Source organism: Suricata suricatta, chromosome 11, assembly GCF_006229205.1.
Source record: "Suricata suricatta isolate VVHF042 chromosome 11, meerkat_22Aug2017_6uvM2_HiC, whole genome shotgun sequence".
Lineage (NCBI taxonomy): Eukaryota > Metazoa > Chordata > Mammalia > Carnivora > Herpestidae > Suricata > Suricata suricatta.
The window spans coordinates 34,973,453-35,096,841 of NC_043710.1; the positions used below are offsets into that span (position 1 = coordinate 34,973,453).

Sequence of the window (123,389 nt, forward strand, 5' to 3'; positions counted from 1 at the left end):
TACTTCTCCCTCTTCCTTCTGTGTCACAGGAAATAAAGTAGTTTCTCAGATTGGAGGTGATGGGATCAGTTTTACATTTCAGGTTAGTTTTGTGTCTTGAAAATTGAAGGGAATGATAGAAAAATATATATTCTTTACGTCTTGTCTTCCTTAAATGTTCCATGAGTGTTTATTAGATGTGAGGCACAAGCAAGCCGTAGCATCTGACTCTCATTTTAGGCTAGAAGATAGATTTCCAAAGAAACTGTTTACTGTGCAGCATGATTATTGCAAGGATAAAGTCATTTGTAACACAAAGGAGTCGGAAGATGAAATATGGTTAGGAAAGGCTACCTGTTAAAAAGGAAATTTTAAGTTAGACATTCTATTTTGCTTTTTATATACTACACAAAATTAAAAAAAGAATATGTATATTTTTCTGTGTCTATATCTCCATGAAGAGGGAGTAAGGAAATAGTTATACTATTAGTTGACATCAATTGATTGCCTCCTATTTTCCTTGCATGAATTAATTTACTTCATCCTCAAAACAACCCTATGAGGCAAGTAGTATTTCTGTTACCTCCATTGGGAGACAAGGAATCAGAGGCTTAGCGAGGTAATGTAACTTTCCTAAAACATCACCAAGAAATTAAGTAGCAGAACCGGAATACAAACTCAGGCAATCGGATTTTCACACTTTTGATTTTAACCTTTGCAAAATAAAAAAAAAAAGGAATTTTGAAAAACAGAAGATTTCAGGGACATATATCTATCAGAGTCGAGTCACGAGACAGCACACCAATAATTTAAGCAGAGGAATTTTTTACATGAAGAATTATCAACAGTAAAGAGGAGATAGATTTGTAAGAGAGGCAAAGGGAACTCAAAAAATAGAATGGCTGACAGAGAGAGCAGCTACTACATTTAGAGTGAAGTGAGAGACTGCAAAGAAGTAGTGGGGCGCCTGGGTGGCTCAGTTGGCTAAGCATCTGACTTCGGCTCAGGTCATGATCTCACGGTTCATGGGTTCAAGCCCTGCATTAGGCTCTGTGCTGACAGCTCAGAGCCTGGACCCTGCTTTGGGTTCTGTGTCTCCCTCCCTCTCTGCCCCTCCCCTGCTCATGTTTCTCTCTGTCTCAACAATAAATAAACATTAAAAAATTAAAAAAAAAAAGAGAAGTAGCCATTTAGAAGGGGACAGGCTTTACAACAAGCTTAATATATTTACTTAATTGCAGAGGTTGTGTCTGAAGCCCCCTGGGTGGTAAATTCTCTGAGATGCCACGGGCTGCAGCTGGGAAACCATTTCCTGGTGTGCCATGTAAAACTTGTGGAAAAGATACTTGCTGTGCTGCAGATAAAACCTTCTGCGGTTGGACACCACATGATCTCCCACATGCTACTGACCAGGAAACTGGCAGAAAAGATCAAAACCAGGTACAAAAAAAATCCTTCCACTTACAGTGACCCTTCAGAAACCTAATATTATGATGGGGCACCAGGGTGGCTCATTCGGCTAATCATCGACTCTTGATTTTGGCTCAGGTCATGATCTAACTAACAGTCCATAAGTTCAAGTCCTGCATCTGGCTCTGCACTGACAGCACAGAGATGCTGCTTGGGACTCTCTCTCTCTCTCTCTTGCTCTCTCTTTCCTTACCCCACTTGTTCTCTATTTCTCAAAAAAAAAAAAACTTTAAAAACCCCTAATATTATGATAACTGACAGCAGAACATTTACAAGGTCCAGTTACAGTGTCATAAAACAGGGCAAAAAGGGTAGATGTGGAGCTGAGAGGCAGGAAATCAGTAACTGACATAGAACTGAAGATTTCTAATTATGTAAAGATATGGTGCCCAATAACATCTATTCAATATTAAGCAATGGTACTTTAAATTTTTTTTCAGTGTTTTATTATTTTGAGAGATGGAGAATGAGTGGGAGTGGGGCAGAAAGAAAGGGAGACACAGAATCTGAAAGAGGCTCCAGGCTCCGAGCTGTCAGCACAGAGTCCTATGCAGGACTCAAACTCATGAACCGTGAGATCAGAACCTGAACCAAAGTCCGACACTTAACGGACTGAACCACCCTGGCACCCCAGCAATCATACTTTATTAAAAAATTAATAATATAAAACAAAGCCTTGGATTTCCCCTAATACCTGGATTGCTTTCTTCACACACATATGCCTCTCTCTCCACATCAATTATCAAATTATTTCAAACAAATCTTGTGTGTGTGTGTGTGTGACGTAGTGGTAATAAGAACTATAAGCTTTGTTTTTCTTTGGGGAAATCTAGCAGCGGAAGCGTCTCTTCATCAATTTCAGGGTTTGGAACATAGAAAAAGAATGAAATTCTTGTAAAATATCCCTTTATTTACCTTTTCCTTTTTTTTCCTTTTTTCTTTTTTCACATCTAGGAGAAATTTTTATTATTAATCTTAAGGCTTGAATTAGATTTAAATGTTGTGTGTCTCCTATCACAATGTGAATGATCTAAAATGGAATTCTGAAGCTGTGACATTCTTCTGTATTTAGGTAGATGTTATCCTTCCATACTCTGTTCAAAGAGTGAGGGTCACACATTGTCTTTTTATCCCCCCTTGAAGCCAATACAGATAGGCTAAATTTTTTTAAGTTTATTTATTTATTTATTTTGAGAGAGAGAGGGAGGTAGAGAGAGAGAAGCAGGGGAGGGTTAGAGAGAGGAGAAAGAGAATCCCAGGCAGGCTCTGCACAGCATAGAGCCTGATGCAGGGCTTGATCCCAGGAACCATGAGATCATTACTTGACCTGAAATCAAGAGTAAACTGTTCAATGACTGAGCTACCCAGGCATCCCCAGGCTAAAAATATTTTAAAATACATTCTGATCTGTTCTTATCTATTTCCTAGGACCTTAATATATCTGCAGCAATAATTCCAGACTCTAAAGGAAGATATTAAAAATGAAGCAAAATGTGGGGTATCTGGGTGGCTTGGTTGAATGTCCGACTTTGGCTCAGGTCATGATCTCATGATTCATGGGTTTGAGCCCCACATCGGGCTCTGTGCTTACAACTTTCTCAGAGCCTGGAACTTGCTTCAGATTCTGTGCCTCCTTCTGTCTCTGCCCTTCCTCCACTTGTGCTCTGTCTCTCTCTGTCTCTTAAAAATAAATACACATAAAAACAATTTTTTAAAGAAGCAAAAACATGTAGCAACATACTTTGTTTCTATTATAATTGATGACCAAGTATTTTATTAGGAAGACTCCTGTCTTTAAAAGTAGAAAAGCCTTTAAAGTTTCTTTGTAGTTCTGAAGAATATTATTGAACTTTTCTATTTTTAGAAAAGAACCTGTAAGAAAAGTGTGCTATACCAGGATGTCTGAAGATAGATAACATATTATAATGGCATGATCTATATTTACTACAGAAAGGGGGAATATTAATTTGACTCTCCAAAGAATATCCATTAATATATTATATTTAAATTTTCTGGAGGCATTCTAATATTTTCTTTGACTTTTGTTTTTAAGTATTTATTTTTGAGAGAGAGAGAGAAACAGAGCACCAGTGGGGGAAGACAGAGAGAGAAAGGGAGACACAGAAAATGAAGCAGGCTCTAGGCTCTGAGTTATCAGCACAGAGACCAAATCGAGGCTTAAAACCACGAGCTACTGGATCATGACCTGAGCTGAAGTTGGACACTTAACTGAGTTAAGCCACCCAGGTGCCCCTACATTCTAAATTTTCAAGAAGAATGACTGAAATTGATTAATGTTGTCTCTTCTAGCTCAATTTCTTTGATTCTCTAACAGTCATGGGACAGACATTTTTCAAATGAGATAATAATACAACCTAGTTGGTGATATTTCAGTTTCTAAACACTATACAAGATTGAGACACTGACAAAAAATCCCTTTAATATTAATTTTATATTTGTTATGATATAGAAGAAAATTAATTAAATAGTATATATTTTTGGAAATTAAAGAATATGGCACTTATTTTCTTTTTTTTAATGTTTTTATTTATTTTTGATACAGAGAGAGACAGAGCATGAGAGGGGGAGGGGCAGAGAGTGAAGGAGACACAGAACCGGAAGCAGGCTCCAGGCTCTGAGCTAGCTGTCAGCACAGAGCCTGATGCGGGCTCGAACCCCGAAATTGAGATCTGACCTGAGCCAAAGTCAGAGGCTTAGCCGACTGAGCCACCCAGGCGCCCCGCATTTATTTTCTAGTATCGGAATGCTACTCTGCAGAAACCGGATTAGACTTTGATCCAATTGAATAATCTATATTTAGAAATTTAGTGCACTAGAATATCATAGAGGTTTTAGTCTTTTTTAACCAGTGCATAAGTACTTAATTTAAATGTATTGTTTTGATAATGACAGCAAACTTTTGGAATAAATACTATGTATTAGCTTTTTCAGAGGAAGGAATTATACTTCAGAGAGATTAAATAAATTTCTTAAGTTTGCTTAGATGGTAATTTAGAGTTCCTATTCAAACCTAGGATGATTGCTTCTAAATCTTAAGTCTTCTCATTATTTCAAACTGGCTCTCAAAACCTGCTTTTTAAAAAATGTCTTAAACATGTAATAAGTGAAGATAAAAAAATATTTTTGGTATAGAAGTCTCAAATCCCGAAGAAGTCGGTTAACAGGTTATCCAAGAGTGTTTAGAAATACTCAGTGGGGCTCCTGGGCAGCTCAGGCAGTTAAGCTCAGATTCTTAATTTTAGCTCAGATTATGATCTCACAGTTTGTGGGGTTGAGCCCCACATGGGGCTCTGTGCTGACTGCACAGAGCCTGCTTGGGATATCCTCTCTCCCTCTCTGCCCCTTCCTCCCTTATGCTCTTTTGTTCAAAATAAATAAGTAAATAAATAAATAAACAGACAAAAATACTCAGTAAAAGACTGAAGTGTTGGCCCTGTAATTTCCTATATCATGACAATAACAGTTGATGCAAAGAAAGGACAGATTGTTTCTAATGAAATGCATCACCAAGAAGCACCATATTAAAAGACTTAATCTTTCCTTGATTATTCCTTAGTATGTTTCAACACCCAGAAATTTATTTTACAATAAGCATGCCAATTCTTAATGTTCAGTAATCTATACTTGCAATCAACTTGTTTAATTTCAATTAATTAATTCTTTGGTCTGCCTCATGAATATATTTATGGTGTCATCTAAGCATATTTTATAAAAATCAGATCACACATTAGATTGTGTAACAAACAAACTCTCTTTAAGAAAGATTATGTTTTCAACTTAATTGTGTTATATCCGAGAAATATTTATCTTCAAATTCATCTATTGTTAACTTCTGTAATTTCTGCCTTAGATGGTCTTAGTTTGGTAAATGTCTGAAGTCTCAGTTCAACAGATTCTAATTTCATTACTTATTTTTTCATATGTCATGACCCTAACCTTGTCAGGTCTCACTATTTATATTTATACTCAGTTGATCTGATCAAAAAGGGCTGTTTTATTTAAAATGAACAGGTATCTCTAAAACAAGAATTGAAATGACTGCTTGTTTCAAATAATAGCATGGATATTGGTCTCAGGGGATTCTTGACAAATAAAAACACACAATCTTAAAGAACTATCTCTAGGACACAGGATACCATGCGGGATTATTTTTTCTTAATAAGAATGTCATATCACATTCAACAGAAAGCTTTCATGGATTTTTCAGATATTAAAAAACTATTTGCATGGATATTTTTTCCTTGCTTTAAGCTTGATATATACTACACAGTTTTGCTATTTTGTTCTTAGACCTCTCACAGAGCTCCTAAACACCACTTCTCTTTTAACATAATAGTTAATTGTCTATAAGTAATTAGTGCCTGTTTTTAATTCAGGGCTCAGGAAATGTACAATAAATGCTATATCAATTTTAAACAATACATTTTAGAAACCTGTTTTAGAATTCTAGAGCTGGAGTGCTGAAACATTTAAAAATGATAACTATTGAATCACAAATATTAAATATTTTAGTATTTACAAATAATTTTGTATACATCATACTTACCAAAGAAATGTGTCATATATAACCAGATAAAAATGTACTCGTCAGTTATTTATTTTGGAAGAAAATCTATGAAGCTCAAAATACCTAAGTGATATACACAAAATTGAACACTAAAATAACATAGATAAATAAAATGTTAAGAAATTGAAGTTCACATCATGCATTTACTAAGATAATGTTTATTTTAATCAGTACAATTCATACACATTTTTAGGAACATATTAGTTCTTACAGTTTGATGAATTGTCTCAAAGGAAACACACTTGCGTAATCACTGCTTAAGTCAGGTAGTAGAATTTTACCAATATCCCAGAAGTCCCCCTCGTATCTGCTCAAATCACCTGTTTCCCCAAAGGTAACTACTATGCTATTTCTGATAGCATAAATTAGTTTCACCTGTTGTTAATATTTGTAATAGAATCTTCTATTGTACATACTCTTTATCTTCTTCACTGAACATTATATGTACTTTTCACTCAATATTATGTAGATGAGACCAAACCATATGCCTCTACTCATTTTTATTGCCAAGTTTTACTACGTATAACTATACTATATTCTATTTATTAGCACCGTGTAAAAGCAAACAACAAAAAACAAAACAAGACCCCAGTTACATAAAGCAAAAATTTTATTATTCTAACTGATTCTTTTTGGGGCAGGAATGTGGACTGGTCACAAAAAGGAATTTATTTCCACCCTGCCAATGTGTGGGAGCGCAACAGGGAGTACTTGAAAGCCAGGCATGATTCAGTGGCTGGGACTGGAGCCATCTGGAGGCTTCTTTACACATGTCCAGCAGTTGATTCTGATTGTCAGCTAGGACTGCCACTGGGAAGTTGGCTGAAACATTACATGCCATCTCTCTGTGTAGTCTAGTTGGGCTTCAACATGGCAGGATGGCTTAATTCCAAGAGTATCCAGAGGAATCAAGGTGAAATCATGGCATTTTAATGATCTAGACTCAGAAATCACTTAGCATGACTTCATCCATCTCCTATCGTTAAAGCCAACAATAAAGATAAAAACAACCTAAGGGAAGAACTTGCAGAAAGCACCACTATATGGGAGGGATGCTAAGGTCATATTTTAAGAAGGGCTTTTGAAATGGGAGAGATTTTTGCAGCTGTCTTTGGAAAATACGATCTGCCACACACTGTATTCAAATATATGGCAATAGGATGGGAATAGAAGAGCATACATTTCCATTAAACAGCTGATGGTCTTCTGGGTTATTTTCATTTTGGGGATTTTATGAGCAATACTGTTATAAACATTCACATTATTGTTATACGGAGTATATGCATTATATATGTTATATGCATTTTTTGATAGGCATATCCTAGAAAACATATTGTTGGGCCAAAGCATATTTCATGTCATGCTTTCAAAAAGCAGAGGCTGGAACAAGTATTCATATCTATCTGATTACTTTAAGGAGTGCTTTTCGGAAGAACCTACAGAAGAGTGAGGGAGGTAGCATAGTGATGGGGAAACACCAACCTAGAATGTCATCTCAGATAAAGTCAGGTAATTGGTCTCATCCATATGAGGATGTGAAGCATAAATCATATGGTAGAGTAGTTTTCCCCTCAAAGCCAGGGAGCTGGCATTTTGTTGTGTATCCATTGATCACTATCTGTGATCTGTTCCTTGAACAGACTGTAGTGAAGAAGATGAGGCATCAGGGGAGCACCTCTCTACAGAGGTGTCTGCTGTCAGCTGAGAGCAATTCTCCAAAGAAAGGAGTGGTTATGAATTGATAGGAACCAGCACTCCCACTAACTGGGAATGGCACACAAGCGGAGATGTAGATGGAAGCATTAACTGCATTAACCACAGTGCCCCCTTTGCATTTGAAACTCACCTTACATTCATTTCATCCTTTACAGTATCTGATTCTGATTTGCCACAGTTGCTCAAAAATTTTATAAGAGGAAGCTTAGTGGTATGAACCACAAGCTCCGTATGTTAGTTGCTTCCAAGTTTCTGACTATTGCTTATCTTTTCCTTCCTTCCTAAAGATCTTAACTCCTCTCTGCCACATATTTGGCTAGCACTTCTGGTCTATGGAGCTTGCCTGGCAGAGTGACCCAGCCCTACATCTCTGAAGTGTTAGAGACCTTAGTTTCCATACATTTATTCCATCATATTGCTCTTCTTGTTAACTTCCAGTTAAAACTGTGCATGGGGGTAAAAAGAGGTGCCTCAGTGGATCACAGAGACAAACATATTCCTCCCTACCTCCACTATAGCAGCAATCTTTTCTCCTCATGATTATCAAGGTTAACTACCCTTGTCAGTGGTAATGGTTGTTGTTTTACATCGGTGATTTCTTTTATTTCTCTCTCTCTCTCTCTCTCTCTCTCTTTTGTTGGGCTACTTCTTTTCTTACTGGTTAGTGACTAGTCAATATTTATAACCTTATGTTTAATGGAAATCTTACTAATTCCCCTGGTGAAAGAATTCCTTCATGAGAACTTGAGTTTTCTAGCCAAGAAAACACACACACACACACACACACACACACACACACACACACACTCACTCACTCACTCACTCACTCACTCACACAAATTCCCTGCATCACTGGAAGTGATGGGAAGCTGCGCCACTACTACTTCCACTCCTTGGTTCCTTCATTATGAATTATATCTACTGAGTCCAAATGTTCTCTAAGGGCTGTTAGTTTAGAGAGTATAAATAAAATAATGTCTTATTCTTGATGGTGTCATTGTCAAGCTGATGTTTCACCTGCATCGTTATAAGGCTATCCCTCTACTGTAATAGACCAGCACCTAGTTGATGGTGTGGTATGCGGAAAGATGAGTGAATCCCACGGTTATGGTTGGTACCTTCTTTGCCATAAAGAGCCCTTTTTGTATAATGATATTACACAGGATTCAATCTAGGTGAACAGATACTCTTGGAAGTTCACAGATGGAGATTTTGGATGAGGTTGAAGATAAGAAAGGCAAACCAACTTCTGATATATTTGTCAATTCTGGTCAGGATTATGACTGACCTTTGTGAAATATAAGGAGTTTGAAGAAATCACCTTGCAGTTGGTAGCTGATAATCTTCTAAGAAGTGGCTCTTTATTGGTCCCTCAGCATCTATCTCCACAGCAGACTTGTCAGATATCCAGCAGCAGCAGTAGTGAAATAAACTTTGGTGAGAGGGAATCCATGTAGTTAGACTCATGTGTAGCCTTCATCTCTGACACCAAGGGTACTCTATTCATAGCTCATTTATCCAAGCTCCAGTGTGGTCAAGCCATGAAGAGACAGAATGACCTTTTAACTCGCTAAACTATTTTCCACTTTTCATAAGTCTCTGTACATGCCTACCTGGCCACTTCTCTTTATATTGCCTAAAGTTCTGTCTACTGGTAGAACTTCCTTACACCTTTGTTTTGCAGGATCAACCTAAGTATGTTTTTAGTGTAGCAGCCATATATTTGAACTTTCTCTCATGTGTTGAGCTGATCCATCTGTGAAACAAACTCAGCCCTGTGACCCTCTTCTCTCAACTTGTCAGAAAGAAACTTCCCATTAGCCCTCATGTATTAGCTGAGAATAAACACTGGGGCAACTGGGCTAAGCAAAACGGAGAGCTGTACCTGTTGTTCATGTAGCTTAATTGTTGTGTTCTGAATCGTCTCCAGCTGAATTCTGGATGCACTGTGTTTTATCAGTGATCCAGTAAAGGGGTTAAGGGTAAAAAGGATAAAGAACTTGTACAGTCTTGTTTAGTAGATAATGCTTGAAGAATTTATAATCTCATCAGAAGGGTATAAGATTCCTACTTCACCAAAATTCATCAAAATTTTACCAAAACTGGTAGTTGTTAGCCTTTTAATTTTAGTTAGTTTGACTGACATTTGAAAGCATCCCTTTTTGGTTTTATTGTAGTTCTTTGCTATTATTCACCTTTTTACATTTTTATTGACCTTTGATTCTCTTTTGCAAATGCATGGTCATGTCTCTTGATCATTTTTTCCTACTTGCATTAACTATCTTTTCTTACCAATTTGTAAGTGTTCTTTATTATTCTGGATCTAGATACAGGACCTTTGGCATTTAAATACGCTGCGAAAATCTTCTGCCAATATGCCATTTACCTTTTCACCTTATTGGTAATGTTTTTTGGTAAACAAAATACCTTTCTTTAGTTTAGTATACTTTTTCAGTAATTTCATATCACTTGATTGTGTGGTTACAAAATATTTGCCTACATTAAGATCATGAAGAGTTTTTTTTTGTTATTGTGTAAAGTTGGTAAATTCTTCACTATTTTACTTTTCACATTTAAATCTACAATGTAATCCACACAATGTCCCATTTCTTGGACATTTTTAATAGAAGACCACAAGTGAAAGAATTCAGGGAGAAAAATAACCCTTAAATTTACTTTGTTTGCTTATTGATGAAATTTTATTCATTTTATTTTAACATAACATATTTTAATGACAGTGTTAATTCAATGACTTATAGAACACTTTAAATTGATGATGATACATCTTAGTTATTTTTGGATAATATCTATGAAGAAATCTGGCTGTAATAAATTAGAAATCCTTATTTCACAGTAGGATGGTTATTTGTAATAATAGACAACTCACCCACCCATGTAATATGAATCCTTTATTTCATTCTACATTCTTACATTCAGGTATTATTTTTCTAGTCTATGAATTCCTAGTCCTCTAAGATGTTTTGACTATACTTATTTACTAAACATAACAACAACACACAAAAAATTACTTTTTTTTGTTTTTGTTTGTAAATAAATGAATGTTCTATTTGGAAAATCTCCATATATGGCCAAGACCAACAGTGTGTTCAATATCTCTTGATAAAGTAAAAATAAATAAATTAACAAAACCGTAGAACCCAATGTTGTAAACATTTGGAATTTGGTTTTTTGAGGACTTAGTTTTAGATGTGACATTACAGCTTATAAATATCAAGAGCATATAATTGCATCATACTGGGGATATATGGTTGTTATGATTTGTTATGAGTGTTATGACTTGACCATAATTATTGGTAAAAACTAGACTCTGAGGGATACAGGTTGCAGATAGACTGGTGCATGTCTGTCGATGGAGCAGGGACATTAAAAAGGAGTGTAAAGGTGCACAAAGTTATTTCTAAGAAATAAATGACTCCAACTGTTCTATTCTTTTATCCTCCACCAGCTTTTATTCCTTTTTGTGTGCCCTGAGTATAGAAGCACCCAGGCAATCTCATTCCCTCAGATTTTATATTTCCCATGATATATTCCCTCCACTTACTTGACAGTTATCATATGTACAAATCTACTCTGAATGCTTTAATCCTGTGCTGGTATATGTCTTTATAGAACTTTGAATGGTTTGTCATTCCTGCTTTTCATTCTACCCATCTATTTCAGTGCTAGAAGAGCTCTCCACCACCACAGAATTCTGATAAAATATGACAGAATGTTTGTGAGCTATTTTGGCCTTTATAGGGCTAAGTGTCCATTCTTCTCACATAAGCACATGAGGAGTTTGTCGCTTGGTGACATTTCTTGATCTAAAGTACCTGTCACTACTTATGACATCGCATCTCAGACTAAAGATCAGCCTGGAGCCTTGGTGCAAATGGGCCTTGCCCCCTGAGAATGGTTCTGTTTCACACAGCTGCACTTCAGGCTGGTCGACCCCAGGTTGGGGCTCTTCTGACACATAGGCTGCCCTGCTTGAGGCAAGGATGTTGTTGTAGTTTTTCAGTTCAATGAGAGGAAGGAGGCCTCAAGAGACAAGTTTTTTGAAATACATCCTTATGCACCATTTTTAGTGCTAACTATATTAGTAATTCCATGCTTTATTCATTTTTATTTCAAGTTTTGAAAGCAAGCTTCTTAAATCTTCATATTGCAGTACACTTCTGATACAGAATAATTTGAGGGGCACCTGAGTGGCTTAGTCAATTAAGCGTCTGGCTCTTGATTTCAATTCAGGTCATGGTCTCATAGTTTGTGAGTTTGAGCTCCATGTCAAGCTCCACACTGACAGCGTAAAGCCTGCTTGTGATTCACTCCCCCCTTCTTCCCTGCCCCTCCCCCCTCATAATAAATAAATAAAAATTTAAAATAATTTGATTAATGACTAAATGAAAGAATTATTAGATATCATGGTCCTGTAAAAATTATATTGCATAAAACTCAGGACCCAAGTAACTAACCTTTTGGACAGTAGAGATCTGTATGATAAAACAATCAGTTTCAAAAATAGTTCACCATTTTTATGTTTTTCATATTTAATATCACATTGAGAGATTGATTTTCATAGTTTCTGGCAAACCATAAGTGGAAGGCTATCAGTCAGTAGTTAGTCTAGGGCAGAATAAAGGCCCGAGGAACTGTTATGTATAAGAAACAGTCACAAGAGGGCTGTGTGGCTCATTTGTTGAGCAGCCAACTCTTGATTTTGGCTTGGGTCATGATCTGAGGATTGTGGGATCAAGCCCTGCATCAGGCTCTGTACTGAGTATAGAGTCTGCATGTGATTTCTCTCTCTCTTTCTGCCCCTCTCCCTACCCCCTACCCTTGTGTACTTTTTTCTCTCTAAAAGTAAAAAAAGAGTTACAATAAATGATGTTAAGATTAGGTACTTGAACAAGTATGATTCTGAGTATACATCTTTGCTTTCCTCCAACACCAAAAAAACTTTTACATGCAATAAACAAATAAGAATCAGCTGTAGGCATTGCTAAGGAGTTATATTTAATTATGAAAAACTAAAACCATTCAAGAAACTAAGCTAGTCACATAAGAACAAATATAAAATGATTCTATTTCTATGAGATAGCAAAAAAGTCAATCTTGTAGAAGCAAATAGTATGATGGTGGTTTCCCAGGGCTGAGGGGAACAGGAAATGGGGAGCTGCTACTCAACATATATAAAATTTCCATTATGCAAGATGAATATGTTCTTTAAAGCTGATGTACCACATTGTACCTATAGATAGCAATACTGTATTGTGTATGTATCTTCATACTTATTGTGAGTAGATCTCATGTTAAGTGTTCTTTAAAAAAGAAAAAGGTAGATGAAGAGGCTTTAAAAAGTGGTTATAAAATTACTCACTGAGTACTATTAGAAAGAAATAACCACTGACTACAAAGTTTAAATTTTGGTCTTTTGAAAACTTACTTGGCAGTTTCTAGGTAAAGATACTGGATTAAGATCATATATTTCACTGTAAATTTTCCCAGATTTTCACTGTACAGTGAAAGCAATTTTTTGAAATGACATAAATCCACAAAAATAGATATGATGAAAAATAGACAACCACAAAAAACATACTGGAGGACAAAGATATAAAATTTTAGAAAATAATTAAGATAATTAGAAATGTATTTTAGGATGGCTAATATTCAAATAATAGGTATTCTAGAAAAAAACAGACATGGGAATAATTAGTGAATTTTTAAAAAATATTTGCACACTGAAGGACTTTATATTTTTAAGTTTATTTATATATATTAGAGAGAGAGAAAGCATGGACAAGAGGGGAAGGGCCAAAGAGAGAGAGAATCCCAAGCCTAGATGCGGGACTTGAACTCATGAACCATGAGATCATGACTTGAGTTGAAGCAAGCGTTGAATGCTTCACTGACTGAGCCACCCAATGACTTTAATTTCTAGTTTGAAAGATAGCACATATCCCCCCAAAAGTAAATTAGTAATGAAACCAAAATAAGTAAGAACCAAATAACCAGCCAACAAAAGACACATTAGAATAATTTTGGACTTGTCAACAGCAACATTGAAAGCAAAAATATATTAGAACAGTATTTTCAAAATTCTGAAAGAAAATTGTTTCAAACTTACAATTTTATATCTAGTCTTACTGTCATTCAAATGTAGAATAATGGCATCTTCATATCTAAATGCTCTAAAAATCTTGCCATTCTAGCACTTAGAAAGATATTGGAGAGGGGTTCCTCAGTCTGTTAAGCATCCAACTCTTGATTTCAGCTCAGGTCATGACTACACAGTTTGTGAGACTGAGCCTGAGCCACACTTTGGGCTCTGTGCTGAGAGTGTGGAACCTGCTTGGGATTCTCTTCCTCACTCTCTGTTTCTCTCTCTCTCTGTCTGTCTGTCTCTCTCTCTCAAATAAATAAACATTTAAAAATAGGAAGATACTGGAAAATATTGTCTATTGAAATCATGAGTGAAGAATCCAAGGGATAAAGGAAATGGTGTGCAATTCGGGAAAGCATAAAAAGAAATTTCAGAATGCTGGTAATAGGAATTTAAGGATAACAGCTGTGCATCAGATGAGTTGGATACCAGTCTACATTAGAACAGCTCAGAAAGCTGCAGGGTATCCAGAAAGATAAAGCTGATACCCTGATTTGTATCAATATGCCAAGAAAATATTTAGAGAATTTAAGAGTTTGGAGTTGAATCAGTTACTGTTATTTCTATAGAACATAAGGAAAAAATTAAAAAGTGAATTTTTAGTTTCAGAATAACAATCATTTGAAGAAAATCAAACAGTTTGCTACATAATTTAATAAGGAAGAGTCTTTAGTCAACTTTATATAAACATTGATTTCAAACTAACTAAAATGACGGTATAACTTTATTGGAAAAATGGTTTAATGAGAATTGTATAGTTAGTTGTGTGTGTGTGCACTGATTAACTGTGTGTGTGTGTGTGTATTTGTTGGCCAGAGGTAGAAAAACCGAGAGAAATTTCATCTTCCTCTTCCCATAGCAAGAAATAGTGAAAAATAATAATGCCTTAAATGGAATATTTCAAAGTTGTATATACAAATGTGTAATTTAGAGACATGGAGGTAAATAATAAAGTAACAATTCGAAGTAAAAGAATATTTTTATATGCACAATAATGTGAAAAGGACAAAGTGAATGATTGCTTTATTCATAAAAATAGAGAATTTTAAAACTATGAATATATGAAACTTAGATCAAAAAAAGAAATTATATCAAGGACACTTTAGAAATGATTTTATCATATTTGGTTAGCCCAATCTCCTGCTTGTGCCCCGTGTCATAAAATGTCACTTTAGCCTGCTTTGAGTGATGTTAGCATGATAAAAACGTAAGACCTCCCTATTTTCTGCCCCCCCCTTTTTTTTACCAACTAAAACTTCACATCTATCTGTGGACTAAAGAGACTTTTTGGGAACAGTGGGATCCTGCACTTCATGCCAAGGGACCTGGAGTCTATAGAAGATAAACATATTTTGGCTACATGTGCAAAAAAATAAAGGTCCAGCAAAGGCTGAACATCATTTTCCTAAATACCCAGATACTTAGAAAAACATTACTTTTAGGTTTGATTTATTTTTATCTCAATAAATAGTTTCTATGAATGATAGGATGTGAATAATGTCTGTCTATCTGATAAAATAGTTGGGAAATATTACAGTGCTTTGATATTTTTCATTCTGTGATGGTCATTAGTATTGTTTATCAGTATTCCTGGTCTTATCTTTCTAGATCCATAGCAAAGTGGAATCATTGCTTTAACCTTTATGGTTAAAGAGAACCACATGACTTTTCTTGAGCAATGAAATGTGAGAAATGATAAGTATCACTTCAGGACAAACATCTTTAGAAGCAGCAGTGCAATATGCCATATTCCCTTCCTTGAAGACTGATGATATTCCAGAGCTGGAGGCCCCCACAAGCTTCAGTCCCTAAATGATGAGGGGGGGTATCAGAGCCCTACATGTTTTGGAATGACATGTATCCTGAGTGAAGTATAAACCTTTATTTTTTTAAACCCCTAAAATTTGGAGGTTGATTATTGGTATAGTATAATACAGTATAATGATTGTTATGCCTGATTTCTCTGAATTTCCTCAATCATTTTAAGCTAGATAGACCCAGTTACTTTTCTCAGTTACTTTTTTCCATAAAAGTTAACATCAGAAATTAGACTGTGTAGGGGCACGTGAGTGGTTCAGTTGGTTCCACATCTGACTTAGGCTCAGGTCCTGAGCTCATGATTTGTGAGTTCGAGCACACTTCAGTCTCTGTGGACAGCTTGGATCCTGGAACCTGCTTCGTATCCTGTGTCTCCCTCTTGTTCTGCCCCTCCCTTGCTCACACTGTTCTTCTCTGTCTCTCAAAAAGAAATAAATGTTAAAAAAAATTAAAAGAAATTATAGTGGGTGGAGCAATATCTCTGATTCATTCATTTGCCCCGCCTCAGAAAGAGAGAAGAATAGAGTTGTTGATTGGGTTTGTAAATGTTCTTACTGGTTTTCTTTGCAATTGTTAATTAATTTCTTCTTATATTTTGGCCCTGTGCTTGCCATCTGAGTAGGTGGATAATAGCTAGATTCACTTTAGTTATTACTTATATCAAAACTGGAGCAATATAATGTCAATACCTGATTAGGAGCAGCGAGTCAGGGCATAGGAAGTCAGCAAGTTCCTTTGCATTTCCTGGAGTGGGAATCAGAGAAACACCGTGCTTCTGTGGTCTATTGTGAGAGAGTTGTTACATTCTTAGTGAGGGGTATACAAATTAGATAGTGAAAATTATCCTACATCTGTATTCCATTTTCCAACTGTCTTTTGTTTAGTGACAGACAGCATGATTCACTTAACTCTAACATTTACTGGCTTATTTGGGAAAACACCCAATTCCCCCCCCAAAAAAAGCAAAAATAGGGGGAAAGCAATAATTACTCTAGGGTTTTTTTCTTCTTTTCTTACCTTTTTTTTGCAATTTATTTTACTTTTCTAAGTTTATGTACTTATTTTGAGAAAGAGAGAGAGAGAAAGAGAGAGAGAGAAAGAGAGAGGAGTTCATGAGCATGAGTGGGGGAATAGCAGAGAGAGAGGGAGAGAGAGAATCCCAAGCAGGCTCCACACTGTCAGCACAGAGCCTAATGTGGGGCTCAGAGTCACAAACCGTGATTATGACTTGAGCTAAATCAGGAGTCGGATGCTTAACCAACTGAACCACCCAGGTGCCCCCACTGTTTTGCAATTTATGGGTAGCTCAGTGAGTTAAGCAATTTAAAAGCATGAACACAACTACTTCATTTATCTTCATTTATAAAAAATGAATTTAAAACACCTAAAGAAATTCAAACATTTTGTGTTCCTAAGTTAAAAAAAATTCTTTTGGTTATTTTACATGACATAACCATAGAAAGGAAAGACTTCTGTTTAATTACAAGAGATAGCAAAAGACTAGAGCCTGTGAGTTGTATTTGAAGGGTAAATACAGTTATCTAAGAGCTTGCTTGGAAATTGTCTGAATGCTAATATTTGGGTAAATGGCTCCTGGGTCAAATGATGTAAATGTAACCTTTTCTCAGCTGTCAGTAAAAGGTAATTGTCAACATGTTATACAGGTGAAAACCAAGTAAGAAAATCAATCAATTTCTCAGTAAGATCAAGCTTTTTAAAAAATTTCCCCCCTTTGACAAATAACAGGAAAATGTAATTCTTATTTTGGTTGTTCCAGTATGAAATGTGAATCTAAAATAAGGCAGTACAGTTGTCTTTCTCCTGACAAAAGCCTCAAATTTTGCTCCTGAAAGCAATGACAGTGAGAGTTTTATTAAAAATAATCCTGTTGTTGATGCTGAATATAATCTTTATCTAGAGGCAGAAGTTAAGAGTCTTACCAGAAATTAGCCAATGATTATCTGTGCTAGCATAAACATTCAGGCAGACTGTGTTCCAATAAAACTTTATTTACAAAAATAGAGAGAAGTCCAAAGTTGGTCATAGGGAAATTCATTCAATCTATTGCTTCTACACACTTAACCTGCTTTTAAATTTTTTTAATGTTCTCATTGATACCTTTCACTTTATGTATTCATTTATTTATTATCTATATCTTTTAAGAGGATGTATGCTCCAAGAAGGAAGGGTCTTCATGCTCTTTGTTCATGTATTCTCAATTCTTACAATAGTGTCTAATACATAACAGGTTATTGTAGATGATGGCCTTATTGTGCAATTTTTTACTTCTCATTCTGTTCATGCTCTATTAGGCTTTGTCACGTGACTTCAAGTATAGACAGAAAGGACTGATAGCTTCAAGCCCAGCCTTAAGTGTCACATACTACTTCCAGACCCTCTTGAATTCTGCTATGAGTAAAAGAAGAAAATCCTCTTGTTATCTAAGACAAATGAGAGTAACATGAAGCATACCAGGACTTAATCTGCAACATTTTTTTTTTAATTTTGTAGCATTTATTTGAGAGACAGAGAGAGAGAGAGATCGTGAGCAGGGGTGGGGCAGAGAGAGAGGGGCACCCAGAATCAGAAGCAGGCTCCAGGCTCTGAGCTGCCAGCACAGAGCATGATGGTGGGGCTTGAACCCACGTACTGTTAGATCATGCCCTGAGTTGAAGTCAGATGCTCAAATGACTGAGCCACCCAGGTGCCCCTCTGCAACATTTTTATAAGCTGTATTTTCAGGGACTTTGGGAAAACTACTTGTTAAATATTCCATTTATTATTAAGCTATCAGATATCTCAATTATAAATATCTTGGCTTGGGGCGCCTGGGTGACTCAGTTGGTTAAGTGTCCAACTTTGCCTCAGGTCATGATCTCACAGTTCATGAGTTTGAACCCTGGGTCAGGTTCTGTGCTGACATTTTAGCACCTGTAGCCTGCTTCAGATTCTGTGTCTCCCTCTTTCTCTCTCTGCCCCTCCCCCATTTGCTCTCAGTCTCTCTGTCTTTCTCAAAAATAAACATTAATAAAATTAACAAAATAAATATCTTGGATCAACTGCACACAAGGAGGGTGACTTTTCCTAACATTTGGCACATTGAAAGAATTCCATTCTCTCATTAAGATTCTCCATTGGGTATCCTGGAAGAGTCTTGTCTACCATATTCACCATCTCCTCCTCCTCATTACCATTTCAATCTTCTTCACAGCCACACTTCCTCCTTTTGTTTTCTAGCTTTTGAGGGAAAACAATTTCGCCTTCTAAGCCGTCTTCCAGGGAAGGCACTATTTTATTAATGTGCCTTTAGTAAGACTTCCCTACTATGCATATTTCTGAGCTGTGGTGAGAGGGGTAGGATTTGGAAACTGAATGTCTGTTAGTCATGCACTGCTGAGGGAACTGGCAGCTGGCAGTTCTGGCAAGAAGTTTTAATAGTTTTGAATTAGTGACTTATGATTGGCAATCGATTAAGGAACAGGTGTCAGTGGGACTAGCCCTTGGATTTGGAAAACTGCAAAGGCTAAGTTGTAGATTTCCTCTGGATGGTATGGAAAGCATCTTTACTTTGATGAAATGAGCTTGATCCAAAATTCTATCCCAGTCCAATTCCACAGAGTTTTGCGTATGTGTCTCCTTGAAAATGTGTCTTACAGGTCTTTCCTACCATTGCAAGATCATGAATATTAGAGTTGATCTTAATCATCGAGGTAGTTTCTTAATACTTCTCTGGTCTTAACCTTTGTGCTTTTGTATGTTCACACTTGGGTTTCCTCATATACACATATTTCTGTGTTTTGGAAAAGCACATCTTCAGCTGAGGCTTTTTTTTTTCTATGTGAAATATATCATGAATCAATATATAAAGTGTATTATGAGTCAAATAATTTCCTCCAAAGATTCTCTATCCAAGAAAAGCTTGGATGTTATAATTTTCTTTATTTCAAAGTAAATTAATTTTATTTATTCATTTATCAATTATTCTTCATCATCCATTGCGGGGGACCAGCCAACGCATCCCAGTCGAAAGGTCCTGAGGAGGGGGTTGGTGTCGGCGCAATATCTATAAGAAAGAAGACAGAAAACAACAGACAAGACAGACAATGGATGGTGGAAAACCACGTTTTACTTAGATGGCCAGGGTCTTATATACCATAGGTGATTACATCATTTCTTTAGTTGTTACATAGTTCAAGGTCTTTGAAGTGAAGACATGCTCTGGAAAGGATCGTGTTTAACAGGACAGGTGTAAATATCAGGAATTATCAAGTCATTGCAGAAGAGGGATTCCCTAATAATAGTCTGGCTCCAAGCAGAAGATGAGCCTGCAGATTTCTATGAGGATATTTACATTTCTTAAGACCCCTCATCAGTTATGCATGGGCAAGATGCTCATCCTTTAATAGGCAAATCTTTTGGCAGAGTCTTGTGGTTTACTCCCAACAGCAAAGAGCTAGAAAGCAAAGTAAGGGGAGGGCTGGCACCACTGACTGAACCAAATTGATTCAAAGCCTAAAAGTTTATGTCTCTTTACAAAGCAATGAGAAAATCACAGACAGGATGAATAGAAGCCACATGTGCGGCCCAGGAGGCCAAATATTGCTTGAGGGTTAATTTTTGCCTAGTGGGCCCCAACAATCCATGTTTCCTTTTTTCACAATATCATATTCTTTCATACTGATATTTTGTTTACATCTTATTCTTTATTTTTAAATAATTCTTTTTTTCATATATCTTCTTTTCTCTATATTTCCCTTTTTTATTTTTTTTTTTCTTATTTTACTGTCAGTTTAGCAGGAAGCACCATATGGTAAAGAGAAGAAAGAACTACCATTTGGGAAAACTTCTTATATGCCAGGCCTTACTGTGTAGTAGACATTCTTCTACTGTGGAGAAGAATTTCTTAAATGGGGAGATCTGAAGAGGTGAGGTAGAATGTCTAAGTGCTAGAAGAGTATCACCTGGATAATGACATGTACAGATCTAGTGAATGAAAATAAAAGTGAATACCTAGGGAGTGTATTACTCTTTTCTTTTAAGAGTTCAGGGAGCTTTTGGAGTTTCAAGATTATTTCTTAAGACAGTGATGGGTCTATGAAGAAACAGAAGGTTTTTGACATGGCAAGAAAATATTGTGTTTAAATGGAATTTCTTATGCATCAACTACAAGGAAGGCACCTTGTATACAAAAGGATGTTGAAGAGAGAATCCAGGGACTTATGAAGAGGAGGTCTCTCTGAACTCCCCTAGGCAAGTGTGAGTGGCCATATGGTGGCTCCTGAACATGTAGACTCAGTCTGTATCATGATACCATGTGAAAAGGCCTTCAGCTTCTGGCTATAATTAATCTTCTAGTTCATTTTCTCATCAGTCCATGATCTTCTTGACATCTGATATTAGTGACTTCTCTTCTTATTTTTTTGACTTCTCTCACTTTATACACAGATATACATCTCCAGATCAGATATTTCAGCTCATACATCACCCATGAGCACCCATATGGGTTCATTCCACCCCAAGACCATGAACTAAATACTCTGTTCAAGCTCTGTGAGTACTTTCTTTTAACGCTTACTCTGGACTCAGAAGTAGTAACAAGATGGAGACTTCTGATATCATAAAAAAAAAAAAAACCACTGGACATTATAGAGCTTCTAGCAGCATACTGAACCTGAAAAACACATAGGTATTGTTGATAATACCTGCTAGTTTAACCAGTTTCCACAGTGTTGCATTAGCAGTTTGTACAAACAAGGAGTGCTAAAAAATTCAGGAAGGGATATTTCCTAACTACATTGGATGTGGTTGCAGACCTTATAAAGTAATATTAATGTTTTTGGGTGATAGTATACTAGGAATTTAAGGATTACTTAGCAATATAAAAATGGATGAAAATATACTTTAGTTTTTAATGGTATAGCCATGTGGAAACACACTTCACTGAAAGGTCAAACTTGTAAATGTTTCAAGACCAAATATTCTGTGCCTCACAATCTAAAATCTGTGACCTTTACACTATGTTTATTTGGCTCAGACAGAATAGACTCATAAGCCATTAGGTTGTTATATGATCCTGCTAAATTTCTGAACTTGTCTACTGGTGGCTGCCCTGTGCATATGTATCTTGTTGAAAGATGCTAGTAAGAGATCTTTTCTGTAGTGCAGGTGGGAAAACGCACATCCATAATTCATCAAAACAGCCATTTGCAAAATGAATTACCCATAGTAACCACACTTCTGAATCACAAGATTTCAGGTTTGCTTATTAAAATAACATTCAGTTATTCTGAATACCTGTGAATGCAGTTCTTGTATGTGAATTTATTCCTTTTGGAAATATCTTTCAATGTTTCTTGTTTAAACCTTCCACTTCTTTTCTAATGAGACATGGAAATCGAAATCTTTTAAGTGAATAATTTTCCTTGGCCAAAATTGAGTAAGTTATAAGCAAGTATATTTTCACATATGAAAGGACGCCTTTACTGGAGAAAATGAAACATACTGTGAGCTAAATACAAAAAAAATATTTTATAAGATGTTCTTTAAAAAAAGACTATGGAATAATTTCTAGAATTGGGTATGTCATAGATAAATAGGGAAGCTTCTAGAAGCACACATAGAGGGGGAATACTCATAGTTATAAATTAGTTAATAAAGAAATAATTAATAGATAATGAATTAAAGACATAGTTAATAAATTAAAGAAAACTCAAACATGAAGGATATTACAATAATACTCAAAGGATACATATGGTATTGATAGAATTTATCTAGCAAGAGAAAACATTATTTTTCCAATGCTACTATTAAAGCATTAAGAGAAACAAACAAACAAACAAAACATGAGGATTATGGTATATCAAGTCAAGCCCTTCATTTGGGGTCAAATCCTGAACTTCTGCTCTATTACCATGGACCTTAAAAAACAACTCATTTTGTTATCAATACCATATCTTTGCATAATGAAGTAATTATGTTTCTACCTGGTCAATGACTCCATTTTTCTTGAATAACTTATAAAAATTGGGAAATGGTGATAATTTAGATATTCACAGCTATGATGATGTAGTTAAAGAGGGAAAAATCAGAGAAGGGCTACACTTGAAAGATAAGGTTCTACTTTCTCTATGTGGTAAATGTCCTCCTGAGAGCTCAGTAGAAGGGACACTCCAAGAAACTCTATACTTGCATAGTTTTTGTTTTTGTTTTCGTTTTTTGTATTTTTGTGGGTTTTTTGAAAGTTTATTTATTTTTAGAGAGAGAGCGAGCAGGGAGAGGCAGAGAGAGAGAGAAAAAGAGAGAATGTCAAGCAGGCTCTGCACTATCAGCTTGTAACCCAATGCAGAGCTTGAACCTAAGAACTATGAAATCATGACCTGAACCAAAACCAAAAGTCAGAGGACTGACCAACTGAGCCACCTAGGTGCCTCACAGTTTTTAAAACATCTTCTAAAAAATAGAGACTCATAATGAAAGTCTTGGCCTGTAATTTTATTGAAATATTTTATTTCTCTTTGAAAGATATTTAAAGAGGACTATTGGATTAAAAGTCCCAAAGAACCCGGTATAAATTTAGTACCCTTTTAGTATCCTGATCCATTCCTCTCATTGATGAAACATCATTTTTTTGTCATCAGACTGATAAAAATTCTACTTAAAAAAGACTGAAATATTCAATGAGTGTTAATTTCTGACAATTGATATACTGTGTATCTGCATATCCTTGTAAAAGATACTAGCAAATTTGAATAAAGATAGAAAACTGAAGAATGTATTTATTTGGAATAGTCAGGTAAGAAATTATATCTTTTTAATGTCTGATAATATGCCTTATTTTTTAGGTTATCTTCATTATCGATAGAGTAGAGTAGATGTTATCATTTTAGGTACACATTTTATGTTAACCAGGATACAATAATACCTCACAAGAAAATGATATTAGTTTATTATCTGATGAACATTCATTTTGTTGAATCATAGAAACACAACATTAGAAAGATTCTCAACTTCTTTTAATCCTCTCTTTACTTAGTACATGGTGGTGTCCTGCATAGAACTCTATTTGGAGATGCCAATTGTGCTGGTCAACTGTCATTTCTTTTCACAGCCATCTTCATCCTTCCTAACCCAACTGTGTTCTGTATCACGAGAATCAAATTTCTCTCAACCAGATCACCAATTCCATATATATACATTTTTTCCATGCAAATGCCCATGAATATTTATTTCCCTCACTGAAACTTCACTGGATACTCATTTAGTCTCATTGCTGAGGATTATTAGAACAACTCTTCATTTTATTTTACCTGCATTTGAGCATATGCCATTGATCTCTTTGTACCTGAGTTAATATGGTTTATGAGAATTTTAATGAGCTAAGTACTTAGGTACATTTATTTTTATATCCACATAGTAGGAAAAACTTCATAAATCTGATTTTACCACATTGTGGTACTGTCACGTCTCCAACTAAATTTTTACAAATCATTGAATTTGGTGTCAGAGAGCGTGGGCTAGTTTAAATTATACATGTCAAACTTAATTCTTATTTCACTCAGCCTTCTGAAAGACCATGACCACTTAGTTATTTGTCATCTACTGAACATTAAACATATATTCTATTCTGTGTAATTGAAAGCCATATGATTAATATTTAGGAATTAATGAATTTTGGGGAGGGTGATTATTTCTAATATCGTGATTTGATGATTGGATTATTTCCCACCAATGAAAAGATAGCCTTCAAGTGATTAGGGTGTGGCCCTTAAGCTACAACTCAACCTGTGTTTTAATACTTGAACTCTCAGTGCAGCTGTGTATAGGAAAAGAAAGTTAAATGTTACATATTGAAGATGAGGAGGGGAGGCTATAGAGGCAGAGTTGCATTAATAATGATAATTCTAACTGATTTAATATACAAACACTGGAATCTCGATGATGTGTTTGTAGGCTTTTAACCAATATATATTGAATAAATGAATGAGAAAAGTTTAATTTACATGAGAAATCAACAGTTTCCTCATTTTAGCTAGCCCAGTGTAGTTTTTGGTCCGCTAAAAACTATAGACAATTTTATTTAGAGGCCACTGAATCACTGTCACTGCTCAAGGTAATTTAAATCCTTAACTTCATATAAGAAGGCTTAAGAAGAATGCCAGGGTCTTTCCATTTGTTCCCTTGCTGTTTTTGCTAATCATGCCATTTTCCCTGCTTAAGTCCTCTTCCCTGACATTATGTGTTTACATTCTTATTCATGGGCTTACTCTTACCTTCTGGTAATTTTTAAATTTCTGCTCCGGGTGCTTATCTTTGCAGAGACTTCTCTTCACTCTGGCTGCCCAACAGAGGCCCTTGTATTATTCTTTCCAGGAGCCAGTGTGTTCACAATGCCAGGATGTTGTTGGTCGTTCAAAATCATCACAGTCACTGTTCCCTTTCCTCTGTTTTAGGAAAAATATGATATTTCCAGGGACTGCTAACCCGAGACTGCCTTCTTCTTTCATCACTCCTGGTGTGTGGGAGTTCCCCTCAAACTGACTATATTCCTTTGCAGCCATTCCAACCATCACTCAGGGAATTACAGTCTAATGATCTAAAAAGGGCATTTAATGGTCTGCCAGGGTGGCTTAGTGGTTTAAGCATCTGAATATGGTTCAGATCATGACCTCACAGTTCTTGGGTTTGAGCCCCATGTGGGATTTCTGTGCTGACTACTCAGAGCCTGGAGCCTGCTTCGGATTCTGTGTCTCCCTCTCTTTTACCCCTCCCCCTCGCGTGCTCTGTGTCTCTCTCAAAAAATAAATAAATATTAAAAAATTTTAATTAAAATATAAAAAGGTCACCTATCCTTTATATATCCAATTATGCCATGTTTCAAACTGAGTTCTGTGTGTGTGTGTGTGTGTGTGTGTGTGAAACATAAAGTATTCAAATATATATTTTAGGTTATTATTGACCAGTCTAGTTGTTAGAGCAGTTCTATGTTATCCCCTAGCGCATCTTATGAGAGAATAAAACCTGTTCTCATGTATTTAGGAGTAAACAGAGCAGATGGTACCAATTCATTTGCATAAAAATGAGGACCTTGTGTATAAAAGTGAAGTACTAATTTTATTCATCAAAAGGAATCGGTACCGAGAGAATGCTACATCTCAACACTTGACCTTTTTGAACTCTACTAGGTGTATCTAGTAGTTTGGGTCAACACTATCTGACTTGTCTTTCCTGTGGCTCATGGTTCATCACCCCCTTGGCTATTTGGAGTAGGTACCACTGTCAGCTATTAAGGATGCATTTCATGCTCTGAATGGTAAACAGATGTATTCATTAAGAGAGTATTAATTTAAGAGATTTTTTTTGCATGTAAGGGCTCAACAGGAATAAGAAAAACAGAACTTTCTGAAAAGCACTGGAATGAGCATTAGTAAACAGACAAAATAAATTGAAGCCATATTTTAGCTGTTAAGTTGTCTTATAGACAGTCTGATAAAAAATGGAGCTATTTTTACAATTAAGTGAATGATTTGAAATTTTACTATTACTACAGAGATCTATATTGTATGACAAAAGTGACATAAAGAACAAAATGTTATCTAAGAAGATGCTTAATTTTTTTTAACTAAAAGAAAGGCTACAGTTTCAAAAGAATGCTATTGAATATTTGTGTCTTCCAAAACACTCTGAAGAATAGAATCAGAAAGTATAATTTGCATGCAAGGAAATCTCTTCCTCCGAAAATATGTTAAAAATCGAAAAGGTCGAGGGGCAACCAGGTGGCTCAGTCAGTTAAAGTGTCCAATTTTGCCTCATGTCATGATCTCATGGTTCATAAGTTGGAGTCCTGCAGTGGGCTCTCTACTGTCAGTGCAGGTCACATTTCAGATCTTCTGTGTCTCTCTCTATTTCTGCCCCTGCCTCACTTGCTCTCTCTGGGTCTCTGTTTCTGGCTGTCTGTCTGTCTCTCTCTCAAAAATAAAAGTTTAAAAATATTGCTAGTGGTAAAGAAAACTCTTTTTTGTTGAGAGCCTTTATATTGTGGCAACTGTCCCCATAATTGGTGAACTGGGGGTGCTCCGACCTCACCGTAATAGAGGATTTTCAGGAAAGAAATTTTCAGTGAATGTCACACTTCACATTATTTGTGAGAAAATAACACCCATGGCACACACTATTTGCAGCCCTGTGCAATGAGCCAGAGACCCCTTAGCTTGATGATGCTCTCATCAGAATAAGTAAGAACAATGTGAATTTGGGGGATAATGTAATGAAACTTCATTCCTTTAATTAACATTCCCTGAAGGTAATCTATAATGGAAAGAGAGAGGAGCAAAAAAGGAGATTCTATAAGAACCTCAAATGTACAGCCAGATGTTTCCAGAGAGAAAAGACATTGAACATTATTCTGCCTTCTCCGTGCACTAAGTACCAATGTGTCTGGGAATAATAATCTCACTGTGCTTCTAATCAGGAAGTTGGTGCTTCAATTAAAAGTCTATTTTTTAAAAAAATACTGTAGAAATTACAATTGTCATTAAACAACATGACAGCTTTTATACACCTTCCCAACTTCTGGATGTGTATTTGTCCTAGACTCTGGATGAAAGCCATGTTATTATAGTTCTCTGTCTAGTGCCCATAAACATTTGGAAAACATGTCGTGAGCTCTTGAATTATGGGCTTTCCAAGAGGTTGGACTATATTCAATTTTTAATTTATCAAAAGAGTTTGGCACAGTTCTTGGTCCAGAGTAGAAGTAAAACAAAAATTTATAAGCTAAACCAAAATAGGCTTGCAAAAAGAGATACAATTTAAAGAGGTTTGTAGTTGAAGAAATTTATCATAAAACTCTTTCTAAGGATTGGTCTTTAATCTCTGTATGTCTAACATACATTTTGGTTTGATTTATGGTTGTAGATGAGATGAGCACATAGTTGCTGCCTTTCTAACCTTGATGACATTTAACTTTCACACATTTGTCAAATCAGTACATAAGCAAAAAAACAAAGAAAAATAAGTTTACCTGCTTCCAGAGATGTGTCTAGTAAGAAGTGGCAATGGCTGATGTCAAAAGGTGGCTGTCTGTGTTCTCCTCTAGGATTTTGATAGTTTCCTGTCTCATGTTTAGGTCTTTCATCTATTTTGAATTTGGTTTTGCGTATGGTGTAAGAAGGTGGTCCAGTTTCATTCTCATATGTAAATGATGAATCACTAAATTCTTTCTACTCCTGAAACCAAAATTAAAATATATGTTACCTAACTGGAATTTAAATAAAAAACTTGAAACAAAGAAAAAAATTTAAGAATAGGTGTACCCAAAGAAATCTCATCCTATCATTGGTACTATATTTATTTTAATTATTTTTATTATTATTGGGGAATCTAGTTGAAAATTATCTGCTTTGCTGGCCTTTAAAAAACATCTACTCAGAACTTTCAAGGGGAAATCACTTTTGATAATAGAACTTTGCATTATAATTACAAACGGCTTGGCGTTATAGGAGCTGGATGCAAGGTGAGATCATTTTAATTAATTTTATCTTGATTTTGTTGTCTCTTTCCCACAGGTGTTTGAAATTTAATAACTCCAGTAAATTTCTTTAGCTACTAGTATGGATTTTTTTTGAAGACATGATTTGATTTAATTCTCTGTAGTTAGCCCATTAGTGCTTTTTAAAAAATGTTCTACACAGATTTCTTTAGAGAAATGATGATCATTGGATTGCTTTTTGGAGATGCAGATTTAAATCATTTTTACTTTTGTGGGAAAGCTATAAAAATATTTCATTTTCAGCTATATTTTTTCTTGTGAAATACACACATACTTTGAAAAGTCAACAATTGATATCATTCAGAAAATTCCGATAGACTTTCTGGGTAAGGGCACTAAAAATCTTTGCTTTGTGGAGATACTGAAATCTATGTTGTGTGTAGACATAAAGATATTAATAAAGACATTTAAATATAGCTTGAATTAAACCATACATACTGACAATAAAAAAGGAAATATAAAACTGCAACAGATTGTGTTGCTGAATAAATAAAATTTCAGTGTAAATCTTTGTCATAGGTATTGTGAAAAATAGTAGTATTCTGTGACTATAAAAATTTTAACATGGCATTTATTAATCATGAAGATCCCCAAAAGAATGTCATACCCAAAACAATTTTTTTACACATTGAGTGTATATGTGTATTTGTGTGCATAAAACATAGGATATGCAAAGATTTGTTTAAAAGTGGAGAAGTTCTGCAGATCCTTCTTTTTGTTTTTATTTTTGTTTAAGATTTATTATTAGTGGGACACTTATTAAAATGTTGAAAACATTTTCTAAATGTTAACATTTCATAAACTATAATATTTGATCTTAATGGTAATATCTAAAATTAGCTGACTTTAATTAGATTGACTATATATTAACCTATTAAAATACCATGGTATTACTATCTCCACTATTAGTATTACTACTGATACTGCATCTGACATTATCACACTAGTAATCATAACCCTAGCCAACATTTATTTAATGGATTTTTATATCCTTGGTGCTATATTAAATAATTTATATGTGTATATCACTTAAATATTTATTATATAGCTTTTTGTTATGATGTATGGGATTTCAAGGGAAGCAAGCAGTGATACCCATCACCATTGATGCTATTAACTTAACTGATCTAAGTTCTTAGGCTGGTGTTTCCATCATTTAACACTAATACATAAGCAGTTCTAGCATTGTTTTGATCATAAAGATAAGTCTTTCTTGAAAAAGGATCATGTTTTGCCATCAGAGCTATATAAGCTATACTTTAATGTGAGAGATTCTACATAATCTACTACTTGATTTTTGTGCCCCAAAATGAGCTCTGATATTCTAAGTTTGACAACTGGGATGTAAGCCTTGAGAGAAAGTCTAATATTATACCAATAAATAATATTAGACAATACTTATACTTTTCAAATTAATGAAATAGGCACTCTTTGTGCCAAAAAAATGCTTTAAATGTGAAATTAGAGGGAGGGAAGTGTGTTTTTAGATGAAAATAATTATTTTCTTTTTAGATTTGATAGACATGCCAAATATGGTAGATTTATTAGCCAAAGCGGGCCACAATAAGACTTCCCATCTTGCCACTCCCCTTTGAGTGGTGGAGTTTATTTTTTCTCCCTTGGAATTGGGACAGCTTTGTGATTTGTTTGTAACCAATGGAATATAGCCGAAGTCATGATGTGGGATTTCTGAGCTAGCTCAGAAAAAGTTAAGACCACTTCTAAATCATATATGAAAATAGTTATTATAGAAGCCCTCAACCTTAATATGCATTTCAAATGCCTTGAGACTACCAGGGTCTGAGAAGATCTAGACCTGTCCATGTGAGGAGCCTAGAAGGAAAAGTCCTGGAAATATATGAGGGGGCTGGCCACATTCCCCTGGCCTGACTCATGCTACCACATGAGGGACCCCAAAGGCAGAGTAACTCAGCTCTTCCTGTTCCTGAATCCCTGACTGAGAGAAAGCAAGAGAGTTAAAATAATTGTTGCTTTACATCACTAGCTGCTGGTGTAATTATGCATGCAACAAAGCTGACTGAAATGAAATTTGGTACTAAGAGTGGGTAATAGAAACCCAGACACATGTCTCATTGACTTTGGGATGGACCAGGAGATAGAAGCAGGAAGGACCTTGGAAAGACTGTCCCTGGACCGTGATAGGCCTGGAGGTGACTGACAATCAAGCTTAATGGACGGTCTGAAAAATATTGCTGGAAGCTAGAGGAAAGGAAACACTTACTATGCAGTGGCAAAAAGTTCAGTGAAAGTGCCACTTGTGGTAACACTGAAAATACAAAATGGATGTAAGAAACTATGACCGAGATTAAAGATTGGCATTTTTTTCTTTTCTGTAAAGAATGAGATAGTAAATATTTAAGGGTTTTTTTTTAATATTTAAGGTTTTGAATAGCATATCCTCTCTACCACATCTACTTAAGAATTGTATTATAAAATAAATCATAGACAATATAAGAATAAATAGACATGGCCAAATTTGGCCAACAGTTAAGCGTCAGCCTAAAAACCATAACTTGTGGAAGCTTGATTTAGATAAGATTAAGATGCAAAGTGTGAAGGTATTGCCTGGCTACCTCCTACACAAATGATAGAAGAGGAGATAAAATAAGAAAATACCTGTTTTTTAAAAAAAATTTAGGGTTTATTTATTTTTGAGAGAAAGATAGAGTGAGAGCAGGAGAAGGGCAGAGAGAGGGGGAGACACAGAATCCAAAGCAGGCTTCAGGCTCTGAGCTGTCAGCACAGAGCCCGATGAGGAGCTCCAACTCATGAATCGTGAGATCATGACCTGAGCCAAAGTTGGACACTTAAGTGAATGAGCCACCAGGAGCCCTTAAAATACCTGGTTTTTCAGTGAGCCTGAAGATTATGTACAAGGCACACCATATTTTCAGCTAGAAAAGGACTTTGAAGTAAGAAAGTATCTGAAATTTAAGAACCAATTCAAGGTTGGACTATAATCTCCTTAGTTAAGAACTCAGAATATCTAAGGCAATGACACAGAACATTTCAGAGAGACAAACGGCCTTCTAAGGATCTTAAAGTTGTACTTTATAGATCTTGTCTGCTAAACAGTAAGGATTCTAATATATTTAAGGAAATTATCCCACAACAACCTTATTGAGACCCCAGAGTAAAGGATTTCCCTCAAAGACATTTGTTAACCACAAATTTTGTCTAATGGAATAAATTATACCTGACACAAAAAATAATTGGAAAGAAATCATAGCAGCTTGAACTGAATAAGAGAGAGTATCAAATGAAAAGAGTCTTTTGAACTCCAGATATTTTAGGCGTGGGAGTAGGCAGAAGTTTGTCCAGAGAAGCTGCTTCTTTTTATTTATTTTTATTTTTATTTATTGACTTTTTGAAGCCACTTCTTTTTTTAAAGTTTATTTTTTATTATTTTTTTATTTTGAAAGAGAGAGAGCAGGGGAAGGGTAGAGAGAGAGAGGGAGAGAGAGAGAATCCCAAGCAGACTCCTCAGTGTCTGCACAGAGATCAATGCAGGGCTCATGTGATAAACCCTGAGATCTTGACCTGAGCTGAAATCAAGAGTTGGACACTTAACAGACTGAACCACCCAGGGTGGTTCTACTTCTTAAATGAAGGATGGCCTGTAGGGAAAAATCTAGACCCTAAAAAGCCAAGATCTGTGGTAAACAATACGTTGGGAGATGGAATGGGCTAAAATTGGAATTGGCAATACATGTAGATTTGGGATGTAGACATGTCATGGATCAGTTTATTAAATGCCATGTTATTTTTCTCTTCTTTATAAGTACCTATTGAAATTTTCTTACGTTGGCACTTCCATGTGCTTTGTGGGGTGGGGAGTATATTTACATATGGAATGAACACAATTTGATGAGGTCAGAGGATGTGCTGTGACAGCTTACGTGTTCCAACAATATCATCTGCCCCACATGCTTTTCTAGAACTTTGCTACTAAGTTGAGAAATGAGAACTATGCCTATGCATCTGAGCAACTTTATGGCTTCTTTAAATCCCATAGATATAGCCTTGTGTGACTTCTGAAACTAGGTTAGAAAAGAGAGTCAGATGTGTATACCGGTGCCCAGCCTAAGCATATGATTAAATTAAGGTGATTTCCCAAGAATATCTGCCTTCCAGAATCAAAAGTAAGTCATCTCTAAAAGAAAGAGCATCATCCAAAGTCAATTTTATCTTAAATAACAAATACACAAAGAGGTAATGTAAGAATAACCAGAAAGAAAAAGAAATACAGACAATAAAACCAGACATAACAAAAGATCTAGGCAATGCAGTTTATTTGACATCAAAATATATCTGATAGATGTCTAATATTTAGATGGCTCAAAAACTTTAAAAAGACCAATAACTAGTTAAAGATATGGACATGAATAATCATTTTATGAAATAAAATATGCAAGTGGTCAAAAAGTACATAAAAATTTACTTAAATTAATCAGCAAAATACAAATTTTATTTGTATAGAAATCACAGTAGAATATCATTTCACATGCTCTAGAAGAGTTAAATTTTAAAACATAAGCAATAACAAAATTTGGCATGCATAAGCAGCAACTGTACTCTCATAATGTGTTGCTGGATGTGTAAAATAGCATAATTACAGGCAAACCCACCTGAAAGCCCTTTAGAAAGTTATATATACACCTGTCTTCTGCCCATACCTAGATATTTACTGAAATAAAAAGTAAATATATCCACAACAGACTTTTATAAGGGTTTATAGTGTCTTAAATCATAATAGCCAAAGGGTGAAAGCCATCCAAATGCCCAGCAACATAAGAATGGATAAACATATTGTAGTAGACCCAGTGGAATGCTATTCTGCAATAAAATGTTCCAATAAATGATATATGCAACACTATGGATCAAACACGTATGTATCATGTTATACAAAAGTAGCTAGACACGAAACAGTCTGTGCAGAAAGATTCCATATTTCCGAATCTCGAAAAACAGTGAAAGACATCAAAATGCTGAATATTTCACTGGTGGGAAATTTGGTAGATACATGCATAAGAATGGTCAAGGAGATGAAAGTGGTTCCTATATCAATTTGGTGGTGGGCATAAGCAGTTCTTTAAACTCATTGACTTGTATATGTAATATCTTTGCATTTCATTATATGCAATTTAAAACTCGGTTTCAGGGCACCTGCTGACACAATTGGTAGAGCCAATCTATCTGACTTTTGATCTAGGAGTTATGAGTTTGAGTCCCATATTGGGTGTAGAGATTACTTAAAAATTAAATATTTAAAAATAAGTAAAAATGAAAAAATAAACATAAATAAATGAAACTTAAGTGATTAAAAATTAAGCAAACATGGAAGAATAAAATAAAAAGGAGTATTTAATATAGAGTATAGAAATACTTACTTTATTTTTTTTTTAATTTTTGGGCACCTAGTGGCTCAGTTGGTTAAGCTTCCAACTTCGGCTCAGGTCATGATCTCATGGTTCATGGGTTTGAGCTCCATATCAGGCTCTGTGCTGATAGCTCAGAGCCTGGAGCCTGCTTCAGATCCAGTCTCCCTCTCTTTCTCCGTCTTCTTGCTCATTCTCTGTCTCTCTCTCTCAAAAAATAAACACAAAAAATAAATATTTTGGGGGGGTGCCTGGGTGACTCAGTCTGTTAAGCATCCAACTTCAGCTCAAGTCATGATCTCTCAGTTAGTGGGTTCGAGCCCCATGTCAGGCTCTGTGCTGACAGCTAGCTCAGAGCCTGGAGCTTGTCTTCGGATTCTGTGTCTCCCTCTCTCTCTGACCCTCCCCTGCTTGCTCTCTCTCTCTCTCTCTCTCTCTCAAAAATAAATAAAAAACATTTAAAATAAATAAATAAAAATTTTTAATTTTTAAATATATGTTCATTTATTTTTTAGAGTGAGAGCAGGGAGGGGCAGAAAGAGAGAGAGGCAGAGAATCCTAAGCAGGCTCCAGGTGCGGGGCTTAAATTTATGGACCGTGAGATCATGGACTGAGTTAGTCACTTAACTGACTAGCCACCAAGGTGCCCCAGGATATTAATATTTACTTTAAAGCCAAAGCATTTACTACTGTGTTAGAGATGTAAGTATAGACAAATAGAATAAAGGACCAAAAATATAATATGAAGTTTTAAATATTTTATGTGCCTTCCCAAACCCTTTGAATGGTGAAATAGAAATTACATTGATAGGCACAAACTTGGGGTTTTTCAAGATCCCAAGATTACTCCAAAACTTTATTTGGGGTTTATACCAGGCTGTGTGTTGTTTGTGCAATATTATACAACGAATTCTGGCATTAAAAATGTAATCCTTGTGTTGCCTGAGTGGCTCAGTTGGTTAAGCATCCCACTTTGGCTCAGGTCATGATCTTGCAGTTCATAGGTTGAAACCCTGCATCGGGCTCTGTGCTGACAGCTCAGAGCCTGGAGTCTGCTTTGGATTCTGTGTGTGTGTGTCTCTCTCTCTACCCCTCCCCAACTAGCATTATGTTTCTCTCTCTCAAAATTAAGTAAGAATTTAAAACATGTATATCCTTGTTATAATGAAAAGGCATTTGATATATTCACTTAAATAAGGGTGAAATAACTAAAAATATGATGTGCTACCTTATTAAATAGAATTGTTAACTAAAAGCATACCACGTATTTTACTTATATTATCTTATTTAATGCTCAGAATAAAGAGATAGGTATTCGATGGAGAAACTAAAACTCATAGAAGCTAGTTAATATTACCAAGATCATATGGATAGGACCGAGATTTAAATCCAAAATAATCTATCTGCAAATCTCTGCTACTCAATATCCGTTTCCTTGGGAAGTACTTTTGGGAAACATACATATAAATAACAGATCATCTATCTCTAGATTAGAAACACATTTTAAGAAATTAGAAGCACATTTCAAGAAATTAAAGTTTTTGAAATAAAAATTAACTAGCAGTAAACCAGTAGTCTGTCTCATAGAAGGATGAAGTGTTTCTGGTTTTTGTTTTTGTTTTTCATTTGTTTTAGTGAAAGATTGCTGAGTTTGTAACTTATCATGGTTACAACTGTGCTTTTTCCAACCACCAATAACACGAAGAAACTCACTTTGGCCAAAGTATAACTCTGGAAATAATTTCAAAAGGAGCCTTATGTAGGAAACAGCTATTTCTCTTGGGCCACCTTTGTACTGAGGATGTTACCTTGTCAGAGGTTAGATTCCCTCATCACTTCAGTTTTCTTATGTTTTATCAAAAGCTTAATATTGACATTTTAGTCATGTATTTCTCTACCATTATTACAGCTCAATTTTGAGAAGATAAAAAAACAGGAAATGTCAGTTAAGTTGATTGGCTAAATGTCGAGATCTCCAAATTAGGGAAGGAACCAACCATTAGTATGGATTTAGATTATAATGTTTTCCATAAAAAAGTAAAAAGGATCTCTGTAAGATATGCCTTTAGGAAAGCATTTGAAGATTTAAAAAATTACATCAAAACACGATGTCAAATTATATTATCTTTAACTGGCACATTTGAATACATGGTGAGGTTTAGATTACTGGTGTAAGGAAACTAGCTTAGTTGTTCAAATCCTATTATTAGATAGTCACTAAGTATTTTGTAATAAATGCCATTATAAATATATATCAATGTTAGCAAAAGAAGAGATCCTTATCTTCAAGGATCTCAGATGCTCAATGAGAAATGAAGTTGAATTATGTGAATAATATTGAATGCAAAAGGTCCAAATAGCATCTGAGAAAGAACTAAGCACTCAGACACAGACGGTAGGAATGTAGGCTAGAGAGCTCTTAGGCTTCTCGAGAGAAGCAAATCTTGAGTTGGCCTGTGAGTTTTTTTTTTTTAAAGTCACTGGAGTTATAATGAAATACTTATTGACACAATTTCATGACTTAATCCAAGCTTCAAGTTGAGATAATATTTTCTGTTACTATGGATCCTATATTCCAGCCAATCTGACTTTCTTCAGTATTACTCATCCAATCTGGTTATTCCTGCCTGTGTGCCTTAATGCATATTTTTTGTTTTTGTTTTTTTTTCCTCCAGAATGTCTTTTTCTCTGTTTTTTTAGGTCCTTCTTCAAAGATTCATCAGTTATTTTTTTGAACATCACTGAATCCTTCTATGGATCACTTAGTAGAAGTGACCTTCCTTTTGTAATATTACCATTACCATTTTAATATTTTGATTTTTAAATCTTTGTTATATTACCATTTGATTTTTAAATATTTTAATATTATCATTTTAATATTTTGATTTTTATTTCCATTGCTGTACTTTTTTTGGTCATCTATTAACTTTGTGCAGCTAGAGGCTGTACAATCCTTATTTCTAGCATCTAAATAACATAGTTCTTGTCAGCTAGTAATGTTGAATAAATGAACAAAATCTTCAGAGAGTTTTTAATTAATTTAGAGATTATTCTTCCGAGTATCAAAACACACATGCTGCCTACTTTCTCTGATGTATTCTCAACCTTTGCAATCTTCCAGGAAGTCTTGTCTTTGCCACTAGTCCCAGCTGCTCAACTAGGCTGTGTTAAAACACCAAGAAGCCATCACACAAAAGAATCATTCTGTGTTTTTCCATTCTGCAAAAAAAACCTACTTGACTTCAAAATGAAAAAGGAAAAGTGCCAGGTTATAATTGAAAAATAAAATAAAATAAATTGCGACCTTAGTCTTGACCAGCTGAGGCCAAAATAGGACCGTGTTGTATAAAGAAAGCCAAATGAGTCCTTGTTATGCCAGAATGTTCCACAATTCTCTAACCTCCAAGTAAAAAAGAGTTATAGCCCAGCTGAAATCAGCTTCAAAAATGCATAGAAAATTGAGTCTAAGTCCCTGTATTTCTCCCAGCAATTATGCTCTACTGTGTGAGCAATTTTCTCATTAAGTTATGAATTAAAACTAACACATAGTTGTAAACTCACAAACTGGGCCATCATATTCAGCCATATACAGTATTTTATTGCTATATTCTGTGCTCATGGGATTTTCTGTAGACTTCTAAGGAAATGTATAACCTCCCTGAGAAATGGAAATTCCCATTCCTTGATGCTTCAAAGGATTTAGCAATAGAATATTGCATCAGGAAAATGAGATTCTACCGAGTTCCAGTGGAAATTTTTCTTAGTGCAATTGATTGCATGTCTATGTATTTTAGTTTGCTTGTTTATTATTCTCCTTCTAGTCTCTATTTCTTAACCCTTACATTTTTCTTAACTTTATCTGTATTTCTTTCAGTTCCTGTGAGAATATTCTATAACAAATTTTTGGAGAGTGAATGTATCTTTCTGATAAAACCAAATATGTAAAAAACAAAAAAACTTTTAAATATAAGAAATTTGGGGTTTGTTTCAAACTATAGTTTATTTTCATCATCATGTTTATTTTGTTGAAATGTATTTTGATTATGTAATTATGCATAAATCTTAAGAACTACTTCTAGTATTACTCCAATGTTTGCCTCAGTCTTCATAGAGATTTTCACATAACTTTCTCCTCTATTTCTCTGTGTGTCCTTTTCTATCTCTTAATAGGACATGCTCGCTGGGTTTAACGTCCATTCCTAATTCAGTATAATCTCATACAGATCTTTCCCTTAATTACATCTACAAACACCCTATTTCTAATAAGGTTCTTAGATTCCAGGTAGACATTATTTTTGGGGAGGGATGGGACACTATTTAACCCACTGGGATGCATGATGATGATCATAACCCATAAGCTTCAAGTGATACCTGAGAGATATAGTCAAGCGGGGAGCACTAGAAATTTACTTACATAGTTTATTTTATTTAGAATAATGGTTAGCAAGTGGGAAGACATTTTGAAAATCCCTCTATTCTATTTTTGGGAAACAAAGGCTAGAGGCATTGGCACTTCATGTGGTTGATGTGGACCTCTATATGTAGAACACTTTTCTCTGTTTCAAATAAATGCCATTACAACCTTGAACTTCCTGGCTAAGAAAGAAAATTACATTATCATTCAATATCATTTTTAAATCCCACTTTAAAGTTATGACATCATTCTAATATAGCAGTACTTCCCCTAATTGGGGCTGATAAATTATGGAGGGTAGGGAAGCTAGTATGCAAGGTGAGAGCTCACCTTCTGATCTTATTACAAAACATCATGAAAAACTTGAAAGAAATTGCATTTGGCTTGACAAAACAAAACAAAACAAAACAAAAAACAAAAAACAAACCTTTTATATGGACTATAGGCCTTTAACTTAATTTCTTTCCATTAAGTATGCCTTATTATTAATCTGTTAAGCAGTTTAGAATGGGTAAACCCCAATTAGCTCAGTTCACTTTTTAATTCAACATAGCTAGATGGGCCTCAGGTTACTATTATAAAACAGTTAAACAAAGAGGACAAGAGAGACATGAAACAAACACAGTAGAAGCCAAGTTTCCTGGCTACAAATGCTAAGAACCCCAGCAACCCACTTACCTCTCATAAGACTGCCACTGTTGAAAAAAATTGAAAAAAGAAAAAAGAAAAGGATGGATATCCATTTATCAATCATTATCTCAATTTAAATTCCAGCACAAGAATTTTGCATGCATGAATAGGAAACAGTAAAATGCTCATGTAATTTTTCCACATCCATAAAAGCCTTGGGTAGATATAAGAATTTGAAAACATGAAGACAAAATATTTTTTTAAAAATTCTTAAACAAAATAAAAATGTAAATATTAAAAACAAAGCTTTGCATGTGAAAATTATATATATATGTTCTTCTAAAGGAACATACATTATTTTGATATTCTCAAATTATTTAAGAGTTTGACCATGTGCATTATGAAACAAAAGATGATTAATGAAATTACAATCTCAGAGCAAAGGAAATTGGAAGAAATATGGTAGAGACAAAATAATGCATCACTGCAGAGCTTAAGATGACATTAGAAGCCCAAAAGTACAGTACAAACTAAAGAAAATAAAACTAATGATGTTAACAGCAGGTTTGATAAAGCACCCCCAATTCAAAATGAGACCAAAAATAATGTTTTTAGAGAAGGGCATTGTTTGATATACATGGTTGGAAATAGAGGACCAAAACATAGACATAAAAGAGACAAAAACAATAGTTGTAGATATACCAGAAGAAAATATGATATGATATGATTTATGTATTAGTCTACAGGTTGATAGAGCTAATCTAATGATAAGTGAAACAAAGAAATACATTGTGAAATTATCAAATTTTAAATTTTAAAAATACAATAAGCATTGACATTAGTGGGCAAGGCACTATTTCTCCTTCAAAGGAGAAAACGCACACACATACACACATAATACACGTATACATACACATATATATCTCTTATATACATAATATGTTGAAGAGGGAAAAAGAGTTTGTGACACTAGAATTCTAAATATAACTCCCAAGATGTTATCTACATTAAAAGCTACAAAATTTTTTAAATTGTGGTATAATTAATATAATATAAATTTTATAATCTTAACCATTTTGAGGTATACAGATATGTAGTGTTAAGCAACATATTATTATTCAGCAAACACAAAACTAATTGTTAAATATCCAGTCTCTTGAATTTCACTATCCAGCTAATTTTTCCTGAACAATTTTATTTCAATAAAAGATAAATTAGAATAAAATATTAAGTGTTGGGAAACATTATTAAAAAGAAAATCTAGCCATTTCTATTTAAATAATCAAGTAATAAAAATAAAAAATTATACATAAGTAAAAGATAGAATTTAACTTTACCTACTAGAATTAAAAATTTTATTGTGTATCAATTAAAACTCAAGTTGAGGTGGGTAATGAGGTGGAGGAAGTGAAATATATTTATTTTTCATCTTAAATAAGAAGAAATATATTATTTATGAATGTTCTAAATTAAAGTCAGAGGTTATACTTATTTAAATATGTACCATTAGAAGCACTTAAATAGTTATAAGGTATTGATCATATAGATAAAAGAAGTAAAGAAATTTAACATACATATAAACATATATAGAAAATGCAATAGTAAAAACTGTAACATGTAGAATAAAATAAATCAACCAATCTGTTATGACATGAAGTTTAATGGGATAAATCTACAATTTAAAAATATGCACTTTAAGAGATATGCTATATATAACAACACTGAAATAAAAACATTGAGTCTTCTACTTTCGGATAAAGGGCTTAACCTTACTTGTGAGAACACTGGAAATGACAATAAAAGGAAATGACTACAAAGGGGAATATATTGTAGAATGATTGAGAAAGTGTTAATGATTCTTAAATATAGAACCGGTTGTGTTCATACTCGTGGATAAATAAGGTCTGAGTGAGCTAGAACTGAGGATAGACCAAATAAGACAGAGGGACAATATTGTCACAACTGGTTACCAATGAAATGGAGGATACAATATATAGGAGTGATAAACTGTTGTAACATATTTTACTGAAATAATTTTAAGGCTGGAAAAAATGTGCAGGATAAGTATAAATTCAAACAAAAAGAAACCAGATATAAATATTAATGCCTGACAAAGTAGATTTCTAAGTAAAATTAATTAAATGAAAGAATTATGTGACTTTTATTGATTAAGCATTCTATTTTGTCCTTATAGTATTAGCCCCAAATCACTAAATAATAAATAGTAATCATTTTTTAGATGCATGTATGTATAAGTAAAATTATATTTTATGTTGATATAGGTAGAGGATGGATAGATGATAGATAGATAATAGAAATAATTGAAATAAGATGTTAATGCTTTTCCTTCATGAGTGTTTGCAACATATCTAATATATATTTATATAGCCATTTATTTATCTGTCCTGCATAGGGTTTTAGGTTTTCTAGATTATAAATATACTTATATTTATAAGGTATATATATATTTATAAGAAAAATACAGGAAGAAACCATATTCCTCTATGACAGTTAAGGTATGGCATGAATGCAGTTGAAGTTATGCACAGCAGTGAGCTCCAGTGCAAATATAAGTCTAATTTAAATGCAAACTTCTTGCTTTGTAAGTGGCTCATTAATGGTAAGTGGCTCATTTAAAAAAATTGTCCTGGAAAAAAAACACAGAGAATTATCCTCCATTTATTTCATTAGTGCAGATGTTTCCTTTTGCATATTTCCCTGAGCTGACAGTGCATGTTGTTAATCACTATGTCAAGTTCGGATTGTACCTGCAATACTAGATGGAAAGCCAGTCAAGCATTCGCTCTCATTCCACATCACCCACTTGATGGTCTTCCTCTTTCCTGGATAGGCAGTTATTTTGAGAAATACTTTTATCTGAGGTGTTTTTTTTTTTTTCTTTTCACTAGGATTAACGTAAACATGGACTTGTTTTCCCTTTTATCTGCTCAGGCAAATCGTAGAAACTGGATCATGTCCCATGGGTGTGTTGTAAGGCCTCTGACTCCACCTTTAAAGACATTTCCTAGAGATGGAAAACATGACTTTTGGAAACTCAAACACAAAATTAAATTTGTGTTTCCCCTACCTTTCTGTGTATTCTCAATAAAATTTAATATAAATTATATCTGGAAGTTATTTAGTTGTAGTTGTTTAAATCCAGGTGCAGAGAGGGGGTAAAGAAACCTTCCAAGCCCCTTTATGATACCTGGCCTTCCATTTCAACAGCAGCTCTGTGAGATAGGTAGTAACGTTCTGACTTTTCAAATGGAAAAACATAGGATCTATAATATCAAATAATTTGTATATGATCCTAACTCTAGTGACCAGCAAACTCGAATTTTAAACCCAGACTGCCTTGAAACCTATTTTATTTCTTTTTTTTAAGCTTGGTTTATTTATATTGAGAGAGCTTGCATGCAAACAGGGGAGGGGCAGAGAGAGAGGGGCAGAGAGAGAATCCCAAGCAGGTTCTGCAATATCAGCATGGAGCCCCATGTGGGGCTCAATCTCCTGAGCCGTGAGATCATGCCTTGAGCTGAAATTGAGTTGGACACTTAACCTACTGATTAAGCCACCCAGGTGCCTAGAAAACTATTTTATTTCTAATTATATCTTATTATTTTTTCATCTTACGTATACATTGCAACAAGAATGAAAATTAAAGACCAGTTCTTCCAAACGCTGCAGTTCACAGCAGATTGTGCTGAGGAAAGTTTCATTAATGCTAATCTTTACCATCAGGAGAGGTGGACACTACTTGCCAGGAAAATGCAAGAGCTTTGAGTAAGCCATGGTGGTTTTTTTGGTTTTGCTTTTGTTTTTTAATTTTATTGTTATGGCCTCCAAGCTTTGCAGTTAGAACACTTAAACACTAAACATCATGACTCTATGGATTTGATGAAATAATATTGCTTGCTTCTCTCTCCATGCTGCAAGAAATGACTTAATTTTCCCCTTACTTTTTCCCATTCGGGAAGCAGTGACTTACATACCCCTGATTGGTAATGTGCAGGATGAAAATCTTCCTCTTATCCCTTCCTACTGCTGAGCTCTATCTGACTGCAGGTAAAATGCATTTTATTTGGCTCTCTGCTGTGTGGTAATAGAGACCTGCACCAACCATGGACTGGTTACTACTAATTTAGCACTAAGGTGAAGTTATCAAAGCTGAGTATTTCTACTAATCTACCATTTACTAATGCAAATATCCCTCATCTCTATGACTCCTGTGTCTATGTTCTTTTTTTTCACTTTTAAATGGCTAGGGAAATTATTGACTGAATCCTTTTATACCATGCTACCTTCCAGACCTAATTTTTTACCCATCTTACCTTGATTGCTGATCCTGCCATTCCTGTTTGCTGTTCTTCTCAGAAGAAAATCTCTTCTCCCTCAGAATTTTATACTTGGTACTCCCAGGTCTCCTTCCTTTACATGGTTATCTAACTTAACTTAGATCCCTCCTCAAATGTCACTGATACATACATGCCATGTCTAATTTTTTAAACACAAAACTAGAAAATCTGCTGTAACTATTACTATGCTTTATTATCTTTTATGCTTGACACAATTGAAATTGCAATATATATTTGTTTAATTGTTTGTCTCTCCCACTAGAATATAAATCTAATGAAGCATAAACTTTGGCTTTTTTTCTTCCTTGCTAGATCTATCTATCTATCTATCTATCCTCTATCTACCCTATGATATATACATACTATATCTGGAACATCTTTTTCTCATTTCACTCCAGTTCAAACATGATTCATTCAATTTCAGCTATTCTTTTGCTATTTGTTTTGCCAGTAATTAACATCCATTGGCAATAGGTGCCATTTTGTCTCTAAATTCCTAAGATGGAAAAGAATGCTAGGGGCCTATATAAAACAGATACCCTGTTAGTTAATATGAGTATATCATGATTAACTTAAATATTTCTCCAATACTATTTGAGGGAACCTATGTATATATATATATGCATTTTTCAGTTTTAAATATGCTGTCATAAGTATCTGTATGAATTTATATTTGCCAGTATCTCTAATTAATTTTTTGAGGAATTGCTGAGTAAAAAACATCAACATCTGACAGTTCTTTCTTTAACTGTCAACTTGATTTCTTTGGGATTGTAGCAGTTTATATATCTACTGACAAGAATATGCCTCTATGTGCACAGCTTATAATTTTATATTGCCATTCACTTTGTTATATCCATAGATAAAAATAAATTTTCAGTATAATTTAATTATTGTAGAGGTTAAAGTTGTGTGCATGTGTGAGAGAGTGTATTAATTGGTCACTTCCATTTGTCCCTCAGAAAATTGCCTGTCCATGTCCATTTAAAATCAATCAATATACCAGACAGGTAAGTAACTAGGTATATGTGATTATGGATAAGAGCTCTTCCTGTTACTAAAATATTTAACTCTTTTGTGCCCCAGGCACTGTGACTGCTCTTGAAAACAACTCTACATTTAGATTTTTATAGAGTTCAGACTTATGCCTCCGTAGATAAAAATTCTTCCTGCCAATCATTCTCTTCCTGATGATATTTTATTCATTTGTATTCCTTGGAATATGAGATAAAAGTCTACACTTTTCTTTGTTCTGTTGCAACATAACTCTTGACTGTATTTTCACAGTTTGTGGAAGTCCTTAGGGAATAATGTGTCCTCTTTATAATCTTTCTGTATCAGTTACCTTCATAAATTTATATGCCTAAAAATAAAAGTGAAAGCCAAAATAATTAAAAACATAACTGTACCTTATTCTAAATTGTTCTGCTCATTGACATTTATTCATTTATTTAAAGAGTCTAAGGGATTAAGGTGATATTCTTAGAAAATTAGCATTACTTTCATTTTATGTTTTTGTTTTGTTTTCATTCTCAATTTTTTTTTATAAGAAACCATTGATTTTCCATCAGACTTATTTCCATTTGGTTTGCCTTTGTGGAAGCGCAGCTTAAGACCACTAAGTGGTTGTCTATCCATTCAGTGGCCTGAGCAGTGGACCTGCGGGCTAGTCTTCAGTCACAGGCTGAGCACTTCAGTCTTCAGTAGGGAACTCCTGAATAGGCACAGAGGGTGTCTGCTGGCCTTCAGACCAGTCTGCAACTTCAGGTTGGGTAGCAGTGACCTCAGGAGTTGGAGCAAATTCACCCTTGGTCACAGCCTTTTCACCTGCTCTTCCTTTTTGGTATCTTCAGTATCTCTGTAGAAGTAGGGATCAGTCATGACCTCTACTTCACAGGAAATGGTGTCATACATGCTCAGAACTTCTGGGCCAGCAACCACCACATCAGATCCACTGAAGGAGCTCCCTTGTTGATGCAAGGGATAACAATGTTCACATAGTACAGAGGAGAGTGTGTGTTACACAGAGTGATGGTAGGCAGGTTAACATAAGATGCCTCTGTGAGAGGCTGGTGGTCAGCCCCAGGATCAGTAAGCACCAGAAATCTTGGCTCCTGGAAGGCTGACTGGATCTGATTAGTGAAGGTTCCAGGAATCAAATAGCCAGCAATAGAAGTGGCTCCAATAGCAGCAGTAAACTTCATCACAGCTCTCTGGTTTGTACTCCTGGGTGATAGGATGCTGACATGCTCTGGGTTTTACATGGCAAAAAATAGCATGAGCTGCTGAAAGATGATCCCAGGTTGTCTTCAGATTCATGATATAATACCAGCACTTATCCTTGTAGATGTACTGTTCCATTCAAAATTCAAATTGATGCAACCTGAGTGAGTTCCTGCTGCAAGGAATTTGAGGACTCTGGTTCCTTCATTTGTAAGACATCAGCGGCTTTGGATGTTGTGAAAGTTTCCTTTAGATTTTAATGGGAACACAGAAGAAGGCTCTGTGGACTCTCCCTGGTTAGCTCAGAAATTTTTTACTCTCAACTTTAAGTCAGACTTGTTGTTACTCCAGTCTTGATCTTATTCCGGGTCTCAGACTGAGATTTCCTTCATGTGTCAGAGATACATCTTATCAAACATAGTCTTGTACTTGGTTTTCTAGAACGAGTAACGTTTTACAGTTCTGCCAATACCATGTCTCTTATATTTTCCCCTGGAATTTTATTTGTCTCATATTTCCAGATCACTGTCTTCTTATGTACTGACTGCTGACAGTTATCTGTGATTCTACTCTGTGTTCTTTCAGGATTAAGCTGCCTTATGCCTAGTCTTTTATCTCCCATGCTATCAAAAGTTCCTTTCAACACCCCAAGTGGGTGTGTTCCTCTAGGGCCTGCTCCACCCTACAATGGTGTTCCAGTACAAAGTATGCCCTCGCAATTCATTCCCATTCTACCTTAGTTATACAACGTTTTTTCCAATTTATTTATTTAAATTCAAGTTAGTTAACAGCCAGTGTACTTACTATTGGTTTCAGGAGTAGAACCTAGTGATTCATCCCTTAAATATAATACCTAGGGCTCATCCCAACCCAACATGTGTCCTTCCTAATGCCTGTCACCCACTTATTTACCCCATGCACCCACACACCTCCCTTCCAGCAACCCTCAGGTTGTTCTCTATGTTCAAGAGTCCCGTATGATTTGCCTCCCTCTATGTTTTTATATTATTTTTCTTTACCTTATCTTATGTTCATCTGTTGTGTTTTTTAAATTACACATATGAGTGAAATCATATGATATTTGTCTTTCTCTGACTAACTTATTTCACTTAGCATAATATACACTAGTTCCATCAACATTGTTCCAAATGGCAAGATTTCATTCTTTTTGATCATCAAGTAGTAATCCATTTGTGTGTGTGTGTGTGTGTGTGTGTGTGTGTGTACTACATCTTTATCCATTTATCAGTTGGTAGACATTTGAGCTCTTTCCATAATTTGGCAATGTTGATAGTGCTGCTATAAACATTAGGATCCATGTGCCCCTTCGAATCATCATTTTTGTATTTTTTGGACAAATACCTAGTTGTGCAAATGCTGAGTCGTAGGGTAGTTCTATTTTTAATTTTTTAAGGAACCTCCATGTTGTTCTCCAGAGTGGCTGCCCCAGTTTGCAGTCCCACCACTAGTGGAAAGGCTCCCCTTTCTCCACATCATCACCAACATCTATTGTTTCCTGGGCTATTAATTTTTGCCATTCTGACAAGTGTGAGATGTTTTCTCATTGTGTTTGATTTGTATTTCTCTGATGATGAGTGATGGTGAGCATCTTTGCATGTGTCTGTTAGCCATCTGGATGTCTTCTTTGGAAAAGTGTCTATTCATGTCTTATGTAACATTTTTGAGGAGTAAAGAAGCATGCTAAATCTGCCAGGGCTAAATTAAGTTTTTATTAGATATATATTTATTTCTCTTTAAGAGACTTTTGTTATATGTGTTACTTTTTTTTTATATCATCTCTCTCTTGTCATTGACAAACCCAAGATTATCAAAAACTGTTCATCCTTTACTAATTGATAAATATATTTTGATGCCAAAATTGTATGGTCATTGAAATGAAATGCATGGCAGCACTGCAGAGTCAGCAGCCCACTAAGTAGTGAGTATTTTTTGTCCATAGGATGTAGATTGATCCAAAGTCATTTGGAATACTTTTTTCTTTTGCTGTGTTTTGTGGTTTCTAAGATTTTCTTATAATGTCAGTAACAACCTGTAAATTCAGACTCATTTAGCTACAATTAATATAAGGAAATTATGCTTGATTTACAAGGACATTAGTTATTCACATGGCTTTAAAAATCTCCTCTTATTTTGTTAAGGCACAGAGTGCCAATTAATTGTATCTATAGCAACTACAAAAGTTTGCAGAAAATTACTAGGTTAAAGAGGACTTTTGACAACTGAATTTAATTTATTTTTACATCCTATATAAGTATTATATACTCCTTGTACTTACTGGATTGTTTTAAAAATGCGTAGAACCCACATACAAATTCAATTTCTAATTCTTAAGAGTTCTGTTGCACAGAGATGCTGACTGAGTTTGATGTGAATCGAGAAGAATTTTAAGTGGATTATGACATTTCATTTTGAGGATAACATGCATTAATAACATCATAGATCTGTTCAAATGTGTGAAGGCTGAGATTGAGGGAGAGAAAAAAGGTTAATGAGAAGGGTCAGAACTCCTTGTAGGGCAAATTTTGAAGTGATTTCTTTCTCATGAATAATGGAGCTAGGCTTCAAAATAAATTTCAAAAAAAAAAAAAGAAAGAAAGAAAAAACGTATATGGTAAAATCCACCATGCTAAGAATTCAGTGTTTCTCTTTTTAAGTAAATCATTTTCTTTTTAGTTTTAATTCTTTTATTTCCAGTTTGATTCAAAGAAATCACAGTCATTTTGCACAAACACCTATAAACTCCTTTAATCAAATGGATTATAAATTTATTTCCATTGACCTAAAATGTAACAATTTATAAATTAACAATTATAAATATTTTACATCATCTGTGAACAAAAGGGCTAGTACCTTGCTTTATTGATTAAAATATAATTTTATGTTATGTTAAGTTGAGCAGCACTCATTTTTATCCATAGGTTATTCTGTGAATAATTGAAGAGAATTATGCATGTGTTCTCTTTTATTTGCAGGGAATCAGTTAACAGTATAGCTATGCTAAAGGGAATTTTAAAGGTTTATCATGGAAACAAATAAAAGAGATGAAGAGAAAGAATGGGGGGAAAAGAGAAAAAAAAACCATGTAGGATAGGCAAAAAACCCCCCCAAACCCATGATTACTATACTTATAATGTCTTGTGTAGTTAAAAGTAGAAATAGAATTCACATACATGATAATTAATTTGGAAGCAGCACCATAATTTCTTATGTACCAATTCATTCACTGAGAACAACTAGCCAAGCTGGGAGGAAAAAAAGACAAAAATTATAGTTGAGAGCATACCATAACAAAGAATTATTAATTTATTATTCTGAGAGAGAAAACAACCTAAGGAAAATGAGCCAGACATTTGGAAACACTTTTCCTATTAAAGTAATTTTCCAATTTCCCGGGGGGTTGGCAGGGGAGGTTGTTGGAGGTGGGGATGGGTCTTGCGCTGAGAAGCTAAGCAGAAATCCGAGGCCGAACATCTGAGAGTCCAAACTGTACCCTCATCGAATCAGAAGACTGGTAGAATAAACTATATGAGCTTCTGTCATATTAGAGAGGCTCGGGAAACACCCAGGATTTTCTACTAGAATCCAAAAGACCATATCCAACGGGTACAACTGGACTGGAGATAAATCAGTTGTCACTGAAAATAAATTTTAAGCACCTAATTTCTGAGAAGATTACGGTAACCTACTTCTAACCAAGCTGCCTGCCAGAAGAAAATTAAACCTTATCTAGAAGGTATGTACCAAATGGACTATATAGTTTTTATCTGGAATTTGGTCAAACAACTACACAGAAATGTTTCCAGGTTAAGATGCAGCAGTTTGCAGTTTGAAGCACAGTAATGCTCCTGTCACTTCGAGCTAAATAAATTACAAAACCATATTTTTAAAGGCATTGGAGAACTTTGGAGGCAATAAGGCCTACGTGAACTAAAATTCACAGAAAAAAACTGTGTTGGGCGTGCCTGGATGGCTCAGCTGGTTATGTGACCCACCCTTGATTTCAGCTCAGGTCATGACCTCACAATTTGTGAGATACTTTGTGAGATCGAGCCCCCTGTCTGGCTCTGTGTTGACAACATGGACCCTGCTTCGGATTCTCTCTTTCTCACAATCTCTTCCCCTCTCCTGTTCACCCATGCCTTCTCTCTCTTTCTCAAAATAAGTAAACATAAAAGAAAAGAACTGTGTTGTCAGGAGTTGAGGATGACCAGTTAGTTGTGTTTGCTTTCCTTGTAACATTGGCTGGTTCTGCATGGAGGCTGAGAATAAAGGTTGTTCCAGACAAGATAATTTCCAAAGACGGAAGGATAATCCAGTAATGCATTTTGCAGAAACTCAGGCTAGATTGATACATGAACCTTTCAGTGGTCTAAAATTTGAAACTAATTCTCAGCTCTTGGGTTGGATACAGGGCTGGATAACTAAGCCAAATATATATGAGAGTACACTATCTTCAGTGCTTAGGAGGAAAAAGATAATCATGGGGTGAAGTCCTGCTTCATGATAAATATAGTCTCTCCTAGAGATATTTATAAAACTTGAAATTTCATGGGCTGGGAAGCTGAAGAGCTGACTTGGGAACCCAAGAATGTAGGACTGAGAGATAAGAACCCTTAGCCTTGAAAGAATCATGCAAGTAAAATAGGGATAAACCATCTGTAGACTGAATCTTTCTAAAACTTAATAGATAATTTTTATGGTTGAGATAAATCATATTGTTGAGATAATACAATGACTAATTATAAGAGGGAAAAAAACAATAAAGAAAAACCTACCAGTGAACTGGATATTGGAATTCAAGTATAAACACTCAACTTGGAACATAACAAGAAAATTTTTAAAATATAAAAGTGTGAGAGACATATGGGACATAGTCAAATGTGTTAACATACATGCAATTCATGTTCTATGGAGAAAAGATAGAGAAAGTGGAGAAAAAGGAAAACATGAAAATACAAAGAGCAGTTTTCTAAAATGAGTGGAAGACATGAATACACAGACTCAAAAGGGCAGCAAACCAGAGCAATATAACACACAGACACAGACATGCACATATAAGTACCTCACTTATACACATAATAATAAAACTGCTGAAAAGTGACATAAAGTGAAAATCTTGAAAGGATACAGGGAAGAAAAAATACATTACTATCAAAGAAAGAAATATTTGTTGATGCCGACTTCTTAATAGAAACAGTGGAAACCAGTGATGATGGAATAGCATATTTAATGTACTAAGAAAAAATAACAACCAACCTAGTAATCTATACTTAGAAGAAAAATTCTCAAAAGTAAAGATAAGAAATAGAAGGAAATTGTAAGCAATCAGGCTAACATGTAAAGAAAGGAATATTTCAGATTATAGTCAAGAGATAGCAATGGAAAGATGGATATTAGGAGAATGAAGAAGACTGATAAGAGTATATAAATGGCCAAATATAAATAAGTTTAGTTTAAAAATGAATAACTTAGGGGTGCCTGAGTGGTTCAGTTGGTTAAGCATTCAACTTCGGCTCAGTTCATGTTCTCAAGGCTTATGGGTACAAGATCTGCTTTGGGCTCTGTACTGTCAGCTCCGCCTGGTACTTGCTTTGGATACTGTGTCTCCCTCTCTCTCTGCCCCTCCACTGCTTGCTTCTTTCTCTCTCTTTCTCTCTCTCTCTCTCTCTCTCTCTCTCTCTCTCAAATAAATAAATATTACAAAAAATGAATAACTGAAAAAAATTAAAATGAACAATATTTTTACTGTCCTGATGAGGTTAACCCTATATAGAACTGAAATTCATGTAAATAAAAGATGCATATTATAGATATAATTTAATAGATTTAGGGCTCTAGCAGAATTGAGAAAGATGTAATTATTATTTTTATTAGACTGTAATAAGATAATGGTTGATGTTACAATCATCATAGTAATAGTTTAGAGAAGAATTAAACAATGTGTAAATGATAATTTAATAGAATTTTAAAAGAGATAAATGCATGATTAATTCAAAAGAGAAGGGAAAAAAGGAACATAAAACCAAATCACACATATGGGAATAAATAATAGGAAGGTAAAAGAAAACAACAGTATCAGTGATTATAATAAATGTAAATATATATTATACCCCATGTAAATGACTCATTTTGAAGGCTGAATAAAAGTACAAATTCCTCTTTGTATTTTTATTGTTAACATACCTCATAAGCTTGTTACACTTTATTTTTATTTTATTTTTTTAATGTCTTAGAATTCTTTTTTTTAATAATAGTTTATTGTCAAATTGGTTTCCATATAACACCCAGTGCTTCTCCCCACAAGTGCCCTCCTCCATGACCATCACCCCCTTTCTCCCTCTCCCTCCCCCTTCAGCCCTCCGTTCATTTTCAGTATTCAATAGTCTCTCATGATTTGCGTCCCTCTCTCTCCTCAACTCTCTTTCCCCCTTCCCCTCCCTATGGTCTTCTGTTAGGTTTCTCCTGTTAGACCTATGAGTGCAAGCATATGGTATCTGTCCTTCTCTGCCTGACTTATTTCGCTTAGCATGACACCCTCGAGGTCCATCCACTTTGCTACAAATGGCCATATTTCATTCTTTCTCATTGCCATGTAATACTCCATTGTACACTTTAAATCTAAGCTTGAGAACTTTTTTTAATGCTGTATAGAAAATCAAAGGCAATTTGGTACAACTACATTAATATCACATGAAATAGATTTTAATGCACAAAACGTCCTTAGGGATAAAGGGGATTTCGTAACTGTTAAGGAATTTAAGAGGAAGATGTCATAATTCTAAGTCTATGCACTAAATAACACATATAAAGCAAAAATTAAGTGAAGAAAAAGGAAAATTGACTCATAATCATGTTGACGTATTTTTAACAAATATAAACTGGAAGAAAAAGCAAACAAAATTTCTATAAGGTTAAAAAGCTTAAACAATCTAAGTATCTGACAACCTAATTGTCACATAAAAAATAATGTGAACAGTAAATGACAAATACCATAGTGTTAAGTTTATATTGAATAATCACCAAAATGGCCAGAAAATGTCCAAGAAAATTTCAATAAATTTTAAACATTTGGGAATATTCATGGTAAATCTATAACCACAATGCATCTAAGCTAAATAAAAATCAATAAAAATAATAGAAAAATATCAACTAAGCAGAAATTAGACAACATATTTCTAAATAATGTGTGTCAGAGCAGATATTAGCAAATATTTTAAATGAATGATAATTAAGATATAGGTAAAAATGTGTGAATCAGCTAATGTATAGACTTACTGTATGGACTTAGAGATACAATATAAAAGAGAAATAAGTGTATATAAGTGATGAAGAACTAAATTCTATACCTATTACACTCTATGTTAACTAAATAAAAACTTCAAAAAAGAAAAAAAATAATTATCTAAATCCTTATATCTGAGGCTAGAAAAAAATCAGCAAGTAAAAATGACATAAATTAGAAGTTAAAACATTATATAATAAATCAATAAGATGTTAAAGAAATAACAGAAATTCAACAAAAAAATAATTCTTTGAAAAAAATATAAAAAATAATAAGTACTTGAAAGAGGAATTAACAGTAATAAAAGAAAAAATGTCAGTAGCAAAAATGAAAATTATAGAATCATTTAAAATTATATAAATGATCCTTGACTTACTACAATGGCTCAGCCTACAATATTTCAAGTTGTGATATTTGGTATAAAACCTGTTTTGAATTTTGTATTTTGATCTTTTCCTAGGCTGCAGATATAATAAGATGCTCTGCCTTGATTCTGGGCAGAGGCGGTGACCCCCAGCTCCCAGTAAGCCCCACAATCATGAGGATAAACAACTGTTGTACCTGTTCTGTACTCGTACAACCACTTTCTTGATATATTCAACACTTTATTACAAAACAGATTTTGTGTTAGATGATTTTGCCCAGCTGTAAGATAATGGAAGTATTCTGAGCATGTTGAAGGTAGGCTAGGCTAATTCAGTAGGTTAGATGCACTAGATGCATGTCTGACTTAATTATATTTTCAACTAACAATGGGTTTATTGGGATGTAACTCCATCATAAGTTAAGATAATATGTATAGAAGTAAAGTTAAATATATATTATGAACATTTTATTCATTACACAGTATTTGACAATTTGGAGAAAGCGAATAGATTTCTTGATAAATACAACTTTACAAAGATGATAGCAGGGAAAAAAATCTGAATTATCTGGTGTCGAGTAAATTAAATCATCATTGAAAATTTTTCCATAAAGACAGATCAGATGGTTTTACCAGTTTTTGTTTTCCAAATATTTTAACAGAGGAATCGAACTCTTTAATAAACTGTTCTAGAACAAGCAAAAACAATTCCCAACCCTTTTTTATAAGACCAACACAAACTTGCTTTTTAAACTTTGAAAAGATACAGCAAGTAAATAAAATTTTCTCTTGAATGTACATGAATGTAGATGAAAATTTTCTTAATAAAATATTAGCCAATCTAATATGATAAAATAAACTTTATTAACAATTAGGGTTTACTTAGGTAAGCAAGGACAATTTATCATTAGAAAATCACAAATTATAATTCACCACAATTGAAGAAAAAAATTTATGATAATTGCAATAAATATAAACAAAGCATGTGAAAAAAATTTCTTATAAGATTCAGCAAAATTGAAAATAAGGGGAACATCTTTCTTTTACATACACACACATATTCACACACAAAACTAAATAAAAACTCAGTGAATTAAATAGAAATATACAGTATGCCCTGTAACACTGGAAGCAAAACACAAATGCCCTCTAGCTCCTGCTCTGTTCAGCCAGTGTTAAAAGAAGATAAAAAATAGAGTAATAACTGGAATGCAAATAGTAAAAGAAATTCCCATATAATAAACTTATAAATTTGAGGATTTTTCAGAAAACAAGTATTTAAATTAGTAAATTAACTTATCACAATCATTCAATATAAGTTCTCTTTTTAATAACTATTTTTTTATGTGAGGAAAGAGAATGGGCTGAAAAAATATAAAAGTTACCATATGGTAACAAAAACTTCAGCAATTAACTGAAAATTATTTAACAAAAAATGAACAAGGCATTAATATTAAAAAGTCCAAAAAATGAGGAAAAAAAAAAGATTAAGTAAGATGAAGCAATACATGACTATAAATTGATAGACTAATTTTTATAATGATGTCAGTACTCTTTAAGTTGATCTAGAGATTGCAAGCAACTTCAGTTAAAGTTCTAACACATTTGTTTCTTGGTTTTTGTGGCAATTAACAAATTGACACCAGGAAATTATATGTAAATGCAAAGGGCAATATTTAGACAACATCCTAAAGCTAAACAAAGTTTGTTAGCTCTAGGGCACCAGGTGTAAGACACATTATAGATACACATTAATAAAGGTGGTGTAGTACCAGCAGAAAAACAGACAAACCTGGTGAAAGTATTTAGAAGCACTGAAAATGATTCCATTCACATCTGGTCATCTGTTTCATGACCAGGTGATAGTCAGTACAGTGAGGAAAGGATGATCTTTGCATAAATGGATGGATTGGACATTCACAGAGAAAAAAAGATAAATGCACTATTATTTTACACAGTTCACAAAACTAATCCCAGAATTGTTTATCAAAAAGTTATACAGCAAATTTTAGAAAATTAGCTCAGAATATTCTTGGAGTGGATATTAAAAAAAAAAAAAGGTTCTAATGGAACTAACCATAAATGGAAAAAAATAACTAATACAATTTTAAGATAAAAAATTTCAGAGCATTAAATGGCATCATTAAGTGAGTCATAGTCAAGTTGCCTAATAGAATAAAATATTTTCAATGTACATACTGAACAAAGGGTTTATATTCATATCCATTACCTATTACTACAAAAAAAAGCAACAACTGAAAGAAAAATGTGCAAAAGCATTAGTTGGCATTTTACAAGATAGGGTATATGAAAGTGTAATAAAAATAGAAAATGTTAATCATATCAGCCTTTGGAATGTGCAATTTAAAGTTACAATTGAAAATCACTACACACTTACTAAAATGGTAAAATTAAAAAATTTTCAAATGCTACCAAATGTTGATAAGGATGTAGAACAACTAGAGCTCTCCTAAATTAATAGTAGAACTATAAATTGGTATAGATATTTTGGAGAATTGTTTCTTAGTATCTACTAACTCTGATTGTATAATCTACTTCTACATATATCCACTAGACATATGTCTACATATGGTTTTTTAATGTTTTTTATTTATTTTTGAGAGACAGAGAGAGACAGCATGAGCAGGGGAGGGTCAGAGAGACAGGGAGACACAGAATCTGAAACAGGCTCCAGGCTCTGAGCTAGCTGTCAGCACAGAGCCTGACACGGGGCTTGAACCCAAGAACTGTGGATCATGATCTGAGCGGAAGCCTGACGCTTAACCGACTGAGCCACTCAGGCACCCCTACATATGGTCTTAAATGTACACACGCTCAGATGCTCTCAGAAGGATTATTTGTAATAGTTCAAACTGAAAATACTCTAATGCTTATCAGAACAGAATGAATGAAAAATTGTGCCATATTCATGCAATGATATACTACACATCAACAAGAGTAAATGAACTTCAACTAAACAAAACAAAATGGAGGACTTACAAGTATAATATTGAGCAAAAGTAGCCAGACACAAATAGGTCATGGTCTATTATTCTATTTGTAAAATAAAATTACATCAGGCAAAACTAATATAAGTACTTAAAAATTATGATAGTATTGTTGTTAGGGTGAGCAATTGTTACTAAACACACACACACACACACACACACACACACACAACTTCTGGTGTCCTGTTATATAATGTTTCTTCATATTGGTGCCATCTACATTGGTGAGTACACTCTGATAAAGATATGTGAGCCTACCTTGATGATTTCTATACTTTTTGTGATAAAAGCTTAAGTGAAAATGAACTAACCAAAGCAAACAAACTATTATAGAATGCAGCTGACACCAGTTTTTACTAAAATTCATATGGCTATAAATGCCTGCTTTAGAAAAGAAGACTAAACAAATTAATGATCTAAGTAGCCATCTAAACAGTGAGAAAAGAAACAGCAAACTCAACATATAAAAATGAATTTTGTTTTAAAAACATGTTTCATAAAAAATAATATGGGCTTATTTATAATAATTTCAAATCCACCCTTAGTCCAATTCATTTAATAGATAAAGACTTCTTCTACTTGAATTCACTCAATTCCATGCCAAGACTGTTAAACACTCCCTTATTTCCTTATAGATAAGTGTATATACAGGTGAATATTTATGATATGACATTATTTTAAAGAATGGTATTATTTTATATTTAGTACCCAACTTACCTTCTACTTATTGTAGATAATATGCATTCCTTGTCAGCATAAATGACCTTTTTACCTGTCTATATCTATATAAAATTGTACTGATGCCTAAAATGACATATTGCCTTTAATTTTTTATTTTTTATATTATTTTATTTTATTTTTTTAGTGTTTATTTATTTTTGAGAGAGAAAGAGCATGAGCGAGGAAAGGGCAGAGAGAGAATGAGGCACAGAATCTGAAGCAGTGTCCAGGCTCTGAGCTGTCAACACAAAGCCCAATGTGGGATTTGAACCCACAAACCATGAGATCATGACCTGAACCCAAGTCAGACCCTCAACTGACTGAGCCACCCAGGCCCCCCTAAAAATTTTTATTTAACTATACCAAGGTTACACAACAATTTACCTATCATAAATACCCAGATCAATGTTGTCACAAAATAATCAAACCTTTGGAATTAACTCCAGTTCAAAAACCTAAAATAGAAGCCATGACAAACATATATAAAATGTGTTTGTTTGTTGTTATCTCGTGAAAAGAAGAACAAGCTTTCAGGGAAAGATAATGTAACAAGAAGTAATTTATTTACTCCTATCCTTAAGTTTCCTTCAGCATTTTCACAGGGATCCAGTATTGCTGTGCCTCTTTCACAATATGCTAGACATCTGATAGAGAACTCCAGTTCACTTCTAAGTTAGGAGATCTGAACTGTTATTGAGCTTGGAAGTATTAGAATTCAAATTCCTATGAAGTATAGATTCAAATCTTGTCACCTTGGAAACCTGAATTGTATATCAATTCAAGAGAAATTGAAAGCCCCTTGCAGTTGGTGAGAGGGTCATTGAGTTCAGAGTAAATTGAATGATTAAAAGTCTTACTATCTCATCTTCAGGAGCAAGGAGAGCAGTCTGGGAAGGAGGCATGTGGTTCACAGATTGAGTCAACACAGGTTGACTCAGCTAGAGCTCAGAGTTGGACTCCTCTTTTTGGGCAGAGTCAGGATAGTCTTCTGATTACAGAGAACCTTAGGATTCAGACAGAAGTAGAAGTAGACAGAAGTACTTGGCCTTGGGGGCTTTATCAGTTCATCTTTGTTGGGAGATCCAGCCCTCTAATCCCTCCTAATGGAATTTGTCAGTCCCTTTTTAGTTTCCAGGGACTCTGTTGCCATGGTAACTATTCGGCAGCCCTACTGTTTAGTTCCTCACTGAAAAGGCAACATTTCAACATTTTCTGACACAAATTGGCAAGATATGTAGCTGCTGGCAGTACTATCTCAGCAGGACTCCTGGTAATCTAGTAGGAAATGTGTGGTAAGGCAATTAGAAAACACCAGTAGATAACTGAACATTCCCTGTATAAGAAAATGCCTTTGGGAAATTTGCTACAGTACTTCCAATGTTTGGAATGCTCTGCATTTAGTTGCAATCTTCAATTCAATGAGCACATTTTGTGTGCATACATACCTTGCACTGACTGCAGATCACCTACAAAAAAATTGGTATGATCTCTCACTACAAGCAACTTGTACTCTATTGGTACAAAAAGCATGTATCCAATCATAGTTAAACCATGTCTCAGTGTGCAAGGGATCTGAGTAGCAACGTATTGACAGACCTCCCTGATGTCATTGATTCTGAAAGGACAGGGATATGAATTGAATCAATTTTATAAATGTTTACTCAATTTGTTCTACTCTTGGTATGGCTTTCCCCAGGGAAAAATTCTTCCACAGGCAAGAATACCGTCTTGTCAACCTCTTAATTTAAGTCTGTATTTTCACATATCACCTGTCCTCATGCTTTCCTGTTTGCATATCTTTCCATTCATGGCAACTCTACTGGCCTTTTGAGAATTGATTTCAGTGGAATAGGTAATTTTATTTTCCAAGTTCCATTCTCTTTTATAAATGCAAATAAAGTCCTTTGCTTCCTGTGCTTCTGTTTTCAGCTTCCTAAGTGACCTGTGTATAACTGTCCACCTCGCTTATCAATAGCCAGCGGTTACTGTGGCCCTGGGTATCAGGGTAGATGTCCTGCTAAATTCATGGGCCTGTTAGACACATGAGAGAGAAGCTTCTTATGTTTTTATCTTTGCAACTTGGGTCAGAAATAGACTTATCTGTCCTTGCCATTTTTTGATGTATACTTTAAATATTTTATGGATTTCTTAATTATACCGTCATAAAGCTGAAACAAGATTATACTTCTAGACTGTTGGCTCTCTCAACCGATGGTGAAATACACATCTCTTGAATTTGTTAGTTTACAGTTTGGGTTAATAATAAGTTCTACTGCTCTTAACAATTGTGTGTTGGGGCACCTCAGTGGCTCAGTCGGTTAAGCATCCAACTTTGGCTCAGAACATGATCTCATGGTTGGTGGCTTTGACTCCTGTGCTGGGCTCTGTGCTGACAGCTTGGAGCCTAGAGCCTGCTTGAGATTCTGTGTCTCCTCTCACTGCCCCTCCCCTGCTCACACTCTGCCTCTCTCTCTCTCTCAAAAATAAAAAGTAAACATTAAAAAATTAAAAAAACAATAGTGTGTATGTAATATCTTGTACATATGTAGACACATAGAAGTGGAAGTACTGGGTGCTAAAGCAGACAAAACTCTGACTTTAGTAGCTATTACTACTGGATGTATGAATTTAAACTCCCACTAGCAGTATGAGTATTTCTGTTGCTGAACATTCTTGCCAACACTTGGTGTTATCAGTTCTCTTTTTCTTTTTTAATTTTTAGTCATTCTTCAGTAATTAGGGTGGTAGCTCACTGGAATCGATGACTTAATATACTGAACATCTTTTCATATCAGATGTTTTCTTACTCATATATTTTCATCCATTAGGAGAGTTTTTATGCTTTCATTTTTCTCAGTATTTTATTATGAATGTTTTCAAACACAGATTAATGTTGACAGATTTTCATGGTGAAAATAACCACTTCCTAGATAACCATTAATGTTTTACTATATTGGCTTTATCATATTATCTTACCATTCATTTAACTCCAACCCAGTCATTAATGTATTCTATTTATGTTGATGTATTTCAAAGTAAATTAGAGTAACTTTCAAAGTGAATTAAAGAGATCAGTATCTTTTCTACTTTTGAAGGTTACTTTTAAAGATTATAAGATTTTATATTAGAAGTTTATGCTATTACCATTTGAAAAATGCCTTCTGTTTTCCATCATTTTATCAGTCAATTATCAATCTTATGTTGCTCTTTGAAGGTAATGTGTCTTCTGTTTTTAACTGCATTGAAAATTTTATCTTTAGAGTTTTATCTTTACCAGAGTTATTTCAATGGATCTGAGTATTGATTTAATGGGTAAATGAAAGAAAATACAGTGATCAGTCTATTTGCTTGCACTACTCTCTTGAGAATCTTGGCCCTTCAGATTTGCTCTCTTGATAACTTCACACTCTAATTTGTCTTTCTTCACCCTGTGAGGTAGCCCAAAGCTATGCTAACTTTTCTGCTTCTTAGCTTAAATCCTCCCACTGGAAATTTATTATCTCTCCTCTTTCTAAGAACAAGCCACATCCTGGACTCTCAGAATGTCATTATCCATTCTCCCAGTTTCCTTTTCTCCATAATCTTTATGATCTTCCATCCTCAAAATCTGATGGTCTCAAGTGCCCTGTTTCCTTTAAAGAGTCCCTTTTGCCACAATACTTTTTGCTTTCTTTTGCATTCAGCTTTTTTCTTCTCATAAAATAGTCATTTTCTGCAAGAATATCTATCATAATTAGAAATGGGAGGCTCAAGGATTTAACGTACATGAAAAAGTTTAGTTCAAAGATGAATTGAGTTTTCTTGATTTCTGGGGCTGAATTTCAACCTGTATTAGAATGGGCTGAACAACACAATGTCTGAGTTAGATACGTCCTTCTCTTTCTAGCTCCAGAAACTCCCAACCTAGCCGTGTACAAATATAGATCAAGGTCAAAACTTGAAGGAGATGTTTTCACTCAGTTTTTGACAACTGGCAATGTTCAGGAGTTAGGAAAGAAAAGCTTTGTAGTATCTAAATGGCCCTAGAACTGTGAGGTCTCAGTAAAAGACAACTTCACTTTTACTACTTGAGTCTTTTTGTTTTGTTTTGTTTTAGCTTACGTAGTCCTGGGAACCAACATCCTTAGCAATGGCATCAGAGTTGTAATGCAGAATAGCAGAAGCTATGGTAATAACATAACTCGGAATTCCAGTAGCTTTTTGGACAGAAGGCATCCAAGAAGATGCTGAGAACAAATGGATGAAAAGAATGTTGATTAGTACCTGAAAGATGCAATCTGGGATACCAGCAGTCTAGTAGGAAATGAAATAGCATGGAAGGTAGAATGGTTTAGTGAAATTTGGTGAAATGAACAGGTATTCTATTTATGTATTTTTAATTTTTGAAATTCTGACCAAACCCTGTGTCATTTATGATGTATATTACAAAAAACCTTGGTGACCTCTGACCACACACATTCTTTTCTTTTTCCCTTTAACTGCCTTAAAATTAATTTTATACATTATTTTAGGTTGTGATTTCTATATGTGTGATGAAATAGAAACATAGGTGATAATACAGTGTATATTATCATCATATTTTACTCTAGCAAATTGCCACACTTCTTAGCAGCTTGAAACAATGAAAATTTATTATATTGCAGTTTTATAGGTCAAAGTATCACTGGGTTAAAGTCAAGGTGTCAGTGGGCTGTTTTTTTTTTCCTTCTGGATGCTCTAAATAGGAATGTCTTTCCTTGTCTTTTCCACCTTCTAGAGGTCAACTTCATTCCTTGGCTCATGACTCTCTATATCACTCTGTCCTCTGCTTCCATTGTCATGTGTTTCTCTGATTCTGACTTTCATGACTTTCCCCTTATAAGGGCTCTTATGATTACACTGAGCTCACTCAGATAAGAATGATCTTCTCATTTCAAGATCCTTAATTACATTTGCAAAATCCTTTTTCTATTTACAGTACCATATTCACACGTTCAGGAGATTAGGGTATGGACATACTTGAAGGTCGTCAATCTACCTACCACACTGAGTATACAATTTCTTTTATATTCCTCTGAAGTTAATTAGTAAACTATTCTGAAAAAGAATACGGTCTCAGAATATATCTGTTCATTCATTGGAATCATCTTCAAAGTCTAGTGGGTTCTTGAAAACTAGTTAGAAATATTCACTGAAGTAGACTGATGGTTGACAAATCTTAAGTTCCAAATCACTGAATCAAATGAGTAGGCATCAATGAGCTATTCAATATGAGAATATTTTGATCATATTTGACAAACTGAGAAATGATATCTCTAGAAGGATCTATAAAAATGAGCATATAAAATATTTTCAAGGAATAAAGATTTCTAATTGGACATACTAAGATTTTATTGCTTGTCCATATAGACCTGTGCTCTGGATAAACTGGTCCTAGATTTAGGCTTGGGAAACAGGAAGATCTATATATTTGGATGATCCTTATTATATTTCCTGCTTGCTTCTTTCCAATGAATTGTCCACTTAGAAATATTGTGAAAGCTCATTACTGTGCAATCATGTGTACATTGGGACCACACACATTGGATCCAATCCTATGCTTAAATAAATTTTATACTTTTTAAGTCAATTATTTTCTCATTTATCAGCTGGATTCTTGAAAAAGGTTGTTTACAGCAAAAAGCTAGTACTAACTATTCTTGAAAAAGAGAACATGTTTTACTCCTCTAGTTACCTCATAAGACAGGGATCATTAATTTAACATCACATTTTCATGAGTTGTTTTTTGTTTAATGAATTTGACTATTAACTTGGAACTGTGAACCTTGCAAGCAGCAGATGGTGATATAGACACTTCTAATTTTCATTAACATTTTTATGATTTGATATTCTGTGTTTCCCAGTACTAAAAATATAAATATAGGAAGAATAGCGATGATGTATTAAAACATAAAATTATTCATTAGAATGAGAATGCATATTTAAGTGTGAAAAGTATGTTTATAATGTCAGATTTTAATGCTATTGAAGTAGGTCAAAGTTTTTTTTAAAACAGAACCTCAACTGTGTCAGTGGTTAACTAGCAAGAAGATAATAGCTGTGTTGCTTTTAATGCCAAAACACTAGGTTGAAATTTTTTTAAATTTTGTTTAAAAATATTTTTGATGTCACATTTCACAGTGAGAGGTCAATGTTATGTAGGGAAAATACAGTTGTACTCTGGAATAAAAACAATGACAGCAATAAAATAGCAACTACTATGTTGAGTAAACAATGTGTTATTATCCTACCTACAGTATTTCCTTAAATCTTCACAATTAATTCAATGCATCAGGTAGTAAGATCTTCATTTCAGAGAAGAGAGTGCTGAGGTAAGTAAGGTTAAGTAATTTGCCCAAGATGATCCTGTTGCTGGTGTATTCATAATCCAAGTTACAAGTTAAATGTTGAAAAAGAGTGCCTGAACATTCCCCTCAGCTTGATGAAACTTTGGGCAGGCTTCGTCCTGTCTCTAGGCCTCTAATTTTCCTATTCCTGAAGCATTTACTTGAGAGAACTCTTTCCTTGTAAATTATTTCTTTCCTCCTTTGACATATAAATCTGTGTTGCAAAGTCTTTTGTCATTTACAACTGAGGTCTATTTTTCTCAAGGCCCTGGAAATTATCACATTGAAATGTAATCATCCAAGAAGATAGGGCTCCTCCCGATCTCCCAGTCTCTTTGGGGGAGGGGGAGGACCCTAATTTGGGTGGGTGCCTTGCTCCAAGTTGTGAAACTACCACCTGTCATGAAGATACAAGAGAGTTCAATTTTCCATTGGTTGAGGCCAATTAGCAAACATAAATGATCTGCAATGCTTCTACCTCAGCTCTTAGAAATGCTTCTCTTTGTTTCAGTGAAGATGGGTTCAGCATGTCTGGTCTGTCTTTCCCATTGTGACACCCTTGAATAGAGACTCCCTTACCCATTCACATTTGTGTAGTGAAGTTTTGCCTCAGTTTTTGAATCATAAGCCCATGTTTTCTTTCCAGTATGACTATATTACAGAAACAATGATCTTGCTGCCTGGAAAATATATATGCATATATACACACATATATATGCATCCATATATATATATATACACACATACATGTGTACATATGTATATATATAATTGTTTTAAAGATAAATATCCAAAAATGTTTTAGACTGAGTTGTAAAGTTATATTTTCCTTTTTTTATTCAAAGCCATACACAATATTGTGCATGTGTATATGTGTGTGTGTTTTAAGATCTCCAAACATGCTGTAAAATTCTGTTGATTTGCATGAGTGACATCGTTGCTTCCATTCACAACTTAACACCTGTTTTTGTGTGTCTGTGCATACACAGTCGCACAAGGAGATAGATTTTGCCTCTATACTGAAAATAGAACAGCAGAGATAAAACAAAATATATATATGTATATTCATATGATGTGACAAGCAATTTTAAGCACTTTTTGGATTTTTTTCCCATTTATTCTGCCAAAAAACAAAACAACAACAACAACAACCTTTCCCTGGTCCACAATGTGAACGTTAGCCACATTGTGCATTGTGGATGAGAAAACTGAGACACAGTGAGGTTTCTAAGCCATTTAAAGGTAAAGATACCAAGGCACAGTGAGTTAAGTAAATTCCCCAAGGTCAGAAAGTTAATACCTGACACAGCTAGAATTTGAAATCCCAGTCGGTTTACCTCCAGAATCTGAGCACTTAATCTTTCTGTCACACTGTCTCTCTTTGCTCCAAATAACAAACACCATGCAGAGACCACAAGACCTGCCAAGAAGTCCTCCATCTGGTTCATGAATTCATATGATCATGCAACTCTAATTGCATGATCATGCAACTCATGATTATCTTAGAGACCCAAATACCTCAAGATAAATTGCAGACCCCCCTGAAAAATAGACTCTGAGCTGAATTTCTTCTGCATAGAAATTAAACCTCTAGACATAAGGGAAGAACATGGTGATCACAGTGACCAAGAACAAGGATCTGAAAACCTTAACCACTGTTAGATTTCCATTAAAGACCAGAACCTGATCCCGGGGCTGCTGCTAGACTAAGCTGTTTCAGGGAATGATTCCAAAACTGGTCATTGTAGTATTCTAGCCCGGAAATCACAAAGAATACAACTCAAATAGCATAAAATCTTCCTTAATTAGGATTGTCTCAGTGGATTACATTTGTATGGCCTCTTAAGACCATAGGTAATTAACACAGCAGAATTGACACTATGGATAATTTTCAGAATAGTCAGAAATATAATTTCTCTCATCACATTATGGTTAAGTAAACTGGCTGGGGAAAGACAAGGTACCTCCCTCAACCTAAGTGCCATGTAACAGTGTCATGTAGAAGACAGGGCTCACACGGTTCATAGTAGGAATCATGCTTAGGGGTCTCAACTGGATATAAATGCAATATCAGTGTTACAATGTGCTAATTTTGCCCACTCAACTTAATAATGATGCCAGCATAAATAGTGGGACTATTACATAAAAATACATACTACTCAGGGTGAGGGGTGGAGGTAGGGCCTGGCTGGCTCAGTCAGTAGAGTATGCTATTCTTGATCTCAGGGTCATGAGTTCAAGCCCAGTGTTGGGAATAGAGCTTATTAAATTAAAACAAAATTTTTAAAATAGATACCACTCTTCTTTGTACCTGTTTTCAGAACATCTTTGATATAATACAATCATTAGGGAACTGCTCTTTATGAGAACCACATAGATGAAATGAAGTGTATTCAAAAGAAATCAGGCTGGAGATGTGTCAAAACTATTTAAGGAACAAATTAAAAAATGAGTGCAAGTTCAGGCCTGGGGAGTACACTTGTAGAAAAACATTTAACATTCTGTATAACTTATGTCATGACTTGGTAACAGGTGTTGGAAGGTTTAGAGATACACATTTTTACAATCGGAGGTTTTGATGCAGTAGACTACCCCAGTGTCTCCGTAACTGGTGCTTCAAGATTCAGGCCTCAGTTTACAATTCAAAGAAATGTATACAGGATTAAATATTCAGGGGGAAAGTTAAATCAGATAACTGTATTGTCCCATTTTGACTTTTGATTCTATGATTCTGTTAAGTGAATTTTTAAACTTTTTTTTAAAGTTTATTCATTCTGAGAGAAGAAGAGAGGGAAAGTGAGGGAGAGGCAGAGAGAAAGGATAGAGAGAATCCCAAGCAGAGCCCCATGTGGGGATCCATCTCACAAACTGTGAGATCATGACCTCAGCTGAAATCAAGAGTCAGGACACTCAATTGACCAACCCACCTAGGCTCCCAGTTTCTCTCTTTAGTGTGTTTATTGAAAGATGTGGCAATTTGTAGCATGCTAGATGTAAGCTCTCAGATCATGAGTATCAAATTATACTTTGGAAACATAGTAGCTAAATTTCAGCCCACTTGTAATATCACATGAATGCCTTGGATTTTAGGAGGGTGAGAGCATTGTAATCACTGCATGTAGATAGTTACTAATTTTTTTGCCTTGAAAGAGAAAGAGGCAAATATACGGGGTGCAATCATATACATGTTTTAGGATGAAAATCAAAGAAGCAACTGATGTTGGTAAAGCAGACACAGCAGTAGTAAGTTAGAGGAGATGTTCGCACCCACAAAATGTCAGCTCCAGGAGTCCTCACGGTGGACTTTAACTTGAAGGACTTAGCAAGGCTCTGATGATCTTTATTCTTGTATTGGAGTCAGATGACAAGGCTCCTCTCCACCCACACACTCACATACATGGACTTTCATTTTCTTGGAGCCTTTGGTAAGTCAAAATAGCAAGGAGATACAGTTGTGTTGAGTAAAAGATTAGAAAAAATTCAGAGATGGGGGATAGTCTAAACTTAATTTTCTAAGTTGGTCACTTCCTTCTTCTTAGATTATGTTTTTTTTAAGTTTATTTATTTATTTTGAGAGAGAGAGAGAGAGAGAGAGAGAGAGAGAGCGAGAGCAAGCACACACAAGCAGGGGAAAGGTGGAGAGAGAGGCAAAGAGAGAGAATCTCAAGCAGGCTCTGTATTCTGGGAGCAGAACCTGATTGGGGCTTGAATTCACAAACCATGAGATCATGACTTGAGCTGAAATCAAGAGTCAGATGCTTACCTGACTGAGCCACCCAGGCACCTTGAAACTTGTTTCCTTCAATTTAATAATTTGGACAGTAGTTCCAGTGGGTTAAGCAAATGTTCCATATTATCCTATTGTCTGCAGCTTTGATTAGCTTAAATCTCAGAGGTCAACTCTATTTTTTTTTTATTGGCAAGATCCTGTGGAATATCTCACTATTCCTTACGAACTGTTCACAAAGAACAACATAAAACATGGAGCCAAATACCAGAATTCCATTGGAAGGACTATAGTAAGCCAAATGATTACTTCCATCACTTTTCTTCTAAAGGAAATACCTCAATCTCTCCAATAAACATTTATTACATAGCCAATGAAGAAAATGAAACATTTTTATCACTCTCGGTTCTCTAGTCTATTTTTAATCGAGCTACAGTAGGAATCTCAAGTGAATCGTAGACCCTCAGGCACCTCTGCTAAGATAAGTTAACCAAGGTGTCTGAATTGCAGTCTTGGCCTAGTATTTTTAAAGAAATGAAAAACCTTTTCATTTTTGACCAGAAATTGCTTCAGTGGATGAACCCATGTCCTTATCTCCCTGCTAAATCCCTGCATTTCTGCTCTATGAAGGACAAGACAAAATCTCTTCCTTAGTGTTTCAAGGATTTATTTTTCCTAATTTGTTTCAAAATTTGTTTTATGTTTTATATGAGATCAACTATGGAAAATAATGCAGAGTAAGTTTATAAGATCAAATTACCTTTTGATATTTCCTTTTTTATTTAACATTATCTGATGACTTACAGAGGCCTACATGCTAGGTACATAGAGTTAGCTTAGGGGCAAAGCATGCTTAAATATCACATTTGCACGGCCATTACATTAGTATTCTATAAACACACAGAGGAGAACATAACCATATCAAGGTGAGTAGGGTCATGACAAAGCTTCAAGAAAGAAGAAACATTTTTTGAGCTGAGACTTGAACTAAAGGGAGAGAGTCAGAGATAAAGAGTTCTTGACAGGTGGATTAGTAGATTTGAAGGCTCACTGAAGCTGAATTGCATGCTTCAAAAACAATTGGAATTGAAAACTTTCTTAAATATGAGATTTTGTATTTTAAAATGAAGTCCAGGCTAATGCCAGAGATTGTTCATATACACGAGGCTATCTAATACACCTTTTTGAGCCGACAAGAGGACAAGAGAACACAGGACAGGAAATGATTTGGAGGTAGTTTCATGCACTTTTCCGAAAGCCATAGGTTAAGATTAATGTCAAATTTCAAAGGTCAGGACGAGCACTTCTAGACCAGGGTTTTTATCTGTTGTTTTACCCCATGCTGCAAGATAACTGAATCAGAAATCCCTTCCCCAGGAGCAAACCTCAGGTGCTTTACATAATTTATCTGCTACATTAACTAAATCTTTATGCTAGGTTGGCTTTATTATGTTATGGTATGCATCAAGAATTAGGTTTTTACAGTTATTCTCTTTTTGTGCTCAGATCTCAGAATTTCCAAGTGGCTTAGCATTACTAAACATTAGCCTTCCCATCAATAAAACAGGAATATAATATTTTATTTATTCTGAAACATGTTTGGTTGTAAGGTACTCCATCTTGTGATATACCTCTAAGAATTAATTATTTTAATTGTTATTAGGTAGAGGTTTATTAATATAACACTGTTGTATGTAATAAGGAAAATATAAGCAAAATATTAAGACTTCTAAATATTTTCATATCCAGACTTTAATGATTCCAATTCAACTTTTAACTCAGAGTGATTAATCTATCTGTTACTCCATACAATGCCATCTTTTGTGATGTAAATTGCATTAGTGATATTGCATCTCAAGATAATTTATAAAGTATTTAAAAACAAAATGGTACTCTGCTCTTAACCTGACTTTGAAATTAGGTAAACCCAGCCTGTGCATGTTTGATTCACTGTCTCAATGGTTTGGACCCTCATGGTTAAAATAATGGTTTACTCTTGGCTCTTGAATTTTTTTCCAAGCTCTTGACACTCTATCTACAAATTTTGATATTGCTACTCTTGATGGTTATTAATGCTTAGGTATCAACAACCATATCATAGCTGGCCCCCAGCCAGCATCAGTTGTAACTATTATTGCTTGTATGATACCGTTACCTTTGAGATAAATCCTGATTTTAGAGATTTTAAAATACAAAAGATATGATCACTGATATATAAGAAACAGTATTGATCGTACCTATCTCCCATATGAATGATAATTGAAATAATTTAATAAACAAGAATTTATTGAGTGCTTATCAAACTGTTTAGTACAGAATAAGTACTTCTTAGTGACCAGCTTGAAAGCTGGTCAGCGCATTTCTTAGGAATACAAGATTTCTTCAGAAATCAATATATCTGGCAATGAGAAAGAATGATATATGGCCATTTGTAGGAAAGTGGATGGACCTTGAGCGTGTCATGCTAAGCGAAATAAGTCAGGCAGAGAAGGATAGATACCATATGTTTGCATTCATAGGTCTAACAGGAGAGACCTGGCAGGGGACCATGGGGAGAGGAAGGGGGAAAGAGAGCGGGGAAGAGCGAGGGACACAGATCAAGGGAGACTACTGAATACTGGAGACGAACCATGGACTGAAGGGGGAGGGGTAGGGGGAGGGGGTGGTCATGGTGGGGGGCACTTGTGGGGAGAAGCACTAGATGTTATATGGAAACTAATTTGACAATAAACTATTATAAAAAAAGAAAGAAACTGATAAAAAAAAGAAATCAATATATCATGTTACCTCAAAGACAAAAAAAAAAAACAATAAAACCATTATTTTCCCATTCAATGTTGTTGAGTCTAAGTCAACATGTAAGTGTCAGATTTGACATCAATGGTGTTACTTTTAGTAATAAAAGTGTACCTCTGATCAAATAAAATTTAATGCTTATATTTTTATAATATAAAAATATGACAAAATGATTTTTATTTTTAAAACATAATATTCTAAGCAATATAATAAATCTTATGATTGGAAAATAAATTATGCAAATGGAACTTCCATATCAATTTTCCAGTATGAGTATGTGGGGGTTTCAGCAAGTTACATTTATATCTGAATTTTGTTCCTCTTTTACTCTATCAAAACTAAGTTTATCATATTGATAACTGCTAATGGTCTATGTGTCTGAAAAATGTTTAAATGTATTTCTTTCTTCTTTTCTATTTTATTTTTATATAATTTTTAAATTTCAGATATAGTAGGCTATTATATATATAATGGATAATCTGTGTATAACATATAACCCAAGTTGAGAGAGTAAATTTGGATTAAAATATCATATATAAATATTTTTTTCAAACATATAAAATCTATTATATTTATATTTCTCATGGATATGAGCATGCATATATATAAACAGCTCATGGATAAGAAGTGGTTAAGAAGTTTACTGGCAGAAAGGGAGTCATTTGAACTTAGGACAATACAATACCATGTGTCATTTTAATTTCTGTAAACTAAGGAGATCCATTGAAAGGATATGGGTACAGAGGGATAGGAAAATACGTTTTGCTATCTCAACACTTTATCATTAGAAAAGGGCCTAAGATATAACTTTATTTCAATTTTGCTTGAGCATTCATGTGAGATCCTAAGAATTTTCTAGGTATGGTTTTGAATCAGTGAAATTAAATATATAAAAGTTTTGTGGGAAATGACAGAAATATTGAACAAATTCTGAGTTGATTAATTATGAATATCAGAATCTACGATTTCCATAGGCATAATCCTTTAGAAAAGTGAGATAATTTAAAAGAAAATAGGGCTTGGGGCACCTGAATGGCTCAGTCAGTTAAGTGTCCTACTCTTAATCTTGGCCCAGGTCATGAGCCATCCTTGGGATTTTCTCTCTCCCTCTCTCTCTGCCCTTCCCTTATTCATTCTCACTCTCTTTCTCTCTCTCTCAAAATAAATAAATAAACAATAAAAAAAGATATGACTCATTGAATATCATGAGGATTTATTAATTTATGTCACTGGTCTAAATACTATGAGAGTATGGCAATGGACAGTGGAATTTTCATCTTATTCAGATAAAATTTCTCAAAGATGCTTAATAAAAGATTACTTAAAATTTGTAAACCATTTCCCCTTTTTGATTTTTCCCCTTACCAATATTCTCATGCCCAAGATGTGTTCAGGGGGAGTCGCATTTCCCTCTTGATCTATGTATCAGCATTTTTGCTTTATAAGGTCCTCACTTATTTTTCTGTGATATCTCAGTGATTGTGACATTCAACCTAATATTCTAGAGTTTGGGTTCTTTACCGATACTCATAATTGATAGATGATAAATGCCTAGAATTATAAAAATAAATAGCATGCTGTCTAGGGGAAAGAAAAGCATAAAGCTGTTGTTTAACTAAATGCTAATTGCAACACTTTAAATTTGGAGGAGCTTTGATTCCATCCCCATCTCATTCAATAAGGACCTTGTAATCTTGGGAACTATCTCACTGTCTCTCCACATAATTTGTGTTTTATCACTCTAAAACACAAATACCCATAGCCTCCTACGTACATGCAACCAGAAAAATACCACATTTAAATAAAAACTTTAATAATAAATACATAAAATAAGCAAAAACTAATTATAATATACAAAAATGAAAGAAATAAGCTAAGATACAGTAAAATTTCAGGCTAATAAATTCCATAAACTCAGTCACATAACAAATTTAAATTAAAATCATCAGGTTGAAAAATAAGAGTATTCAAATATTTAGCCACTGGCATTAACATTTTTCCATTGCTGGGAATCAAATTTAATTTTGCACTTTCTGATATCCATAACACGTTGTTAGTCACAGGCAAGAGTGCAAAAGTATATGAGAAATCATTTCTGAGCTTATGATCAAAATTAGAAGAAATGACTTAAACATATACTAATTATTTGGTTTATAAATCCTATTGAAGAAGCTATAATAAAGCGGGATATGTCAACATCACTCATCATCAAGGGAAATACGAACCCAAAACACAGTGAGATATCACCTCACACTTGTTAGACTGGCTAAAATTAACAACACATGAAAAAATGAATGTTAGTGAGGATGCAGAGAAAGGGGAACACTCTTACACTGTTGGTGGGAATGCAAACGGATGCAACCACTCTGGAAAACAATGTGGAAATTTCTCAGAAAGTTAAAAATAGAACTACCCTATGATCCAGCAAGTGCACTATTAGGTATTTACCCATAGGATGCAAAAACTGTATCAAAGAGATGAATATGCCTTATGTTTAGAGCAGCATTATCTACAAAAAGGAAATTATGGCAACAGCCCAAGTGTCTATTGAGTGATGAATGGATAAAGAAATGTGTGTGTGTGTGTGTGTGTGTGTGTGTGTGTGTGTGTGTGTAATGGGAATTACTCAGCAATAAAAAGAATATCTTGCCATTTGCAATGATGCACATGGAACTAGATAGTACTAAGTAAGCTAAGCGAAATAAGTCAGAGAAAGACAAATATCATATGACTTCACTCATAAGTGCAATTTAAGAAACAAAACAGATGAAAATATCAGAAAGGGAAAAAACAAGAGAGGGAGGCAAGTCATAAAAGACTCTTAGCTATAAAGAACAAGCTGAGGGTTGATGGAGAGAGGTAAGTGGGAATGGTCTAGATGGGTGATGAGTAGTAAGGAGGGCACTTTTGATGAGCACTGGCTGCTGTTATGCAAGTGATGAATCACTAAGTTCTGTATTTGAAACTAACATTACGCTGTATACTAACTATCTGGAATTTAAATAGAAACTTGAAAAACAATAAAAATATCCAAATTATTCCATTTATAAATCCTATTGAAGAGTCTTTAATAAGCCTGAGTATGTCACCATCTTTGGACTAGAGGAAGACTAAATACATCTGGTGTTGAGTCAGAATATAAGATAGAAGATAAAAATAGTTCTTGAAAAGAAACAAACCTCAGAGTTTTAAAAGTCATGTCAAAAATAAAAAGAGTATTTTAATGTTAAAAAATTGTGTTTTTACTGTAACTAATTTGAAAATGTCTGTATGAATATGGTACAAGGAACCCATCAATGAGACTAACAGAAGAAAGGATGTTAATGGTGACTACATTCTGGATCTGAATAGGAGGAAACAGAAATAATCAAAATAACAAAGAAATAAGAACCAGATTCAGAGGCAATGAATGATATGAGAGTAAAATATACATCTTTGTGCAAATACATACAAAAATCTTAATCAGAATTTTCTGGAAACAAATCACCATAGGAAGAAATAAAATGTTTTGCAGGAAAAGCAATATGGAATGGTTTGAAAACTTTATCAAAGAATTAGCTCCAATAATGACCAATTATAAACCCAGGAGATTTTAATTCTGTTCTCAGTCAAAAATTTTAAGTGAGTATAATTCCCATGCTGTATATAAACTATTCAAAAGCTATGCAAAAATCACAGCAATATGTTATAGTGGTATAAAAGTATCTTTAAGATACCAAATTTTATTTTTTAAATGCTATTAAATACAACTATTTCAATGAGAAAAGAGAGGGTGCTGGGCTTGAAAATTCAGATCTTTTTCTAGAGGAACAATATTTTCCTACAGGAACTTTAGTAATAAACTGGTTTTTGTAATAGTTTTCCGTACATGGCAATAAAATTAAAATATCATCTAGGAAATCTACGTTTGATTTCTTCACATTTACTCAAAAATATGGGACTTTCCTTTTCTATTTCAACACATATTATGTTGAAAAGCCCTTTTTAAACATTGCTCACATTTTTATCAATTCTATTGTTTATTGCTATGGTAAATGAAATTTAAAACTCATCAAACAAAGCAGTAGAAATAGAATTAGTACACTAATTCCCTTATGTCTGCTCTTTGTAACACCTTTATTGAGGAGTCCTTGACAAAAAATAAACTACACATATTTAAAGTACACAATCTGATACATTTTGACATGCGTATTTACTAAAGCCACTAACCCAAACAAGATGATGAGCATATCCAGATTCCCAAAAGTTTCCTCAAATACCTTTATTTTATTGTGTGCGTGCGCGTGTGTGTGTGTGTGTGCGTGTGTGTGTGTGTGTATAAAGTTTATTTGTTTTGAAAGAAGAGAGAAGGAACAGGGGAGAAGCAGAGAGAGAGGGAGAGAGAATCCCAAATGGGTTTTGCACTGTCAGCTTGGAGCCTGGCTCAGTTCTTGAACTCATAAACCAGGAGATCATGGCCTCAGCCAAAATCAAGAGGGGGATGCTTAATGACTGACCCACTCTGGCACCCGTTCTCAAATAGTTTTATAATCTCTGTCCCTCTGTCCCTCTCTGCCTCTTCACCTTGGTCCCAGGCAACAACTCATCTCCATTCCGTCACTATAGATTAGTTTAGTTTGTATTTTCTAAAATTTTATTACTCTTTGAATTCTCAAAGGCTGTATCTTTCTGTTCCATCATGGTAAGGCATGCTTAATTGTCTATGTAATGAATAAAGAAAATTGTTTCCTAAAGTTTCAGTTGAATTTTGGGGTAGGCAAGTTATGAAAACTGATGTAAATTTATTGAGAAACACAAGTACTGGCATGAAATCTGACAAAGAAACCACAAAATAAGAACCCTATCATTAAGATTTAGAGGTGCAAATCTTAAGTAAAATACTAACAATGCAAGCAGTCTCAGGGCATCTGGGTGGCTCAGTTGGTTAAGCGTCAACTTTGGCTCAGATCATGATCTCACGGTTCATGAATTCAAGCCTCGGGTCGGGCTCTGTGCTGACAGCTCAGAGACTGGAGCCTGCTTCGGATATTCGGTCTCCCTGTCTCTCTCTGCCCCTCATGCACTCACTCTCTCTCTCTCTCTCAAAAATAAACATTAAAAAATTAAAAAAAAATTTCCTTTCCCTGCCAAGCCCTTAAAACTCTCATTTTACTATTACCCTTCAGATACCTAGTAGATAAGGTGAAAATTTACTAGGTTCTGTTTATCTTGAAAATGAGTTTTGGTGTTAAAATTATTAAAACTAAAATTAACACCAACCTCACAAAATTGATGAGATTTCAATAAAATTTTAGACATAAATTACCTTGTACATCATATATACTGAATGCTCAAAAATCTTAACTCCTTTCCCCCTTCCAAAAACTTGGCACAGAACTGAAATTCTACCAATATATATTTATTTTGATTAAACATTATCTTCTTAAAGTTGAACACACAATTCGGTATTTCAAGAAGTTGCTAAAACTCTTAGAAGTTAATAAAAAATACATTAAATGCATTTGGTTCATTGGCATATCATATAGGATGAATTTAAGGACAGTATTGGAGCCCAGGATAGCTGGAGAACTAGAAAGGATAATAAAATACTCTTTGAAGTTTGGGATAGATGGAACAGAGATATTGAAAATAAACCTCCCTAGCTTGGTAATCTAATTTCTTCTCTCTTTTTTCTGGTATTGTTTTATACTCAAATAACCACATATTTACTTACTAATAAATTTCATGTCAATGGCATATTTTGTTTGTTGTTTTACAATATTTATTAACTTACCATTACACTGAACTATAACTTGCAGAGTTCAATATTTGGAGTTAATCATGAAAACTAATTGAATTGATTCTCCAAAAATGTATCATAAATAAAAGGCATATTACAATTTATATTCTATTTCATCAATGTCACAATTTTATGAACTATATAAAATTACAAATATGTTTATAAGAATCATAAGTGACACCTTTTTTTGCAACAAAATCCTAATAATTACATGGAACATGATTATTTGTTCACAGAGAGGTTTAGAATGTGAATTTTTATTAATGCTGATTTTTATTTTATTTGGATCTATATTCCATGCCTCTCTGGTCATCCCATGTTTGCTCAGTTATTTTTTAGATTCATATTTCTTGCCATTGAGTTCATACTTCATGTTTTAAGATAGTATTAGTTTTAAGACTGGATTTCACAAGAATACTGAAAAATCTCAAAGATTCTGTACCAGAGACAAGTGTTCTAGTCTTTTTGGTTTGTTGTTACCAATTAGATATGAAACATCATGTGAATTCCCTTCTTTCTGTCCCTCAGTTTCACATTTGAATTATAAGGGTCCACATATCTCTGCCATTCTCTGCTGAGTGCCTTTAATAAAACATAATAAAGGATTGTTGTAACTACAGAAGATGGTTATTATTCTTTGTTTCTTTTTTATTTTTCCCCCAATTCAACTAGGTCTATATAGAGATATGAAAATTTAGATAATTGCATGCTAACAGTTTCTAGGCAATATGTACCTTTTCTTGGACTGATAGAAACTTGAAATCCATTTTCAGAGTTCAGAGTTACGTGCCTTTAGCTTGAGGCTTTAAATCTGCTTACATGCACACAAAACTAAATCAGTCAATGATGTGTAGGTAAAAATAAATTCCCAAATTAGCTTATGTTATAGAGAGGTGATAGAAGAGGGAAGGGTCACCAATAATAGGAAAAACCATGGGACATTGATGTAATAAAAGAACCTCTCATTTGTTCTATGCATATGATTTATGTTGGTGTATTACATTAGTGCTGATATGGTAATTGTATCCTTTAAACTCCACAGTGATAATGGAAATTTTGAAAGGATAGACATATCTAATTTCAATGCAGGGGGAAAAACCATGCTAAAAACAGAAATATAAGTAAAATAGGTAAATATATAGAAGAGAAGCCTCTAATCTTCCCTTTAGACTAAACTTGTTGTCTTCAAAGTAGAGTGTAGGGTCACAATATCATGTCATCTTTTTATATTCATTTTTATCAATATAAAAGGCAGATTTACACTAAAGATGTCACTTCTCCCATATGGCAGATTCCCATGTCACTTACATAACCAAAGTTTCTTCAAAGGAAGCTAGTCATTCATCCCACAAATGTTATTTAAGAACCACTGTGTGCAAGCCTTGTCCTACTGGCTAAGGATGCTGCAGTGAATGCACAGAGGAAGCCCTCCCTCCCAGGGGACTAATAGTCAAGGTCACCCTTGCCGTTATATGTTCAGATTGAAGTCAAATCTGGAAATATGCAACATGAAGCTCTGAGAAAAGGTTGGCTTGGCACAACATGGGTTTCAATATCATAAAGATATTCAACAAGATAACATGTTTGGTGGCGATGAGAATAACCACCAATGGAAGTTTCCCATTTTAATGTGGAGGTGACCTTCATGGCATCTAATCAGTGCTGGCGATGCACCTGTGTGGATTATCACCTTTCTCACACTTTTTGAAAGTTTATGAGCTGAGTAAAAAAAACTAACCATCATTTTTTAAAGAAATATAGGAAGATGTTCTCAATTTTATGAAATCTAACGAAGCTCCATTTATATAGTTCTTACAAAATTGGCAGTGTTGTTCACGTCTTCCTTCCTTGGATTATTTTGCTGTTTATAATACAAAACAGATTTTGCTGTGAGTAAAATTAAGACAGTTGACAAAAAGCATTACTGAAGCTGTCAAAGTCACAATATGTGTCCAGGAATCTCAAAAAGCTATATTGATATTCTATGCTTTGTTACAAGACTAGCTACTGGCATCTCAATCAGTGGCCGGAGAATGATTCTAGAATCAATGTCTCAAATGACCCACTCTAGTTTTCTTTTTATCAACTGTCTTGGTTGCATCCACAGGTGTTTTGCTCATTACACCTATAAGGGACTTGTATATTCAGATCCTCTGCCAGGCATGGTTTCTCTTTTCTTCTTCAACTGTTAGTAATAAATACCTTCCTATTTCAGCTCAATTATTACATTCCTTCTATTACCCTTTAACTATTTCTTTAACAAAATCAAATTTTCCTACTATAATATAGAGCTGTATATTTTACCTTTTTCAAATACAGTTCTAATTTTATAATTCAAGTGTGGCTATTTCATTAAAGTTGATGGGGCACCTGGGTGGCTCAGTTGGTTAAGCATCCAACTTCAGCTCAAGTTTTGATCTCACAGCTTGACCTTGTTGGGCTCTGTGCTGACAGCTCAGAACCTGGAACCTGCTTTGATTCTTTGTCTCCCTTTCTCTCTGCCCCTCCCCTACTCATGCTCTGTCTCTCTAAAATGAACAAATGTTTAAAATATTTTTTTAAGTTTAGCTCTGTTTTTGGATTATAAAGTCCACATGTATAGGAGAATATCTGTTCATTCTTCCTACAGTGGTGCATGATTGAAATATAGCCACCCAAATGTTTATTTTTTTCTCTTTTTTAAATACATGAGCGAATCATCTGGAGAGATTGCATAGTAGCAGATCTGCATGTTCCAAATGCAGCAAATTCACAGAATGTTGAGGTAATCTCTGTTTTTATTCTCAGGATAAGATTTATTCCTTTGTGTCTATATTTTATCTCATATAATTTTCACTGAGTACTTACATATTTTTTTTGATAAAAATAAATGAAATCTCTAGATAAACAGACTGGAATACCTCCTGTATGTTCATTATGGTCCTTTCCCTTGTAATGTTTGGATGTTATCTGGCTATAATATATTATAACCGCAGAATTCTGCAGAATGATATTTATTAGGAATAGTCTAAACAGTCGTGTCTGTCTAGATCCCAACGATAATTTATATTTTCCTTTTATTGCAAAACCCAAGTTATTTAAAAAAAACCCTCAAACCTACTAAGTGATAAAATTTACTTATCTGTTTCTCAATAATCTCTCTAAATTTCATTTTCATTGAGGAATATTTTTGCTCAAAATAAATTTGCAAAAGACATGAGCAGGAATTGAATACTGTGTGACAGATGAGCTAGGACCTAGGGAGTAACTAGTCTACAGGGAAAGAAAGAGCATGTGGGTAATGTAAATGTTCATGATCTGCATCTCCAGCCTATTGTCAGGATTAGGGCACATTAGTTTTTGGCTCTCAGCCACTCAGATTGGGCCTCAGCCTTCCCACCCTACCAAAATCCTTAGTCTTTTTTGGTTACACCAGGGAGATCTATGAAGTCAGAATCACACAGGTCAAGAAAAAAATCAGCTCACATTTCCCACTCTTGTCTACTCATCAGCCATGCCAAAGACTACTGACTCTGCTGCGTCATGTAGAAATGTAACTGTGAGGTAAAGCCATTTGGAATTGGTGGCCTAACTTGTAGTGAGTCTCAAAACCTTTTCATTAGTTCAGGTTAGTTAGCCTCCAGTCATGACCTTCCTTTTCAATGTGTCTGGAAACCACTTCCTTAGACTAAGTCTGGGAATGTGTAAGCTGATCATTTGCCTTCTTCATTCTTTCTTCTTATGTTGATGGAAAAGTTACCAACTTCTCCCTTCATCCTCTGAATCCCAAATCTATCATGATATCAGTTTTTCAAGTGGAATTATAGTAGGTACAGCAATGCAAAAGGAATTTGATTAGTTTTGGATACTGAGGAAGTCTTATGAGTTCAGTTTCTGGGCTTCAAATAATTACCTAAGAAAACAAAGAAGTAGAAGCCTCATTAAGGGTGTGACTCATTACTGCAGGTAATTCTGAGTAGCAGAGAGTTAACCAGCATTGGCATCATCAGTATCTTTGTCTGATCTTCTGAGATGTGGTGGCCAAACTTGCTAATTTGGGACTTTGCATTTGTGCTTTAAATATATTTTTGAATCTCTATGTTTTGAGATACTGGAGGCCAGTAGCCGTGACGTATGCATTTAACTCAAATAAATTTTGTTGAATTTAATTGGGTCTAACAACAACAACAACAACAATAAACTATTGTACCAGATACTAAATGTCAGGCCCCAAGTTTAGACATCAAAGACAAAAGTTAAAGGCAAGTTAGTTTTAGATTTGGACATAAACCATAGGTAAACTCAATAACTAGCAAATTGTATTACATCTAGTTGGTAAATAATGAGAAACGAATACTTGAATTTGTGGATAGTATCAGCCTATTTGTTTCACCTTCACGGATTTATATCAAAGCTATCTCTTTTTTTTTAAATTTAATCTTTATTATTTTTTTTTTTTTTGTGAGAGAGAGAGAGACACAGAGCATGGGCAGGGGAGGGGTAGAGAGAGAGGGAGACACAGAATCAGAACCAGACTCCAGGCTGTCAGCACAGAGCCTCATGTGGGGCTCGAACTCAATCATGACCTGGGGTGAAGTCAGCCACTTAGCTGACTGAGCCACCCAGGTGCCCCACTATCAAAGATGTCTTAATATTCAGCGGGGATGCTACCTCCATCCTACTTTATATTACTTTTGCTAGGACATTATTTATACCTGATTTGAAAGGTCATGTAAGTTCATAAGAAAATTAAGAGATATTTCAAGGAAAAATTTAGCATTCTGTGACATAAGTAAAATATTTATGATTTTGTAAGTGTAAAATATGATTTTGTAAGTATAAAATGACTGTACTCAGAGACTTTATTAAGTTGCTCTACTATATTCTGTGGCCTAAACGTCCAGAGATAAAGGGGATTTTTTTGTCCGATTCTTTATTTCTTACCCTGAGTTCTAATAAGCTGATAATTATAAATTATGAATTTTAAATTTTAATTATCATTTAAAACACAGTTGAAAAAAATGTTCCTACCCTTACTTAAAAATGTTCTATTAATTCATATAATTCTTGAGGATACTATTCTCCCCATGAACAGAGATAATGATTGATCTCAAGAATTGTCATCTTCACTAAACATCCTATCTTTGGTGTCCAAGAGAGCTGAACCTAGATTTTGAACACTACCATTCAAAATAGCAGGATATTTTGGCTGGCAAAAAGTATGCCTGGGGTTTACATAACATTTCCCTCTTGGACTTCAAGAACTTGCTGCTGGGTTATTGAATTTGACTTATATTGAACAAGAGTGCAAGTAAATCTCTATTTTTAAGCTGTCACTGTGAAAGGATGGAGCCCTGTTTTCTTTTAAAACTATGTATTTATTATAAAATAATATATTTCCACTATAAACAGTTGAAACAATACAAAAGTGTGCCATTGAAATTCTGTAGCTTACTTCCCTGAGGTAACCACTGTTAACATTGTAATAAATGTTCTGTCAGACATTTCTCTAGACATACTCACATATACACATACACCCTTCAATTTGTGATTTTTATTTTTTTAAAAGCTCACATAATACATATTGCTCTGCAAAATGCATTTTGACTTGATAATGCTGGAGACAAATTTCCATGTTAGAATATGTAAATTCATTGAACTTATTTTAATTAGAGCTGGATTGTTTTAGAAAATCCATCTATGTTTTTTCTTTCTGTGACTTACTGGGTGAGAGGAAAGTGTTAGAGGGCAAGATTTGGGATCCACACCATTATGTTAACTAACTAGGAAAGCCCTGCTTAGAGCTGTTTTATATACTGGAGACTCTCATATAGTTTTATTTAAACAGAACTTTATTTCTAAAAACTGATGTTAATCTAGGAGTACTAAGGTAATATTACTTTCAGAATAATGATACTTGGAGAAATACAGTGATTTAAGATTTCTTGGTATGTATGTTTGAATTAAAGCCTCCCCCATAATTTTTACAAGTTTTGTTTTTCAAGTCTTAAAATTCATTTCATGGAAAGTGAGAGGAAAAGTTCTCTGGAGATCCAATTCATTTATTTTCCTTTGTGAAGAGTCTGATGCTAAAATTAACCCTTTGCCGTAATTTTGATATTGCTGTGTTTTCTGAGAACGAGGTACGAAAATGCACACACATATGGGATTTTTGATAAAGCTACACTTTCTTCATTTTATCATTTTATTTCCTTAAAAATAATTTTATAAAATAATTTTCATTTTAATATAAAGTCATTTTCTGTGTTTCAGCATAATGAATTATTTAATTAGTATAGTGTGGTTAGCTGGATCCTTTGGGTATTGTTGAGAAATTTATCATGGATAATCTGTTGAAACTTCTGGGATATCCTTTCTTTCTTTTTTGAAAACTTTGCTCAGATTTCTAGGCAAATCTTCTTTGCTTGTTTTTTTAAGACTCTTTTAAAGTGATTCTTCCCTTTTTGAAAATGTTTTTTCATGTTTATTTATTTTTGAGAGAGACAGAACAGAGTAGAGGAGAGGCAGAGACAGAGGGAGACACAGAATCTGAAGCAGGCTTCAGGCTCAGGCTGTCAGCACAGGGCCTGATGCAGGGCTCCAGCTCTAACAAACCTTGAGATCATACCTGAGTTGAAGTTGCATGCTAAACTGACTGAGCCACCCAGGCACCCCAGTGACACTTCTCTTTAGAAACGTTCTAATCGTTGTTTTCCTCAGGTGTCATCATACCCAAGTTTCTTTAGTGATAATTGTTAGATTTTTTTTTTAATTTAAGTTTCCACTCAACACACTTTCTGTGAAGGCAGCTCATCATCATGGAGAGTAAACAGGCCATTTGCATGTGAAATCCAGCTCCATTACTTGCTCTCTCATTTTGGCTGTTCCAACTGTCCTCTACCTTCTGTCTGTCACTGGTAAAATAGAAAAGACAATAACAATTACTAAAGAAGTGTTGTATGGATTAAATGAATTAATAAATATAAAGGACTAAGAATGATACCTGAGATCTAGAAAACATACATTATATAGTAGATATAATTATTACTCTGAGATTTCACGCTTTCCCCCAAGTCAATTAGCTCCTCCCCCTACCATTGTAACTGTTGTTTCTAATCATCATCATCAGTTGTCATCCCTAACATTTATCCGATATTTGGCATGTTCCAAACATTCTGCTAACTGCTGTAAGTGTATTAATTTATTGTATCTGCACAGCTATATTTGCAATCTATGTTATTAATATGCTGATTTTATAGTTTAATACATGAGATTTTGAGATTTGAGAGGTTAAACAATGTAAAATGGATGATTCCACCGTGGAAAAATAAGAATTTGAATCCAGATCATATTCATACTTTTAACCAGTTACAGGGCTTCCTACCATGAGAGCTATATTACCCCACACGATAATCTATAGCATTATGTTTATGAAGTTGTTGTGTCTATTGATTGTTGAGGCTGAGCATTGACCACTTTGTTGATTGGTGCTTTGGTCAGCTCTCAATCTCCTGAGAGGTCCTTACCCCATTTCTTTGCACATATCTTTCCTATCTCTGCTGCTGTTTTCTACTCTTACCACCCTTAATGACATTTCTCTCATGGTCCTCTGGTATTCCAGGTCAATTGGCCACTTTGACACAGTCATTGGTAAATTATTTCCATGAACCTGAATATTGATTAGACTCCTTTTGTATTCAGTTCCACTGAAATGATTTTACAAACATTTCCAGGGGCCAGAACGAAGGGATTTGTGTGTGATGGAACTCTCATTCACCTGTAGGGAATGTTCCTTCAACTATGGACTTTCCAGTCTGTGCCTTACACACAGGCATCTGTTTGGCTTCCTTATCTGTCTGGTTATAGGTTATTAGCTTTCTGTGTCTATGCCACTCCATCTCCTTCATCTGGCTGTAATCTTGGGACAGACTTTGCCTGCCATCTTTGCTCAGGACAGGTCAACCCCAGGGTTTCGGTTACCCGAACCTTGAGCCCCTACACCAGATGGTTTAGGAACCAGTGTAGTAAGTAAGGAAGGAAGGAAGAATAAGAATTGGGGCTCAGTCTATATATTTTTCCATCTTCATTAAAGAGTTTTAGGGATAGTAGATATATTATATACAATCATATTTAAAAATATCAAAATCTAGAAAAATGACAAAACAGATCAGAGTAATCATGTCTGTGTTGTAATTTATATACATAAAAACATGTAAAAGCTTTCACTCAGTAAGAGTCCTACTTTATGTGTATGTGCATGTGACATATGTGTGTGATATAAGTGTGTACGATAAATATGAACCTGTAATCTATTATTTACATTTTTATTTACTTATATATTTTTACTTTTATTTTTGAGAGAGAGAGAGAGAGTGCATGAGTGCACACAAGCAGGGGAGAGACAGAAAGAGAGGGAGAGAGAATCCTAAATAGGGATTAGGGATTAGAATCCCAAATAGGTTCTAAGTTCATTGCAGAGCCCAACATTGAGCTCAATCTCAGGAACTGTGAGATCATTACCTGTGCTGAAATCCGGAGTTGGTGGCTTATCTGACTCAGCCACCCAAGTGTCCCTGAGCCTATAATTTATGCCTTTAATGAGACAGAACTGGATCCATAATATATATATATATATATATATATATATATATATATATAAAAATATCCTATAGAGAGATCATGAAATAAGAGCTTTTTATTTAGTTGATGCATGGAAAATACACATCCTAAAAATAGCATAGAAATTAATAACACTGGATAAACATGATTTATAGATGAAGTCCAAGCCTAGTGGCCTTGTCTCATAACTTGACTAGTTTGCCTGTTTCCGTTCCTATCATTTTTCATCTTGCCGTCTACCCTCCCCCTTTATTATTCCCGTCCTATGTATATGTATGTGCTTCATACACAGTATCATAATGCATCGCTTTTGGACTACATTTCTCTCACCTGCTAGAAGAGACAATGATTTATCTAATGGCCATAACTTTATCTTATTCATCTTTGTTCTCTCAAGGCCTAGCAAATAGTAAGAGCTCAGTAACATTTTAAAATATGAGCATTCTAGTATGATTAGGGGCCCTTAAAAATATCTTGTAATAATACATTATTTGGAAATGTACCCTATAATATGTATCCCTTAAATTTGACACTTCTTTTTCTAATAATTTTTAATAATATTGTAACAGGCTTAGAAAGAAGTAAGATAAATGCTGAAGTAGGGTCATATTAACTCAAGTTTATTTATTTCTTTATTTATTTTTTTAACTCAAGTTTAAAATGCCTAAATTGTAGTGCTCTATAAATTGCTGAGGATACTTGACTTTGCTTCTCATTTAGACTGAGAATACAGTTTTAATATTGAGTAAATACACACAGAAAATAAGAAGGCATATACAGCATCGTGTTCACCACCATGCTTTTCAAGGCGATTATGCTTAAAGACCATAATCAATTCCTCAATGAGAACTTGCGTGCAATGCCATGAGCAAAAGCTGCACACAGTCATAACACGTTCTGCCATTTTATTTTCCCTTACATAGGGGTGTTATAATTTTATATCATTGTCATTGCCTGGGAAATATTTCAGCCAGAAGTATTGTCTTAGTTTTTTATTGCTTCTGTAACAAATTACCACAAACTTAGTGGCTTAAAATAACTCATATTTATTATCTTACAGTTCTGTATATCAGAAGTCTGGCATGATTCCCACTGGATAAAATCCATATGCCAGCAGGGCTGAGTTCCTTTTTTGTATGCTCAAAGAAAGGGCTCATTTACCTGCCTTTACCGTCTTCTAAAAGATGCCCATAGTCCGTGGCTAATCACCTTCTGCCTTCATCTCAAATCCAGCACTATTACCTTTGTCTCACCAGGACCAAGTGAGGTTTATCTCAGGAATATAAGGATGTTCGATATCTGAAAATCAATTAATATAATATGCAATATGCATAGAATAAGGGAGAGTAATCACATAATACATTCAATCAACACAGGGGGAAAATATCTTAATATTTTCAAGAGAGATTTTAAGCAACTCTCTCACACATGATGCTCTCTAGTCTAGGAATTTTTATTGTATATTGAAGTGGCTTTCACTTTTTAAATGAGCCCAAAGTATCAAGATGAGACATGTTTATGAAAAGAAAAATTGGGGGGGGGAACAAATCATTAACCCTCACAATAGTTATCCCAAGAAAATGTTTCTGAACCTCAAAACATACTGTAAGTTATGATCACATTACTATTTTTGATAGGCAGTGTATATATATACATATATATACACTGCCTATCAAAAATATATGCTTATATATATATGCATAATGTATCAGACAGTAAGAGGTATTCACAAAATCATAAGAGCAAATATAAAAAGTTACTAGGTTAGCCCAGCTAAGATATGAGACAATTAGTCTTTGATAGCTTTTAAAATGTCAGTCTTTTGGAATTTCAACTTTGAAACAAAATTGAAAGAAAATTTTCAAGTAGAGATGAATTGTTATACCATATGTTTACAGAATTTAGGTAAACAATTAACATAGTACCTCTTCTCTTATAGAATAGCATTTGCAACAATCTTGTTTTTCTCAAATTTTAGAATTTGCTGTGCTAGAACATACACTAACTGGTAAAGTTAATATTTACCTTTATAGTATTTTTAAGCATAATAGTGGATATTATTGATTTGAGTATACAGAAATGCTTATGAAAATTCCTACGCACATCTTACTACTCCTTCCCATTTCTGTTTCCTAAAATAGCCACCTTTTTGCAGTTCTTAACTATTTCCTCTGGTAGATCTATGATAACAATGGTTTTTCTGAAATGGTTAATTTTGACATTTAAATATTTGTTGACTACCCACCAGGATATGCGAATTGGTCTCTCTTGTACCAACGGCCAACCTATTGTGATGAAAAGAACCAGGTGGAACATCACAATCATTTTTTTTTTTGCTGAGATTTTTATTTTGCTGGAGACTTCTATTTTTAATGTCTTTATATCTTAATTGTAGGATTGTAATCATCCCCCAAAAAGTCTATAAAACAATTTTAAGTGTTTTAAAAACCTGTGCCCCTCAACAAGCTTCATGAATTGAACACCACCATAATTTTTTTAAATGTTTATTTTAGAGAGAGAATGAGATACAGAGTGGGGGGTGGGGGGCAGTAGAGAGAGAGAGAAAGACACAGAATCCAAAGCAGGCTCCATGGTCCAAGCTGTCAGCACAGAGCCTGACAACAGGGCTCAAACTCACAAAAGGCAAGATTATGACCTGAGCTGAAGTTAGATGCTTAACTGACTGAGCCACCCAGGCACCCTACCACCATCATGCTTTTAATTTCCTCTTTAAGCCTCCCTCTGATTGTATCTACCTTCCCAAGAGGTAGCCACTCTCTTTGATTTGGTGTTCATGATTTTCTTGCTTTTATTTGTGATTTTTGTCAATAAATATATGTACTCTACATAACATTTTGTTTTGATGTTTTTAAATGTTGACATATGAATTTTACCCCATGTATATGACTTAACAAAAATATGTGGATAATTCATATTTTCATTCCATTTTTAAACCAGAGAGGGGTTCATGCTTTTACTCAGTTCTAGTTATCTGTTGTTGAGTAATAGTCATTATGAAACTTAGTGGCTTATAAAACATTAATATTTTATTATCACTTAGCCAGATAAGTTTTTTGTTTGTTTTTGTGTTGCATTGTGTTGTCATTGTTCACTCTGAGCCACACACTATATCAGACCAGCTGAGTCTGGAATCATTTGAAGGTTCATTTGATTACATATCTGATGCCTTAGAAGGCCTGTTGCAGAAGAGCCTGTTGCTGAAGGAACTCTATTTTGATCTCCATGTGATGATTCCACATGTCCTCCCTGTGTATCAACAACAAGAGATCCAAATTTCCTTCATGATATCTCAGGCTTCAAAGACATCTGTCCCTAAAGAGAGAACATCAGACCAAAACCACACTGTCTTTTAAAATGTGGTCTTGGAAATCAAGCAATGTTAACTCTGCCTCCTTTTATTCGTTCAGGCAGTCACAAAGCTTCATTCAGCTTCAAGAGAAGAAGTAGATCCTCCATAGTGATGGTGAGTGGATAGTAAGACCACAGGAGACTGAATATATTACCATGACTAATTTTGGAAAGTGCAGTACACCGCAATTTGTCTTCTCCTCAAAACAATTTACATCCCTCTCATTAGCACAGTGAAATCAACCTTCCCCTAGGATATCTCATCTCTTGACTACATCAGATTTAGGCTTGAAGTCCACGATCTTATAAAATATGTAAGACTTATGTGTAGATGAGACTCTTGTTGAAATTAACTTTTAAGTCAGATAATTGATATAAAGACCTGTGTAAACCAAATAAATAATATATCTGCACTGCCCCCACCCCACATACACAACCAACATACAATAGTGGGACAGTCATGATAGGAATTATAGACCATTCTACTCAAAATAGTGAAAAATACAAGATACCAGAAGTCATTGATCCATAGTAATTCCAAAATGATACATTTTAGAATTTCTTTAATTAGGAGTAAGTTCCACCATTTGAGAACTGTTTACAATGACTCTTAACTTCAATCTCTGGTTTCTTGATTCTTCTCTCTAAGTCATCCTTTCTTTGCCATAAGAAATAACAATATTTAAAACTGAGTCCGTTTTCTCAATGATAACTCTAGCATCCAAAGACCTTTCCTGATTTTGTACAGTCTCTATCCATTTTAGACCTATTTGATGGTGTTCTGCCAACATAAATCTTTTTAAGGCACTGGTAGTTCCTATAATTTTTATTATGGTTCACTTTAATAGATAAAAGCCACACCCAAAAATCTCTTCAAAATATGCCTTTTCTGTCTTGGATTTCCTATGAGGTTGTTAAGTGAAAGCATCCTTAAGACTTCTTGAAATTCTATTGCTTATGGGCATCTAGATAGCTCAGTTGGCTAAGCGTCCAACTCTTGATTTTAGTTCAGGTCCTGATCTCATGATCATGAGATTGAGCCCAGAGTCAGGCTCCATACTAGGCCTAGACCCTATTTAAGATTCTCTTTCTCTCTTCTCTCTCTTTTTCTGCTCCTTCCCCATTCATGCCCTCTCTTTCAAAGGAAAGGAAAGGAAAGGAAAGGAAAGGAAAAGAAAGGAAAGGAAAGGAAAGGAAAGGAAAGGAAAGGAAAGGAAAGGAAAGGAAAGGAAAGGAAAGGAAAGGAAAGGAAAGGAAAGGAAAGGAAAGGAAAGGAAAGGAAAGGAAAAAGGGAAGGGAAGGGAAGGGAAGGGGGAAAGAAAGAAGGAAGGAAGAAAAGAAAGAAAGAAAGAAAGAAAGAAAGAAAGAAAGAAAGAAAGAAAGAAAGAAAGAAAGGAAGGAAGGAAGGAAGGAAGGAAGGAAGGAAGAAAGAAAGAAAGAAAAAATTCTATTGCCTAAAAAAAGATTTGTCAGACATGATGCTGTTAAGATCCTTGAATGGAATTCTGTTTATGCCACCTCCTTAAATCTTTCTGAGGTGTCAACAAAAACTTACAAATCATATTTGTCACATACCTTTTTTTAAATTTAAGTATAGTTGACACACAATGTTACATTAGTTTCAGGTATACGATTTAATGATTTCACAACTGTATAAATTATGCTATGCACACCACAAGTGTAGCCACCGTCTCTCACCATGTAATGCTATTACAATATCATTGACTGTGTTCCTTATGCTGTGCCTTTTATTACTGTAACTTACTCATTCCATAACTGGAATCCTGTATTTAAACCATTCTCCTTGACAGTACTCTGAATTTTATTTCTTCCCAGAAGCTATTTCTTGATTTTAACATTGAGAATATGATAATCAGAATAAGAATTGGTTTTCATAAGAGACTCAACTATAGGGAACACACTGAGCGTTGCTGGAGGGGAGGTGGGTGAGGGATGGGCTAAATGGGTGATGGGCATTAAGGAAGGGACTTGTGGTGAGCATTGGGTGTTACATGTAAGTGATAAATTACTAAATTCTGCTCCTGAAACCAATGCTGCACTGTATGTTAAATAATTTGAACTAAAGTAAAAACGTGGAAGAAAAAAAATAAGGAGTAAGAATCAGTTTTATTTTAGGTCCAGGTAGATCCTGGTGCCTTTCTGTCTGCCAGTTTCTCACTGGTAATCTCTCTTCTCATATTTTAATAGTCAATCAGAAGACAGTCAGCATCTTCAGCAGTGTCCTTAGAAACCTCTTTCTCTAGATCATCTGTTTTTATAGGTACTTTTCTATATTCCATGTCAGTGCAGGTAACAGTATTATTAAACTTTCTGTCACCACAGGACAAGTGCCCGTTTCCTGCAGGTCCTAAGATCACTGTCCTCTCTTTTAAATTCTTATTGACAGTCTCCTCAAGACCCATCAGACTTTTGCTAAGTTTCTTTAAGGGAGTTTTTTTTTTTTTTTTCTCCTGCTACCTGGCTTGAAATCACTTCCACCTGTTTTAGCATCACTTCTCTTTCAGGAGGTGCTAAAACAGCTTCCGGTTTTTATTGCGGTGTGGTATGCCAGCACATGTCTATACTGATTCAAAATAACCACATATGTAATGATTGTCTATACTGATTTAGGGGATTGTCTGGGTTAGGTGGGTGGTTCCTATTCAGATTCTCTGGAGAAGTTGCCATCAGTGCCTGGGGCTGGAATCTTCTGAAATCTCTGTTACACCTTAATCACCTTACCAAGAAACTCCAAACGGTTGAGGACAGGAATAATTGGAACTGCTTGATCATTTCTGTCTGCCTTTTTGTGCTCCTTCCATATGGTCTCTTCAGAGCCAGACAGAAACCACATCAACCTTTCAACTTTCTATCAAAAGACTTTAAACGTGACTTTTACTACATTCCGTTTATTGAAGCAATCACAAGACTTGCCCACCTTAAAAAGGAGGGGAAATAGGTACCATCTCTTGATAAGGGAGTAACAAAATTTTAGAAGAGCATAGGAGATCATAATTATTCTGAGCCATTAAAAAATGTATGTGTGTATGTGTATATATATATATATATATATATAGAAGCACCTGGACAGCTCAGTTGGTTAAGTGTCCTATTTGGGCTCAGGTTATGATTTTGCAGTTCATGAGTTCCAGCCCCACATTAGGCTCTCTGCTGTGAGCATGGAACCTGCTTCAGATCCTCTGTCTTCCTTTCTCTCTTCCTCTCCCCTGCTCTCTCTATCTCTCTCTCTCTTTCTCAAAAATAAAATAAACAGTAAAAATATACACTATCTCACAGATCCAATATGCTTCCCAAGGAAATATACTGTCAAGATTTCACCTAAAACCTTTCTTCCTGGGTCATTCTCTTCCTTCTAAATACTATCCTTAGAAGTATTTTTAGTAAAGAATAGCCTGTTGACGTGGACGCTCAGATTTTCTTTGGTTGAAAATATTTGTGTAATTCTCATACCTCAGAGACAATGTAGGCATAAAATTCCAGAATGGCAGTTGTTTTTCCTCAAGGCTTTGAGTATATGATTCTACTATATATTGGTATTCTGTTGTTGGTTCCTGTTATTGGCTTCTATTGATGATCTTGAATAGCTCTCATCAGTACCTTTGACGGCTCCTAGTAATTCTCTGCTTTTACATCTCTCTCTCTTTAACTTTGCTGTTCTGTAACTATGTTGTGAAGTCTCTAAATGTCAATAACTTTTCTCTTTTTTAAAAAAATTCTGCTTGGAATTTATTGAGCTTCCTAAATGTAAGAATTAGTAGATTTCATTAATTCTAAGAAATCTTCAGCCATTATCTCCTCTCATGTATCCCTTTGCACATTTTCTTTCATTTCTACTTTTATTTCTCTAATTACATTAATGTTGAATTTTCTCACTCTATTCTCCATATTGTTCATTCCTCAATTCAAAATTTTTCTTATTTTTGTGTCTGTGAAATTTATTCTGAGTTATTTCTTGTGATATGTTAGGTATTTTATTTTATAGTCCATATTTTTCCTTTTTATGTTTATCCAATTTAATCTTTTTATTAAATTCTAGTATTAATGATATTTTAATATATTTAAATATTTATAGAGTCCTAATTAATAGTATGCCTTATTAATTTATACTCTTTGTTCTTTTTCCATATATTACCTCAATTTCAATAGCCTCATATTATTTTATGATACCTCTGCTTATTTACTTCTTAGCTATATTAAATTTATTTAATTTTTATATATGATAGGGTAGAGGTCATCCATGTTGCGGGTCTGGTGTATAGATTTTTTAAAGATTTGCTAACCATTTCCCATGACTTGTTTTTGGTTTTTTTTTCCCTTGAGGGCTTAATGATACTTTTCTGTAACCTCATTTCCCTGGAACTACTTTAATCCAGTGTCTAAAGGGAAATTATATTTGTATCTATTATGCTTCTTAACTACCAAAGAAAAGTTAATTAATTATTCTGGCAATTTGTAGGTTCAGATAAATCCCTTCTAATATAGCATCCCTGAAATGCCATATGCAATAGAAAACACTGTTTTTTAAATGTATGCTTGAGCAGTCTTTCATGAAAGGCAAACATTACAAAACAAATTTAATCCAGGGGTTTGAGTTATAACTCGTCCCAAATTTTGACTTCAAGGACTCAGCTGATCTCTGAGCCCGAATCTTCGTTAGGGACACTTCAGCGCGTGGTGATCAGCCCCATCTGTGGGTGGGGCACCGAACCCAGAGCATGTATGGTGCACGGAGGAGAGCCTGTGCAATTGGCTATTTAACTTTGTGCCGGGGAGGAGAGCACTGCTTTGGCTATTTTAACAGCCAAAATTTTGTGCCTCTGGTAAGCAATTTTAATTATGAATTAAATGAGGGCTCTCTCAAATAACTTCAACTCACCCCTATCATGTTGATATATTAATATATATATTTGGAAAGGAATTTTTTTTCAAATTCATTTCTTAGCTTTGTATTCACCACATTCTTATCACCTTTATTTTGATATTATTATATGTAATTAATATATTATATGTTATTATATGATAAGCTTTTTGCCCTTTGTACTATCATTGTCTTATTTGGGGGAATTTTGAGGCCTGTAAATTCCTCTTCTGCATCCTGTATATTCTTCCATAAAGGAATTATTTGGAATAAGTTCTCACATTTTATCTACACAAGCTCATCAAGAGTACATTGCTTTATGGCACGAATTTTCCTGCAGCTGTGGTCCTCAGGCTTCACTCCTCTCTGTTTTGAACTCCCCATACCTATTCATCTTTCCTTAGTTTGTAATATTTTAGCCTAATTTTTATGTTGTCTTTTTCTCCTGTTCTTTTTTGTGCAGTGTTATCACTGTTAGGCAGAGCAGAGCGGTGTGCCATTGTTTATTTTACATTTTGTTTGTTTGCTTTAAGGCCAAGCTATTTGTTCCGATTACGTATTTCCCTATATTTGGATTTATGGGTATCCTCTAAAGCAAGAAAAATGAAGTAAGTGAAGGTTCATATGTTCCAGCACATTTGGCTCACCTCCATATCCCTAAGCAGAAATTCCACTCAGGAAGTGTCTCCCTCCATTCCCATTCCTCCACAAGACATTCTTCCGTATGGCTTCTCTTTTCTGAAGAGATCCAGTCAGTTACATATGCTGGGGACAGTTGTCATGCAACTGCCTCACCTACTCACCAGCAGAAATAACTATCACTTTGAATCTCATCTGATAAAGATTGGTATATTTCATCTCATCATCCCCTTCAAATTCCTCAAGGTTGTATGTAACAACAGAATATTTCTGTTTGAGACTTCTCAATTATTCCTATTAATTCCTTACTTACAGCTTTAAGAGCTAAACTTTCAATATCTTCTTTCTGATTTTATCTCAGGAGGAAAGTAATCAATTTGTTTTTTTTTAATGTCTCACACATTTTCTTCCATTTAATCACTTTGGCTCCCACTAACCCTAGTGACAATTGAATTAGATTCTGTATTCTTAGATCCTTCTTGAATAGTAGTGGGTTTTGAATATATCTCCTTCTCCTTTATATTTTTGGCTCCCTTAACCTCCTAACATGTTTGCATTTACACTTATTTTGATGAGCACTGAATAATCTATGGAATTGTTGAATCACTATATTGTACCCCTGAAACTAATATAATGCTGTGTATTTAAATATAGTGGAATTAAATTTTTAAAAATAATAAAACATACAAAACAAAATGGGAAAAATGCTTCTTGGTTCTCTAGATCAATTACCCTCATTCTTTCTTCCTTTCTTTCTTTCTCACGACACACACCTTCCATTCTTCTTTTTTCTCTTTTCCTTTTTTTACTATTCATTCTTTACTCTCTTATTTTTGATTCTAAGACATAAAACTTTTGTTCAGACTAATCTAGTTACTTTTTCAATTCATGAGGAAATCTGATTCCTAGAGAGAAAGTATCACAGACACAAATTTTAAATTGTCTTTTGTTTGAGTTTGTGTTTATAATTTCTATCAGATTTGTTATCTCCTCAAACAAAATTAATCGTATTCTGTAAAATTCTGTTTGCTGACACAATTTATCACTTTTATGCCATTGAAATCACAATCAAAGTTTTACAGGCTTGGTCAGGGCTTAGGGCATATTATTCTTTCTTCTTGTATTTGTACCTTGGTTGAAAAGAAAAAATGAAACTTGTGTTCTTTAGGAAGTATGGAGAAGAAAGCTTCTAACACTTTACCTCTTGATCTCCCATTCATAACTATCTGACTGTTAAATCTGAGGAGAAAATAGTTATTACATACACAAGGATTGCTTCTCAGCCTTTTGGCTAAGATCAAGGTTATTACATACACAAGGGAGGTACACCTCTCTTTTTTTCAAAATGAGCTCATTCTCCAGCAATCCGTGGACTAAGCCCACGGGGGCTTCCCCACAGCAGTTCCCAGCAACCCTTCTTCTGGTTTTATGTATGTATGTACATATAGTTTTCCATTAATAGAGAAGTTAACAAAAGTCCATTTGCCTCTGAGTCATATTATGTTTTCCAGAGACATTTGCCTCTGAATTGTATTATGTTCTCTAACAACAAACATCTTGATCCCTGTGTCCTTTCCTCTGTTTCTCAACTTGGCTTCCCTAAGAACTCTCATGGAACTCGTTTAGGAATAATAATATACTTCATATGATTAAATATTTACAGGTTACTTTTTTAAAAGTTTATTTATTTATTTTGAGAGAGAGAATGAGAGAGAGCAGAGGGAGGAGCAGAGAGAAAGGCGATACAGAATCCTGAGCAGACTCAGCACAGAGACTGATGCAGGGCTTGATCTCATGACCGTGAAATCATGATCTGAACCAAAACCAAGAGTCTGACACTTTACAGACTGAACCACTCTGGTGCCCCTACAGGTTACTTTTAAAGTCTATTGTCTTTATACATTTTTATTATAAATAAATGCCAAAGGTATTGTATCGAAGAAAAGGGCACTGAGACTTGAAAGATGAAATCACCCAGTAAAGTTTACATGGATGCTAAATGGCAGAGCTGAGAAAAGAACTAAGATCCGCCAATACGAAACTATACTCCGAGAATACTGAATACCCTTAGAATGCTTTTAAGTAATTGAGCAGAGGAGTATGGCACATTAGCCCGGGAAATCTGAACAATCACCCTCAAATCCTTAGGTGGTAGATGGCAGATGTTTGACGTTTTTGCCATTACCGTGCTCTCTTGCCCCTAGCAATCCCAAGGCCATGTGTCTCTCCAGACCCAGGACACTCATGCAAATGATCCACTTAATGTACAGAAGGAAACTTTTGACCGTTGCATTGATAGGAAATGTGAAGAAGTTTAAGTAGAGAAGTGTGAGCTAATATCACTTTAGCTGTCTGAGCAGCTAAGAGTCTTTTACGATTTTAATGAGGCTTTAGCACTGTTCCTTCTGTTATTTGTCTTGCTTGTTCTACATTAGTAACTCTTTTTTACCACATTAGAGAGGCTTGGAAATTGCTTGATGAAACACCTATCCACTCTGGCAAGAGTGCTTTTGTGATTCGATTTCTGACTGTGTAATTTTGCTTTCATGGTACTCCATCCCGCTCAATAGTCAGAAGGGTCACAAGTGTAGCTCTTTCTAGGCCAGGCAGTGTTACACAGCTGACACAAAGCTGGAAATGGATGTCGCCGTGTGTCACTGCTGTGAAAGCCTCAGCAATGCTAATCGTTTTAGTAAAGATAATTGGTGTAAGTTTATTCCAAAGAAGTATGTATGGTAATTAATGGCCAGGAACTGTACACAGAGATGAAAGTTGATTATGATCAATCAATTGACTGAAGCTACATTTGTAACACTTCGCTTAGCAAGTCTGTTCATTTTCTCAAAATCACATGACCATTTATGGCAACTTATGTGTGTGGGTCTATTTCTGGACTTTCTCTTCTGTTTCATTGTTCTCTATGGCTGTTGCATGATTTCCACACTGTCTTGATTACCATAGCTTTATAGCAAGACTTGGAAATAAGTAGCACAAATCCTCCAACTTTATTTTTCTTTTCAAAGTTATTTTGACTATTCTAATTCCTTTATCTTGTAATGAGTTTTAAAATTAACTTGTCAACTTACAAAAAATTCTGAAAGAATTTTACAGTGAATTTATAGATCAGTTTGGGAAGATTTGGTGTCTTAATATTGATACTTGCAGTGCATAAATAAGCATCGTCTATCTCTCCATTTTTAACATCTTAATTCGGCTGTAAGTATTTAGTTTGTACCATAAAAATCCTCTACATATTTAATTAGATTTCTATCCGGTGATTTGGGATTTTTTGGTACTTTTGTTAATAGTACTGTTTTACATTTTTTGTTTTAATTATCAGTTGAAACATAATTCAAATACCAGTGATGAGTTAGTATATAGAAAGAAAATTGACTTTAGTATATAATCTTTTATCTCATGATCTTGTACAACAGTTACTAGTTGTGAGACATTTTCATAGATTTCTTGGGATGTTTTGTGAAGACAATCATGACATTTACAAAAAAAAGACAGTTTTATTTCTTCCTTTCTAATATGTATGCCACTTTCTTTCTTCTCTCATTTCACTACCTAATTCTTCTAATACAAGATTGAATTTGAATGATAAGAGAAGAATGTATTTCTGAGACATCTTTTGTTATCCATTAATCTTTTAAAGGAAATGATATTTTTCCTATGGAGAATTTAAATGACTCTGTTTCCTTGTTCCTTGTTCCCAAATTGGTCTTTCTTATATTATTTGCCCCCATGTATATGGCAAGGTGGATTATGAAACTCTGAGAGGGTGAAAAGCTGAGAGAACAATGCAGAAAGGATATACAGACATATGCAAAAGACAAAGGGAAAATATATGGAAATAAACTGGCCTCGTCAATCTCAAACAGGATTGGATTATTCATATTTTCTTGATATACTGTACACTAAATGGTATAAGGCTAGAAATTCTGGAAGATTCTGATGTTAGCTTATTGTATTTGAGAGTAATTAATCTCTGTTAGGGGTCATTAGACAAGACCGCATCCTTGTGCATGGCTAATGGGGTTTTGCTGGAAAAGTGGATATTCTACTGTTAATCATGGTTTCTAGAAATAGATCAGGTGCCAAGACAAAAGAACTGAGGAAGGCAGTGAGTACTCAACTATAAAGCATTGCCACTAACATGGACACTGGAGATAGGGAAAAATTTACAAAATTTGTGAAGAGATAGCCCTGTTCTCAACAGGATCACCACAGCCATGATGCTGCACAGGTGTGCTTTAGTAGAAACTATAAATTACTCTTTTGTTTTATGCTTTTCTTTCCTTATCTCTCAATTTCTGTCTAATATCTCATCACAAGTTACTATCTGGTCCTAACTATTAAAATAGCTAAAGCAAGGGTCTGTGACAACACTTGGGACAGAGTGGTGAAGAGAAACAATAGCAGTTGAGGGAAGAGGATTATCCAGGATCTTTAGGAGAAAATCCTGTGAACTCCATGAAAAGGGCCGAGGCTTCTAGAGACAGTGCACAGCAGCCATTTGGAGCAGAGCGCCCCATACCCAGGATAGGTTTGTAGCAGATGGGAGCAGCCTCCTACTGATCTGAGATAGACATAACTCACAACAGTGGGAACATGAAGATGACCAACAAAACAAGACTCCCCAAAGTAAGGCAGGAAGGAAGAATGGAGTGATGACAATTAGGTTTATTAACAACTAACAACAGCAACAAAACAACTGAGCTGATAAAATGGGTGAGAAAGGATTCATATGATAAAGAAATTGAGTCACTCTAGTGTGGTTCATTTAAAATGGTAATTCACATGCCCAAAATGAAGATATGACAGCTAAAGCATGAACAAAAGATTCTTTTTTAAAATTTTTAAATGTTTTTATTATTTATTTTTGAGAGAGAGAGAGAGAGAGCGAGCAGGAGAGGGTCAGAGACAGAGGGAGACACAGAAAAAAGGTTATTTTTTAAACAGAAGTGCAACATTGACTTCATGTATCATGAGGTCCGGAACAATGTATTAAATCACTTAATTGCCATTAAAGGGCAAATGTTTGGAAATCAGTGGGACCACATTTACTATTGCATCTGGGCCAGTTTGTGCTCATTGGGACACTTCCTTGAGCCTGTGGATCCAGGAGTCAAAACAAACTGCCCGAAATAGGCAGCACATTCCTGAAAATGGACAAGAGGGCCTGCTGATGGTGGGAGGCTTTCGAAACTGCCTGAATGCACAACTGCAAAGCCTATCGAATCTCACATCCTGGGCTGTGTTTACCAGCTGTAATCAGTCTGGCTGAAAATAAGAAGATCCAGAAAGGGTTTTCTTGCCTGGACCTGTCTGACACATCACTTTCTTAGGCTGATTTTATAGCAGCTGTGGTTGTTCAGATAAATGACCGAAACACCTCCTCCTTGCCATCACCATCATCATACATTTGGCAGGATAACTGTTATGACAACTTTTCTTTATTTGCTCACTCATCAAATGTTTGTTGAGTGCCTATGATGTGCTGGCAACTGAAGATGCAGAAGGACATATCCTCATTTGCCAAGGAGCCCAATCTATTGCTGAGAGAGGGAAGCAAGCATAGAATTACAAGAAATACACTGACAATGTTGTTTGACCATCGACAACTCAGGGGCACTGTTATTACACCAAAATGCTACCATTATCAATTCCTGGCATAGGAGAGGCTTTGCTGAGTCTATGTTATGGAGAGTTGGGATCAAATTCTTCTATTCAAAAGGGAAAATATCATGATGCTTTTAAGAGTGATAAAGATGATATAAAGTTATATATATTTTTCATATTGAACAATATGTATTAATGTGTGGAAATGAGTTAAGAAGCTCAAGTTTTTCTGCTTGAGAGACAGCATAAGCAGTAACAGATTTTTCAGAGCAGTGATGAGAAATAATAGGCTAGCAAGTCCATTCTTCTCCCTCACATTCAAAGCAGATTTCTGTCTCTGTTTTTAAGTTTATTTATTTTGAGAGAGAGAAAGAGAAAAAGTGAGTGAGTACAGGGGAAAGGCAGGGAGAGAGAATCCCAAGCAGGCTCTGCACTATGAGTGTGAAGACTGACGTGCACTATGAGTGTGAATACTCACAAACTGTAAGATCACGACCTAAACTAAAATTAAGAGGTAGTTGCTTAACCGACTGAGCCGCCCAGACACTCACCAAGGCAGGTATTTCTAATAGACCACACAGGCACGCTTTCTCCTTCATTTAAACTGCCCTTAGTCACTGCCAGCCACCAGGCTCCCATGTCTGGATTCACAATGTTTCTCCATTAATAAAGATTGTCAGTGGAGTCACAAGAATTGGTTCAAACATGATCTTACCAGCGATCTACATTATGCCCCTAGGTACCCTTTCTGTGTCAGAATTTACATTAGTAGAAAATTTGAAGTAGTGAACTACTTGATCAGTTCCTTCATATAACACGTTGAAAATATTTGAAATCATCCAAATTTCTTTCATTTAAGACATCCTTATACTGGTGACCTGTCTCTTCCAGTTATTTCCTGGACATTGCTTACTCTGGACTTTATTTTTATTTCCTAATACTAGAATATATCACAATCAACAGTACAACAGTCTTAATTTTACTTCAGAGTTAATTTCTCTGGAAATCAAATCCTCTCTCTTTAGGTGGCTACATGTTCTGGCAAGATTTTTTTTGTTCTTCAGAAAGTACATTCCTGACCCAATTCCCTATTCTTTCTAATTTATCTGATAATATATATGTGTATAACATATATTTAAAATATATGTATATTAAAATCTAAATACTTAATATCTATATATACTTTTAAAAATGATGTAGATATACACCCTTTGTAAAGAACTCTGTAGGCACCCTCCCTTAGATACATATATATTTCCACATAACATACAGTTTATATTTTAAGTCAAACTATCCTAAATGCATCAGGCAAATTTGATAAACAAGTATAACTTATAGAAGTCCTGTGCTGGGGAGCAGGTAACACAGTTCCTCCAACCTTGCAGGAAATCTCTCTGGCAGCCATAGGCAACAAGGTAACTTTATAGAAGTCGCTTCCCTTACTTAGTACAAAAAGTGGACACTCTAAAATGGTAGGGTCTCTCTTAGATTTTAAAGGAGTACTTGAAAAGGCGTGAGTGGTGGAAAATTTGAGATGAAAAATAGGAAAATCAAAAGAATAAGTTCAACCAAATGATCTAAGTGTATTTCTTGGGACTAACAGCTCTAAGTCATGCGGTAGCTGAGCTTTTTAGTACACCAGTGGGAGTATGAACGAAGGCAGTAATTTTCATTTAAAATGCCAAGAATATATAGTGCTAATACCAATTATCACAGCAGTGGTCATGGAAACTTTTCACTTCAAAATTACAGCTCCACACACTGTAAAATGTGTGAGTAGAACTTGCCATTTTCACTCCCTCACACCCCCTCTCACTCTTTAACCATTTTTAAACTGTTTCCAGCCACTCCCTTTTGAGAAATGGCCATCTTGAGTATTACTAATGGTCTCAAGATGGACAAATATAGTCACATCTTTAGCAAGTCAATTGAAAAATTGGTATTGAGTACATCATTCTGTGGTCTCATGGATCCGAAGATAGTGTTGAATGAGGCAAGAACTCTTGTTCTGAAAGAACCCCTGTTCAATGAGGTGCATAAAAGAGTGTAAATATTTATGATTCAAATCAGTGTATTTTTAAATGTTTTTTAATTTATTTTGAGAGGGAGGGAAATAGAGAGAGACTGAGTGGAAGAGGGGCAGTGAAAGGGAGAGAGAGAATCTCAAGCAGACTCTTGCTGAAAGTGTGAGACTCACAAACTGTGAGATCATAACCTGAGCCAAAATCAAGTGTTGGACACTTAACCAACTGAGCCACCCGGACACCCCAGTGTGTTGTGTTTTGATGTCAGTATAAAGTCCTAGAAGACTCTAGAGGTAAGATTGATTATTGGAAAACTCATATGCAAGATTTCATTGAAAAATTTAAATTTAAGGTGCACTTTTATAGAACACCGTTTCTAGAAAACTGGCACTAAGAGCCACCTCAGAAACTTCTAGTGAGGAAAAAAGTTACACAAAGGTTTTCTACATCTAAAAACATTCTGTCTCTCCAATCCGATCACATCTGTGTATTATATTTCCAAGTAATAGATCTGAGAGTTCTAGAACGGAACTTATTACAATGGAGAGAAGACACAAAATACCTATCAGAAATGAGTGAAGTAATATCACCACATATTGTATAGACACAAGAAGATAGTAAAGAAATATTTTTGACAGCCTTCTACAAGTTAATTCAACAACTTATCTGAAATGGACATATTCCTTAAAAGGAAAACTATCAAAGATCACTGTATAAGGTTTCTCCAGAGAAACGGAATCATCACTTATATGGAGAGAGAGGTATTTGATGTGAGGGATTGGCGCACATGATTTTAGAGGCTGGCAGATTTTAACATCTGTAGGGGTAGTCACCAAGCTTGCCCATCCAATGTCTAGCAGGCTTAAGGCCCATTAGAGCCGGTGTTCAACTGGAGTCTGAAGGCAGGAAAAGACCAATGTCTCAATTTGAACCATTTATCAAGCAGAATAATTCTTGTTTACTTAGAGGAAGGCCAGCCATTTTACTATATTCAGGTCATCAACTGATTGAACAAGGCCCACCTACATTAGTAAAAGCAATCTTCTTTACCTAATCCACCAATTTAATTGTTAATATCATCTTCAATATCCTTACAGAAACACCCAGAATAATGTTTGATCAGAAACCTGGGCATCCTATGGCCCAGTCAAGTTGACACGTAAACTTAGCCATCATGCTCAGGAAAAAATACAAAACCTGAACAACTTAATATCTGCTACAAAACTGAATTTTAGTTACAAATCTTCCTGCCAGGAGTATTACATTCCTATGGTTTCCAGGTAAATTCTACTAAACACATGGGAAAAAATAGTACCAATTTTATGCAAAATTAATTAAAATTAATTAGTTAAAATTAGAGGGGCAGAAATATTTACCAGTTCATTCTAAAAGGTTGGCATTAGTCTGATACCAAGATAAAGATATTATAATAAATTAAAATAGAGACCAATACCAAATATCAATGCAAAGTTTAACACACTTTTAGAAAATCATATATAATAATACGTAAAGTGAATAACTCATTAATATTCCAAGCAAGAATGCATGTGATCATCTCAACATATTTAGAAAAATCACTTGACCTGTGCCATCATTTCCTAATCAAAATCCTTAGTAAGATGGTGCACCTGGGTGACTCAGTCAGTTGAGCATCTGCCTTTAGCTCAGGTCATGATCTCATGGTTCAGAAGTTCAAGCCCCACATGAGGCTCTGCACCAACAGCATGGAGACTGCTTGGAACTCTCCCGCTCTCTCTTTCTCTCTGCCCCTGTCCCACTCATGCTCTCTCTCCCTCTCAAAATAAATAAATGAACTAAAAAATCCTTAGTAGGCTAGAAATGAAAGAAACCTGTTCAACCTCATAAATATTATCTTTCAAAGTCATTAGCTTGCATCATACTTAATGATGAGTGATTGAATGCTTTCCTCCTAATATCAAGAATAAGGTAAAGATGCCTTCTCCTGCCATCTTTAACATCATACAAGAGGGTCCAGGTTGCATAATAAGAAAAAGAAATATGGACATACAAGTTCAAAAAGAATAAATAAAACCTTTTATTATTCACAGACAAAATTATCAACTATTTAGAATATTCTATATAATCTGCAAAAGTGCTAGTATAACTAATAAGTGAGTTTATCACAGTGGTAGGATAGAAAAATCAATATCTCCAAATTATATTTTACATAGTAACAAAGAAAGAGCCAGAAATTGACATTTTAAAAATAGAGTTAATAATAGTATAAAATATGATTTTTAAAGATAGATAAAATACATACAAGACCTATCCCTGAAAACTAAACACTGTTGATGGAAATTATAATCGATATAAAGTAAGTGGTCATTCATGATAAATTTCATGCACATTGATTCCAAGAATAAGTATCATCTAGATAGGAATACCTCCAAAATCAATTTGTGAATTAAATGGAAACTGGCAAACTGATTCTAATGTTGATATAAAAATATAAAGGAACCAGGAAAGCTAAACCATCTTTGAAAAGAAGAACAAAGATGGAGGATTTAAGATTATAATAAGTCTAAACTAATCTTGAGAAAAATTTTGCTGATGATAGTTATGTTGTTTGTCTTAAAGATGGGGGTTGTTTTATGATTGTTCACATATCTGCACACTTGAATACATGTGATTCATTATTTATCAATCATACTGCAATAAAGCTTCAAAAAATTATGATCAAGTACATTTTCAGGCACTCTCCAGAGCTTTGGAAAGGTTCTATTAAAATGAGGCCCTCTGACATTTTGTTTGCTTAGACTTACTATAAACCTGTAATGATTAGGATGTGCATATGGACCTACTGGCCAACGTTTTGCTCCATAAATGAGATAAGAATTTGAGCACAAAGCTTTATGAGAAGAGGTAATTTTTAATGCTTATGTCTGCTCTACATTGTTCATGACTGTGTGGCCAGAGAGATATTCAGATTATTGAATGGATGAAATAAGTCATCTCTCATAATGATCAAAAAGTGTTTGGCTCTCAGAAATGGATGAAATAAGTCATCTCTCATAATGATCAAAAAGTGTTTGGCTCTCAGAAATTCATCTATCACCAAATAGTTAAACTCTTCTAGAAGAATAGATGTCACTAAAGGATTTGCCACATCATAAATATTGGAAAACCCAGAGATCCAGTTCTATTTAGAGTGAACCAATAAATTCTTTTGAGAATTAGCTTTCAAAAGAAGGGACAGCATACCTATCATTTGCCAGAATTATTATTTTTCTTTTATCTCTTTTATTGCCACCCAGTATAATTAAGAGGTCACAAAACTAAATTACTTTATACTTACAAAAAACTGTGAGATAGATAATTTTAGCCACAGGTAACAGTGAAGAACATTAGGGCTTAGCAATACTAAATAACTTGCTCGGGTCCTAGGGAGTAAATGGCAGAGCTAACCCTTGAATTAAGAACTTGTTTGTTCTAAATCCATAATCATCCCTTCTACTGTGGGTGGAAATTGTGGACAGCATATGTAAGAATATGTTTTTCAATCCTACCATAAATGACTTCTACTAAATGACTGCTAAATGACTTTGCTACATTTTTTTTCCCTTTTAAAGGCATTTACTCATTAGTAAGGTACAATTTTTTTTAATTTTAATTATTCTTTTTGACCACTTTCTTTATACATTGTAGACTTTTCACTCTGTCTCTCAGGCTGGGATCAATAGAAAAATTTGTGTTGAGATGGAACATAGAGGGGAAAAAAGGAAGCAGAAATTGAGCAGGTAAGAATGAGGCCAGCTAAAGGCAGCATATAGAGAAATTAAGTGACTTAGGAGTTAAGGAAATATAAAAGAAAAAAAGGAGTGATGAAAACAGGGCCCAAGAAGGTTAGGCACATTCATGAGTTTTGAACGAAAGTCATCATCAAAGGTAGCAAATGCAGTTTACTGACATGAGAGTCAGCAGTGGCAAAATATGAACTAAATTTTGTTTTCCTTCAAACTACTAAGAAAAGCAGAAGGAAGAGTGAAGAGAGGGGGGAAAAAAGAGTGTGTTTCTCAGGAGTTAAGTGAGAGATGTGCTTGAAATAGAGATCACACCAGCATCAGTGATCAAAGAGACTGGTGTAGCCAAGGAGTAACCAGCACCCTGGGCGGAACAGGGATGTATCGTGTTTTCGTGGGCACTGTTTGTCTGGAGGAGGCATCTCAGTAGTCATCTAGGCAAGGATTCTTGCATACAGATGGAGAAGACAACATCTGGACACCTAGCCAAGTCAACACACTCATACATCCCCTTCCTCTTGCCATCATACCACCCTGCCCTTATTGATAACCAGAGTTAGCTGGCACATGGTTTCCCTTTCATGCGCATGCACATGTGTGTGTGTCCCCTCTTCAGAGTGAGGAGGCATGTCACCCGCATAAAATCCATCTGTAACATATTACCAGCTGCCTGAGAAATCCCTATGAGAAGGATTTGGAGATCAACTAGCAAGTGAGTAATAGAAGGAAAATTTTTCTTCGTGTAATGCCTCAAATGAAACCCCCATCTCTATGTTATTAATCTTAATTTTCAAGTGAATTATATTGTGTGCCACCAAAAAGCCTTCTAGGAAGTATCCTGAGTAAAAAAGTATTAAAAAAAATACATAGACTAGATGGGAGTCAGAGGTTTCATTGTCTGTTTTACCACACATATGCTGGGTGACATTAGCTTTTTGTGTAAGGTCTCAGGGCTGTGAGATTTATTCAGAATAAAGAAACAGATGATATCTATTATTTCCTCTCACTCTGGCATTCTGTAATCTTTCATAAAATGATAAAGAACAACTTTCCATTGACGTGCAGCAGCCTAGAAGTTCCTCTTCTCACCGCCCACCACTTGCATTTTATCCCCAAGTTCTGTTATTCCATCTACATCCACCCAACAGCCATGGAGCAGAAACATATGTGAAATGGACTATATTCTACGTGATGACCAGGGCTAGGACTCTATAAAACTCGTGGTGTGTGTTAGTCTTTGCTTATTTATTTAATGACTCTTCAGATCATTGAAGAAGCAGGTCATAATTGTCTACCTAGCCAAATAAAAATACATATCTTCAGACTGTACTTAAAGACCTTTAAAAATTATGTTTCTTTTTATTAATTTTTTTCATGTTTATTTTTGAGAAAGAGAGAAAGAGACAGAGCAGGAGCAGGGGAGAGGCAGAGAGGGAGACACAGAATCTGAATGAGGATCCAGGCTCCAAGCTGTCAGCACAGAACCCAACACAGGGCTCGAACTCAGGAACAATGAGATCATGATCTCAGCTAACATCGGATCCTTAACCCACTGAGCCACCCAGGTGCCTCTAAAACTTGTGTTTCTACTTATTATAAAACTAGTTAAAGATAGGTCTTTGTCATTGGCACCATTGGCACCATTGGCAACCTTTCTTAAAACAACAAGAACATATATTTAATCATAGGAAACAATAGATAAAATCATAGGGAATCATGAATAAAAATAATTTTTGACCAGACACTGCTAAGTGTGCTTTTCTTCCCCCAATCAAAAAATATTTAGTCTAATGTATTTTCACAACACATCTGAGTGTCCCATTTCTTTGGCTGGCAAGATGAAGTTTGAATAGGGTATCCCTGCATATTCCTTAATGTTATGTATTTGGCAAACATTGTGCGAGATCTCAAAGACATGGGAATCATACAAGGCACTAGATATAACAAGGCTGAATAAGGTAGGCTTTTTTTTACTTCAAGTTCATTCTGCAGCAAAAGAGGCACAATTCTAAATAGAGATTTATCAGATTCAAATTAAGGTCAAAATAACATTTGTATAAGGTGTCACTGAGAACAGAGAATAAGTGGCAATTAATTCTGCTTGAGACACATGCGTAATTTCACAAATAAACTGGTTTTTCTGAGTAGATGATTTTCCCCACTCTTTAAGAGGATGTTTCCTTGGGGATTAGGCAGAGAGAGTTTTCCCGATAGAACAACCAGAGCAGAGAAGTGAATATGGAGAGTGAATTTAGAGACTAGATAATAATGTGATATTAGAACATAAAGCGATTCTTATCTGAAAGAAGTGTCACAGAGAAGCTAATAAAGTGGATAGAGACAATGTAGAGGGCTTATATAGCAATCAAAGAAATATGGATGTGATGATCCATGCTAATTTAGAGACAATCTTCTGTATAGACATTTTCCCTAATGTCTGACTCCTCCCTCTCTTTTTTCACAAAATAAAATAATTTATTTGAAAGACCTAATTCCCTGCTATATTCAGTTAGTATTGTTTTACTAGAGATGAGTTTAGTAACTAGAAGGTAATCAATGCCTGATAGGTTGTATGCAGTGTTCCTTCTCCTGACAATGGTAGTGATTTAAGAATGGATGTTATTCATGTTAGTCCCCTATATTCTTAGAATATAGCTCAGAAACATTGCTGTGATGGTTAAAAGAAGAGGGTCTAAAGCCAGAGCCTAACTAAAAAAAATTTAATTTTTATTTGTTTTTAAGAGAGAGAGAGAGACCGAGTGTGAGTGGAGGAGCAACAGACAGAGAGACATACACACACAGAATTCCAAGCAGGCTCCAGGCTCTGAGCTGTCAGCACAGAGCCTGATGTGGGGCTCAAACTCACAAATCATGAGATCATGACCTCAGCTGAAGTTGAAAGCTTAAACGACTGAGCCCTTCAGGTGCCCCAAGCCAGAGCCTAATTTAAAGCCAGAAATTATCCTGAATTTTTTGGTTTGTAAAGCTTGGAAAGGAGGGGAGGGGAGGGGAGGGGAGGGGAGAGGCCCATTTTGCTGAAGTGAATTTGAATTGAGATCCTTTAATTTGCAATCAAAATAGAAGAAAGAGGATTTAATACGGCTATATTTTATAATGTTAAAGACAAATGTACATTTAAATATAGATGACCGGCCTTCAGATGCCAGTTTATGTTGGATTGCAGAGAATATGAAACTGAGAGATCAGGCTAGAAGCTACTTAGATGGAGTCTCCTTGGGATCCTCTCTCTCTTCCTCTCTCTAACTCTTCCCTGCTCATGCTCTATCTCTCTCTCAAAAAATAAATAAATAAGCAGGAAGGAAGGAAGGAAGGAAAGAAGGAAGGAAGGAAGGAAGGAAGGAAGGAAGGAAGGAAGGAAGGAAGGAAGGAAGGAAGGAAGGAAGGAAGGAAGAAGGGAAGGAGGGAAGGAGGGAGGGAAGAAAGGAAGCAAGGAAGGAAAGAAAGAAGGAAGGGAGGGCAGAATAGAGATTACCTTGAGTGAACCTAGCCTAATTAGGTGAAAACCTTAAAAGAAAACCTGAGCCTTTGCTTGTAAGGAAGAGACCCTCTCGCTGCATTTGAAGAAGGAAGCTACCATGTTGTGAGACAGCGATATGACTGTATATTCTGAACACTTTCTCTGCCAGGCTCTGGGTTTGGATTTGGGAATTCACGGTGGGATAAAATAAGCAAGGTTTCTAGCCTCTGTTTCTAGGATCACTTCATTAATCTAGGCCCTTATCATTATTTTCCTAAGATAAATACTAGGTGATTTTGTTAATATTTATTATGCCAGTCTTCATCTTTTTTTAAAAAATGTTTATTTTTCAGAGAGAGAGAGAGAGAGAGAGAGAGAGTTAGTGGCAGGGGAGGGAGGACAGAGAGAGAGAGATAGAGACAGAGGTCCTGAAATGGGCTCTGTGCTGATGGCAGAAAGCCTGATGTGGGGCTTGAACCCCTGAACCGTGAGATCATGACCTGAGCCTAAGTCAGAAGCTTAAACAACTGAACTACTCAGGCACCCCTCCATCTTCCTCTTTTAGTGCATATTGTAATTAATCAAAAGAAATCACAAAATTTATCATTTTGAAATTACAAAATTTCATTAATGTAATTAATGAAAAGTTTCTACTAAAATTTGAGTCCCTTGAGGTCCATACTTAGGTTTTCTTCCTCCTGGTATCTCTCATAGTTCCTCAGAAATGCGCGGCACAGGGTAGATGCTGTGTATTTGTTTAAGAAATGAAATTAGAAACTTGAAGTTCTCATATTCACAAGAAACACTTTTTATTTTTTTTAAACTTTTTTAAATGTTTTATTTATTTTTGATACAGAGAGAGACAGAGCATGAGAGGGGGAGGGGCAGAGAGAGAAGGAGACACAGAATTGGAAGCAGGCTCCAGGCTCTGAGCTAGCTGTCAGCACAGAGCCTGTCGCGGGGCTCAAACCCACAAACGTGAGATCTGACCTGAGCCGAAGTTGGAGGCTTAACCAACTGAGCCACCCAGGCACCCCAAGAAACACTTTTTATAGAAACACAGTTTTGTGTGTGTGCGTGTGCACATGAGTTTCACACGTCTGTGTTCAGGCTTTAGTTTCGTAATATATCCGCACTTCTAAGCCTTCTCACCACTGAAGCAGCTGCTCTCACTGCTGTGTTAGTACCTTCTTGGCACTTTCCTCTACATGTTAAAGCCCGCTTATTATGGAAACCATGAATCTCTGCCTCAGGGCTTGCAGTAGGATCATTCTTGACCAGAAGAGGGCAAACCAGAAATGTCTGTTTAAGTAGTCCTCAACCACTGATTAGCAAAAATTTGATGGAAATCTTCCCCAGCTTCCTGATCCGTTGGCTGGAATAACTCCCCATTATGCTCTAGCCTCTCTCCCAGAGGTTTCTGGAGGAATTGGGCACCAGATGCCTGTAAACAAAGTAACTTGTTAGATGATGTATTCTCTATTGACTTTCTTTCTTTCTTGTCTATTCCAGCCCCCTGCTGTGTCTCCTGTCCACTTTCCCTGAAAATCTGCATCTGGAGAAACACACATAAAGGCTCCATCTTCACTGTTACACTTGTCCACACCACCGTTATTTCTGATCGGGATTTTTAAAGTAACTTCTGTGATTTATGTCTTGCTTTCATCTTTGCAGCTCTTGCAAAGTATTCTCACTTCACCAGCTAGTGTTTTCTACAAACTGTTCAAATTGTGTCACTTCTCTAACTGAAATCTTTGTTAAATCCCCTCATTTTTTGAGGCACCTGGGTGGCTCAGTTGGTTAAGCATCCGACTTCAGTTCAGGTCATGATCTCCCGGTTCGTGAGTTCCCCAGCTCGGCCTCTGTGCTAAAAGCTTGGAGCCTGGAGCCTGCTTCGGATTCTGTGTCTCCCTTGCTCTCTGCCCCTCCCCTGCTCACACTTGGCGTCTCTCTCTGTCTCTCAAAAACTGAATAAACATTAAAAACATTTTTTAAAAAACCCCTCATTAATTAACATTAAAGGACTTGGAAGGCCTTGCATGATCTGACTCCAGGCTCCTTCACTGACCTCTCCTTCTCCTTCTCCTCTCTCTTTGGCTCACTCTGCTCTTGCCAGACTACATTCCTTGCTATTTTTCAACACAGTAGACCCAATATTCTCCCAATTCCATCAGCCAGAGATTTGGTACATTCTATTACTATGGCCTGGAATATTTTCCCCATTTATAGCTGAATCACTCTTCCCCTTATGTGTCAGGTGTTATGCAAATAGTACCTTCCCAGTGAGGATACCCCCATAATAATTAAATATTCTCCATTATGGTTGTCACCTTCCAGCCTCCTTCAAAATATATACCTCTAGCTCGGAATTCTAATTCCAAACTTATGTATCCACCTGCTCTAATACTCCCCTGGGGGTCTAGACATTTCAACTTAACATGTCCCAAACTGAACTCCCAAACCTGATTCTCTCATTCAGCTGATGGCCACCCTATACTTAACATTTTCTCAATTGTTCAGGCCAAAAATCTCACAGTCAACCTTACTTTCTTCTTTTATTAAATCCCAGGTCCAGTAGATCAAAAATTCTATTGGCTCAGTATTAAAATGCATTCATAAATCCACGACTTATCAGCACACCCAATGTTACCAGCAGCTGAAGCCACCATCACCTCTCCTCTGGATTATCCAGCAACCTCTCTTTGGCTTCATTGCTTCTGTGGTCAAAATAGAGCAGCCAGAGTGATGATTTTAAGACATACATCAGACTGTTTTATTCCCTGTTCAGAAATTTTAGGGTTTGTCAGTTTTACTCAGATTATACACCAAAGCCCTTGCAATGGCCCAAAAAAGCCTTATAGGGCTGCATTCGCCACTATCCTCAACATCTTAGCAGTTTTGGTCTAGCTTCTCTCACCTCTTAAAGTACTCTACCATAAGATCGTTGGCAAAATCCCTCACCTTCTTCAAGTAGTATCTACCTGGATTACCGTATTTATTGCTGCAAATTACTCAGCAATACCAGCTTCCTCAGGTCCTCCTCACCATGTAATTTGTTTGTTTGTTTCATTTTTAAAAGTTTCTTTATTTTTGAGAGAGAGGCAGACAGAGCACGAGCATGAGAGGGGCAGAGAGACAGAGAGACACACAGAATCTAAAGCAGGCTCCAGGCTCTGAGCTGACAGCACAGAGCTCAGTGCAGAGCTGGAACTCACAAACTGCAAGATCATGACCTAATCCAAAGGCGCTTAACCAACTGAGCCACCCAGGTGCCCCTGTTTATTGTTTTTATATGACTTATCATCTTTTAGCCATGACTATAATTTTATTTTTAACTTTCTGATTTTTTTGTTTTTTTTAACTTTTTGAAATTTCTACCTCTTCTCAACAAAATACAAAATCTTCATGAAATTTGGAATTTTATTTCACTCTTCAAAACATTCCAAGTATCTAGTAGAATAGAGATGAGAGTAGTGTATGAAAATAGTCAGCAAGATATACTGAATAATTAAACTACGTTTTGTGTGTTCACATTATTTAGGATATGTCACATTACATAATATACATCATATAGTCTATGTGAATGCTATCATTGGTAAGACTATATGCACATTCTATAAACCCAGAAAACTAGATAAAGATAAAGATTGTTGTCTGTTTTGTTCCCTGCTGTATCCAGTTCCTACAACAATCTCAGACACAGAGTAGTCATTCAATTAATTACTATTTAATAAATGAATGAATGACAAAATCATCCATTATAAAATATTAGGAGTTTGCAACTCATCTGAGGTTTATAGCTTAGACATTAAAAATGTAGGGTCCTTGACTTTAGCACAGTGAATGAGACATTTATCTATATGTTGTCAAACAATAGATAAAATCAACATAGCACTTAGTGAATGTTTATGATTTAGTTGGAAGAGTAAAAATCAAGAATAACAAGCTATAAATTTTATTTCTTCACATTCACATCCTTTCACACTCTACTCCATCAACTTTAATAGCCACAAGAAACGGGAAAGGGACGAGAAAATCAAAGATATAAAATATATTTTGCTACACACAGGTGGGGAATTGGTATGAGATTCCAGGAGCCAAGTCTGCAATAAACAGGGTGAAATATATATTCATTACATGCTGGATCTCTGATAGAATCTAGTATATACCAAAGAAGCCTATGAATGAGGTACAGAGTCATTGTGATATCCTCTGTCAACAATAAGAAATAAGTAAACAAAAATTTAGAAATGAGAAAAGAACATTTCTGGAAAAAGAGAAAAAGGATGTAATATATAACATTCAATTATCTTTCTCTCTCTCACTCTCCATCATTCTGGATCTCTGTCTCTCTCTGTCTCTCTCTCTCTCTCTCTCTCTCTCTCGATCTTTATCTCTCTCTGTCTCTGTCTCTCTGTCTCTGTATCTCTCTCTCTCTCTCACATACACACACGAACACACACACACACACACACACACACACACGCACGCACACACACACACACAATCTTGCTCCAAACTCTTAGATTGGAATTTCTGTATTCCGAAGTAAGATGATTATAGTGGGGGTAGATAGGAAACTTTCAGTTTCTATTTTGGCTTATTTATGATCATATTTCATTCTACAGTGAAAAATAACAGGGGCTGTAGGTCTGCAATTTTAATCATCAGTGTGATGCTGGGAAAGATTTTTGGCTATTAGATTTCTACTTTTGTGCCACTGATCCAAGGCTGATGCTTGTCCACATTAATTTCTCCCAAAGATTCTAATATGTTAAAATTGTAGAAATTTTCAAAGCTCAGTCATCATCTATGCAGATAGCTGCTTTTTGGACTATACTGGGGTTTGTGAGATTTCCGTGATAATTGATACTTTGCCCACTTTTCACTTTGTCACTAAGCATCACCCTTACAGGGAAATTTCTAATATTTCCAAAGCAATGGAAGGAGCAAAACTTTCTTAGAGCCATAGAAAACAAAGCAGACAATGGTTCTGTGCTAGTTGAATTTACTTATTAGTTGTTGAAGACAGGCAGTAAATGGCAAATGTATAAGCATATTGTATAGTGGAAGGTGATAGGTGCTACTAAATAATAAAGAAATAAGAAGGATGCCTGGTGGCTCAGTCGGTTAAGTGTCTGACTTCAGCTCAGGTCATGATCTCATGGTTCATGAGTCTGAGCCCTGCATCAGACTCTGTGCTGGCAGCACTGAGCCGGCTTTGAATTCTCTGTCTCCCTTTCTCTCTGCCTCTACCCCACATACACTCTGTTTCTCTCAAAATTAAATAAATAAACATTTAGAAAAAGAGAGAAGAGGTAACAGACATGTATCGGGTAGCTGGTAGAATTTCGCAGGATTAAATTGCACAGTTAGTTACATCAGGTTCTCAGGAAACTGATCCACAGGTCAAAATAAGGGTACCAATGACTTCGTACAAGTGCTCTCAAAAGAAAATGGTAATAGATTGGGACATGGAGGAGGAGGATGAAAAAGAAAACAAAGATTCACTTTCAAGCAAATTATTGGACTTAGTCTGATACTGCAGAGGATCTCCGGATTGTAGATCAGTTTCTGTCTCAACAAGCGATAAGAGGGCTGGACTATTTTTACCTCCACATCAGGCTGAGGGCTACCTGGTGGGACTGAGGTGGAATGTAAGCTCCCAGGCACTCCTGGGTCTCTGCAAATTGCAAAGCAGCTCCAGTGGCACAAGAACAATCTTTCATAGAGTGCCATGGTTACAGGTGTTAGAAGGAAAGCTAGGGAAATGGCATAAGGAAATGGAAAACATGAACATTAGAGGATTGAATAATGGTGTCTGCTACAATAGTCACGGTAGGTTTCTTTGACAGGGTAGATTTGCACAAAGACTTGAGAGTTGATGGACGTAGCCAAGCACAAGTCTAAGAGGAGAGCACTTCATCAAGTAAGGAGAGCTAAAGCAAAGGCCTATCATAATTTAAATGAGTCCACAAATTCTTTGGCACTTCCTTCAACAATTGGATCTAAGTTCCCTTTTTTTTTTTAGTGTGGCCCAAACTTTGTAGTTTGCTTCCAATAAATCCGATAAAACAAAAGTGATGGTATGCAATATCTGAAACTAGTTAACAAAACAAATTGAAGCTCTGTCTTGATCTCCTCCTGGATCGCTCATTCTGAGTGAAGTCACCTGCCATATTGTGAGGACAGATCAAATAGCCGTAGGAAGAAGGCCTCTGGTGAACGAGTTAGGCCTCCTGTCTGTAGCCATGTGAATGCACCATTGTAAAGCGGATTGTGGGAGCCTTGTCAGCCTTTCAGATGACTACATCTCTGGCCAACATCTTGACTGCAAGATCACGGGACACCCTGACTAGAGCCACCTATTTAACCTACCCATAAATTCCTGATTCACAAAATCCAAGATCACGTGAATTTGTTATTTGAAGTCACAGAGTTTTGGGGTAATTTGTTTACAGCAATAGATAATTCAGACACTAAGTGGAAGACATACCTAGCTGGTTCAAGACCCATCAAGACAGGTAGTTTGATATATTAAAGGCTAATTTAGTAGCAGGAAGACAGTTATAATGCCAGCTTGTTCTCAATAAGCTATATGATTTATAGTAGATTTTTTAAAACTTAATTGCATATTCAAAGTCAATTTTTCTATATAAGTAGCATAGTCATAGCTTCTGGGAGACCTGGATGTATTTGGGGAACCATTATCCAGCCTACCATGTTTGTTAATGCTCATTTGCACAAGACAGGACTTGCAAAATTACAGTATGTGAAAGCTATTTTCTTCAAAGCAAACAAAGCAATTGAGTTTCTTTTGCTATATATTTTTTTCTATGCAGCCTCTTGAAAACATATGGTAGCAAGGTTCACTAAGATCCGATTAGAATCAACAGGCCTCAGTAGGCATGTCTCTAATTTTCTTAGGGAAAGAGTAGCAAAAACCCCAATAGTGAGGATTGAATGCTTAAGCTTTTTGAGTTTTGTTTTTATGTTTTTACTTTGCCTCTGTTGACCAAAATAACTATTTCAAAGGCTGCCAGTCAGAAGATGGAATGCAATTATAGAAATCCATCCATTATTTAGATTGGAAAAATGTCCAACAGATTCATCATATGTAGAGCAGGTGTGGAGGGTCCAAAATGAGGCCAGGCTAAGTTGTGGCCCTGAGATGCAGGAGATGGCCACGGACACGGTGTGGCTGTTTTCTGGTGTTAGAGCAAAGGTTCTGAAAGAGGACAAAGAGTGGAAAAGAGAATTTTGGGAGAATATAGGGAAGAGGAATATATGTATTTGAAAAGTCACATATAATGTTATAATACCATTTTATATCTGAGAAGCAAAAGATAGTATCATTGTTCTCATAACACAAAGCAGAGAAATTTTCATGAATTGAGACTTAGGGGTTAAAAATAGTAGGGAAACATGGCTTTAGGGAATGTGCATGCTTAGTCTATTAAACACACAAATAGATCATTTGATGAAAATCTCCAACATTCGATTTTATTTTCTTCTTTTAACTCTTCAGTATATTAGGAAAAGTTATAATGCATCATTTAACTACAGCAATGCTCCAGAGTCTCTATGCGACATGCAGCAAGATAGAATGTTTTTATGTCAGAGAAAAACGTGAAGATGGAAGAAAAGGCATGACCGTGTTTTCAAAATTCTCATGTACGAAACCTGTACACCATGCAGTTAGCACTTAGCATAGAGAAAGACTGTTGATTATATGACTGTAATCAATTAAAGGGACTAGAAGAGCAATTGTTAATGCATGCTTAGAATATGTCTTTAAGGCAGGTTTATTAAGGTATAATTTACAGAGACAAAATTTAGTTCTTTAAGGAACGTAGTTCTATGAATTTTGCCAAATGTATACAGTCAAATAAACACTACTACATAAAAGATACAGAATTATTTCCATCACCTCCAGGAGTTCACTCCTGCTGCTTTGTAACCAATCCATCTCTTCTTCCTGCATTCCAGGAAACAGTCTGTTTTCTCTTTCCAAACATGTCTGCCTTCTCCAGAAAGCTGCATACATGAAATCATGCCGTAGACAAATTCTAAGTCTAGCTTCTTTACCTAACATAATGCTTTTGACGGGAAATGCACACCATTGCTTGTAGTTTATCATTTTTACTGTTGAGTACTCTAATGTATGGAGGCACCTCAATAAGTTTAAATAAACTCAAAGCATTCATATACAGCTTTATTTTAAAATGACATGAAATAAACTCTGTACACTTAATAAATACAATTAGGCTGTTTGATAATTGTATATGCCTATATGTACATCAGAAACTGAGTTATGAACATACAGATGATCCTAAAATTTTCTGTATGCTCCTTTTTAATCCCTATCTCCTGCCCCTGCCCCATTTTCATGCAACAGCTATCTGCTTTCTCTTAGTATGGAGAAGCTTGCATTTTCAAGAATTTTCTACAAATGAAATTACACAAAATATATATTTTTCTTTTAACTGGCATACTTCACTCAGCTTAATTATTTTTAGATTCATCTATGTTATTCCATACATAGTCACTCTATTTTATTGCATAGTAGAATTGTAGAGATCTCCTACAATTTGTTTTTATCCATTTACCTGTTGATGCATATTTAGGATATTTCCAATTTTGGGCCATTACACAGGAAGACACTATGAACTTTCATGTATGTGTACATGTGTGGACATTCTCTTTCATTTGGGGGATAAACATATAAGAGTAGCTTGATAGGATATTTAACTTATATGATATCATGAATATTTAACTTTAAAAAAAAACACACCAAACTGTTTTCCAAAGTGGTAGTATCATTTTACATATCATCCACTAGTGCTTAAGAACTCTAGATGTTCCACATCTTTGCTGAAACTAGATACGGTAAGTCTTTTAAATTTTATCCATACTTACAAGTATTTAGAAATGTCGCATTGTGGTTTTAGTTTGCATTACCCTAACACCTTTCTAATATGCTTAATTATCATTCCAGTGATTTCTTTAAGTGTCTATCCAAATGTTTTGCTCATTTTTTACTGGATTGGTGTGCGGTGGTTATTTTACCTTTACAATTGAGATTTAAGAGTTATCTATATATTTTGGATAAAAGTTCTTTATCAGATATATGGTTTTCAAATATTTTCTCCAAGCCTGGACTTAGTTTTTCATTCTTTTAATAGAGTCTTTCAAAAAACAAAATTTCTTAATTTTGATGAAGTCAAATTTCTTTTTAAAAAAAATTTATGGACTGTGCTTTTTGGTGTTGCATTTAAGAAATATTTGCTTAAAACAGTGACAGAAAGATCTTTTCTCATATTTTATTTTTACATTTAAGTCTGTGATCCATTTTGTGTTAATATCTGCACATGGGCCAAGTTATGTATGAGTCAATGTTGTGTTGTGTTTTGTTGTTGTTGTTTTTTCCATGTAGGTATCCAGTTTTTGCCCCATCATTTTTTGAGAGACTTTGTTCTCACATCCTAGGATAAACTCTACTTGATTATGATGTATTATCATTTTTATATATTGCTGGATTTCATTGGCTAAATTTATTATTCAGAATTTTTCTATCCATATTAATTAGGGGTATTGGTCTGCAGTTTCCTTTTGATATTAGAGTAATTTCTGCTTAACAGATTAGTTGAAATATGTTTACTCCTGGTTTTGATATAAGAATAATTCTTGCTTCATAGATAAGTGGAAATATATTTACTATTCTATTTTTCTGAAAAACTTTGTATACAGTTGGTATTCTGTCTTCATTAAATGTTTGACAGAATTTTCAGTGATTTTTATCTACCTTTAAAATTGTATTTGTTGGAAGGTTTTTTATTAGACTTTTTAAAAATGTTTATTTATTTTTGAGAGGTGAGAGAGTGAGAGTGGGAAAGGGGCAGAGAGAGGGAGACAGAGCGTCTGAAACATGCTCTGCTATTAGCTCAGAGCCCAATGCGGGGATCAAACTCACAACCATGAGATCATCAACAAAATATAGAGTTAATCACATTATCTTTTCTTTTTTAAGAGTATTTTCATCTTTCAAATAATCACTCCATTTTGTTTATGTTGATCAATCTATTGGTATGAAACTATTCATGATATTCCTTGACAATCCAGCATATATCTAAAATCTTAGGGCACCTGGGTGACTCAGTTAGTTGGGTGTCTGACCTCGGCTCACGTCATGGTCTTATGGTCTGTTAGTTCAAACCCCTCATCAGGCTCTGTGTTGACAGCTCAGAGTCTGAGCCTGCTTTGATTTCTGTCTCCCTCTCTCTCTCTGCCCCCCCTCTGATCATGCTTAGCCTCTCTCTCTCTCTCTCTCAAAAATAATTAAACATTTAAAAACTAAGAATAAATAAATAAAATCTGTAACAATATCCCTTCTTTTATTCCTGTTATTGGTGACTTACATACTCTCCCAAACTTACACATACCAATACTTAGGTCATTCATTTTCAGTGGGGTGCACAATTGCTACCAAGATCTTGAAAAAGTGGTTCTTACCAGGACAAGAGAAAAGTTAAAAGAAAAAAATCTTACTCTTTTTATCTACAAATCACAGATATATATACAGTATAGAATAGATATGTACCATATCTGTAATATTAAAATTTCAATAGAGGAAATTAGGCAACTATTGGAGAAAGAAATACCTTAAAAATCCCCTTTAGGGCTAAAAAATAGTGAAAATTTGAGAAACATTGACTTAGAAGTTTAGTAATTTTACTGGTCTAAAGAATTGACTTTTGGTTTTACTTTTTTTTCTCTTTTTCTATTTCACTAGTTTCTACTCTAATCCTTGTCTCCTTTTTTTTCCAGTAAATATTTGGTGTCATCTATTTTTTACCTGGTTCTTAAATGGAAGTTGAGTTCACAGATTTGAAAACATTTCTTTTCATATATATTAGCTACTCTAATCTCCCTTTAAACACTTCTTTAGCTGCATCTCACACATTTTGATATGTTGGCCTATCACTCACATTCAGTACACATATGATCTGTTTTCTGTTTTGCCTTTTGACCTTTTAAAAATGTATTTAATAGTTTTTAAAAATTAATTTATTCAAGTAATCTCTACACACAGGGTGGGGCTGGAATTCATTCCCAGAAATCAAGAGTCACATGCTTTTCTGACTGAGCCAGTTAGGACCCTCATTTTTAAAACTATAATGTGTTTATTTTTTATATAGTACCTCTACATCTATCACAGGGCTTAACTCTTGTCCTGGAAATCAAGAACCATGTGATCTTCCAACTGAGCAAGCCAGATGCCTCTGACCGATGAGTTATTTAGATGTTTCTCTTTAATTTTCAAATATTTGGGAGTTTTCCCAAGTTCATTTCTCTTATTCTTTCTAGAGAAAACACACTTTGCCTGACTCAAATCATTTAAATATGTCAATACTTGCTTGTGAAGAACTGATCTATTTTCATAAATTTTCTCTATATACTTGAAGAAAATATGTATTCTGCTATTCATAAGTGGAGTGGTCTTGATATGTGGGTGTATACATCCAGTATTTTGTAAAGGTAGTTCGCAGAGTTCAAGTTTTCCTTATTCTTTCTGCTGTTCTGTATACATTCTATCATACTGAAACACTGATACGGAAATTTCTGACTGAAATAATGGTCTTGTATACTTCTCTGTGTGATTTTATCAGTTTTTACTTCATGTGTTCTGAAGATGAACTATTACATACAGAACCATTTGGGACTATTAAATTTTCTTAATGATTTAAAACTACTATCATTATAAAATGATCTTCTGTATCCCTGGTAGTATTTATTGCCTGAAATAGACTTTTCCTGGTATCAATATAGTCACCCCAGGTTTTTTTGTGCCTTAATACTAGCATAGTATATCTTTACATTCTTTTGCTTTCAACATGATGATGTCTTCATATTTAAAGTGGATTTCTTGTTGTTAGTGGATAGCTGTGCCTTTTTTTCCTTAATAAAATAAAAGAGACAGGAGTCTTTGATGAGAAGTCTAGTATAATATATATCCTTTAGTTATCTGCATAATGCAATTTTGGAGCAAATATGGGATAATTTAATGGGACAGTCCTAGAAGTAGCAAACATCACCTTTGTCTAACTTATGGTAGCTTATAGTCAACCACATAACCACATCTAACTGTCAAAGAGGCTGGGAAATGTAGCTTTGCTATGTTTCCAGGGAAAGGACATAATACATTTGGTGAAAACATAACCTCTGTCACCTTATATCTTTTGGATGACCAAACCTTCACATTATCCTCTTTCAGTATATAAAAATATCATATTTACCCTTTCCCAAGGGGACAGCACAAATAACTGCTTTGAACTCAAAAGTCCAAGATCTCCAGATGATGTGGAATCTTCCCATCTGGTAGCTTCATTATCTGGCAGTTTATTATATAAAAAGGTAACTTATTTATCATCTGTACACACAAGTACACTCCATATGTGGTGGTGGACCTGAGATGGTAGCTCCACCATGAGATCGTATTAATAATTCTTCCCATTCAAAAAAAGAGAAGAATGGAAAACATACAGTGTTTACTGGCTCATAGCAATATGGCCAAGCAAAGATTTTGAAACTCATTTTTTGTGGACAGAGGGCCTTTAAAATTAGACCTTCAAGTTACGTGAATTTTCTTGTCCATCATTTGCTATGGCCCCTGGGTCTCCCTTCTTTGCAAGAGGTTTTCGACTCTCCACTGTCATTCCTTTTGCTGATGTTCCATCTGCTCTAGCTCAGAGTCAGTGGTGGAGAAGACTAAACAGAGAAGTAAATTACAAGCAGCTGGTTCATTAAGGGTCACTGCGGTAGCATAACGTCGATTACTTGAATTGGAAAACTGGAATTGTGCTGTATATCCAGCCCCCAGTTTTGGGCTTGTAGGACTCAAATGCTTGAGGTTTCATGAGATAAAAAGTATTTTTGAAAATAGTGTATCAAATTGATAGTTTTATGACACCAAGCCTTTGCTTTCATGTTCAAAGTGAGCTTAATTCTTTGGTTTACTTTATTTTGAAGACGCAAGGTAACACCACAAAAAAGCCTCACATAATAATCATCCTGAAGCACTCATGGAAAAATGAAGAATACTTAGAATTCTACAATTTCAGCTTTGGACCAAGGGCAAGACTCTGTCTTTGAATTAGAACCATATACATTTTGTAGCTTCAATCTAACACACACACAAAAACACTGCTCTTGTCAGTTTTGGAGTTTTATTTTAGAATCTGGTACATAAGCTCTTGAATATAAGAACTTAAAAAGGACATTAAAGATTTTAATTTTCCAATCTCCTTGTTTTATGTACAAAGATAATTAATTTCAGAGAGATTAAGTGATTTTCTCAGGGTCTTATAATTAATTAATGGTAGAATTTCCAATTTTAAAGCTCTTTCCAGTAAAATGATTATCCAACACATTTCTATTGCCTGTCTCTTTTATGTTAGATTATGTCCCCCTTCCAGACTTTTCTGTCACAAAAAAGGAATTGCTTTTCTCAGTCAGGCATCATCCTTTCTCATCAAATTAGGAAGAACATAGTTTTAATACCAGGTAGTGGCACAGCTCTGGAAACTCATTATTGCTGTCTTTGTCCTGAATTTTCACATAGAGAAGAGCTGCCATGATTTGACAGCTGACAAAATGCTTTACTTTTTAAGATAGATTTGGATGGCATGCAGATTGTCAACATTTTTGTGCAGATAATTTTTTAAACTATGCAGGTAATAAGAAGTTATTCCGTGTATTGTTCACATTATTGTATGTGTGGTCAAACACAAAACCTTGATCTTGCTGCTTAAAGTGTTTTGTATGCATGCCTAAGTAACATAGCTTGTTTCTAGTGGGAGAAAGTCAGGGACTGACTTCTTTGTCTGATTTTATCTTGTTCTTGGATTCTGTACTTGGCTGTACTAACACCTAATGGCAGATCTGAATTCATCCAATTATTTAAAAATGTGTCCAGTAACAAGAAAAAGATCATACACACGAAACGGCAGCATTGTTGTTCATTCTTAATCGATTTTCCATGTAAACAAAACTATATTCTAGGAATTGTGCTAACCAAATTCTGAGAACCGTTAAAAGCTGTGAATAAAAATATGAACATAGGGATACCTGACTGACTCAGTAGGAGGAGCATGTGATTCTTGATCTCAGGGTTCTGAGTTCAAGCCCCACATTGGTTGTAGAGATTACTTAAAACAAAATCTTTAAAAATAATATGAACATGAAATGGCATTTGCTTTCAAAATTCAGAGTCCAACATTAAGGAAGTATGTGCCATAGAAGCAGAGAGCAGGAAATGAAGCCTAGACTAAGTAGTGAACACAAACAAAGGGGTGATAAGTCATAAATTATGCTTTATTCTTCCCAGTTTTCTGAATTTTTTTTAGATAAACTTCTACTTCCTATGAGAAGCTCCATCTGTATCTACCTATCACACCCACAAGCTCTGTCTGAACAATATTAAAGATGAACTTTATTTTTTAAGCAGCTTTATTGAGGTATTTGATATACAAAACACTGTCCATATTTAATATATGCGATTTGAGGAGTTTGGACATATATATCCCCCCATGAAACTATCACCACAGCAAGCTTACAGACATATGTATCACTTCCAAAGGTTTCCTTAAATTTTGTAATAAAAGCATTTAAAATGAGACTGCTTTCTTAAATTTTTACATGCAAAACACACTGTTGTGAACTTAGACACGAGGTGGTACAGCAGATCTCTAGAACTTTTTCATCATACATAAGTGAATCTTTAGACTCATTGAACAAACTTTCTATGCTACAATCTAAGGCAAATCTTTGCATTTGAACACTGGATTAATTCCCTATTCAAAGACAATAAACAAGCAATTTTATTATTATTGTTGTTGTTGTTATTATTTATTGTCAAGTTGGCTAACATACAGTGTATACATTATGCCCTTAGTTTTGGGGGTAGATTCCTGTGATTAATCATATCAGTGACATGTAGACTCTGACTAATAGTGACCAGTGACTGTAGTATGCTTTCCAGAAATGTGCAAAGATTTTACTAAATAGTCCTTCGATTTTAACATTAGGTCAGTACTTAAAGGTTGATTTCCCCTGATAGAACCATCATTTCTGAAATGTGGAGGATACAAGTTATTCTCTAAGGGATTTATCACAAATGCACTGGCATAGACCCTAGCCCAGACATACAATTTATTTGTTTTTTTAAAAGAGCAGTCTAACAAGTGATATAATTACTGTATATTTTCAGCAGTTTAACTCAGATGTTTACTCAAATACTGTGATCCAAATGGGAATCTAAGCATTGCAGATATTACCATGACTAAGACAGTGTTATTTCTTTGAAGAAATTTAGTATTTAATGTGAGATAACACAAAATAATGTATGTTATTTAAATATATATTATAGTAATATAAGTATAATGATATGCATTTGATAAAATGCTGCAGGGAAGGCTTACTCTCTCTAAGGCAGTAACTAAGGACTAAATATGGGAGGAAGACTATGAGTTGGGTCATAAAATATGTGTTTAATTTCACCAAGTTTTAAAGACCCGAATACTAGCTCTAACCTAGAAAAAACTTGGAAAAGCTTGGAATTCACTTAGTTCTGTTCCTCCATTTTAATAAT

General features: G+C 35.0%; 1 pseudogene; it reads right to left on the reverse strand.

Moving 5' to 3' along the window:
* Nucleotides 1-44,748: 44,748 nt before the first annotated feature.
* Nucleotides 44,749-120,456, reverse strand: LOC115272493 (annotated as a pseudogene).
* Between the last annotated feature and the right edge of the window lie 2,933 nt (nt 120,457-123,389).